Source organism: Melozone crissalis, unplaced genomic scaffold, assembly GCF_028551555.1.
Source record: "Melozone crissalis strain CALT ecotype California unplaced genomic scaffold, PUWL_Pcris_2 ptg000013l_1, whole genome shotgun sequence".
Taxonomy (NCBI): domain Eukaryota; kingdom Metazoa; phylum Chordata; class Aves; order Passeriformes; family Passerellidae; genus Melozone; species Melozone crissalis.
In genome coordinates, this window is record NW_026535791.1 from 9,944,535 (window position 1) to 10,088,713 (window position 144,179).

At 38.7% G+C, this 144,179-nt stretch overlaps 3 protein-coding genes across 14 annotated transcripts; 1 reads left to right on the forward strand and 2 right to left on the reverse strand.

Annotated features, from left to right (window-relative positions):
* Nucleotides 1–6,166: 6,166 nt before the first annotated feature.
* ALG5 (ALG5 dolichyl-phosphate beta-glucosyltransferase) lies at nucleotides 6,167–26,564 on the reverse strand. Of its 2 annotated transcripts, XM_054271842.1 has the most exons (10): nucleotides 26,462–26,564; nucleotides 25,300–25,441; nucleotides 24,407–24,453; nucleotides 23,658–23,726; nucleotides 22,358–22,450; nucleotides 20,718–20,831; nucleotides 19,341–19,400; nucleotides 16,448–16,599; nucleotides 8,605–8,690; nucleotides 6,167–7,419 (listed from the first exon to the last, which is right to left on the reverse strand). In XM_054271842.1, exons 1-10 carry the CDS (start codon nucleotides 26,549–26,551, stop codon nucleotides 7,307–7,309), a joined length of 966 nt encoding a protein of 321 aa, XP_054127817.1. In that variant the 5' UTR covers nucleotides 26,552–26,564; the 3' UTR covers nucleotides 6,167–7,306. The 2 variants fall into 2 exon arrangements, with proteins under 2 accessions (XP_054127817.1, XP_054127818.1); XM_054271843.1 differs by lacking the exon at nucleotides 26,462–26,564 and having other exon boundaries at nucleotides 25,302–25,386.
* Nucleotides 26,565–26,750: 186 nt separating this feature from the next.
* On the forward strand, nucleotides 26,751–36,137 carry EXOSC8 (exosome component 8). The gene is made up of 11 exons (XM_054272274.1): nucleotides 26,751–26,798; nucleotides 28,358–28,394; nucleotides 29,424–29,487; nucleotides 30,038–30,111; nucleotides 30,664–30,709; nucleotides 31,700–31,805; nucleotides 31,892–31,937; nucleotides 32,195–32,291; nucleotides 33,362–33,482; nucleotides 35,409–35,515; nucleotides 35,925–36,137. The coding sequence occupies exons 1-11, from the start codon at nucleotides 26,782–26,784 to the stop codon at nucleotides 36,038–36,040; spliced, it is 831 nt and encodes a 276-aa protein (XP_054128249.1). The 5' UTR covers nucleotides 26,751–26,781; the 3' UTR covers nucleotides 36,041–36,137.
* Nucleotides 36,099–65,517, reverse strand: SUPT20H (SPT20 homolog, SAGA complex component). Of its 11 annotated transcripts, none has more exons than XM_054272263.1 (24): nucleotides 65,438–65,517; nucleotides 64,673–64,770; nucleotides 62,669–62,704; nucleotides 61,529–61,587; nucleotides 61,379–61,445; nucleotides 59,983–60,112; nucleotides 59,276–59,379; nucleotides 58,632–58,748; nucleotides 58,464–58,517; nucleotides 58,136–58,275; nucleotides 56,735–56,891; nucleotides 56,593–56,649; nucleotides 54,957–55,028; nucleotides 53,810–53,967; nucleotides 51,616–51,648; nucleotides 49,885–49,996; nucleotides 47,613–47,721; nucleotides 47,204–47,362; nucleotides 45,159–45,471; nucleotides 44,013–44,167; nucleotides 41,671–41,726; nucleotides 38,079–38,184; nucleotides 37,423–37,550; nucleotides 36,099–36,593 (listed from the first exon to the last, which is right to left on the reverse strand). In XM_054272263.1, the coding sequence occupies exons 2-24, from the start codon at nucleotides 64,688–64,690 to the stop codon at nucleotides 36,459–36,461; spliced, it is 2,475 nt and encodes an 824-aa protein (XP_054128238.1). In that variant the 5' UTR covers nucleotides 64,691–64,770; nucleotides 65,438–65,517; the 3' UTR covers nucleotides 36,099–36,458. The 11 variants fall into 11 exon arrangements, 10 of the variants coding, with proteins under 10 accessions (XP_054128238.1, XP_054128243.1, XP_054128242.1 ...); XM_054272273.1 differs by lacking the exon at nucleotides 37,423–37,550 and adding an exon at nucleotides 40,272–40,385 and having other exon boundaries at nucleotides 36,227–36,593; nucleotides 59,983–60,109; XM_054272268.1 differs by lacking the exon at nucleotides 37,423–37,550 and having other exon boundaries at nucleotides 36,099–36,590.
* Between the last annotated feature and the right edge of the window lie 78,662 nt (nucleotides 65,518–144,179).

Sequence of the window (144,179 nt, forward strand, 5' to 3'; positions counted from 1 at the left end):
TCTTGTGTGAAACTACTTCCATGCTGCAAACCCTTCTTTTTCTTGAAGGTCTGTTACCTCAGGCTTGGTGGTGCTATCAAACACCAAATGCTGTGTTGGCCACAGAGCATTTTGATGTCAGGTTTGCATCCTAGCAAAATAACAACCACATCTTTTTTTGGTTGTTTTAATTATGTTACCTTTCAGATATTAAAGATAATGTTTGCCATTAACTTGACATCCAGTGAATCTTTCCTGTAAGTTTTTTTACTGTGTTAAGCAAAGACCTGTGAAACCTGAATCAATTTATTTTGAAGTTCTTTACGGTGGTACTAACTACAAAGACAACAGCCATCTTAGGAGCATTGCATACTTTATCTGTCCTCTTCTCTGAGAATCAAGAATTAATCTCTACAGGACACAGTCTCATTTAGTTTGGGATTCAACCCTGAGTGAATGTAAATGCAGATTAAATTGGGGGAAAAACATTGTCGAGTCTGCAGCAGCAACATGGAAAAAACAAACCTTTTGTAGAGCTAGGAATTTCCTAAGAAACTTTTAAGGTCCTTGTAAATTATTATCTAGGCACAGCTGAGAACATCAGTCTACATTCCTGCTGAATTTTCCTAACTTTTAAATATCTGACTGAGTGCAGCAGTGGCTTTATGAATGACCATTCTGCAATTTTTTCCCCTAAACGTCAAACATCTTGCTTGATGGAAATAAAAGCTCTTGTACATTGCTTGAACTTGTGCAGTGATATTATCCATTAGATTTGCACTTAGTAGCAAAGACAGTATTCTCCCTAAAGTAATCACAGTGCATAATAAAGCTTCTTTAAAGTGGGGAGTGTAATTGCCTGCTGTTGACTGCACTCCTACAGAACTATAAGCCTAACGCTTGCATTGATAGAGAACATCTCAGAAGGAGAGGAGCTAAAACCCCAAGATTTTTCATGCAGCCTGCAGGCAGGATAACTGGGGTCCCAGGTAGTTGGCAAAATGACTTCATATTCCCTGTGAATGCTTGCTGTTCACAGTGAGTAGCTTCTCTTCTGACATATTAAAGTCTTTTGTCTTACCATTGGAAAATTCAGCAGAGGTTTTTTGAGGTAATTAAATTATCATGCCCATCTTCTAGATTAGGGGTAGACTGATTTATTGTATAATCTTGAGTAAATAAGAAGAAGCCAGGAATAGAAAGAACGCTTCATTATTTTACAACCCAGAGAAATCATTACATGTGAAATCAGATTCTTGAAACCATGCAGGTCTGTTCAAGGCACTCCTGAAATTCCTTTGTGATGGGCAAGGGTGCACACAGCAAGATCACTCTTCCCTGACTACTTTCTCCAAAACCTTTCAATATTGGAGGCAGAGCATTCATGGTTTCAGGGAATGGAGTGGGCCTTACACTGAATTTTCCTACCTTCAGTCTTGTCAATGTAAGATAAAACCCCATTCTCTTGCCTCTGAATGGCTGTTCAGGGGTACATGTTCATGATAAAGCAGGGTCACTCACTGAGCAGTGACCCTGCTTTATCATGATCCTCTTCTACTTTGTGGAAAGGAGAATGTCCAGTATATGAAGTTAGCTTTACCCTGGTTCTCATGAACCTTAGGAAGGCACTGGCAAGTATGTGAAAGACAAACATGACACATGTAGACAAGATGGTGAGTAACATCTCCACTCTGCAGTATTTCTTTAGGATCTGACAAATCACAGCATTCCTTATTCTTTGTTTAATACTTAAAGATGAATGGCTCTATTAAGTTGTCTAGCTCTATTTATTCATTTTGGTAAACAGACTTTTCCAGTAATTAATTTGTTTGATAAGTGAACTGAAAAGGTCCAGATTTATTCTGCCATGGGATTACTATATGCAGATATGAGTGTGGGTGCAAGAATTTTAGAGGTGTCATGGAAATTGTGGCAATACATGAAAACATGAGTAATGCATGCCGAAGTTGCTTAAAGCAAATATATTCTTGTGTAATCAACCATTCTCTTTTTCCAGCTTTCTAGCAAATACTCAAATGAAATTGCTTGCTGTCTCCTTTATGAGAATAATTTTTGTGTTTGTCCTTTCTCTCGTCCCCTTGCAGTACTCCTGCAGAAAATGGGCTATTTTTCATTCTGTTCCTGTTCTTATGAAGCATTTTATTGAGAAAATAAATTGTCAAGAATAGTAAAATTAAACATAACATCAGTAAACATTTTTGTGAGATCAGATTTTACTCTTTGATTGAAAACCAGTAAAGGTTGTTCTAATCTCATCTGTGTTTCATCTTTCATTATCACAAAACCTTCTACCAGGGCGGAACCTAGCCAGACTTGTAAAACAGCCAAAGGGAGAGCTCACACAGTTGATTACCACTTCCAAAATGTATGACTTGGCTTAAAAACTGGAAGATGGCCATGGATTTGGTTTTGGTTTTTTGGCAGCAAGATATGGAAGTTATCAGCAGTTCTGTTGTTGAGACCTTAAATGGCAGACCAAGTCAGCCAAAAGAGTTACAAATTCCTTGTGGTTTTGACCTTTTTTCTAGTTTGACAACAGATGACTGAGAATATGCAGTGGGTCGTTTATGACAGCCTGTGCTGTGCAACTAAGGCTGTAGCGCGGCTGAAGGGTGAAGCCTGTCCTTGACACAATTAGCTAAACCTTTCTCTACTCTACAAAAATAGGAAGATAAGGATTAGCGCCACATGTGGAAGGCTGCTTTCCAGAGATAAGGCAAAGTGAATTTGCCAAAACTGTTTGCAGAACTCCATGCTTTTTCTTCATCCTGTAGGTTTAAGTACCTCTTCTGATCTCCAGTCCAAAAGCTGACACTCAATATTTCTCTTTGTTTGGCAATGGGATCTTTATACAGCTCCAGAATAACCCCAGATGAAACACCAAAACATGGCAAAAACCAGATGGAACTGCCAGAATTCATGCCACCTCATTCTTCAAGAATATTGCATAGAATGTGCCAGCAACAAAGGCTTGGATTCAGTCTAGATATTGAAGTTCGTTCTGCTGAAACAATGGACTGCTGAAAATACAATGGAGGAAAGTGACCTTGACAGCAGAGCATGAAGAACCAAGGAAAGCAGAGCCTGACTGGTGTGAGGGATGTACCTGAGGGAGAAGTTAAGGTCATGTAGGTAAGAAGGATCACCTGTGGCTAAGCCATTTTGGAAGGATGTTTGTTTCATTTACAGCTGTTTCTTGAGCACCAAAGAGTGTTCTGGTACTTGGAAGACTAAGCCCAGCAAGCAGGCCTGGAAAGGTTTTATTTGTTTCTTTTTTACACCAGAGAAATATCTAATTATACAGCCAGGGCAGTTGAACAGATCCATGAACGGAAAGTTAAGTAGATTAAAAAACATTCCATTTTCTGAGGGAAATGGAGGCTAGTTAGCCCTCTCTTTTCTGATGGATCTCTTAAATGAAATCATATTCTTGCACACCCCTCTCAGCTATGATCTCACAACTATTACTAATGCTTGCTCATATGGAAATATAATTTCTTTCCTAGTAAGAAACAAAGGTTTGCCGGTAGCTTCTCCCCTGAGCCTCAATGACCCCTTGGGCTTGTGTGCTCAAGACTCCCTTATGTGCTGTTGGATAAAGCAATAGGTATGACTTGGTATCATCCCATTCTTAACCTCTGAATCTCTATCCCAAAGAGGTAGATAACTTATGGTCCAGCTGGCAGGGTGCAGCCTCCAGCAGTGCTGGAATACTACTTTAATTCATGCCCCTTGAGCTACTACAGACATGCCACTGCATCCCTAAGAAACACACACAGATCATAAATAAGGTTAGATGTTATTTTAAGTAATAAACACTAAGATACAGAGATTTCATTGCAGCCTTCTGTCTTTGTCTGTCTCTTCATTTTGACTATTTTTAGTTTGCAGTCAGCATTATGACTGTGAACTCAAGGAACACTTGGACAATAGGTACATAAATAATTATGGATAGGTCTCCAGAGCCTTAAACATTAGCAAAGAATTCAAGTTAAATACTGGCTGGTACTATTCTGTGGCTTGGAAATACAAGCCACAGAAATACAAGCAATATACACATTGCTATAATTTTATTTCCCATGACCTGGACATTGATGGTGGTGGAAGGGTCTGCATAGAAGCTTCAAGAATTTCAAATTGATGTATTACTGAACACAATTCTGCAGAACAAACTGGTGCCATCTTCTATGTTTATCTGCTTATACTTCTCAGCAGTGAACTTTGAGCAGTCACAGAAAACATATTGCATATCCACAGACATGCCTAAGAGTAAAAAGAAAGATTTTTACTGTTTTTCCAATTGATATTTAAAACGTGAGTTAAAAAAAATAGCTTGTAAGGATAAAAGCTAAGCGTGTATCAAAGGATATTGCATGGCTATTGCTTTGGGTTGTGATAAAAAATAGTAACAGTAAAGAAAACTCATGTTAAATACTGAACATTTTCTAGTAACTTTTTTTTTTAATGTGTTTTTCAAAGAGGACTTTAAATTGTTCCTTTTGAAAAAATCACTTGTCAGTAAAGTGGTGCAGAAAACTAAGGTTTTTATGCAGAGATATAATTTTTTTTTAAATTGAAATTTATATTTATAAAAGCGCTGCCTACGCAGACATTGATGTTGGTAAGAATGTTGCAGAATTACCATGTAGATTTTCTCTATTTGTTTTATTTTCTTTTCACATTCTGTGAGAATACTTTGAGTCTTTGGAGAGCTGGGTCAGGACAGTGAGTAATATAGAAGACTTTCACCTCCTGCAGGTCACCCCTGCAAATGCAAGGCTAGGAAGAAATAGTAAAATTAGGACTCCACTGGAATACAAATAAATCTATCCCTGAAACTCTACAAAGAGAATCATGAGGACAAGTTAGGCAGAGCACGGGTCTGAATGACAGCCTTGGTGATCAGGGAGATTGTTTGTTTATGTCTGAGGCACTTAGTTCTCTACACAGAGAAGGCCAGCATCAAGTGTGAATCAATCAGCTCTTCTCCTACTAGGAATGACTGAAACATTCTACTCAAACCTCCCATTTCAAGTTGTATCACTTTGTAAAACCAAGTGGGATCTCTGGAACATGTCAAGAGCCAGAGTCAAATCTTTCTTGATGGAACAGAGTAATTCAAGGTCTCATTTTGAGAGGGCAACAAGACCTCAGGTCTTGTATAGGTTTAAAAAAGGAGGAATTTTAATTTACTTTTCCTGCTCTTGAACAGTGAACTAGCCTCCAGGTGACAAGTCAGTCTACAAACTTGTGGTAAGTTCACAGCCACCAAAGGGGGCAGCTCTCCTTTTGCTGCTGCACCCTCTGCCTCCTAGACCATGCACGGAGTCATTTTAGATCACTGAAATGGTAGAAAACTATCTTGGAAGAAAGGAATAAAAAAAGCAGACATGTAGAAGGTGGCATCCTGCCATTCTAGTGAGCTGAACTGGCTTCAGGGAGACCCTAAGCAGCCCCAGAACAGGTGTAGAGAGAGAGCAGGAATACTCCTCTTTATGCCTTTGTGCCATTAAACCAGTACATCTGCTTCTGAAATGGAACCCAGGAGAATCTTTCCCTGATTCTGGGATTGCTGTGCAACAATCGAGGTGTGCTGGGCCTGAAACAACACACAGGAGAGCAGAGCAAAAATCTAAATGCAAGTGTGAGTCTAAAACATGCTTTTTTAGAGCATGTGTGTGGTGAGTCCTGGTCTACTGGTACTGCCTGTGTGTCTTGTATTTCCTAATCTGCAAATAAGTGCCTGGGAGATGAGTATGCTACCCAGAAGACTTCTGACTGCTACACGAATGACAGAAGGCCAAGCCAACCATCTTTCTCAGCCAAAGTAAATCTTCCATTTCACTCTAGCTTTCAACCTCAGCCCCAGATCATGCTCCTTTTCTATTTCTCCCCATTCTCCTTCCATCCCAGTTGGCTCCTTCTTTATTCCAGTTCAGCTCTTATTCCCACTGTGAGGGAATGCACCTATAGAAGCAACCATTATAGGTCCCTTCCAACTCAAAATATTCTCTGATTCTGTGAAACCACACTGTAGCAGGTGTCCTGAGGAGCTGGTATTTTATTCTAGTAATGACAATGAGGAGTGGTGATTGATTCCGCAGAGGTGACAGACACGTATCTGGACAAGGTAAGAGAACAAAGCCTGTGAAGTCAAACTTGAATATATTTTTTGAGAATTTATTCCAGCACTTTATAGAAAACTGAGGTAACCCTAACAAAGGCAAAACTCAAGTCAGTATTACAGAAAGAATAAGAAAAATCACCAGTGAATTTATATGTGAAAGTACAACCATACAGTTCATTTTTTAAAGCTCTTCAAATTTGTACAAGTTTCAGGAAGACAGATTGGCTTAGATTGTTGGCAATTCACAGCTACTTTGAAAGCACAAATGAAACTGTTACTGTACTGTAATGCAGTGTGACATTAGTATGAAAGAGTCAAGACCCTCCCTCTGCCTCTGATCTCATTTGAAGCATGACAACATCAGACTGGCATTACTAATGCACAGGTCCCCAGTGTACACTGGGTCTCACTTCTGCATGCTCTGAGCTTTCCATACCCTTTTCACTACAGATCTGTAGATGTCAAGGACTCCTAGCCTTGAGCATGCACTACTATGTACGTATGAGCAAAACACATTTATAAAAGACATTTTTAAATTAAATGTGCTTTTTCTTGGACCTTCTACAGTCTGGAAAAGATCTGCAGTTGGATCTCAGGAAAACTATTTCAGCTTCAGACAAAAACATTTGGAATGTCAAGGGACTAATGGAAGTCCTGAGAACAACTTTATGAACATTACTGCTAGAACTCAGTAAAATCCATTAATGTTTCCCATAACATTGAATCTAAACATGCATCAGCGTGAACCATGAATGATAATTCCAAGCTGCAATATGTCCTAACATTTCCAGATATAACAGAAACAAATGGCTGTGGTCATTCACAACAGAACATTGCACAATGTCGAACAGAATGTCTCTCTTTATAAGGAGATTCCAGATGGATGATGAGACAAAAGCAGATATATTTATTTGAATGAATTTATAAGAAATGTTAAAGCTGCTATTTAATAAAATAAAAACCTGATTACCACGTAAGAAAATCTTTTTGGAAATGCTTTCTTTTCTCAAAATGTAGAAATTCTCCACTGACAATCTTATAAAACACATACATGCTGCAAAAATGAAACACACAGAGGAGCAATGAAGAATTACCTCAGCTTTCACCACCACTTCACTTGATTGAAACTGTTCTTGTGTTCCATTAAGCATAATAATATATTTGGAAAATGTAAATAACCTAATTACATTTTTTTGCTTCAAGCTTCCAGGCACCAGTCATATATCGCAGTCGTATAAAAAGAAGATCCCTGCCCATCTGCAGCCAGCTCCAAAAGGGAACTAACTTAGAACCTGTGATTAATGAAGAAGAAAATCAGAATGACATTGTTAGGAAAAAAATGAGCACTGGCAAGACTCACATTTAAGCAGTCACAAACTCCTGCATTCTAAGCATACTCAGCCCCACAACCTAGATCTTAACATTAATAAAAAATAAGTATTTTGAAAGCAATTGCTTTATAGTATTACATTATGCCATAGGTGAGACACTCTAGTTTGCCAGCAGCACAGAATTCCATGTATGTGACAAGATCTGCACTGCTCCCCATGACAAGGCTTTGTTCAAGTAAATAGGAACCTGAACACCAATAGCTAAGCAAGTAATTTATCTAGCAACTTTGGAGAAGAGGATCACCAGCTTGTCTTACAACAATAATATGAAGGTACCTATCTTGAGGCAAGGCAAGGAACCCACACTACAAAACCAAGCCTTCCACCATCTCTGTTAATATTTGTGTTGGGTGCAATGTACACATGGAACTGCACTGAAAGGAAACATTCCTAGAGAAGTTGGCTCAGGACATTCTCTACTTGCACCATTCATCATGACTACAGTTCATTATAATTTCTGTTGTCCAGGGGTTGTGCTGAAGAGATTTAGAAAAAGATAAAAACCTGAAAAGGGCAAAAAAATAGAGGAACCGCATTTGATGGGGGGGAAGTGAGCCGAAGCAAGCAGAACCTCTTAAGCTGTTCTGCACTGAAGAAATATGCATGGAGCTATACTTCCCAGCAACTGAGTGGCAGAGACCTCCCTACAGGCCTGAAACAATATCACATCTTAAGAAGACATGGTAGTCTAGAGGAAGCCTTAGTAGCTGAGAATTTTGGAAAGCAAGATACGGTGAAATGTAATTTAATCAGTAAGCGATGATGGTCAGACTCCCTGCACAGTGTTTTAAAATTGCACTGATTTATTGACACATTACAGCAAGAAGACATGCCAAAACAGTGTTTTGTCCTAGAATTGTAATTTCTTACTTTTGTCTCCAGTGGGACTGCAGTTTCTCTGCCATGTTACCCCTTCACATACACTTTCTGTACCAAGCCATAGCAATAGGCTGGCAAGGACACGGAATTCAGTATGGAAAGAAGACTGTGTGCTATCAAAACCAAGTAATTAGGTCAATAACCTTGGATCTATTATTCTGGATTGACACGTCAGGAATCTTGTAAGAACATGAACTATCTCCCCACCTTCTATTTCAGTCCAGTTGACAGCAACTTCTGCTATAGGTATTTTCAAGCGCTGGGCTATATAAAGAAGTTCCACATCAAATGCCCTGAAGAAGAACAGGAAATACCAAATATAATCACACATATTCCCAGATGAAAGACAGTGGAAATGTTAATTAAATGACTGTTCAGTTATGCAGTTGATACCAATGCTCCATGGGTCAGATACACATGGATGGGAAATTAATTTTCTTGACTAAACATCTCACAACATAGCCAAAATACAGACAACAACAACAATACTTCACTGTGTTCTGTATTTGAAGGTATAGATCAATCTGTATTCCGCCCACTTCTTGCTTTTCCTTCTGTCACAATCAAAAACATTTTTGAAGACCATGAAGACCAAGCAGTCAAATGCACAGTGTCACTACACATCTCTAGTAGCTTCATCAAAGAGGACATCTACCTGCTGTGGCTTTATGCTGATCTGATGGGTGCTCCTTTTATTTTCTCAGTCAAGGAACTCAAGGCAGCAGCACAGAAGTGAGAAATTATTTATATTACCATGCACAACTGAATCCAAACAACAGTTTAGTGACCACTTAATGCACAATACAAAAACCCTCTTGAGAGAGACGTGGGGGTTTTTTTGGCTCAATTTTTTGCAGGTTGTACGGCAAAATTAATTGGGGCAGTGATCCTGCTGTGTCAGGTGCTCCTTCCTATTCACTTTGTCCAGAATGCACCTTAATCCTCTCAGTTGTCTGCACAGAGAATTGTCTGTGTTTCATTCCTGTAAATGCAGTCTCAAGTAGGCCTTCTGGCTCTGAAACACCAGACTTTTGATAAGCAACAAGTAGTTTGGCAGCTTTTAATGCCTGTTTAGAAATCAGCATATGAAACTGCCAGTAGCTACTACTGACAGGGTAGAACACAAATCACAATTAAGAAGATTCTGATAATTTGCCTTTAATTCTCGTTGCTGAATCAAAGACAGTTTTCTTTCAAAGTGAAAGAAAATATTTTGCCACTGGAGGAAATGTATGCAATAAAAAAAACCCCAAATTATTCATTTGTGCTTAAAGAGTTGCTTGAATTCACATCTTTGTTAATTCCATTTAACACTAGAGAAAAGATGGAAAGGGACAATGTGATCAAGAGCAGGCAGAAGACACACTTTAGCAGATTGTTGGCCAAGTTCAGATGTTACTTTCTTCTACCTCAAGTCACCTTCTCCTTTTAAGAGGTGCATTTCTGTAAAACTATTAATAAATGCAACAACAGCAGCAGTCCACTCTGAAATGTGCACATAGGTCTGACACACACAGGTAGGTTCCCCCTGAAGTGCAGACCACAGCAGGCTGCCTTGCTGGTGGAATCACAGGCACAGACCTAGACTCATGCTCTCTGTGTACAGGACAGGAGAGCCACTGATTCCACATGGGACAGCACTAAAACAAGCAAAGGCAGCACAGACAGATGTTATCTATAGAAGCTACAGCTATTGTGTATAGGGAATTTAGAGCTGCTTTGCAACTCTGATTTTGATTAGGACACAGGCCTTCTCACTGTCACCAAAAAAGTTAGAAGAATAAATTATTTTTTTACCTCAGTGAACTAAATCTGCTCCAAGCAGCTTTGTCATTTCACTGCTGTCTTTACATGAGGGTTGAATATTATTTTATTAATCACTCCATGGTCTCTTCTACTGAAGAGGCAGTATTTAATTTTTTGCTGACATTTTACATTTGTAAGCCAAAAACCCAATGTATTCACCTTTGAATGTTTATGAATCATGTGTATTAAGACTAAATCTAATTTTGTAATACTTACTTAAATGACTAAAAATCTTAAGAGATGCAGAATAATTGTCTGATGAATTAGACTGCATGAGCTGCTCTAAAAGTATTACATAAACTATTAGCTTAGTGAACTAATAGTTATTTGCAGTAATTCCTGTGGACAACTGATTACTGGAATGTCAGCACATACATCACAGAACAAGAACATTAAATAGTTCTGTGAACTACAGGGCTCAAAGTAAGATATTAAAAGCACAGGAATTAATCAGGTTGAACACTAATATTGTTACATGTGGTTGCCATTTGGGTAACAGTGAACATATCCTGAAATTAAAAAAAAAAAAAACAACTATTCAAAACTGAAAGGAGAATGACTTCAGTGGAATACCACTGGGTTATTGTTTTTCATCCCTTTTCCCCACCACCTTTCAGTATGCCAGAATGGTTAGTCATTGAATACAGAGTGCAGCATGCCCAATACACTGACAGCAGTACAGGCACACTGCAGACCACCAGATCCACATGGTACAGGAGAACCATACAGAAGTTTCCACAGCCACGATTAAACTTGGGTGTGTTAAATAGAGCCTACACTAGAGGAGATCAAAGCCACACCCGTGGATGAGCTGTAAGTGCAATTCATGCGCCATTTGTGAGCAGTTAACCCGTGACAGACCCGCTCCCAGAAACAGCAAGATATTACTCACACCATGTACTTCATTCTGCTGCCTCTTGGGAGGGGGACACATAGATTCCAATCTAAGTATCCAGAGTTAGATAGCCAAAAATCTATGGTGTGAACCATTTCCCCATCTATTTCTAATAGTAGCTCCATGACTTGCTAATTACCACAAACATGTATTGTAAAGAAAAAATTCTCCATGTGGTTGTGTTTTGGTTAATTGTGTCACAATTTAAGACAATGCTGGCTAAAATTCATCTGAAAACCAAGTTGATAGGTGTTTAATTGAATTCAATCTTTTTAAACTAAATCCTTAAGACGCTAGAGCTTATAAAATATCTATCCTTAAAAATTATTCTGTATTTTAAAATTGCACTAGGACTCTTTATTTTTCTGGTCCAGTATTATGTGTTTCAAAAAACAAAATCAGACCTTCAGCTATAATGTTCTAACTGGAATTTATGAGTTTTGTACATGCAAGATATGTTTTTTCCAAGAAACTCCTAAAGGCAAAGAAAACAGCAAATGGTCAAAGAGGTCTAACGATGAAACAAGATGCCAAGTGGACCAGACTGCCAGAACTGCCCTAGCTGAACTTGGGCTTTTGAAAGTCCACACCTCAGCCAAGAGCAGGACTTTTTAAAAGACATAACAGACAGAGTTAAAACAGCAAAAATATTTTTGCGTTGACTAGACACTCAAAAACAATTCTACTTGCCATGCACAAAACCAGGAAAAAAACAATTAATTCCACTGCTTGTGTTGGTCTACAATGGCCCAAAAGTGGAAAAAAAAATCCCTGCAGCAATATGAATGCTTATTTTTCTGTAATTTTTATATAGCAACTCATATTTAGAGATTAGGTTGTCCAGTTAGACAAACTGGACAACCAATTTTTTTTACCAGTTTCTTTCCCAGTTTTAAATGTGAAACAGCCTGCCTTGTTCAGTGCACAAGGCAATTTTTAGACAAAAGTAATAGCAACAATTTGATCTCTTCATTGATCTGCTGACTTGTACAATGCCATCATAAATTGCCACTTCACAAAAATACGTCCATCAAACCAGGATTAGAACTACATTTTGAATTTCCCCTCCTTTTATCATAAAGGTAGGACTGCAATTGCTATGTCTAGTTCTCCTAAGGATAGACATTTTCTGGCTGGAAGAAAATTTATCTTTTTTTTTTTTGTTGTCAGAAGAAATCAATGATCAAATTTAGGATAGGAAAACTCAGCCAGTGAGACCATTTAATTTTCCAGTATTTCTCCTGTGCATTAAAATTTAACATGAACAGTTACATCTTTTAAGTCAAGACCATAGATGCAGAACTAGATCTTCTTTTATAGCCTGAAGTGACTAATTCCAACTGTCTCTGTTATGTTTTTATAATATCTCTTTTAATTTTCTTTTAAGTTTTAAATTAAAAAATCTGCTCCATCCATTTCTGAAAAACAGATTAGCTGTGTAATCAAATTCAGAATCTAAAACACAAAGCATATGCTCTCTGTTCAAAAGGTTGCTTTCATTTCAAACTAATGTCAAAACTTTGCTATTTAGAAAGTAAATTTCAAGAATGCTTCGTTTATATTCATATATACACAGCCAAAGGACAGTTAAACAAAAAAGACAATAAGAACACCCACCAAAAAAAGTCAGTTTAGGATGTAACTATCGAATGCATAAACAGTTTGTAGTATCTATTAGTTTTCAAATGCCTTCTAAAATTTAGGGTTAGATTATCCTAGGAAATTTCTTGGTCTCTCTTTAAAAAGTGTTATGTGGTCCTTATTGCCATAATAATAAAACTGTATTTTTCCTTGTATGCTTCAGTTTCAAGATTTCTTAAATGTAAGCATCTATAAATCATATTCAGTGCAGCAAGAAGAAAAATTCTGGTCTGTTTTCTAGTATTTTTAATATTAAAGAGGTGATATTCACATCAATGTGCACTGGAATGGAAAAAGCATGGGGAAAGTATTAAGAAGTGAGGGTCTAAGCAGGTGGGAATTATTAGATAGCTGATTTTATAGTACTTTTGTATTAACTTGATGACTGAACATGTTATGCATCGATTTTACTCTAAGTGTTTTTTATAAGCATTTCACCTGGCACTGTAGTATCCCCACAAATCCAAGCCTGACTAAGCTTGAGCAGACAGCACAGACAATCTGGTTTGTGCAGAAGCCTGCTGTTCATTCCCTTCAGCAGCTCACCACACATTCCAGCACAGCAGCTGGGGAGCCCTTGGCAGGCTCAAGGACCAGGGTGCTTAACTCAGATGGCTTTTATCCCATTAAATCCAGCATCCTCCTCCATTATTCCCTGAACATCTGAGCACTGACCACACAGAGCTGAACACCCCTTCAAGTACCTAACAGACCTGCACCCAACTTGTGGGATTTTAAGAGTCAATGAGAATCAAATGTCCAATTCCTTGGATGTCAAGTAGCCCCAGTGAAGTGACATAGAAGCAGAAATAAATCCAGATTTCAGAGTCTGTTATCCAGTACCAAGAGAGTGGTTCCTCTGCTACCCCTTGCTGATGGTTTCTGTATGAACAAGTTGCTTTGTGACCCAGCTGGAGCCACATTGTTCCAGGTCAGCAGCAGTACAATTCCAACTACTATTTCTTATTCTTCTGTCTCCATATTCATGATATGTACAGAACCTCTATGGCACAATGTCTAATCAGTTTGTATTTTCCTTTTTACACATGTTATGCAATGGAAAGATATCAGATTTGCTTAAAAAGAAGTTTCCAGCATTGAGCTATTTCAGATTCTTACACAATTACATACAAAGAAATCTAATGCTATGGGATGAATGTTTGATGTCCCTATATAATTTCCATTGCAATTATCCTAACTGTTTGTACAACACTGACATTTCACTTAGGACTATCATTTCCCTGAATATATGCACTCTCCCCACATACTTATACCTCCCCATCTCCCAGTTTATTTCCAGATCTTTTTAATATTAACTGGGAAAGGGACAATACTTGATTTGTGCACTGACATGCTATCTTCCAGTTACAGAGGCTAAATGACTAGCTGTGGAGCAGAAAAGTAACTTTTGAGACCTTACTATAGGTTTTTTTCTTCAGCAGTGGCAATAATCAGAGTTTCGCTCCTCTACGAGGGTTTAATTTTCCACACACCTTGCCAAAGCTTTTGATCTTGAGATCTCTACTGTTCTGTCAGATTTGGTTTAAATTAGCCAATAAATATAAAAAAGAAGGCAGGTAAACACAAAGAGTGTTGATTGAGAGATGAGCATGAAACCAGAAAATACATTGCCAGTTTGTACAGAAGTAAACCAAATTTTAAAAGATCCAAAAAAATCTATAGCTGTTTTAGGCAATTTCTGACTTATAATTATCTGAAGAGCTTAGTTCTTGGAAGAACTTGAGTTGCTCTTTTCTTGACACACAAAACAAGCATTCTTCATCACTAACTAGCACATTTCAGATAAATAATAAAACATACAAGGGATTAGTTTATGGATTACTGTAGATAAAAGAGCAAGAATAGAAGGCTCATCTTCTAGTGGCACACACAAGGCTCAATGAACTAGGACATGAAGATCTGCCTGTATGTTCCACACCAATGACCTAATTACTATAAAATGTTAGCAATATTCCTTTCTCATTGCTTCTATTCCTGGATAACAAGAGTACAGCACAATTGTTTTTACTCTTTCATTCTTTTGGTGCTAGATAATTGAAGTGGCAGAAGAAAGCTTGTTTTTATCTAGAAAACACTTCATATAACCAATAAATACTATTACAAAAAATCCTTAATTTTAAAAATGAATAAAATTTAGGATTGAATTTTTACAGCTGAAACTGATTATCCTCATTTACTTCTTTCAGTTTTCTTCTTGAAATGCTTAATTTATAAAATGAAGTTAAATAAGACAATTTTGAGATGTGCACTTCTGGGCCTCGCATATGAGTTTAACCATTTATTACTAGTACTTAGAAAAATCCTGTAAGTGAAATTTACAGAGCTTTATAGATCAAGACTAGGTTTGGAGGTAGCAGCACAAATCCTACTTCTGGCTCAGGCACAGTCTGCTTTAGTGCAATAAGCAACCCACTCAGGTGGGAAAGTGATGTTCTGACTGTTGACTGCTCAGTTCAGTGCAACAATAGCTCTCTGTTCCACACGAGATCCGTGTGCCCAAACACCACCTTTGCAACTGCAGTCTGGAGGGGCAGTACAGCTGTCAGAGCTCAGCCTGAAACTATACACATTGGAATTGGCCAGGACTGTAGGATTGCACACAATCCTGTTTGTGTTCAGCAACACTGTTCAGCAGTTCTGCTCCCTGTCAAGCAAACAGAAGCCCATGAGAGATTTTCTTGAATGAAGACAATAGTTTGAAGAAGTTTGATTACACCTAATTAAACTATCCTTTTTAGCAAGGCTTGTGGCATAGAAAATCTACAGAAATTATGGTATTTGTGTGAAAATAGTGCTTAAGTCCCATAATAGCTGTCATGGCTGTATAACTCACATATGGGAACTGTTGTAGCTAAATTATAACTAAAGAAGCTCTAAAGTAATTAAAAAAAAACACACATAATTTTCAGTTTTCTGAAATTAAAGATATCTGTCAATGTTCCTCACATAAAATACTTTAGCAAGAAAGTAGTAAAGAATAAGCATTTGCTTTCACTTTACAGTCCTCAGAAATTACAAACACCTTATCAGATATTGATTTTACATTAAATACTTTGGTTAAGCATTACTGATTTGTAATGTGTAAAAAATAACACTGATAGGAGATTTGAATATAATTAATAACTCTTAACTGTCCTAATCATAATAACAGCTGCTGTCTATTTCTTACTCTGCTTGCATGGCTTATATCTGTAAAAGGTGAGAGGACTCACAGAAATTGGGAGTGAATTACAGTACCATGAAAAACTGTTTGTTTGAAATTTCTTTTGGAGAAAGAAGAGTTATTGGGATTTTCAGTTGTTTGAGGCCTTTTTGCCTCTTTTTCCCCTCTCCTCTTTCCTAATCAATTACCATTTCCTATGACAAGGCAAAATCAAAGTTTTTTATCCTACCTAGGGTTACATACATCTTTTGAGAAAAGAGAAATTAAATAAAGAATAAAATTAAATATCCAACTACAATGTATCTTGCTACAATGTATCTTAATAAGAACATAGAATTTCTAGCAATTACCAGGATACTTTAACATAACAAGAAATCAAAGCTGCCATGCAGGCAATACTATAATTGGCTGAGATGCTTTACGCAGACATCACATGCTTCATTGTAGCTGCAACACTAAAATTACTTTTTCAAACCCATGTTCAATTATAAAAAAACACCACCAACAAAAAAGGAACAATTTACCAGCGTTCTATGTGAAGATTTGAGAAAGTCTGCAAGGCAGCTTGTCTGGTGAGAAGTTTAAATCCGCACTGTGTGTCCCGGATCTCTTTGACACAGAGAAACCACACCAGGAAGTGGAACCCATACATGAGGAGAGTTCGAAAGTAAGAGCGCTGCGGACAAAAGGCAAGAAGTTAGGTGGCTTTATTTGAGTGATGAGTGAATTGCTTGAAGAGAGCTGTCTTACAGGACAGTAATCCTGTTTCATGATAGCTTTCAAAGTTTGTAAACTGGTTTGTATTTTGCACTGGAATGAAAACAGAACTTAAAAATTGTTACAATACAAACAAAATACTGGCTGAAAGAGAAATATTTTGATCTAGGGAAAGACTTGCCAGTCACGTGTATAGTCTAGGATAGGAGAAATCCAAGTTCCTTTTTCTCCTCTCCCCAGTTCAGAGCAGTTTTTCACTCTGGATTATGCCTTATTAAATAAAGCAGGAACCTGCACCTGAATTTCACATGATTAGTGGAACAGCCATAGTATCTTCTGAATGATTCTTTGGAAGTATATAATTGACTAAGTGAAAACCAGGTCTAAAGTAAAGGCTGCTGTGCAAGATATTTTCTTTTATATTTCCAGCAATGTTACAGTCATCTCTTTTGTTCTTTTGCTTTCACAGATATATTTTATATTCCTGATATTTGTACCCAGCCTATTCGTTGGTTACACTTGTGCTCCTGACATAATAATCATACAGATAAGTTTGGCCATGAACTCCAGAGGCTGGAGTCTGGATTTGCAGAGGTCTCTCTTAGTCTTTTATTCAAGACAGCTCCTAAACAACTAGAACTGTGATCTAAAAATTGCTTCTGAGCTCACTGCTGTTCTCAAGCGAAATTTAAGTGATTGTATCTATGACTGCAAGCCACATACCATCTAAAATCGTTAGGAGCCAATGATTCAAGTGTAAAGTGTCTCTGGGTGATAAGAGATGCCTCCAAAGCCAACAATTTAGAATCTCACTTGAAAAATAGAGAAGATGCTTGGCTTGTTATGTAATAGCCTTTGGCTTAAGAAAAACCAAATTCATAGCTTGTGTCTTTTGAAAAGTGCTCCTGCCCCAGGTGTGGCTTCTTTGGCACTTTTGGCTCTGTGACCAAGAACACCAGGCTCCCACCAGGGCCAGAAGGGAAGTGCTAGGAGGCTGCATGACTGTCAGACAGTGAAACTGTGCATTTACTTCACAAAGAGGAGGTCTTGGGTTATACTTATCACTCCTAAGACTATTTATGCAAGTCATAGTATACATTCATTAAAGGACATTAACAATTCTGAAGGCAGACCAGAATTCTTGATGTATTGAGACTGAACATAAGGGTGAAATTCTGGTTTTAATAAATTCAACACAGCTGCTTATCACAGCTTCATTCTACTGTTTTAGATGCCAGTAAGTCCAGAGAGAAATCCCAACATCTAAAAGACTGCTCTGCAACTTTTGTATACCTGTTGCACTATACAATAGGTATAAAAGACTATAGTCTTGTCCCACTATAGTAAAGGTAGTCTTTCTATTCCAGTCTAGGGACAACTGGGTGATGAAATGAAATGGACTACACATTTCAAGCAAATCAGTACTACCTAACCAGTTTGTTATTCCTCTATTAGAATTCAGAAATATGGGAAGAAGCAGGAAGCAAAGGATGGACATGTCCTAACAACTATACTTTTGTATTAGAAGATGGAAGTCCTGTTCCAATTCCTCTCCCTAATGTAGCAAGACCTTAAAGAAAAATGAATACACTGAGAAAAGTCTGTCCATATCCAGTACTTGACCATACAATGAAACATTTTTTCTGGGCTCCACTTTATCAGCTACATAATCTCCCTGTAGCAGTTCCTAGTTTCTGAAAATTATGAAGGTTATTTTCTTGTTGAGTTGTTTTTTTGGTTTTGGTTTCTTTTCGAGGATGAGGATGCTTTGAGGATCCATTGAGGATGCAAATATACACACAGCAATATTTGCAAGAACTCAGGAAGAGTGAACCACTCCAATACTATCTGATAAACCAGAAGAAAAAAGTACAGATCTACAAGAGGCTGAACATTACCAGTGTAACTTCTTTTGAATTTCTGTAACTATTTCAGTAGTTGTGTATATATTTTAGAATAATTTCAAGTACTAAACATCAGCATAAACAAAGCTTACTCTTGAGAACATTCACCATGAAGAGCATGCCCAATGACGCTAAAAAATGAGCCCAGCAATGTGTCTGTTGCAATACAAGTTCCATGCCTGTGCTTTGTCAATTACTGTCTGCCAAGACATCAGAAAATCAGATGCAAGATAAAGCCATGTGCCTCTGCATCACTGTTTATTACACAAGAGTCACACATAGAACAGTACTGTCTGTGTGTTCAAAACTCAAAAATTTTACTATGAGTAAAACAGAAGACTTAAAACCACTTTCCCATGAATAGAGGTACTCTTCAAACAGCTGGCTGCTAATTATTCCTAACTCATTTTAAACAGGTTTCAAGATCTGCAGGCCAAGTTCTGGCACTGGAAGGAAATCAGTAATAATGAACTCATCAGCTGCCTTCCCTTCGAGCCCCACTACTGGTTACTGGCTACCAATTCCGCCAGGGTTTAGAAGCTCTGCTTGTGAAATACTCTCAACTATAAAAATTAAACCCAGGAATTGGAACACTAACTGAAATAACTTCAAAGTGCTTAAAATCTAGAACACATCCTTTGCATATGATGGAGGATATCCTGCATGTATGACAAGCTTCTCCTTACTTTTAGCTTCCATTTAAAAAATATTGATTATCTACTTGCAAAACCTGTCGAGCAGAAACAAATAATGGAAATATTTGGTTATTAGTACACAGCAGGAAATGGAAACAAACCTTTGCTATTGAGTCCTTCTCCAGATGAGCTCTAGAACCACAGGAAATAGCCATCCCTTCCTGTACAGGAATATAAATTAATGAGTTGTTTCTTAAATGGTTTTTATTTGAATTGGTAGTATCTTGTGTTGAGAACCATAAAATTAAAAAAAAAAACCAACTTCAAAGCAGTACACTTTTCAGCTTCCTGTAGGTGCACTTCTTCTACTGCTAGGTTTTGATGCTCAATCAGTCTTCTACAATTAAGAGACAATCTAAAGTTTATTACAATTTGCATAAGGTGCATGCAAATTGCCTCCATTTATTCAGGTCTTGTTTAGCTTTAAATTGTTTACTTTATGCACATGGCAAATGTTAGCAGCACAGATAAGTATGCCGCATTCCTAGGAACAAAGTGTTACAATGTACATTTTTCTTAAATATTGCATGATGGAAGCAATAACAGAATGAAGCACTTGTTGCACTGATGTATCTTCAAACAAATAAAATGCCACGATGTCAACAAAAAACATAATCTCAAATTAAATCAACATGATCAAAACAAAAGGTTTAACACTATTCTCACACTACTTCTCACATAAAATCTCTCAAATCTACTCTATTTGAGGTCAGTGCTGGAGAATCAGCAGCTGCTGCAGCCCTGGTAGGGAAGAGCATCAGGGTCACATGCTGCCCGCTGGGTCCTGCACTTGTGGCTCTTGCACTGACAGGCTGTGACCTCTGCCACAGGTACATCCCCCACAGCTCTGTCTGTAAGGCTGCACATCTCTTCTAACACTCTGGGAAACCAGCTACAAATACCTCACCCATCTGCATTTAAGCAGAAAATAAACCTCAGTTCTTTCAAGTCAAGCTCCCAAAAGAGAATGACTGTGCAGGGAGGTGTTCTTGCTCCACAGGTTCTTGAATTTTTGTTTACAATAAAAGTTCTTCCAAATACTGTCATTAAACTAAGGACCCTGAGAAAAGAAAACCTATATAAAAGACGGTAGAATTAAGATGCACCCTTAAAGGTATACAGGATGACATCAGACAAAATGAAAAAACAAAACAGCTCACAAAGAGGACTAAGTAGGCATCACATGGTATTTATACAGAACAGAACAACTTCAAACAATTTGCAGGAAGGATAAACAGCAAATAGAACATTCTGTACTGCCTTGGAGTAGGCACAATGGATGCAAAGGAGGTAAGAACTCAGTAAAAGCCCCTTCTGACAGCCCATTCTTGAGGCTTCTAACCTTACACTTAGATCTTCAGACTTACACCTAGATCTTCAAATAGATCGCAAAAAGTTTGAAGAGAGCTATAAAAGTCTATCTTGTGTATTAATGTATGCACGTGTATTGCAGAAAAAGCATGAGAATTTATACCCACAGGCCAGGGCTGGAGATTCTTCAGACCTTCTTCTACTTTTTCAATATCTGCAAATTTTGTAGCTCCATCTGCGTCAGCCATAAGAATTGTTTTCCCCCGAGAACTAAAGATACCCTGCAATGAAAATAGTCAACACAAAAATCAACGCCTTTGTAATCAAGTATTTGTCATAAGCTAGGTGCAAGACACTCCAAAAACCTATGTAGTAACAAGACAGTGATATCTCTCAGATTCCACACAGCAGGTGCGTCTTAATATTCTGCTACTAACAGTAATTTACCTATTTATATGGTAGTAACATCTAGAGACTTCACACTCTGAGTGACAGACAAGGCATGAACATGAAAGGCTAACAATCCTTCTCAGGAAAAGCTAAATCTAAAAGGCAACAAGTTGCTACAGTCAGCTCTAGAGGGGAGCATGAACAAGGAGTGATTAGCAGTTGCCACTGCAGTGGGTGGCTTTTCTTTGTAATGTGTGCTGTGGAAAGGAGGATGCAGTGCAAGTTTTTCCTAACACCGTTCCATGAAAATTCAAGAGCTATTTCTCAAAACTAATTTAAGACTAAGTCTCAAGTCACAGTATCACTGCAAAACACTTGTGATGCACAGTTTTCACAGCTTAATTTGCTATATGCTTGGTCAGAAATATTTCATAATTTTTGAAGGGGTCCAGACAGGAAAACAATTAGCAGTGCATGCGACAGAAGTACTGTTGCAACCAAGCATGTGTGCATCTGGAAAAGCCTGTCAAGGAAGTAGCTGTACACACATCCACTCTACATCATGCATTGAAAAAGTTTATCACACAGAAAACTGTTCTCCTTCTCTTGGAATAACTTCAAATTTGTATCTCTTACAACAGTTCCATATGTTCCAATATTATGTTCTCTCAATTTCCGATAGTTATTAATTTTTCATAAAAAATAAATTGACATACTAAAGACAGAGCTGAAAATACAGATAAAGACACATCACTGACAATCCATAGATGATACCACCCTTTTTCAGAAAAGCAAGGTGTCATACATCGTAGGAATACAATGCTCCTTCTAAACGTGTAACAGCTATTTCATATTTAGAACATGCTCATTTTATGATAATATCTATGTGAAAGCACGAATTGTGCTGTTTTGACTATCGAGTGTGGGTGATAGCAGTGGGCTTCAGTAAACAAACTGTGCTAGATGAGTTCTTGTTTATCAGCCATGTTAAAAACCACAGCCATGACCTGGACAGTGAAGTTTGCCAATTTGACTCTATTTTGTCTACAAAAGCTTAAATTTAATCTGTAACAGTTTTGGGTTTTTTTTTTTTTTGTTGTTGGCTTTTATAAATGCAACTATATTTCTAAGTAGAACTAACATGAATATGAGATCCCAGCAGTTTTTTCCACTTTGAATTATTGTATTATAAAAAAGTCTGTTATTGATCTTTCTGGAAAGACAACACTGCTACCAAGATCTAAAACAGTCTTATTTTGAAAAATATTTTTGCTTTGATTTACAGAATGTGTACTCAGTTTTCTCCTAATCATTTTGTTAATGCATTAAATTCAAAATGTCAATCAGCACAGCTCTATCTTCTGCATACTTGGGCACAGGTAGTTCAAACAGAGAAGGAGATGAAAGTATTAATTACCGTCCTGACTGCTCCCCCTTTCCCTCGATTTTTTTCCAAAGATATCACTCGCACTTTGTCACTTCCATATTTCTTGCAGTACTCCTTTGCAACCTGACAGATACACAAAAAGCCAGCATAAAACAAAACCAGGAACCAAAGGAGAAGTGTACATTTGCTCACCCTTCAAAAGAAAATAAATTAATAGCACAGAGCTATAACCACTTCAGTCGGCACAAATACATTGCCGGTGCTCACTGGAGTCTGTTTGGGGAAATAAAAAACAGTTCACAGTCAGAACAAGAAGACTGAAGAAATGAAGTAATGTTCAATAAGAACAGGATATTTCCCTAAGCAATCTCAACTCCCATCCTCCCACCTCTAAAAAACTCAATCCTAATTTAATTTATATCATACTACTACAGACCTTTTCAATTAACACCAATAGTTCATAAAAGAAATACAATTTTCTATGACAGCCACCTATTTCTCACTTGTCTTGCTGCTACTTGAGGTTTTGAAGAAAAATTCATATTGATCTAAGACCTCATTCACACGGCAAGGATCTGAACATTTTGGTACATGTGGGTGGGGAAGAGAAAGCTTGAGTTTTCTTCTAATTTTTTCTAAAGGTTGTCTTGAGTCCTTTTAAGTCCAGAGGCCTGCAGACATTGTATGCTCAGTTGAGAGAGATGGTAGAAAAAATGCACAGCAGTCAAAAACATATACCAGCAATCCTTAAAGCAATATGCATTTTAGTGTCTACCTCAAACATCTTCCAAGCAGTAGAAGAAAAACCCCACAAGCTGGCTAGCCTTCCTTGTCAGTGACATACATCAAAAGCAGAAGAAAACAGAAATATTTTGAAAATACTACTACTGGCACATGGATTTTTAAATTAACAATCCCACAAAGGGTGCGGGAAAGAACTGTGTCACCTGTTCTGTCAATCACAGTATGAATGACATCTTTTAAAAGACTTTTTAGCTTCCTCAAATTCATATTCACATAATCACTATGCACATGTAGAGTACTTCAAGTGAAATTTCTTGAAGTTAGGATTAGAATTCTTAGAACCTCAGCAGCAGGAAAATGGCTGTCACAGTTGCCAATCAAGAAAACTAGAATTTGCAAAACAATAATATGTGTATTCATCTGCAGATGCACCATCCACGATGCAACAACAGAGGCAATTCAGAAATGTGAACTACAACTGTCAACCAAAATATAAATATAAACCACTGGTATATTCCACAAATATACAAAAATCCAAACAAAATTCATGCCTCTGATTGCTTGGGAAGATATTACTTTTTCTTACCTTTGCAGTTTGATCTTTACTACCATCATTAACCACTATCACTTCATAAGTGAATGAAGGATCTTGTTTCTTGAAAATAAAAGCAGAAATAATGCATTTTGTTTCAATTTCATGCAATTTGTTAAGTAGGCAGTAGGTCTTTCAAATGTCATTATTCTTTTCTCCCTAGAAGTCATTCATAGGTGCCAACAGATACTAATATGATGCAGTAAATTTGTTAAGAAGACATAATTACAGAATTTTGCCATTTTTGATGCAGATACTGTTACACTGGCTTGTCATGCTACCATCTAGAACTGAAAAATCAATTTAGCTGTAGAAGATGGAAGCTTAGAAAAACATCACTTTTAAGAAAGCCCAAACAAAACAAAATCCACAAACTTTCACAATGAGCTTCTTACCCAGACAACAAATCCTAATGAAGAACAGATGCTTATGAAACTTGCTGGAACAAACTAGGACTTAGCTTAGAAAGTTAAATGCATGGTTAATCCTTAGCTCTGTCTTGGGCAGATTTCATGCATATCAAGATTATTTCATCCTACAGTAGCACATTAAATTTTTACTTAATTTAAAAATCCTTTCTGGCACTCGACCTAAAAATAACTGATAAGATACAGAAGCATTATTTCTAAGTGACCAAGTGCTACTGTTTTAATGTACACTAACATAACAAAGTGACTAGATCACTGACTTGTTATGCATAATACACAGAAAAACAATGAATTTTGAATGCAAAAAGAAAATACCTGTCTTTTTTCTAGATAATCCAAAGCTTCATCCATCATAAGTGGTACTAGAGAAAAGGTGGAGGAAGTCAGGTTAGCAGCTTATAACACCAAAAGCACCTGCACAAGCAAGCCGAAAACAGCCACAAAGCAAGGCTGAGCAAATCAACTCTTTCATACAACACTACTTTCAGTAACCAAGCTTAGCAGCTGCAACTCTAAGTGCTGCCCTTTCTGAATGCAGAAAGAACACTGAAGAAAATCACACACATGATAAAAAGACAGGATAAAAATATTTTTTCTGAGGAACCAACTTTTCATTTTGAAGTATGTAATTCTCTACACAACATTAAAGGATAAAAACATTCTTTATGACTGAGCCTGTAAAACAGCACTGACTTTTATCTATTTAAGCAAGCTGTCAGCTTGTGCACTGCCACATCACTTTAGAGTTTGATTATTTCTATCACATCTAAATGCCTTCATTCAGTATCAGGTACTCCTATCTATGGCCAAATCAAACACAAACCAGTGAGATCATCACTTTTTCTGCTTGTCTGAAGCTGCTGTTGTCATTTTAAAGAGTGGGAAGCTCTCAAATAAATGAAAAAAGTATTTTACTACTTCTTGCCCTGCAGCATTTGAAGGGGCAATGAACAGCCATTCTTCTGGGGTTCATTAAAATTAAGAGGATTCTTACAAGTGCCCTATGCTATTTTTAGCAGTAGAAATCAAGTTACACTATGCCTTAATTTTGAAATCCAAAGTATTTGGACTGTTTTCTGGAAACTGTGCCCAAAATCTGATACATAATCTGGCCTGCCAGAATCTACTGCTAACCCAACTGACCTCTGCATTATTACAGTAACAACAGACAGATTTTCTTCTTTTCCTCAAAACTAGAAAAATCTTACACCGGTTTTCCTCATTGTATGAAGGCACAACGACAGAGAGTTCTCTTGTAGCAGGATCATGTAAATTTGGTGCCGATCCTTTCCTGCACTCAGTATCTTCGTGGGGCATTGTTTTGGCAGTCACATGAGCGATTACACAAATCTGTGATGAAGAAGAAATTAAAAAAGTTGTCAGGCATTCTGTTAGAAGCTTACCTATCTGTTAAATGTGCTACCAGGGGCAACCAAGTATATTTCAGTAACGAGGTGGGTCACTGTTGCGGAATTTCACACAGGACCAAAACCCTCTCATGCTGTTTGGTTACTCCCACTGTGATCACTGTCAGCATCATTGGCTTGCTGCTGTTTTTAACTGCAAAGCATGCAGGTGTCTCCAAAGTCGTGGTCCAAGCTCCTTCCCCAAGTAACCTTGAGCACAAAAGCAGGTGCCACCTCTGATCCCCACCAAGCCACTGAAATCAATGGCGAGGCTCACGACAGGCCAGCCATATGTGCTTGCAAAACTAAGGCTCTGATTGCTTTATGCATGGCTAAAAAAAGCGGAAGAACTTGGGTTCTGGAGCACTTTTACTTGGTGGCATCACACACAGAATCACTTAGGTTGAAAAAGAACTCTGAGATCACCGATGCCCCAACACCACCGTATCAATTAGACCACGGCACTGAGTGCCACGTCCAGTCTTTCCTTAAACACCTCCAGGACGGTGCCTCCGCTACCTGCCTGGGCAGGATGCATACGTGGCACTGCGGGCAGGCAGCACAATTTCGCTTTCCAGGGGGTCGATCTTCTTAATCTCGCAGGGCATTTCAGATAGGCAGACACACAGCCACTTCCCAAATGGTTAACGCGAAGGCGTTACCAGGACATTTCCCAACACGTACTCTAAGGCTGAAATGCTCTGTCTTGGTGCCCTTTGCCAGGCATGGCACCCCACGCCTTGCCGAAACACGCTGCCCGCACAACCCCCCGCACAAGCGCAGCCCTGCCGGCTTCTGCCGCCCGGCCCGGGCCGGCCCTGCCGCCTGCCGGGACCGGCGGATCCCCGGGCAGGGCCGGGACCCCGGGCAGCGCCCCTGCCCCGCGCCGGGGGGCGGGCATCGGGCGGCCTCGCCCACCGCCCCCGCCACGGAGCCCCCCGGGCCCGCCATGCGCGGCTCTCACCAGGACGAGGAGGAAGGCGGCGAGGGCCGCCAGCGCCAGCGCGGCTGCGGGCAGGGACAGGGGCAGAGACGGGAGCGGCGGCAGCGCCATCGCCCGCGGCAGCCGCGGGGCCCCAGCGCGCCGCGACAGCGACGCGGAAGCGGCCGCGCCGCCCGACGGGTGCCGCCGGGTGCCGCTGGGAGCCGCCGGCGCCCCCCAGCGGTCAGGGCCCGGCAGCGCCGCCGCCCCTGTGGCCGCCTCTGCCGCCGGTCCGCTCGCGGAGGCTGCCGGGAGGGCGGGCCGCCAGGGGGCGCCACATCCGGGGCGGAGACGGCACCGCCATGGCGGCGGCGTTCAAGTAAGTGCTGGGCCCGGGGGCCGCCGTCCCGCCGGAGCCGCGCCGCGGGTCCCGCCCGCGCCTCCCAGCGCCCCCCGGGCCGCGCGGGGACCCTCGAGCGCTCGATCCGGTCACCCCTCCGGCCGCGCGGGGACCCTTAAGGGCTTTATCCGGGGGCGGGTTCGGCGTGTCTGGGAGGGATGGGGTCGGTGCTGCGGGGCTGTGGAGCCCCCGACGCGTGCGGGAAGGACTGAGCGAGAGGGGTTTGGCCAGCCGGGGAAACGCCCGGCAAAAAGCCGAGCTCAGTGAGGCCCGGAGCTACCTGGTATCAGAATTGTAGAGTATACCGAGGTGGATCCTTAGAGATCAGCGAGTCCAGCTGCTGGCCCTGTGCAGGATACCCCCAGGAGTCACCATGTGCCTGAGGGCGTTATCCAGGCACTTCTTGGACTCGGGCAGTTTTGATGCTGTGACCTCTGCCCTGGGGAAGTTCCAGTCCCAGTGCCCAATCACCTCTACGTGACAAACGTTTTTCCTACTCTCCAACCTAAACCTCCCCTTACACAGCTGACCGAATTATAAGGAAGTTAAAACTGTAGGGAATTCAATGACTTCCCATTTATAACTACCCGGTTTAGAACAGGAAAATGATTTGGGTCGGAGGGGATTTTCCCAGGTGATCCCGTTCCAATCCCTGTGCCGTGGGCAGGGAACCTTTTGCTAGACCAGGTTGCTCAGAGCCCCATCCAGCCTGGCCGTGAACATTTCCAGGCATGGGGCATCCACAGCTTCTCTGGGTAGGCTGTCCCAGCATCCTTGATTCTATTGTGTGGCTTAAAAGCTTCAAACAAGGTTTAGCAAGTGCTGTTACATGAACTGTAAGACAACAGACCCTGTGTTGGGTTTCTAATCCAGTGGTACTGGACCAACACATGTGAAGCCAGCAGGAGCCAATTTATGCTGGCCATTATGTTGGTGATACCTCTGTGTGTTAGTTTGCATTTGGAAAACTTGCCTATTCCGTTTATCTTTTTTCCACCCCTGCCCCAGAAGCACTATTTTAACAAAACTGTGAATGCTTTGTTTAAATATTGGCAACAGTTTTTATTTTTTTACCTTAATGATCCCTGCTTAAAATACTAATATGTAGGTACTGTTACTAGTGTATGATTAATAGTAAGCATCAATTATTTCTCATCTGAAGCACTGTATGAAGCATATTTTGTAGTTTTACATTTTCTCAAAGATTCTAAGAAAAACTGAATAATTAAAAATTTTTATACAGATATTTGCATTGGTTTGCAGTCCTTGAGCTAACAGATATTTCACACAGTGTAGTAAAATTTTCCTTTTTGCATTCCTTGAAAGATGAAAGCTAGCAGTTTTTGTTCAGTGTATGCGCAGGCAGGTTCATTGTGAAAACATCTTTTTTTTTAGATTAGTTTAAAATTTCCTCATTGTTCTGTAACTGTATTGCAAAACAGCTTTGTCAGGCATCTTGATTCCCAGATTTTTTTTTTTCCCCTGTGTCTTGCCTACTCAGGAACTTGCATTTGAACTTCTCTTTCTATTTATTCTAGGACTGTGGAACCATTGGAATATTACAGGAGGTTTTTGGTAAGTGAAACATAAGATGCCTGTATAAGTTCCTTGCAGTGAATTTTTTCTTTCTTGCTTCTGCTCTTCTAACTCGTCTGTGTGGAAATCTGAAACTATGGAAATAGAAACTGAAAAAAACCCAAGCCAAAAACCTGTCTGAGCAGGTGAAAAACTTTTGTGCTCTTCAGAACATGCTTTTCTTTTCATCTTTCCATGGTGTTGATGCTGTTCATCTTGATGGGTGAGTGCTTCTGTTGGTCTTGAAAGCAGTTCCGGTTAAATTTGACCAAGATGGTGATGCAGGTTTTTGCGTAGTACAAAATGGTGTCAAACCAGGCTTTTAGATGCTACACAAATTAGTAATAGAGACTATTGCTGCTAACCATGCACACTGTAACTGCGGGGGAAGAACACTGAACAGCTGAACCTTAAATTAGTTCAGCTGTTACTGAAGTTGTATTGACTTAGAAATGGATCCAATATTATTGCAAATTTTGGTTCTCATAATTGAACCAAAAGAGTTTGCTTTTGAAAAGCTTGAAACTGCGGTGAGTAATCTAAAATGATGGAATATTGTTTCAGTTTCTAAAATAAGGGTTATGTGTTGTACTGATGGTATTTGAATGCTGCGTTTTCGTTTGGTGCAGGGTTTTCCTTTTGTTTTCTTTAGTTCACTCTAATTTTAAGAGCTCCACTAAGCAATGCAGGCAGTTAGAAACTCTCATTTTAAGTTTACCAGTGCGTATTCATTCTTGGATGATGTTCTGAATCTAGTCTCCTATAGTACCTGCCCTTGAGACATCAGTCTATTGTTATAGTGTCTAAATAAATTTAAATTAATTTTAAAAAATCAGGAGTTTTCTTTTGCAGGCCTACAGCCACAAACTACATATCAGTTGATGAAAAGCCAGCTATAGTCTGACTGAGTTTTCCCTAGCATTTTTGCTGGGGAAAACTCATATTTTTTATGAAATTCTGTAGCAAAAATATTACCGTGTTATTTGATAAAGTATGTTTTCTAATTTGAAGTTTGTAATTTTTCTTTAGAAGGAGAACTGTCGGCCTGATGGAAGAGAGTTAGGTGAATTTCGGACAACCACTGTCAACATAGGCAAGTGCTTATGTGGAATAATAATAATGGGGGAGGTATTATTAATATCAGGTTATAGTGGTGACCTGAATGACTTGCTGATTGATTTTCTTGGTTCTTGTATTTGGAAACCAGGAAGAGGAAGGATTTTTCTTTACGGTTTCAACAAGCATGAAAGAGAATGTGGGGTACAGTGGTATCATCAAGCATTGTTTTCAGTCCTGTTCCTGGGCTAATGTGCTCAGTGTAATTAGTCAGTTCCACTCCTGTATGTGCAGCACAGTTTAGGTGCCCTCACAAGTTTGCAGATGACACTGAACTGGGAGTGTCATCTGATATGCCAGAGGGTTCTGCTGCCATGCAGAGGGGGTTCAGCAGGCTGGAGAACCTCAACCATTCTGTATGATTGACTGTTTAATCCAGAGATTCTGTCCCACTCTGGATTCAAGACTTTGCTTAGGCTGTGTTTAGTACAAAATGATGGAAGGTAAATACTCCATGAAGGTTGGATGTTATTTAGCGCCCTTTGAAGGGAAAATAGATTTTATTGAACAGTACTTTTTCTCTTCAGGTTCAATTACAACTGCAGATGGTTCTGCCCTGGTGAAGTTAGGAAATACCACAGTGATTTGCGGAGTAAAAGCGGTATGGTTGGTTTTTATCTTTATTTATCTGTTTGCTGATTTCGTGCATTTGTGTTTAGAATTGATCGCCCTTGGAGTTACAATAATGTGCCAGTCAGATGCAATTACAGTCTTTCACCTGAGTTACTTCCAGACCTGAAAGTTAATATATAATGTAATTGTATAATCCTACCTGTATAGTCTGAGAACATGTATTTTTGTGATGCCCATCATGTACAAAACTAAAGTCCTTGTTATTTCTAGATAAAAGCTCTATAATTGAAAAAAGTTCCTGAACATGGATCAGTAAGTGTACTGGGAATGAGCTGGCTGGACTATTGAATGCCTTGTAGCCTCATCTCTACTGCTGGCCTGCCATGACCTACAAGACAAATGACTGTTCATCCCTGTACTGAGTTCTTCCATAGGAAATTTACAGACAAGGAATGATTAAAAATGACTTTTGTAAATCTCATTGTAATAATAACTGGGAAGAAAACAACCATTTGTATATAGAACAACTGGAAAATATTTTGTACAAAATTCTTCATTTTTCTCTTTTGTATTTCTCCAGGAACTTGCTGCACCTGCAGTGGATTCTGCTAATAAGGGATATATTGGTAAGTGTTTCAGTATGGATCTGAGGTTTTGTATTCAGCTAAAAGGTTGTGGAAATTGTGTTCTGTAGATTTCTTAAAAGAATTCATTTGGATCAAATTTTATTACAACTCTTCAAATTAATTTCAAAATTGACATCTAGGCATCTAGAATTCCCTTTGTTTTGCTTGTGAGTTTTCTGTATACAGCTACCTTTCTGTTGCTATTTCTAGGCTGGGCATGGAAGGAAACCTGCATCATTGTGTATATTAAGAGGGAGAAGGTACTCTATAAAAGACAGTGGCATGCATGGTTGTGCAAAGGCATGTTAACTTCTGTTTCAAAGTCCCAGTAGGCAAAAAATGTAACTGTTAAAAACTGTGAAATAAAAACTGTTTATTTCTCAGAGAACTGTAGGTCCCAGTGGTACCTCCTCACTCCTGTTTGGAGTTTCTTTGGAAATAAAATAATTCTGTGGAATTGAGAGACAAAGTCCCCTTTTTCTAAGGCATCTCCCAAATATGTTGTTTTCAGTAAGCTTGACTATGCTTAGGTTTTTTCATGAATGTTTATGCATGTTTTTGCTTCAAGTCTAAAGCCTCAGGTTTTAATAGTTGATGGAAAGCAGACAGCATACCAGTAAAGTCAGGCAGTGGGATGGAAATGCTGCTGCTTCTTGATCTGCTGAAAAGTGCTTAATACTTAAAGAAGTGTTTGTGTGGGTCATGATAGAGAAGGATTATAAACAGAGAGTGGTAGCTAGGAGTATGTGCTTTTCCATGGAATATATAGTTCCTGAGTACAGAGAGTACTGCAAGTTCTTTAATACAAACTCATGCATAACTTTATTTTTGAGGGGAGAATTAGGAAGGTTTGATTGAAGAATTCATGGTCTTGCCTTTCATTTGAAGTACATAAAATAGCATTAATAGCATTTGTTATTTATTTTTTTTATTTTTGATTACCCATTGCCTGTTTTCTTTGGTTTATGACTAATGATTCTTGCCACCTAGTTCCAAATGTGGAGCTGCCATCCCTCTGTGCAGAGAGGTTTCGCTCTGGACCACCTGGTGAAGAGGCTCAAGCAGCAAGTCAGTTCATCGCAGATGTGATTGAAAAGTAAAAACCATCTTAGTGCTGTTAAAATACAAGCAAATCTGTCTTGGTGCCCTTTCATTGCCTTGCTTACTCTCATTTTATTTTAGTTCACAGATGATAGTGAAAGAAGATCTGTGTATTGCCAATGGCAAGGTAAGTTCTGTCTCAGAATGAAGAGTTAGATAGTAACAAGGACCTGTACACAAATACAAATACAGAAGGTCTTTGAGGTTATAGGGGGTTTTAGTGTTGGTTTTGCTTTTCAGTCTTCATAGCTTAGTTTACTTCCTAAGTGCAAAATCAAATGATAGAAATAAGTATCTGTATTTAGTGTGGCCAGAATTTTCTTATATATTAGATCATTTACTTAGCTGATGGAGTATCTCACATGTGCAAACCTTTTTTGATAGCTTGCGTGGGTGTTATACTGTGATATCATATGTCTGGACTATGATGGAAACCTTCTGGATGCCAGTGTCTTTGCTTTGTTGGCAGCATTAAAAAATGGTAAGTCTTATTTAGAACAAGAGAGACATTCTGGTAAGTGTTGCCTGGAGAAATGCATTCGTTTTGAACCCTGCTAAGTGGGTAACTAGTTCATGGGACTGTTTGTTTCCTGTCATTTGAATGCAGATACAAGGTGGAAGTGATGGTGGGATGCCATAGGTGTGTAACACCTGAAAAATAGGATCTTTTTTGTACACTTATTATTGCTTTCTTAAAGGACTAACTGCTATTCTGCCATGTGTTCTCTGGTGTCAGATACATGAGTCTTTCAGCAGTGACCATGAATGAGTTTAACATCTACATCAGGGTATTTGATAATGTATTTTCTGTAGGCAGGAAGAGCTGTTGGAGGGTTTGCTTATAGAAGTACTTTGTCACAACAGAATATTCCTTTCCTAGCTTAATGAATTATAGTTTGTAAAAAAATGCGTGGCCTGACTGTTTGCAGGTGTGTGGCTTATAAATACATGAAGGAGCAGTTTAAAGGGAAGCTTACGGCAAGGCCTCCCTTTCTAACTGTGAATTGCCAGCCTTGGAATTCCCCTAGCTACTTGGCTCTTGTCCTCATCACTAGCAATGTATGGATTGTCACAGCAAGAGGCAAGAGTTAGCTGAAGGTCAGGTTGCACTGTTTCTACAGATATATACAATTCACGACATGAGACTACATCACTACTTTTTATATGCCCAGTAGACTTGGGGGAAAAAACACTTTTGGTTAAATATTCTAAAGTATTAGAATCTAAAGTACTAGAGTCTGAAGTATTTTAATTGTGTGGCATTTTGGAAGAAGAAAATATTTCTGTGTAAGGAAAAAAGCTTCTGTTACCCTCAATACAAAAATCAAACACTTCCTTGAACAGGTCATTCTAAGCTAAATACTTTCCTTGAATGCAAGAATGATTTTTTTTTTGTAGAGAGTATAATTAATGTAGGAAAAACTATTCTGATTGATTTTCAGCAGGTTAAGAGAACAGCTTAAATATTTCAGTAGTTGTTAACATCTCTAGGCCTGTTTAATATTAGACCATGTTTAATATTAGACCATTGTAATTTTTTCATCTCTTCAGTGCAATTGCCGTTGGTTACGATAAATGAAGAAACTGGTTTATCAGAAGTTAATTTAAAACAGAAGAATCCTTTGATTATGAGAAAGCATCCGGTTGCCACATCATTTGCTGTATTTGATGAGTAAGTTCCAAACTGTTTTGTACTTTATGGAAACAACAGTGTTTGTAAAACAAATGAAAGATGGAAGATGCTACCGATGATGTTTGTGCACTTCTGCCAGGGACCAGAGTGGAGCCTCAGGCAATGCTGCTCCACCAGTCTTAAATCCACAGCCTCTCTCATTGAAGGGGCCTCTAGTTCTGTGATGTCATGAGTTCACAAGACAAAGTACAGTAAAAATAAGCTTAAAAGTACATGGATGGGTACTGTTTGAGGTTTTTGAAGTATCTTTAAGATGAAAACATTACCAGTGCAATTAATGTTTCAGAAGCTTGTGTAAGTAACTGATAGAAAAGATGGCAGTGTTTGAACAGCTTATTCCAAGGATGTAGTCAACAAAGGAGGTAGGAAATAACAGTCCAGTTAGAAGAATAGAACCGCTGGATAACTGAAAACATAATTACTCAAGGTGAAGTGTAGCCAGCATGCTTAAGTCATTGTTCATGTAGGAAGAGAATCTGATTATGAGAATTCAAAGTAATCACATCTGGTAACTTGACTCCTCATCTGAAATTGTCTACTGGGTCTTCCTTAGGTCAAGAATGTTAAGAATGTGTCCTGCTGCTATTTGTAAGAAATGCAGTCATTTATGGTGACATCCATTTGCAAAGTAGAAAGTGACAGGATAGTGGTCACTCTGCTATTCAAGATTTAGGTCTGTTTGGAGATCATGGGGGGTTTTGGCACATTAATGTGTATTTACAGAAATTATTAGTAGGGGCCTTTCATCCAAATAACAAATGATGTGGGGAGAGCATTAATGTCAATTGTTGACCAAGTGATTACCAATGCATCAGAGCAGGACATTATTGTACTTTAGAATGCCTCTGTTAATTGCTTTAGTACCATTTCTGCTGGGTCTGAAGTTTGATATACACTAAGTGTTTGAGTAACGTACTAGGCAGACAGCTGTCAGTAAGGTATTATTTACACACAAATCACACATACTTACACATAGACCAAAAAGCTGCCTGGGGAAGAAGGCTTTCTGTGAGTGTTGGGCTTTGTTTCCTTCCCTGAAACCAACTGTTGCATCAAACAAGTTACTGAAGTCTCCTTTTAGCTTCTGAAACTAAGTACTGAGGGGGTGTCTGCCTGTGTTGTGTGGTTTGCGTTAGTTTTATTTTTTTTTTTTTTTAATTCTGGTTAATAGCTCTTTCAATAAAATGCTTTACATACTCTGGCTTCCAGAGGCAGTTTTCTTCTGCATAAAAGGCCTCCTTGAATAAATGGAAGTGGTAATGGAAGTGGTAGGTTGCTGGTTAGTGTGGCCATGGCTGAGGAGCACTGCTGCAGGGCTGCTCCTGTGGCAGCAACCTGTACATCAACAACAGCCATGCACTGAACTGCTCATGTGACAGCATCAAAGCCAAAATAAACTGTCTTAAGCAACCCAATGAATCTGGTTTTGAACTATTCCCAGTCTGAGTGATGTTAACAGTTCACTGACAACAAATTGAGAACCACTTTGGTGAACTTGCCAGTGGAAATCAGTTTTGCTTTAAGGTGTCTGGTAGAAATTAGTGCAGCCTACACCTAAAACCAACGCCAGTCTTCAGCGTAACTACAAAATAACAACTCCAGTCTTTCATATTGCATACTGCAAATAGCAATTCAGTGGCATTTTCCTGCAATGTCACAGATTTATGAAACTGCTTATATGCCTATTTTCCACAGTCACATACACATGATTATGTGGACTCTCCCACATTTTTTGGCTTTTTTTTTCTTACTTTTAAAATTGGTGCATTTTGGTAGGAAAACAGATAAGCTTGAGCACTAAATCCATCTACAAGTATTTTGTAAGACTACAGTAAAAATTGTATTTTGCTATAACATTAATGGAGCAATGTATACCAACATATGTGCATGCATTTCTTTCACAAGCACATTACTCATTGTTGATCCAACTGCTGAAGAAGAAGATTTAGCAACTGGAACAGTAACCATTGTAACTGATGAAGAAGGCAGACTGTGTTCTGTCCATAAACCAGGTACTTCTAAATTTACTACAAAGAAGCCTATGGGAGATGATGATGTTAGGTCAAGAAAAGATTCTGTACCTGCTTTGCTTTGTGAGATGCAGGTGCTTTATGGTAACAGTGTCTGCCTGAATAGTCATTAAATTACCTGCTCTTGAAAGGAGTTTTAAGATGGTGGGTGGCATGACTAAAGTTCAAGAAGCAGTCACAGGAGAGGACTAATTGTGGGCATGTCTCCTGTTACACCTCTTGTTTGTTTCCATTATCTTTGCCTGAAGCTAAGGCTGGGAAAGCTGTATGCTCCCCAGTGAAAGGTGCTGGTAATGGTAATTGTGTATTAATACTTGCATTTGGAAAGCACAGTTAGATACACATAACTGAAGTTTAAATAGAAAATCAAATTGTTCCCTTCAATGTTTAGGTGGAAGTCCTCTTACAGGAGCCAAGCTTCAGGACTGTATCACCAGAGCAATTACAAGACACAAAGAAGTAAAGAAGCTCATAGACAAAGTAATAAAAAGTATAACACCCAAGTGAACAAAAAGAGAGCTCTTTTCAAAAATGGATTTGTAAAAATTGTATTTGTTACAGTGTTCACAAACCTTTTATACTAAATAAACAAATATCAATACTACATTTACAAAGTTCATCTTTTCTAAAATGTTTTTCACCCTCATTCTATGTACAATGTTGTTGACTGGTAAAAAATACAAGATAAAACATTCTGTTAAAAAATTAAGTGACTAGAGGAAACCAGATTCTAGCCACTTTATAGATTAAATTTTTAAGTTCTGTAGGGTTGGCTTCCAAAATCAGTTCATTTCTTTTAGTGTAATGTCAAAAGTTCATTTTCCCACCAGTAATATAAAACGCTAATTTTATTTTAAGTCTTTTCCTTAACAATCTGAAAAAAAAATCCCCTTCCAATCAATTTTTTTGTGGGGGGAGGCAAGTCTCATGATTTTGGAGGGGCTGATGTGCCTCTTTTCCTTTTACTTTTTGAGTGGCTGCCTGAATGTTGATGATGCAGGTGAGCTGCTTGTGCTGCTGCCGCTGCCATAGCCATTTGATGCTGCAAGAATCGCAACTGCTGCCATGGAGGAGAAGGGAGAAAAAGCTTGTTAGTGTTGACTATAAAGCTTTCACATCAGGAAGAATGAAGAGGGGGAGAGAAAGAAAAAATAAAGAAGCACCAAGTTGACAAAAGGAACACACCATGTACTGGGGCAGTTGGGTACAGTCAAGCAGCACCAGTGGCACAGAAGCCTGCTGAGGGCACAAGCTAACATTTTACATGTGAATGTGCACAGCTTTGTTTCTTTGCCCTTGCTCTTCATTGCAGTAACTGCAGTAACTCAGCAACTTCACTGAGTGTTTGGGTTACACAGTACCTTTTTAATGTGATAGCTTCTCAGTGTATGCATTGTATGAATTTTCCGTATATACTACAAACGTGCGACTGTGTGCTAAAAAAGCTAAAATGTTTTCATGAAGCATCTGAATGGTAAAGGAGCTTTGCAAAGCTCTTGCTTTCATGTACTGACTGTAGCAGGGCTACATTTGAACTTCCAGGTGCTTACATCCATGCCATTTTGAAATCTATTGGCACCTGGTATAGTATTTAGATATGTGCCACAAGCACCACTTGAATGTTTGCAAATCAGGAAGGTGGAGGGCTTAAACGAATAAAAATAAATTCAGTGCTCCAAGCTGAGAGAACCACAGATTTCAGGTGTTGCATGATAGTTTGCCAAATACATGTTGGTTTTGTTGTTTGTTTTTCTTTAAATTTGCGAGACCATAACTGCATTAATTAAAAAGAGAGCCCAAGAGGGTAATATTTTGGATTTTGGAGCCAAGAATTGTATTTTTAATTTGATTTTTTTTTTAACACAGTCAGAGTGAAGTTGCTGGATTACTTGTATCTGTTGCTGCTGCTGCTGCAAGGCTTGTTGTTGTTGCTGTTGCAAGGCAGAAGAGAGCTGGAGTCTCTGCTGAGGAAGGCTTTGACCAGGTCTGTTCACAGCAGAGCCAAGCTGAGACAACACTGAGAAAGGAGAAGGGGAAAGCAGGCAGGTCAAAGAGGTCAGATTGAGTTGGTCAGGGGAGGAAGACATAGGAATACAGTGTAACAGGAAAGGGGGATCAATTGAATTAGTTTCAGAGTCAGATTTGGAACAGTGCAGAATAAAGTATACATGATATACATACTCTGTTAGTTAATTAGATTATGAAGTGCTTGTGGAGACACAAAGGTTTCTCACACTGGATGTTAAGCACAGAGTTAAAGAAACATTCCTTAATGAAGTCTGGCATGAAGTTCGCTGCATTTTCATTTTGTCTTAAGTGTAACTTGCTTTCATGTGATACTATCAATTGATGGCACTTAACTGCCAAACAAAGCAGAGAAGTGCATGCTTTAGAAGTCGAGTATTTCTCATAGAATTCATGTCCTGATAACAAACAGTAAATCATTGTGATCTAACGTAAGACTTCCTTAAGACCAAACTTCATTTCAGTGTGAATTTATCAACATAAACACTTTGCTACAAAAGGAGGCTCAGCAAGCACATACCTGTGGCTTGAGGTTGCATAAAATTCCCTACTCCAGTCAGGTTAATTACAGCAGCTTGTTGGGCAGATAATGCCTGATCTTGATTGGATGGACCTTGGTCAGACCCCTAGCAAAAATGAAAAGCTTGATCCTTATTACCAAACTTTCATATCAATGAATAAGCAAATAAAGCCAGTGTGAAGGCAAACTTCTGAAGTGCCATTTAAAAACATTTAATGCTACGTCATCCAGTGTGTGCCAGATACAGGCTAGTGTAGTCACTAGCAGTGGAACTAATAGATACTGAATACCCCAGAACAGCTGTGTTTTGGCAGAAATGGTAGTGCTCCTGTCACTCAGCAATAGTCCACATAGTTTTCAATTTCTCTGCAGTCTAGCAGCGACTACACTTCATGGTTGTAATCTTACAACAATTTCCTGTCCCACTCCCAGCCCCAAAGTCTTCTGAAATACCCATGTGCAAAGGTCCTAATCCATCAAAGTGTGCAAAGGCTGATGCGTTCCCATGTTCATATTGTGCTACACATCTTAATTTCATAAAAGTACAGACCCTACTTTTAAAATCACATTATCAGAACACAGTAGTTTTCACAGTAATCACTTAAACCGAATTAATGGAGTCTGACCAATGTCTCCTGAAGTCAAAGGGTGCTGAATTATGACCTCTTTTAGAACTTAAATTACGCACTGATTTATAACAAAGGAAAATAAAGCATTATATGCACAATTCATTATATGCATGGCTTATGAGTCAGAAAAAAGATGGTTCAGTCCAGGAGTTGCAATGCTTCTTCAGCATTACATTATAATGCTACTAAGATCTAGGAAAACCAGACCAAAAGATTGCATGTTGAGACATAATCACCTCCATGATGACTAGGAGTCATAGAAACACCATGTGGGGAGAATCCCTAAGTATGACAGAGAATGCATGTTTATATTATATTGGTAGCACAGAAAATTGTTGCTGTTTTTGGGCCTAAGTTTTTTCACTAAGCACTGTGAGCACATAACATTGCTATCCATACCAAAGCTAAGGAATCTAGCGTTCATAATATCTCATTTTAGCCAACAACCCCCTCCTCTATAATGCAAGGTATGAGAGAAGTTCCTTAAGGCAGTTTAACCAGTGCAGAGATTGATTTTCTCCCGAACTTCCTGCCACAAGAACTATGCTTACGTCAGCCTTTTTATAAATGCCCTTGATGTTCAATATCTAGAAAATAAAACCCAACAGTACAAGGTCACATTACTTTTTTTTTTTAGTAGTTCAATGACTAACTGACATTCAGAGATTCGGATGCTGTGAACAAATTGCAAAGTTTCCCATTAAACCTTCCCACAATCCAGAACAAGGCCTGTGGCACAGGAGGCTATATACCATAAAAAAAATCAGAGAGGCATCTTATTTATGAACAGTCTACAGTATCACAAGTGAAATTATGACTAACGAGTACCCAGTAGAGAGTATTTGGTTAAGCAGAAAGCTTGTGTGTCTGAGAACTCAAAAGCAGAGCAGCTAGTTTTCTCATACTGCTGCATCAATGTTGGTTAGGATTTTTACTTGTACCTCAGGATTTTTAAGGTGCAACTGACCACTCAAAATTTGTCATTTAAAGATGGATCGGTGTCTATCAAGACTTCAGATTTCCTCAGTGATTAAAGCCTTTAACACTTATTACAGGCAGCAGCAGAGCAAATCTGTTAAGATTACAGCTTTAAAGACAACTTGTATTTCCTTTGGTGCAAAGAAAATTCTGCTGAACTACAGCAGTGAGGTTTGTAAGCCAACTCACAGCAGTATCAGTAACAAGTGTTTGTTTCTCTGTTATAATGCTGACTGCATTTCTTGTCTGTTCATCTGATATATCTGTTAGCTATGATAAACAAAGCACTAAGCTGATTTTATACCACTCATACAGTGGGGCTGGCTCTCTTCATGACAGAGTTAGACAATGCTCAGCAGTTGTTATAGCTTTTCTATACAGGATACAAATAAAGAAGTACAACCCAGCTCCAGCCATAGCAACAGAGCCACTGCACTCTTTGCTGTTTGAGAAAGTTTAGGAGGAAGAGTTTCCTCCCCCTCTGCTTCAGATCCATGGGGTAATGGCTCATTTACTTGTGGAGATGGGGAGAATAGGAGGAACTGTTTCATCCATGCACCCCAGACTGAGGGCTGTTAGCACACACCTGTTCTCCCTGCTGCTGAGGACTACAGGTTGTAGGCTGCTGAGATTGCTGCTTTGGAGAAAACTGTGACAGCTGCTGCTGGAGTGGGTTAAAAATAAATGAACCACCTGGAAGCTGTTGAAGATTAAAAACAAAAGGCATAATTCAATCAAACTGCTGAGTTTCCTACTGTTCTAGGATGAAGATTGTATTGATAGTGGTGTACTTCCCCGAGGCTTGATTTTTTGTTTTGTAATGCCTTTAAAGTCAATCAATGTACAATTGTTGCTGTTTCTGAAAAAGGCTCATGCTCTGAATACAAACTTGAATGAACTGACAGAAAGGTATTTCCATAGGAAAATATATTTTAATTATTTTAATTAAAATGGCAGATACTGTACTGAAACTGGAAAGATAAATGCCAGTCTTCAACAGCACTGTATATAATTTCCACTTTCAGAATATTTCACTGAATTTTGATAGTGAAACGGCCTTGATTCCTCTCCCTTACCCCAGCCTTAATTGCACTTATTTCAGCTAAATTGTTCTTGGTTTATATGAGTGGCAGAGCTAGCTTGAAAGAATGTCCTTCATGGAATCATTCAAATACAAGCATTTAATTCTATAGAAGATCTTCACTCTGACATAACTGCCTCCTGTGCCTGCCCTTTTCCATCTTTCTGGAGTGTACAGGAGTGGGAAAAGGAAGTAGCAAAGCTGGTAGTAATTTTTTGAAGCGTGGTGCAATGTATGTGGAACACTGAAGCTGCAATTCTGCACCTACATCTGGCAGCTGACTGCAAGGTCTGGGAACTCCGCCCAGTTCCACAAACAACCCCTGCTCTGCTTTTAAAAGCAACTCTGACATAACAAACATCTGCTCATGTTTGTATTTGTATGTATGCTTAGTGCAAATAAAGCATTTACAGACCTTCCAAACTCCCTATCTTACATGAACTTTCATTTCTAAAAACTCTTTAAACCTATTACTGCACCTACCTGTGCATGCTGAGCTTGGCTTTTAGGCATTCTATGTGTAACCTCTCAGTGATTCTACTACACTGTTTTGTACAGTATAATTGTAACTTTAGTTTGTGATCTGCAATGAAACCTTAGGCAAATCCTGAAAGATTGTATTTTAGGGTTAATCTTTTGAATTCACATGTCAGCATCTTTATATTGTTACTGAGAATTATCTGTTTTTTTCTGAGCTAGGAATATAACTTCCACCTTGTATGTCTATGGAGATGTCTTTTCTCTTATTCTAAGCCTTTTAAATAAGCAATTAAGATTTGCAGTAAATGGTCTGACCAACTGGCTCCAAAGATCTGTGTGGGGCAGTGCAGTAAGCAGCACTAAGCAGGTCTCTACAGAAAGATAAGAAATTATCATTATTATTGTGTCCAAGTATATAAATTACCTGTAGAAGATTTAAGGGCCGAAGATTTGATGTATTTTTCAAACCAAATGGGCTGCCTGTTAAAGAAAACATCTTTTTATTAGTAGTGAGTCTTTACTCAGTTCTATTTGTGTTTTGCAGTACACCTTTCCACTGGGACTATTTCTAAACATCTGGAAGTTGGAAAACTGGCAAGTGTAAATTGAGTGTAAACTTAATACTAAGTGTATAATAATACAAGTATAGTAAAAATGTAATACTGGCATGTGTAAATAAGGTGTAAACTTAATACAATGCTGCATTTTCCATAATGCAGCTCATAGTTATTCAGACTCAAGGTGCACAAGAGCTGACTAAATGGAAAGAAATCTGTATCTCTACATTAACATTATACCCTGTGACCTATAACCTGTTGGTGCATTTACACAAAGGTGATTGTGGAGAACACCACAGCAGTTATTTTTCAGTGATCCTTCTTCTGCCTTTAAAAAGCTTTACTGTTTGTACAGTAAATCTAAAAACGTCCAAGGGCTCAATGAAGTAATACACTCTTATCAATCTTTAACAGAAAACAATCCCACCCCAAATCTGAGTGACACTCCAGTAAGACAGCAGCTCTCAAACAGAAGCTCTGGAGGTCTTGCACAGACCTAGCTCAGCTCATTACCTGCATCTGTTGTGTGTGGGTGACAGCACAGCATGTACAAAAATGTGACACCTAACTGGTAGAAGCTGATAGTGCTTGAAAGGACAGAAGTAGACTAAAAGCAATCCTCATGAACTGAAGAAATGGTCCAAAACTCAGTAACACTGATTTAAATAAAGACAAATGACCAAGTACAAAATTGTAACTATCTTTGCGTCTATACAGTAATAAAGGACATGTGAAGTTACAGGAGGTCACAAACATATCCAAATCATCCATATCACAAACTACAGAGCACACAAAAGAAAAGAACCTCTCCACACAGTTTACATTTATAAAATTCACTGTCACAAGATGCTGTAGAGATTCCGAAAATATACATGGGTTCAAAAACCAATTAGATAAATGCACAGACTAGAAATCTAGCACAGGATATTAAGCACAAAGATCCATGTGGATATTCTTCAGCTGAGAAAGTCTCAAAGCTGTAGATTGCCAGAAGAGGTACAGTTGTAGACAAGGGATGTTTCATTTCACACTTATGTCTCATCTCAAACACTCTCCTCAGTATCCTCTAATGGCAACTGTCAGAGACAGAATATAAACTGGATGGATTTTTGGCCTAAACCAGTAAAGCCATTCTTATGTCAAGGTAATGCTGTTGCAAAAAATACAGATAAAAAATAGGCAGACCTCATTTGGGGAAATGTTAACAGGAATGTTGTGAAAGAGATGAGATGCATTTATTCTGCTGTGCTCCACAGTGGTAAATCAGCCAAGCTCAGGCTTGTGTCCCGTTTTGGTTATCACATTTTAAGAAGGATGTAAGCAAATTGGACAGTCTAGAAAAGAGTGACAGGATTATGAAAGGTTTGAAAAATACGACCTATCAGAAAAAGACAAATGTGGGACATGACAGCATGTTTGATACTTAGAAGGTAAAGAGAAAGAGTGAACAACTATTTTTCACATCTGAAGGATATAGGAGGAAAAAAAAATTGCAATTCAGGAGATGCATTGTAATTAGAAGGAAACATTTTGCATGGATAATGAGCCACTCCAAACAGCTACTGAGGAAGACTGGAATCTTCTTCAGTGAAGATATTTAAATACAGTTTATATAAACACTGGTTCAGTATGGTTTAGACAGATTTAACTCTTAGTATAAGGGATGGATATCTTGAGGTCTTTGACTGTTCTCATTCCATAACCATACATTAGACTCTTTTTTATTATATATTCAGAAAAAATAAACTGATAATTTAAATTGTGCTTTTAAGATTTATATAGTTGCATTTGAAGGCAATAAGGAACTACTTAATTGTTGTACAAGAATAAAGTAGTACCAGGGCTAGAATAAAATGCCCCACACATTTAGAAAGTGAGGCCTCTTTCTAATTTCAATCATGCCTTTTTTCTGGCAGTCATCATTATCAAAATTTCATTTAAATTTGGAGTTTCTTCTGAACTTCTTATGAGTGCACCAAACAATCCAGGTTTTGACTGTGTACCCCCAGCCCAGCTCACCAAAAAACAGCTTAAAACAATCTCCAACACAGCCTACACCTTGAATACAAAAAGATGTATGTTGTTCCTGAGCTCCAGTCATCAAATACACAACCTCTTCACATAAAGGCCACTTCAGTGCACTTTTCTCACAGAATGTTTTCACACTGTCCCTGTCTGAAGGGTGGCTTTTCCACTCAGTCACACTGACCTGCTTGGGAGGCAGATTGCATTGCAGCGGGCAGCGCACTTGGTACCAGACCTCCTGGGGGTAAAATGCCACTCAGATTTATACCTGCAGGGGCTATGGCACCAGTGTTGCACCCCAGCATAGGGTTTGAACCACTCATCAGTGACTGTGCTCCACTGTAGAAGAGGAAAGACAACACATGAAACCCAATTGGCACAAGTAAGTCTGAATAACTAAACTGTTGCCCTCTGTCTCATGACAAGTAAATCAGTAGCTTGCTGTAAATTATGGAACTATGGATAAAGCATCAATGTAGCTTAAAAAAAATCATTTTGCCTAGAGCATAAGATATATTTGATATTATGAGCACATACTGGTTTTTTTCTTCTTTGATATGAACTGTTAAAAATAAACCACAAGTGGTCCTTTCATTCTAGAAATACTAAAAGGCCAACAGTCTGCAAAATGGTTGTACTATCGTAAAAGGAACAGGTTTGCTCTTTTTTCCCTATAAAAAAAGTAATTTATCAACAGTGACCAGCTGCTGAACACCTTAGCCGGGTAATTTGAATGTCTGATACCTGCATTGAAGCACACTATGTGTCTTACACTGACCATCATAATTGCAGAATTTTCTATAGTCTAAAAAGCAGTTCATGTTATACCATACCATCTATTCTTGACAGATTTATTCTCTTCAAACCACAAAATGAGTTTTAAGGATCAAAGAGTATTTCACCTCAATGCTTTTTCAAATTGATAGAAACAAATCTGTTCCCATTTTTCGTTTAGATTGGTCTGCATATGATATCTACTTCCCCTCTGATTAATAAAAAGTTTTCAAACTTACAGAGCAAAACCTCAGAAATCACTTAAATTGGGATAAAGCTTTCAGAAATGAACCTATATGACTCCACAAAGATAAAGCAATAAAGGCCTTTCTTAATAGATCTTTTCAATGCTCTAATAGTAGGTGACTTCTATCTGAGAAATACAAATAGTTTCTAGTGGCTCTTCACTCTGTAAATACAAAGTGAGTGATCTTTTTTGTACTGCAGATCCTGAAAAATATTTACCCTAATGGATGGTGGACAGTCCTGGATCACATCCCCTCCCACCAACCAACCCCCATGGCAAATTAAGAAACCATCATAACAAGAGACTTACCACACAGAGCCCACTACATTGATGAAGTTAAGTCCTGCAGGGTTTGCCATGACCTGGGTGGAGGTTGTTCCTGTAGTAATGGATGTTACCATGGTGGAAAGAGGAATGGTCATTACAGGCAGTGCCTGGCTCAGAGACATTTGCTGCTGAGCAAACGGGGTTAACAAAGTGGGCTGAGGGGTGAAGCCTGAATCTTGGGGAGTAGGGGTGGCAGAAGGGGTAATAGGAGTTGAGCTCTGAGCATCAGGAGGGTGTGGGGTCGATGAAGGGGTGTTGGTTGGAGTAGGAGTAGATGGTTTAGGAGTTCCAGACCCTGCTCATTGAGAAAAATAAAAAGTGCTAGTTTGTTATAAAAGGCCAGTCCTTTTTGTATAAGGTTAATGGAATCTTAGCATTGACAATTTCTTCCATTTTTTAGACTGCAAGTGTTAATTTCTACATGACAAGTGTTGCAGCACACACTCGTTGTTAAGGATGCAGTATAATCCCAAAGAAAATCCATTCTCCATGCTTCATTCCTCGTAGCATACACCAATTTCTATTTTCCTTTAAGGCTTCCATCATCTATCATACATCAAGTCATAATTCTATTCAAGAAAACTTAAAATAATTTCTTAGTGACCATTTTAATCTAATTAATGTTTGTCCTAAACAAATAGTATCCATGTACTGCCTGCACAATAGGTTCTGTTAAAAACTTATAATGGAAAACAAGAGTCAGCAAGATCATGTACAATTTCAATGATCATGGGGCTGATCTAAATTTCATCATAGTCAAACTGCAATTTTCCAAGTAATGATCAAATAAAAAGCATCTATCTAATATTTAAGAACCATAGAAGAGGATAATACTGCATCTTTAAAAGCTACTGTGTAATTCTCTCTACTTAAATGTAACACAAACAGCTGTATTTGTTGTGGATGCAGTAGGCAAAGTCTATCAATAGAAAAACAAAACAAAACAAAACCCCCAAAAAGCTTGAGCTGTTCTTTTTTGTTTTTCTTTTTTTTTTTTTAAGCTTTTATGCCCTGCAGAAAGAAAGGAAATTAATATGAATCGTGGCCAGAGCCTTAAAGTAACTGTGTGCAGCAGATTTACACAATTCATAACACTAACATAAATCCAGACTCAGTATTTTGGAAGAAAACTTAAGTTTTCTTTTTTATCTTGTGCAAAACAAGAAGGCAGAAAAGTTACACCTTTTGAGCTACCCAGATTTTAAATTATTTAATGCAAAAAAGCATATTATAATACCATGCAGGATACTGGAATGTGCAGTATACAAGTATTCATTAAAAAATTTGAGAAGCTGCAGCTATGGTTTCCTCTTTGTACAGATCTGTTCACAAAATGGCTCAAGACACATACATGTTTTAGAAAACATTTATGATCTACAGCTAAGATTACAATGATCCTGTCAGTGTTAATGAAAATACTTTAACTAGGATGTCGCTTCTGATTGAAATTTGCATTTTTACACCTGAGAATATGGTGCTATCATCAGCAGCATCACCACCACACTTGCAATCAGCAATGATTTGTAAAACAGTGTAGGAGTGTTTTTAAAAAATCATCTTATCGTTTATTGTATCATCACCTCGGGACTGATCAGATTATATACATACACAGATACACAACTGCACCAGCTCCTATAACATTTAAAAAACCAGATGCTTAAATAATGTAAAGGCAAATTGATCTAACATACTGTTTTTACACTGGAGGAAAAAAATCTACACTTTGGAATTTATCTCATCACATCATCTACCAGCCTTTCATATATGAGGAGATCATGCTAATTGCAGAAAATGTATTAAAACGTATACACAGAGGGTGCATACATATATATACAGAAAACGAACACAGTTACAATAAACATAAAATACATACAGCGAACAAGAGACCTGCCTAAAGCTGCACAACTTATACAATTTAGGGTACACTGTACACTTAAGTTTCATCATTCCACAGGTTAAGACGTTTATCTCAGGAAGCATTTATGCAAAAGCCTAAGATTTAATGGAGAATTTAGGTCGTGACTCACTTTGTGAAGAGCTCGCAGGAGACATGGCAGCTGGAGAGAGCATGCTAACTTGATTAAGATCCATAGATTGTTTCCGAGAAAGACCAGGAGGCTTAGAAGGAGGAGGTGGAGTTGGGGATTTTAGATGGCCACTTGACTGTTGTGAACTAAAAATATTACCTGAAAAAGCATAATTAAAATACATTACTATTCTGTGAGTACATGTTACCTTGAATATTAAAATAAAATTTTGTGAACTATATAATCAGAAATTTTAAAAAAACCCAAAAAACCAAACAAAAAACCCCATGCTCTTATCACAGATAAGATTCTGGTATGTTTTAATTAAATCTTAACTAAAGGGATATACTTTCATTTTACAACAGGCAGATCATATTAAAATTAGATGTTTGAGTCAAAAAAGAATTACCTGAAGAGCTACTTCCTGAACTTGAAGGTAATTTGATAGGAGGAGGTCGGTGTTTTACACCTTTCCCCAGTACTGAAGACTGAACAGAGCCTGATACACTTTCCGGCTGCTGGGAGGAAAGAGCAATTAACACTACCAAAGCAATGACAAAAGTTTTCACACAGCTGACAGAAAAGGCAATTGGTTGTATGAAATCAACTGATTTGTATGAAGGCTTCTAAGAACTATGACAATATTCCTTTCAGCCATTTCAGATGCTTATGCATTTATTTTTAAAAAATAACCTATGATGAACTCTCTTTAGATGGAGTCTTTACCATCAAGAAACAGCACGAAAGTGCTAGTAAAAATTTAAACTGAGCAAAAAAATAAGTAATATAATTAAAGAGTTTCACTTTTCTCCATAATTCTGGAATTTCTTGTAGTAATTTTCACAAACACAAAAGTGATGAATACACTTGAAATAATAAAACATTTACATTTTACTTGAAAAATGACAATTTCATTCATTCATTCTCTATATACCTGCCATTTTCAACCAGGACAGACTTAAAGAACAGGATCAGAATTGTTTATTCTGGGAGCAGGATTTCAAATAAATTTAGGAAAATCTTGAATGCAGAGAAATCAAGACACATTTCCCCACTGGTTTCAGTGGGACCAGAACTTCATACTCTTAGAGGGAAGATACAGCCTTTTTGTTTGCTTTTGTATCCTAATCATCAGGTTATCTGAACATGTATCTGCTTCACCTATTTGAGTCTGTAGTTCTCAGTCACTCACAACAGACCATACATCCATAATTCCAACAGCTGACACTGTCTAAAGACTCAACAGTGAAATGCGTTCAGTTATATTCTATGTGGTTTTACCTTATAGCAGATGTCCATAAATGACAGTACTGTTTAAACAAACATACAGTGTGCAAACTGCTGAAACTGGGAAATGAGGCTGGCAATTTAGTGAACGGAATATGTCAATACTGGAGCCTCAATTAAATGTGCATGAGCTAAGAAATCAGAGCATTGTGCAAAATCACCCTTTTTGGTGAGCTTAACTTCCAATGATTCTCAGTGATAAGAGACAGCCCCTCTCTATGTTTCTAATTGCTTGCTTATAAAAAAGAATCTTTTGAGGAAAATTCTGAGGTCTACCTTTCTGTTCTTGTATTAAAATCTGCTTTCTTGATTTTGAAAATAAAGACCAATGCTCCATTCCAATGGTAACTAGATAATTAAATACAGTAACCTGAGTAACTCTAGTCCAGCTTTTGGCAGGGGCTTGGACAGGCAGACAAGCTGACATTGGCAAGCACCCTTCCACCCATTTATTAGATGATTTTATTGTATATATACACACATGCATGTTGTACGTGTCTGTATGCCTGCACACATACATAGAAACATCCATATTCCTTTCTGCAACTGCTGGCCTTGGAATGCTGCTGGTCTGCCTGACACCAGGAACTACCTCCTTCAGAAAAACATTGTTGGAGCTTTAAAGTAGATATTTAGGGGAAAGATGTCAAGGAAACACCCCAGGGGATACAAATCTCATTTACTAGCTGGAGTATAACACACAGCTCACTGCTGAAGTAGACTCTGACCAAACAAAGCCAGAAGCAGCAAGTAAAATGCAAGGCAATGCCAACAGGCAGGGAAATTTAGGAATGCAAGAGTTTATACTGGAAATGTAGAAATGCGTGTGCATGTAAACATACATATACACACTTTGAAGTTGTTGGGGTTTGTGTTTTGGAGGTTTTTTTATATGTTTGAGCTTTTTTTGCCTTTGGCTTTTTGTTTCTATTGGTTTTTGTTTGGGTGTTTTTGTAAGTTTTCCTCTTCAAATTGAAGAGAAAATAATTTGAATTTCTAAAGGTAAAAGAAGTTCAGCTACTCCATCTGCTTCTGTGTTTACTGACCTGCAAAACAAGACACACAGCTGCATTTTACTATACTGCTCTATGAAAGTTTCACCTGAACAGGGGAAAATGCTAAAACAAAACTTTGGAGCTAACTACATGATACAGATCCAACCTCCCACCCCTTAAAACAGCTAAAAGACAACATTTGAACATTGAAAACATAAATGTTTTCCACTAACTTTTCCAATATACTCACACTGAATGATCATGACCATAATGCATTTAAAAATTCATTCAGGATAACATTTTTAGGTTATTTTACTGTTAAATGTGGATTGCAAAATTTATTCTAATATTTCAATAATTAAGCGCAAATAAAAGAAATTTGTAGCTTGATAAACTCACTTCCATTTCCTTCCCTGGAGAAAGATGACTGACTGATCCACTTGAATTATGAAACATTTTCACAGTACATTTAGCTTCATTTTGCACTAACTCCTGGTACTGGTTCACCACCCTGAAACAAACAATAAGGACATAAAAAGATTAACAAGTTGGAACTTCCAGAGTATACTTACAGATAAACACATAATTGTATATGTTATAGTTATATATTTTATATATTGTGTAAGCATATCTCTATATATAACATAGAGATGCACATATATAAAACATACTTATACCTCTTTGTATCTTTCTACATTATATTCCTGGGCTCTCAGATTTATTAAATTTTAACTTTTAATCTCTTTTTTTTTCTAATACTAAATACAGTGTGAGAAACACTCTACTGGAGGAATACAGAACACAACAGAACAGTTCCATTCCCAAAAGCAACTGCAGATCTTTGGGATGTCAGTCAACAGGGATCCTATTCTCCCTTTATTACAGAGGTCCAGAATATTTTATAAAAGAGTCCCTTCTGGTTATGCTGCCTGTGAAACAGTCAACCCTCCTTCAGCTTGAGGTCCATGTCAGATGAGGACTCTAAATGCAAGGGCTGAACAATCACTCCCCTGTGAGCATTATGACAGACATTTGCTAAAGCATCAGGGAAACAAGTTTAAAATATTGTTTTATCAAATTGAATCAGATACTACATCTCTACTCATCTAAGACAACCAAGCTGAGGGAACACTGTTTCACAAACATGAGTGGAATATACAAAATGACCTTGAAATATACTCCTCTATTGTTTCTTCTTGTCCTTGTCCCTGAAACCCTGTTGCTTATTCTGATAAAAGGACTTGTGCAACTCAGTGATATGATCAGGAAATCAATCCCAGTTAAAACTAGGCTCTTGTAATATTGTTGTTTTATTTTTCAGCCAGCCAATCTCACCACTTCAGCTTACAGAACAAACAGCAAAAGTATCAGCACAAGGGAGGCAGGAGAGAATATAAGCAAAGAGTTTCTTGATCAAAATTATCTATTTAAAAAAAGAATATTATGACTGATTTGTGATCAAATCAAAGACTCATTTCCTTGTCAGGCACATGTGTGAAGATAAGAGCTATGGCACGTACATAGCCAGCAGTGTCCTGTGGAGGCACAAAACCACAACTGGATCTGACAGAGGTTGCTTTTTAAAGGTTCTGTGCTTATATGCACTGGCAATCTAATGTGATGTACTCTGACAAACAGTTAAAAACCACTTATTTTGCTGCCTCAGTTATCCCTGAATTAGCTACTCCTACTCATTCTACAACTAAAATATCCTGAAAAACTGGTTTATGACTTGCTTCTCTAGGAAAGCTGAATCAAGGCATGCACAATAAAACAAATGAAGGTGTATAAATCTTAAATCCTAGATTACACTTCAAATAACAAGTTTAAATCAACCATTTCCATGACTGCTAATTTACCATGCCAAATGTTAGGATGAAATTACTGCTAAGTGGTCTCAGAGTTCAGGTGTACTCACGTATTTGATGTCCTCTATTCTTCCTTGCTTGTTAAATAAAGAAGCTACACACTATTCTACTTCTTGATGTGATGACTAATTCCTCTTATTTTTTTTCATTTGTTCTGCATCTGCTTCCATAACCATAGCACTGGCAGTCATAACTGCCAAAAAGGAACAAAATTTATTATTTGTCATCAAGCCAAATAGCTGTACAAACTATATTAATTTACCTTTCAGCATCAGTCTTCGAACCAATAAGGAACCTAAAATATAAAGTATATTTTCAGTCATGAATTGGACTAAAAGAACATATTTTCATAATCACAAGGCTTCAAACAAATGGCACTGCTGTGTTTTTCTCATACCTGCTTGAAATACAAATGATAATGTATCCATTCAATGGACTAAGTATCATTCAGTATTTGAAATACACACTTGACTTCCTAACTATATGTACAATATACACACATGATCTAATATGGTCTCCTTTAACAGCAAATTACCTACAAAGCAAAAGGCAGAATATAAAAGTTTTGGATTTTATATATTTTTTTAAAAAATGTAACTGCTACAGAATTACTTCTGAAAAAGTACAAAGGAAAAGATATGTATAAACCAACACCATACCAGTACACCCAGACTGAAATACAAGTGTGCTGAGGGGAGGTCAAAAACAGTCCTATGCATAATATTTTAACAAACATTTTGTTCCCATTGTTTGATTTAACTTATGCAAATTCCAATTCCCTATGATTTTCCAGACCTCCTAAATAAGTATCTCTCTTTTGCATAACACTTACAGCTCGAAAACTTATTACTATGTTTCTTTAACTTTACAGAAGTTTCTCCAGCTCCAAAAAAAAAAAATTAAAAGTATTTTACTTTACTGAACAACAAAAAAGTTTACTTCACCTTTCATTTCATATGTCAGTTTGCCAAGGATGAGTTATCTAAGTTTTGATGAACTTTAATTGTTAGTGTCTTAGCAATGATTTCCAAAACCCTCTAGGCATTTAATACCTCTATATTAATTTAATTCCCAGCCTTATTACACAACTCTAAGCTAGCACTGTTGCTCCAAAAAGATCAGCACTAAGTATGCGTGCTGATTTTGGCTAGGGTAGAGTTAATTTTCTCCATGACAGCGGACACAGGGCTGTTTTGGATTTGTGCTAAAAGCAGTGTTGGTAATACAAGGGTGTTTTAGCTATTCCTAAGCAGTACTGACAAAGGTCTCTCACAAGCAAAAGGGCTAGGGGTGTTCAAGAAGTGGGGAAGTAACACTGCAAGGACAGCTGACACCAAGTGACCAAAGGAAGGGATATTCCATACATACCATGTGGCAAATAAAGCCAGGGCAAAAAGGAAGAGAGGGGTAGGGGAAGCATTTAAAGAGAAAGCATTTGTCTTTCCCAGTAACCATCAGGTATGATGGGGCCCTGTCCTCCTGGAGACAGGCAAACACATGCCTGCCCATGGGAAGTGGTGAATGAATTCCTTGTTTTGCTTTGCTTGCATGTGTAGGTTTTCCTTGACCTATTAAACTGTTATGTCAAGCCACATGGTTGCTCACTTTTACCCTTGCTATTTTTTCCCCCATTCCACCAGGGAGGTCAGGGGAGGAGAGAGTGAGTGCTTGCATGTTGCTTAGTTGCCAGCTAGGGTTCAACCACAACACTATGGAAACAAACAGTGAATAGCTCAAGTCTAGGCATAAAATACTCTTAAAACTCAGGATGTTTTAAGATTTTCATAAAAAAATAAGAGAATGATTACATACTAGAAGATAAAAATAACTTTCATTAGCAGAACTAAAAGGTTTTCTCAGTCTCACTGCTCCTTGCCTTAGTGAAATTTATAGGCTCTACTCTGCTGCATGGGTTCCTCCACACAAATTATCTGGTATACACAACAAAAACAGCCGAGAGCAGAGAATCTTTGTAGAACCCCAGCCAAAACCAGCATATTCCAAACAATTCAAAATTATGAAGCTTCTCAGAAGCTCATGTTTTTCTTCATTTATTTAGTTCAACTGGATCTAAGAGTAAACAGAATATAGTCACATCTTTCACTTTCATGGCATCAAGCAAATTTTGAGAACAATCAAGATTCTGAGTATCACCAAAAAGGAGTGTAACAACATCTCACAGTGTCTCCACAATTTTCATGACTGGATTTGCTGGTGGTCCTATTTCTCCCCCAATGTATCTTTAATGTAAAAGAATGTACTAATTTAAAATAAAAGTACATCTGAAATATGATGGTGGCATGTACATGTTTTGGTTTTGGTTGTTTTTTTGGTTAAAAAATCTTAAGTCAGACTTCTAGCTCTAGAGTACTTTTGAGTCTGAAAATGACAAATAATGCTTGTTTTCCTCCACTTACTTATCACAGCATAGTTTAAAAAAAGAACATGTAACTTACTGTGATGGAGTTAATAAGTTGTCATTTTCCTCATCACCTTTGAGCGTCTGAATTTTACCATAGTACAAGGGATTGCCAAGAGACTGAAAAATGGTCAGTTTTGTTTTTTGAACCTGATTACCAACTTCACATTCAAACACATAATCATCCTTCATTTCCTAAAAAGACAGAATGATCTAGTAAGTCTTGAACAAGTCTTAGCTGAAAGAGCAAGTAAAGCAGACCACCTCTATATACAATACAGAGTAAGAAACATTCTATAAGTAACTTTAAATAACACTCTATAGGAAGGGGTGCATTATCTAAAATCAAAGTGATTCCAGAAGTTACATTAACAGGACAAGAGGAAAAGGATTTATACCTCTTAAAAATACAAAGTTATTGCAAACCCCAAACGATCATGCTAGACATAGAAATGTAGACTGGGTAAACCTATATAGAAACAGTTTTATATGAATTATGAAAATGCAAAAATGTTGAGAATAAAATGCTGGAGCTGAACATTAAATTCTATGGGGAAGTATTGCTTTTTTCCAACAAGCAACTACAAGGATATCATGATACATGCTGTAATAAAGCTAGTACCTTGCCTCTGAAATTATAAAAAAATAATCAATTATGTGATTTAATCACATAACTAATCAGTGAATTAATTATTATTAATGTGAATTAATCAATGATTATATTAAATTACTATTTCTAATCAAGTCACATCGTTTGTGCCAAAAATCTTAAGGTTCAACTTAAACATTGCAGAAGGAGTTTTTTTGTAAGAGGCATTTAATATTACTCTCTCTCAAAATGTAACATTTTGATTTCAATAAAGCTCTTTTTAATCAGCCTTTGAATGTCTGAGTAAAGAAAGCAATTTGCTGTGCAGATGTCTGTGTAAATAATGATAATTTCTTTAGTACAAGCTTCTTATCCTTGTATTTCTGGAAAATCTGAGGAAATCAGACTGATCACATGCTTGCTTTACTGTATAAAATTACAAGTATCTCTGGAAATCTTCCCATGTCTCTGTAACACATGGAAGATTAATTAAATTGGGGGAGGGAAGATTATTCCACATTACACTGATTTTGTTGAAATAAGAGGCATTTTAACTAGAGACAGTGAAGTTTGGCCAAAGGTCTAAATAACTCACGTGTGCTGGCCAGACAGTTGGTTGTGAGTCATCAGACTTGATAGACTTTTCCACTTTGGCATATTTTTCCACCTTAAACAAAACAGAGAGATCAGAAAAGAAAGAATCCCCTATGTTACCTCCTACGTTTCTTCAAGGAAACTTAATTGAGGAATCCTCAGAACTATACATTTATAGGGTTATAGCACATTTCCTATGTTAAACTTAACAGAAGAGTGAAACATGGTTTCAGACTACAGATTGAAATCATTGCCTGCAATGTGGAACGGTTAAGTAATTTCACCATAACAGTAATTCCTAAAGCCTGTGAGTAAGTCAGGTACATCTCAGTTGAAGTGAAAAGAGAGGTTTGTTTTGTAGAAACTTACACTGTCATTTGCACTCTTGGCAGCCCTATAACGTCCAGAGCTACAGTCTTGTCTAGTCTACAGTCCCTTAAAAAATCTCAGCATAGTAGAGAAAACTTGTGGAAAGGGACCTGGACATCCCGGTTGGTGGCAAGTAAAATATGAGTCAGCAGTGCCCTGGCATCCTGGCACAGCATCACCAGCTGGGCAAGGGAGGGGATTGTCCTGCTCTGCTCTGAGCTGTGGCTGCCTCACCTCAAGTGCAGGGGGCAGTTTTGGGTGCCACAGTATAAGAAGGATATAAAACTACTAGAGAGAACTCAAAAGAGAGCCACAAGGATGGTGAAGGCCCTTGAGGGAAAGCTGCATGAGGAGTGGCTGAGCTCACTTGGTCTGTTCAGCAGGGAGGAGACTGAGGACAGAGCTCATAGCAGTTATAACTTCCTTGTAAGGGGAAGAGGAGGGGCAGGCACTGATCTAAACTCTCAGTGGCCAGTGACAGGACCCCAGGGAGGTACCTGAGGTTGTGTCAGGGGAGGTTTAGGTTGGATATTAGGAAAAGGTTCTTCACCCAGAGGGTGGCTGGGCACTGGAACAGGCTCACCAGGGTAGTGGTCACACCATCAAGCCTGACAGAGTTCAAGAAGCATTTGGACAAGACACATTATATCATTTTGGGGCTTGTCCTGTCCTGCAGGACTAGGAGTTGGATCTGATGATCCTTGTAGGTCCCTTCCAACTCAGGATTTTCTATGAGTTCCTTCTGTAAACTAATAGTATGTGTTCTGGTAGTGCCAGAAACTAAGAATATGAATTCCCCCAAGAGAAAAATGCACACAGAGTGAAAAAAACAACTCTCAGAATTCTCTGCATAAAATCTAAAACTTTTCAAAATATTAATGTCCCATGGTATAACATATCAAAAGGCAGGAATTTCTGCCAAGATGAAAAGTGATTCATATTTAAACAATCTACAAACCTCACTGACTTTTTGGGTTTTCATACTATCAGAGAACTTCAAATAGACATGTGCTCATTGAGCCCACAGAAGAACAATGCTAACAATTTGTTTGTACTGATTACTTCATCCAAACTATTCTGATACAACTGCAATGTATTACAGTGTGGCTTAATTTGTATACCTTATGGTACAAAAAAGTAACTGTAAATGTTAAAGTCACTTCCATTTTTTAAAGGTCATTCTTTGATATGGGTTGCTTCTTAGACACTTCTTCATATAATACAATTTCTAATAATTGCTAATTATACATAACAATTGGTGGTCTTACATCTACTTCAGAAGGAGCAGTCAAGTAGCAAGGGTTCTGTTTCCACATATCTACGCACTGGAAAATGAAAAACAGGATTAATATATTAAATCCTTTAATTAAATAGTTAGAAGTACATTACATTACTTTTCAGAACACTCACATTTCCAGCTTTTGAAATTTTGAGGTCATACTGCTGGGCTGCTTTCCTCTCCTTCCTTTTCTGTAAGTAGTCAAGTAGTCTGAGCTGAGGTGGAGTTGAGTAGTGAGCTACTTCTTGCTGTCTGTTCAGAGAGGACCTTGAGTACCTTTTGAAGCACCTATGGCAAAATGACACTTAAGCTTGTAAAATCACCAACATTAACTTCCCCACTGCCCTTGTACAAAACCAAAAATATGCAGGGAACTGCTATGTACATGGAGACTAATAAGTTTCTAAATACTTATTTAAAATTGCTTTTGGATTGTGACTGGATTAAACTTTACAACTTTAAATTATGATTTCTTATTTATAAAATATACCAGTATTCTGTTCATCTCTTTCAGCACTAAGAATGTGCTTATTTTTTAAATGCCTAATTTAAGTACATCATCAAAATAAGTAATTAAAAAGCTGCCAAGCTTAAAATATTTATGTATTGTCATAATTTCAGTTCCATCAAATGATCCTTGTTCTACTTATGTAACTATAAAGTTATAATGACAGTAACTACCCTCTAGTCTTTGTTTCATGACAAATTCATAGACTCAGTAATGCTGTTCGGGACATACATTTAATCCCTTTTCCTATTTTTCTAGTGGAATATTTGTTGACCATCAAGCTTTAATTTCAAGGACAGCTTGATCAAATTCATTATTTATATTTTTTTCAGAAATTACCGCTGATTTGGTACTAGCATAGTATTTCCATGCAAATTAATTTCAAAATATTTCACTAGTTGTGACAGACCATTAATGCATTTCGTATTTACAGAGCGAATGCAACTCTGGTGATAGAACAAACATGTTGAACAAAGGTTTCAAGCTTCTGTGGAAATAAAAAAGGGCCCAACCATGCACAAAAGTGAAATAATTTCAATATTTTGTAGACAGTGCATATAACATTATTTTCAATTTTTCCAATATTCTTATACACTTACACTTCTGTTTAACCTGAATGTCAAACACACAAATAATTCTTTTCATTTACTCATTCAGGATGAAACTTATGTGTAGTTTTTAACAAATAAGAGATCAGTATACAACATATCTGTTTATATATTTTACATTACTGAGCTGCCATCAGACTCTGCGTACACAAAACCTATGCAAAGAAAACCTCAAATCCAAACTGCAATAAAACTGATTATGTTAACATGTTTATACTTTCCTTTGATATACAAAAATGAGCCCACTACAGTATGTACTAGTAATCAAAATAAAATACAGTACTGAACACTTAAAAAGATGATATAATTTCTTGACTGTTTCTCACATATTCCTATTTAAGTAGGTATAACATAGGAGGAGCTATATAATTTTTACATAAAGCATTACATAAAGCATTACTACTAAATGAAAATACCGTTTCATGGGGCGAGTGTTCATCTTCTGCTTGTTGTACAGGAGTCTGTTTGTAGTACAGGTCACTGCTATTGAAGGATCAAGACACAAAGGCTCTGCTGTAGCCAAAATAAGTTGGCTCTCAAGTAGGAGTTTGTCCTCCTGTAATATACACAACTATTAATAAATATAAAAATTTTTACAGTAGTCAAGTTCCTATATACCTATGCATGTAGACATTATCTTAGAAAAAACCTGAAAAAATTATTAAACAAATAAAAACTGTGAATAAATTTTTGGTTGTGTAATTATGACATCACTGTAAAATTTTTAAATGACCTCTAACCTACCTGTGTCCATTTGTGGTTGTCACTTGTTATAGAATGCACATCACAAATTAAAGTCTGAGGAAAAAGACATAATGGTAATTGTGAATAATAGGATTTGATAATATATGTTCAGTAACTGTGCATATCCAGTCTATGAACTACCACAAATTACTTAAGGCTCCTCTTTACCTGCATTGTAGGTCGCAAAAGAATGTGCTTGCTTTGGTAGGTTGGAGATTTCATGTTACCAGACTGCCTGTAGTCCCGTATTTCTGCTATGACACATCCACAATGGAAAATATTAACCTGGTTGAAAGAAAAACACCAGCTTTTGAATAAACTAATATTTACCAATCTTCCCCTGCCTCTATAAAGAAGTTTGCTATATAACATATAAAATTCAGTGAAACTAGGAATAAAACTCATGACTACGTTTTTCAGACCAGCAGTCTTTTCTATGTACACAGATATGTTTGTCCTAGACACACCTAAAGTACAAGCTTCAAATGCAGTGTTTTCATATGCCAGCAATGCAGCTGTAAGAAATTCCCATGCCAAACATTCCATAATGACAAAGAACAAAGGAAATTTTGCTAGGGTTGAAGATGTTTCACAGCTGTAATCATAGCAATCTCTCTTATCTCCTTCTCCTCAGTAGTAAGTACTGGTTTTTTTCCTATATATCAATAAAATATTTAGTTGGGGCATTAAATACTACAGTTTCATATGCACAAGTGTCTTGTGCTTATAATCATCTATGTGAAGCATTCAGAAAAATCAAGGTTTATCTGGGTGCAATACATAAGTTCTTTTTGAAAACAGAAATTTCAAACCTGAGATTTTTCTAAAAGATCAACCAGAATAGGTGGTAGTTCCTCTGCATCCAAATATTCAAGCAGTTCTCCTTCTTCATAAGGCAGACGAATGGTCTCAGAGTCTGAATTTAAACAAAACATATTACCTTTGTGTTTCAAAAAAACACATTAAGAAATCTAAAACAAAGTTGGCACAGGAAAAAGCAAGGCTGGCAGAAACCTATCCACACATACCATTTTTTCGGATACTATTATTTTTTACATCCATTTCTGTACTTAGAGTTTTAGTTTGCTCGTACTGTGCTAGCTTTTGCTCCCAGGTGACATAATGTATGCTCTTATCGCCCATGGCAGTACAAATGGCATGAAAATGACACCAAAGTGGAACACTAATGCCTCTGGGCAGATCTAGACATGGGAAGCAGTGAAAGAAACAGTTTGACAGGAGGAACCTGAAGTGAATGAAACTTGCATATGCAGCTGCAGAAACTAAGGGAAAATAAGAGACTGGAAAGCTATCAAAAAGACTATATCTACAGATTTTGTCTGTAGATAAACAGCTCAGAGCTTTATGCAAATTTTTAGCTCAAGTACAGTTGGTTCTTCTCCCACCTCCCAGTGCAATTATGTTGCAATTATGTAACAGATAAATGTAAACAACAACACATTCTAAAAATTTATGCAGCATTCTGAGTATTTTTTAAAATTCAAGAGAAGAATATTACCTGAACCATTTTTTCCCCTGAGCATCAGCGAATAACCCTCATTTCCTGGGTAGAGGTTTACTACCAGACACGACAACGTCTCCTGCATAACCAGCTTCTCAAGTAAGTTCACATTTCGTCTCAGCTTCTGCTTTAAAAGTAAACATTGCTCATGAACATAATACTATGAAATAATTAGCAGAAATAAAAACAACAGCAATTGTTTTTATTAGACTGTTGCTTAGATTAATGACAAATTACACATCTAAACAAGCCCAGTTAAATTTAACTGTACTGTAGTCAGCAGGGTAAGCGTATTATGTATCATGCATGTTTATAGACACAGATTTTTGTAAAAAATCCCACTCATTTAAAATTACAAACCCTAGAACTGGAAGTTCACATACAGAGTTAATAAGAATAACATTATGCTAAAATGTTGTAAATCTACAGTGCACCATTATTTGTATCATTCTACAAACATCATGAATCCAGTACAACTTGCTTGGTAACAACAAAATATTTAGTACTTTCAGATATTCCTAACAGAAGGCAGCATTTCTCTCCAGGGTTAAAATAATGTACATTTGGAAGCTTTCTTAATTGCGTTTTCTTGTCTTTATTTGCTGAAATTTGATCCTGCAGCCACAGACACTATTCCTGTATTGAACTGTAAAACTATCTTTTCGATGTATAACAGATTTTTATAATTATTTGATGTGTTTCAGAGAGCACATAAACATCCTACAAATTTAAACATTTGAAATCCCCTTAGAACTTAAGACAATGAATTCTGAACCTCAGATAACTTAACAGCCTCTGGCTGGAGACCATATTTCATCTCTGAATACGAGTTCTGGGTACAATCATCAGCTGGGAGTTAACCTGAGTGCTCATTTGTCTTCTCATTAGTTTTACTTCCTTGAAAGCAGCAATACAGCAGGTTCCACAGCTTTATCTGGTTCAATTTGACATTCAGATTTTAGCAAAGATAAGCCTCCTTGAGTGTCTTTGCTAACATTGTGAAAATTTTTCACAAAACTTCTTAGCTTACCAACAACTGGAGAAATTAATCAGAATTTACAACAAAATTACAGGGTCTGAAAATGTTCCACATTTTTCCATGGCAGTCACGCTAAGCAATTGATTGTGAAACAACAACGCACATGGCACTGACACTGGCCCAGAACTTGTCAAGTGACCTTCAGTGACACAGGATTAAGACAGAATGAACAGCTCACTAAAGCAATCTAGGCCTTACTCTTCACATTATATAGTCTTATCTTTAAGTGACTACTACAGTAAGAAGGGTTTATACTTGATTTAACAAAGAAATTAAGTGGAATTAAAACCAAAGTATTTTCTCAACCTGCCTGTTTAGACAGAAATGAAAAGCTTTTCAGCAATTTCCACTTACCTTTATCTCAGGCTCTTTTTCACATTCTTCAATATATAAATCATAAAGTTTTTGAAATACAGATTTTCTGAAATTAAAAAGACTCAACATGTAACCAAAATTAAATCAAAGAAATGCTATTAAAAAACTAAATACTGAAACTCGTGGTACCTTCCACTGGATAAATATTTTCTTTTGGGAGGTCTCTGACGGGCACTTTCAATGATATACTAAAAGAGAAAAGTAAACAAGAAACCAGCATGCATTACAAAGAAATTTAGTTCTAGCTACCACACAACTAGAGATCATTACCAGACTGTGTTCCACGTATACAGAAAGTAATTAACAATTACAGTAGAAGACTGTTCCAAAAGTGCAGTAAATACAATGTTATGTTACAGTCATCAACAAGAACACAACTCAATTTAGCTGTCAAAGACAGCATTTCATGCCCATGGCATCCAGTTCCATGCAAGGTCTTGATCCTACACTCACATCTTTTAATTACAGTAGTAACTAACACTACAACACTACTGTACTTAGCTACTACTACTGAAGTTCATGTTAACACACTAAGGTACAACCAAGTTTATGCATACTGGCTTGACAACATTTACAAAGCAAATAATCTTCAACATGACAATTTCAGGAAGTTCATCCTTTGCCTTTTGCATTTAATTATTTTTCTCTATAGAGCTATGCCTTGTAAATACAATTCATGTACATTAAACATTTGAATTAAAAAAGAATAAAAGAGATAGCATCCTCCAGAAAATGTGATTTATATTCTAACAAGGTTTTTCCAAACCTCTGTTGTTTGAAGTACTTAAATTAACAGGTTTTTTCAGAATTTATGTTCTCTCACAGGAACATGTATTTCCTGTAACAGGGCTCAAGGTAACTGTTATATCAGATGACAGCATTAAGGAACATGAATGTGAAGGCACTTGCCTCTTCATTCTCACAAGGCTATCCTTAAAAACACAAACAGGATTTTACCACATATTTCTGCCTGCTTATTCCACAGCACACAGATTTGCTGGTTTAGAAGGGGAAAGCTCAAGTCTTGCACAGTCTATCACCATTGCACTTGATGATGCTCTCAGTACAATAGATAAGAGACAAATACATGACAGCAATTTCAGTTAGAATTCTGCAATCTCAGTGTTGCATGTATAGGTGATTACACACGTATATATTTACATAACATGGTTTTCTACCACTCTTCAGGAGAAATAAAAAAATAGCTGTTGTATTTTTATAACTCTAAGACCAATAAATTATGTACAAACAAGCAATTTAGCTTCTTACCTCAGCACGATCCAATGCCAGTTCTAAAGCTTGTTGCTGCAAGAATGACAAAGGGTTTTTTAGAAATTATATGACCTTTTTTTAACATCCTCATACATTAAAAACACCCCAACAACCCTACTATAACTGATACAAATTTATTATTAGAAGATGGACTCAAAAATTCTTTGGCACATACTAAACTTAGCTAAAACCTCATGTAACTGCATCACAAGGCTTGGCTAAATTATGAAGCCTTAGAACAAAAAAAGGCAATTAGAATCAAAAGCAAGAATGGAAATTACACCTAATAAAAGCATTAACAAACACTACCCAAAACAATTAGAGATGGCAACTAGAAAACCAGATCTCCTTTGTTAAGCTGGTCACCAACTCAACAGAAAGGATAGGCCAAAATATCCCCGAACAGATGTCCAGGAAGAAAACATTTATCTTTTAGATACCAGTGCCCAAGTATCAGCACAGTTATTCTTCACAAGGTGGAAACAAAGATCTTGTGCTCAGAACTTTACTTCTGCACATAACACAATTTAAGAAGTGCTCCATATGATATACTGTTAGGTGGCTAGGAAACAAAACCAACTTCCACTAGACTTTTTCCAAGGTGGGCTAAAAGTCTGCCCAACTCCATGAAACACAACAAAATCTGCAAAAGCTTCTCAATATCCCATAGCATGGTATACTCAATACCATTTATTTTAATGAATTTAGCTCTTTTGGAATGTTCTTTACTTCAGTACATCTGCACCTGATATAGTTTTATTTAAAAAAGAGCCCACAACTTCATAGATCAGAATTACGAGTTCTTGGACTAAAATTTGACAAGTATTTCAAACCAGAATAAAAAAAAGCACGAGTGTCAAAATAAAAAAAAACCAAGAAAGTCTTCCTTGGTTTCTAATGTTCTTTCTCTGGCACTCACTTAAGCTCTGACATCCTTTGTGCAGGAATAATGTGCAGCTGCTAAACGAACCAGACAATGGAAGTGACTTGGAGCAGGGAGGAAAAAAGGGAACACTATTAAGAACCAAAGCATTGTAGGAGAATGCCAGGAGCTTGATTCATCTCCAGGTAAGTCCAGAGAAGCAATGCATTCACTTCAGTGGCAGCTGGAAAATGTCCTTAGTAATGTACTCCTGACAAGCACTAATACTCAGTGAAGCTTAGGAACATTTGCAATGGGTACCTCTTCCCAAACATGCTTTTGTCCTATTCCCTCAGTATAAACCATCCCTATCAGCTGCTCCTAAAAGCAAACACCTCTACTTGAGCCTCAAGGAACAGAAGACACACAAGCCATGTCCAGTCCAAGGTAGCACCAGTGATTACACAGGTAATATTTTATTAGAATAGAATACAGTGAAGAAAACCATACTACACAACAACAAAAGAACAACAAAGAAATATACAACAAAAACACTCATATAATATACCTAAAACAAAATTTCTTACCTGTTCATGAAAATCCCCCCACCTACTTACCATGCTACTGTGTGGTAGAACCTGCCATGACAGAACATTATGATTTTCAAGTGCCTAGGTGTTTTTATGAAAATGTTAAATACTGATCTTTCTATATAAGAGAATATATCTAGTAGATACTTCAACAATACCTAAGACTAGGTATGATTTCAAATATTCAATTCACTGACTGTTTAACATTAGGTAAAAATCCATGTCAATATTAGCATCTGTGAACAAAAGACTACTATGTAGAAGTAGGATTTATATACACCAAATTTCCTGCTACCACTCCTGACTGAAAACACCACTAGCATGATATGGCAAATCCTATGCTGCACTGGCCAGTGAGTAAGTGTTTAGAAGTATCCAAAAGCTATGAAGACACTCCTGAAAAGGGAAATATCAGAATTCAGCAGTAACAAGCAAAACAATTTTTTAAAAAGAAAATGTCAAATATTAGTGGCATTCTTCTCATCAGCCAGACAGTTAGCAGACTAGAGCAAAAACATCTGAAAATATATGATCAAAATCCTAACTTACCATTGTAGTTGAAGCCATGTGGCCAAATGGCAAAAGAAGTACTTAAGGAGTTTCGTGTAGCAGGCAAAGAATCATATTTGATGGTCAGACTTGGGGTACTAAAAGCAAAAAATTCAAGGAGAAAAAAAATACCATTGAGAAACGAAATGGGTATTTCATTTAAATACAACTCTTCTGGTTAATTCTACTTTAATTTCATTAGCAGAGTTTCCTCCAAGAGTAGAAACAAGTGTTCCACTCGCTGCTAGTGCAGAGGCTCTCACTCCAGTGACTACTACTACTATTCACAATCATTTTACATTAGTGTTATTCAACAGTAAAGCAACACGCACGTAAACGTACATACACTTTTCTCTATCGCAGCAGTCCACCTAGTTTGCTAGGTGTCACAACCTCAGATGCACAGGAGGCTAGAACACTTAATGAAAAGCAGAGAGTTTAGCACACCGCATCAGCTCTCTTGTTTTGCTTTTGAGAAGGTGTTATTAGCCAACACCATAGCCAACACTTCCACTAGTGGCGTCTTCTAGCATTGTTTGGTTTAAAACTGACTCACAGCAAGCTGTCAATCAAGAAACGAAAAAAATTTGCTGCCACCGCCGGGGCGGAGATCGAGCGGCGCAGCCCCCGACGGCAGCAGCCGGCCGGGAAGGGCCGGGCCGGCGCAAGCCAAGGGCGCAGGCCGGGCCCCGCTTCCCTTCCCGCCCGGTCCGGCCCCGTCCCGCCGCCCCTCCCCGGCCGTGGGTGCCCCGTGCCCGCCGGTACCTGGCGGCCTCTCCCGCGGAGCCCCCGGCACAGCGGCCCCGCCGCCCGCCCGCGCATCCGCCCCCGGCGCGGCGCCCCGGCCGCTTCCGCCCCGCCGCTTCCGAGCCGCGGCCGGAAGGGGCGGGCGGGTCGCCGTGGAGACCGCGAGGGGCGGGCGAGGGCGGGGAGCGCCGCCGGGGCCGCGATGGAGGTGGGGGTGTGGGTAGGTGAGGGTCACGGATGGGCGCCCAGGAGTTCGAGGGGTTTAGTGGTAGTAAAGAGCCTGGACTGCGCTGCGAGTCACAGCTTTAATGCCGTTGTGAAGATCAGGATGGGCTGCTGTGTGTCTCAGGGATGCTGTAAGGATATTTGGTGTGTCCATCTCTTGGCCCTGCCCGTCCCCAAGAGTCACACCGTGTGCGTGAGAGCAGTGTCCAAACACTTCTCAAGCTTGGTGCTGCAGTCACTTCCCCGGGAAGCCCATGGGCCGATGGAGCCCAGGAACATCACACTCAAGCTCTGCCAGGCACATCTACACCACACATTGCACATATGTCCCTGAGCACAGCACTTTTATGACTTGTAGCATGTTTTTCCCGGACCTTTTTAGCATTTCTGGCTGAGCCATAATTTATTTGTTCGCAGCAATGAGTGAACGTGCTACCCTGTGATCCAGCAGCCAGTCCTATAGGAAAAAACACACCTAACACCACCCTTCAATGCCTTTGTTAACCTTGCGGTGCTGACATGTTCTAGCTAGGGAGGACTTGAAAACTCAAGAAAATGTAGACACTGGGAGCCCTAGGTAGCTCTGGATAGAGTGAAGTGCTTCTTGTAGGACTACACAAGTACTTTGTCTTGGTGCTGACACTGTTTTGCTCTCAGCACTGGATTCTTAGGAGCCGTTCTGTGTCTCACAGCATAGCCGAAACACTGGGAATCAATTACTGGCTGTGTCTAGAGTATCTCAGAGGTTCTCAGTGCATAGAATAAAAACATCTGATGAGATCACTGTTCTTCAGCTGTGGGAATAAATAAGTTGGACACCTATTTTCAGCAACAGGAAGGCTAGTTTATTGATTTTTTTAGGAGCCCATGTTGTTCCTGAGCAACAGAGAAAAGATGGCCGGAATCCTGTCCTGGAGCAGGAACAGGTGGCAGCTCTTCCTTGACTCATCTAGGCACTAAATAGATGTATGGTCCAACAATTCAGCAACTGCATTTCATCCAATTTGGAATCGCTTTTGAGGATGCAGTGGTGCCATCCTTTCACCTATTTTTTTTCTAAATTTATGTGCAGTATGCCCTGGGAGTACCAGAGTTCTGTAGCCATACTCGTAGACCTGTCCCTGTACAAAATTGCAAAGCTGTTCTTCATTTTCCTGTGCTCTTTCAAAATTAAATGGATTACAGGCCTATGAATCTGAGTCAGATTTATATGCTGAGGCTGAGACAGTAATTCAAGTAGGGTCCCTCTTATTTGAGTATAAACATTAAAAAGAAATGACAGCATGCTGTAAGTAGAAAGTGCTTCATTCAAGTCAGTCCCCTGTAGGCATGGGGATGAAACTTAGGGCAAACAGCCATGAATTCCTGAATTTTAAATCACTTATGTCACTGGCTTTCTGTGTGGGCAGTTATAAATCCCTGTGGTAACATTTCCTACCCTGATTATGTACATCTGTATTCAAGACTTAAATGATTTGCAGACGTGAAGAAACTCCACAGCTTCCATTTTCTTTTGTAGACAGATATTTCTAATGTGACTGTTTAAATAGAATTTTAGAGGTCTGGCAAGTGTAGCACAAAGCTTGAGAGATCTGTGTTCTTCAGCTGGGGACATTACCCCTGTCTTAGTCAGCCTCCTGCTGGTCAAACAAGTCACTCCCTTGGGATTTGGCTGCCTTGAAGAGTTCCTCCAACTGTGGGAGCATTAACTCATAGAGACACCTAGAATTATCTGTCTCCATCTCAAACTGAGCCTTTCTGCAAGTTCATACCTCAGCTCTGAGGTGCTTTGTAGAGACACCTTAAAAACAGCCTTGATTTTTTGAATTTTCTGACTTACAGTTTGTGGCATAGGCATGTCTAATTCCATTCTTTCCCTATTGCTCCCCACTTGACAGTTTGAACTTGACAGTTCCTATTAGGCACAGCAAAAACTGTTCAGTAGGAGATAAAGTGGGTAAAAGCTTGCTTGCATTTCTGTACACAAAAATGTGGCTATCAGAGAATTAATTCAGGAGCTAACAATCCTTTTCAGGATAGCAAATAAAGCAAGGAGATTTAATAGAGGTGGTAAGTCTGAGACATTGTGAGCCACAGGGAGTAAGCCACAGGCTGAGGTTACTAGGGCTGATTTTTGGATACAGTTTTTTCTGTTTTTTTGAGAAAAGCAGGGAGAAGAAAGTAAAAACTGAGGACATGTACGGTGGTCAGAATAGACTGGCTTCCTGATGGTCTGGAGGCAGGCAAGGCAACATTAGCTTGGGCCTGAGGAGGTTATGCAGTCCAAGCTGTACTTTAGATAGGAAGGCTGCTCTGGCTGGTCCTTTTCTTGACATGGGCTGACATAGAAACCCTTATGAGAATGCCAAAGCATGCTTATAGTAATTAATGTCTCATGATGCTAGCTCAGTCTGGTATTTGGATTTGGGATAGGTGTCATATTCTTTCCAAGAGCCAAGGAACCTGTGGTTGGAGGAGTTTGGCACTGAAGGCTTTTCAAGGAGAACTTAGGGCAATACAGATATAGCCAAAAAATTCGAGTCTATGATGCCAAACATACCTAGCTTGCTAGCACATAAAGGGAGGCTTATAAAGAAACCATTATATTTAGAGTATTTCTGGGAAGATAATTTTGTCCAGTACCAGTTGATCCAATATGAGCAATCAAAGCAGTGAACTAAACAGTGAGGTTGCCATGGCAAACCATAGTGGAACAATAAGACGAGGCCCTCTAATTAAGGCACTGATGTCTGAGTGCAAGAATCGCAGCGTAGCAAAGTTAAGGGCAGCCTCAGGATCCCTAGAAATTTTTGTCAAATTATTCTTATTTGGCAAAGTCTAATATATGTGTTTGGATTATGAACAAAATTAATTTAGATATTTAATTAATAAATCTGTAATAAGGATAGAAATTGGATGTTTTCTTCTCCTTAAAGGATTAAAAATCACATTTTTTATTGAGCATTTTCTCTAATGAATAAGCAAAGAAATGTACTATTTCTACATAATTAATTTTTGGATGGGCTACTCTGACTGAGTAGTCCAAACTTCATAAGTAACAGATTTGTTGGCCTTCTCTTGCAGAACTCAGAATCTGGATAACATATCTGCATATTTGCTTTTTAAACTTTTACAGATGATGTTAAAGTGCAGTGCGTTTGTCACTCTTTGGAAGAGGTATATTTTTTTAAAAATAACAATAACAATAGCACTTATTATTATTATTATCATTATTATTATTAATATTATTATTATTGTTGTTGTTGTTGTTGTTGTTATTTTCCATAGTGTTGCCTTGTTATGTTCTGTCTGTCTAGTTTGGCCCGATTCCCATTTGCTTAGTTCACAGCAAACCAGAACAACATTATATTCATTAAGCAGGTATATAATGTGACACAAAGAGAATCAGCTTTCACAAGTGCTGTCACGAAACTTCTGTGCTGGAGACTGTAGGGCACGTAGGAAGGAGTATGGCAGAGTATCTGTGGCTATCCTGTTAAGGCTGTCCATGCATCATTTATCCTGTGTCAGGAATTTGAAAGAGGGAGACCACATTCCCATCGCTTTGTGTCTTTCATTGGCCTTCTAGATGAAGGCAGCTGAATTTAATTGTTTTTATGTTTTAATGTTGTCTCTTGCATATTTTCTGCTGTCTTTATGTGGAAGCCTCCCATACTTAATTGGAAAATTATTTCAGTAATCTTGTCAGAGCTCTGGATTTAATTTTCACAGTGGGATAAAAATAACAGGAAACCTAAGATCCTCAGTCTTTGGGTAACTGGAGTGTATCATGCAAGTGTTAAATTTTTACTGAATGTAATAGAGGTTCATAAACCTTTGCAGCAATCAGGTCTTAATCTAGTTCTTAGATCACAGAAAAATAGGAATGTACTTATCCCTAGCCTGTCTTACTTGTTTTTCTGAACCCAGTCATAGGTATCTTTCTTTTGGTCTGAAGGTAAGTTAGCAAAAAAAAAGATAAGTCAAGCAAACTTTGCAGATAACTAAGAGTTACAGAATACAGAGCTCCCAATGGGAATGAGCAGTCATCTGCTGAGAATCAAAACACCTCATCAATCAGATGGATGTTGGCTTAAGGCAAAACCAGTACTGCTGTTAGCCTGCAATTAATTTTCATCTGTTTAATAAAACAGCTATTCCTTGGCTGATTGCATGCCTTTGCTTTCTACATTTTCCAGGTTTAAATGATATTGTTTATGAAACCAGCTTAGCATGTTATCCTGCCTGCAATATTGTTTCACTGAGCCCACTAGAGGTCAGGGCTGTACTGCTAAGGTAAATGGTTAAAAATCAGCTAGGGAGAAATCTCTTAAGAGGTTACCAGAAGTAAGAGTTATGTGAGAGACTTCTAAATTATGGAAATTTAGAATGTGTTACATAATACAGCTTATATTAAATAATCCATTGTATTTACTACTGGTAAGTAGGTTAGTTTGGCAGATCCACAGTTATTATAAAATTATAGAGCAGTGAGAAAAATATCTAATCTGTTTTTTTAATTATTATATCTCTAAATTTCTATCAAATTGCTATTGCAGTTTTAGTTTCAGCTTTGTGATTGCATCTTATACACTGGTTATCTAAGTATCTACTTGAAGAGGAGCAGAGACAGGTATAAGGAATTTTTCTTAGTTCTGTAGAACAAGAGTTAATTCAAGTCCCATAACTTTCTCAGCAATATTTTAAAGGAAGGATACTAATGGTTGGTAATCCAAAGCAGGGGTAAGGTCTTCAACATCACATTTCACACACAGTCCTGTGACTTCTGTGCTTTACTTGCTGGTAATAGGAACTGTTTTAATCTTGTTATGAGTAACTAAAATGCAGCACATGATCAGTACTTTGTTCATCCTTTATTCTGCTCTTTTGTAGTGTTCCTTTTGTAAAATCCATGCATGCTAAAGCAGGGAGAGCCACAAGGCTCATGGAAAACCTATAAAAAGGCTTAAAACTCCTACTACTTCAGTGTATGACAAAGCCAAGACAAGGCAGATGAGGAGCTTCATACTGGTTCTGGTGTAAGAAAGAAAACATTCTTTTTTCTCCTGTATTGACTGTAACAAGACCAGTTCCACCTTGTGACAAGAACAGGCAACCTGTAGAGATGACAAATTAGTATTCATCCAGATGAATGGCAGTGATGCTCATTCTTTGCCATTGTTTGTTATGAGGTCAGCATCTAAAATATCTGAGACATATCTCTCAAGTGACCAGTGTGTGTTTAAACACACATCACTCATTTCTCATTTTGATGTCTACGTGCACTATGGATGTGTGCCTGCAAGTGAGGGTGACAACAGCAACACCTGCTCCTTGCTGTGCCTGTGGCATTGCAGGAGGGATGTGTGCCTGCCTGTGGAGAAGGTGTGCTCCAGGCCAGTGCTGGGGGTGCTCCAGGGAAGGGCTGTGGCTGCAATAGAGCCACATACAGTGGGATTGTGCTCCTGGCTTTGCTGGCATTCTGCCAGCCCAGTAGCCATGTTGCCTGACCAGTAGTCAACAAATCCCAAATCAGGTTGACATGTGGCATCTGCCATGTATGGCTCTGGCGTAGTGAAGCTGCAAAACCACAGATGGAAGGGACTGTGGGAGAGCCAGAAGACTGAACATTAAACTGAGAGCAAGATGTTTGAAAGGTCTGATAGCGTTTATTTTTATAATTTTATTTTATCATTTTCAGAGAGTGAGACCTCCCTCCTTCCCTGAATTTTTGAAGAAGTCAATAATTTAAAATTTCACACATGCAGTTGTGTTTTTATCCAGAATAACTAAGATTCTTTCCATGATAATTGGCTTAATTATTCTTTTGAGATCTCATACTTACAGAATTTTATTGAATTTGAACAATGGAAGTTGTTATGTTTCTTAGCAGGTCTGATATCAGTATCTGCAGGAGAATGCCATGTGATGGGTTTGGACATTTGTTAATACTCCCTAGCAAAGAAAATACTTTTGGCTGTGTGCTGGGATTTGTTTTCAACTTGTCTTAGTGAACCAAAATTAGGAAAACCAATGTGCACTCTTCTAAATTTTTCACAATATTGTAAGATGGTGCAGAACAAACTTACCTATCTCTGTCAGCAGGAAGGGTGATATATGTTGTGATTATTTGTTAGTGTAAAATTCATTGAATTTTTGCTGTAGCACATTGACAATCCAAGATAATTAAATCTGGTTTTTTTTGTCAGGCCTGGCTGAGCCACCTCATGTTGCAGTATGAACAAACTGTGGTGTTGAAGCCCCAGTTGTTTAAGCCTTTTGACTCTCACATTTTCCCTTTCCTGTGATACTGTCTTTCAGGACACTCAGTTTAAGAAGAGTTACTTGTTCAGTGCATCTCTGCCCTACTACTTATGCCAAAAATAATAATCAAGTGTTGCTGCTAAGTACTAGTCACGTGTAAATGGTGTAGTTGGTAGCCTCAGCAATCTCATACACCTACCTGCATGTCAAAAGTTTTCTGAAACTAATTTGGTTACCCAGTACTTGGCAAAAGTTGGGGTAATGAAGTGAAGAGTAACAAATGTCAATCTTTTTCTCCACTGAGATGGGTTGGTGGCTTATCCAGGGTCAGTTCTCCACAGAGAACTCCAAAGGTGGCCCTCTGTATGGGGAAATTCTTCGTCCATTGTAAGTCATCCTACTCATAGCATAGTAGTAGTCTTGTCAATGGGTTTTAGTTTTTGAGGCCTTTCCTCTCTTAAGAGGTAATGCATAGCAAACTTGGACCCTCCTTATTGCAATTGGCCTTGGCAGGGAACTGTGGGCCTTGATAGCACTTTTCTTTGTTCCTTTGCTGAGTCCCAAGACAAGGCGTAGGTTATGTGTGTCATGGATCCTTTGCTGATCAATAATTTTGTCTCCAACCAAGAAGGCAAGCCTAAGAAAGCATGCAAAGCTGTCTGATGTGAATAAAAGTAATAAAAAAAAATCAAAGCAGTTGGAGCTTTTGGAGTATGAGCATCCAGAGGCAGCATGTACACAGAAGGTTCAGCAACTGCCCACATGAGAGCATCTGTGGGTCTGAAGTTATTCAGTGCGTGTGTCCTATCGGGTGTGTGTGGGCCACTTCAAAGCTCTGGGAGATGGATCCCATGCACCAGTTTCTGCCATCTAACTGGCATCTGGCCCAAGATCACTGTTTTGGAAGGTGGTGAGTTTACCAGCCTGCATGAACGCCATGCCAAGTCAGCTTGCCGAAGGGGCAGAGCAAGTAAGTGCTTTGGCATGCTCATTTTTGTAGCAGAAACATATTGTAATTTTGTTAGGCAGAACTAAGTACCTATGGATGTTTCATGAGTGCCAACATGCTGATTGGGAAATCATATACACTGCAGTGTTGAAATTGTTGTAAACAGCAGGGTTGTTAATCATAACATTTCTCAGCTTTCCTTTGAAGGTAAAGCCATAGTAACATCAAGGCAACATCAGTCCTTGCTCTCAAAAGATGATCAAAGATTAGATTCACATTTATCAGTCCTTTCTCTGGGGTTTTTCCTCACTGTCTTTCTTGTTCTTTCTCCCTTTCTCCCATTTTTCTTAATAATGAAAATTGGCCCAATTTGAATGGAGCTAACAAAAACAACCCCCATTTTCTCCATTCTTCCCTCATGCTGTCTTATGCTAGAAACATGCATTTTTCTGAATATCCTAGACCTGTGGGGATGGGATTCTCCAGCAGCAGGAACAGTATCTTTAGTCACCCAAGAAAGAAGTGGACTTAAATGGCCATCATACAAATCTTTGCTAATCACTCTAATCATTGTGCAGTGATGGAAAGAGGGACACTTCAATCTCCCTTATGGAGAGATTGGTACACTTCATGTACTCTGAATATGCCTCAAGAATTGAGCTCTTAAGGTGACAGGCCTGGGCCTGGAGGAACATTTTACTTGCTTTATTATGCATGAAAAAGGTGCAATGAAATTGAGTTTTCTGAGCCATCAGCAGCACATTTCTTCTGACAAGTCCCAGGAGCAGCATTCTAGACGTCAGGTGAGCTCTGGTATCAGAAACTTAACCAGCTGCAGAGCTTCTCTACAGACTGAACAGATACCAAATGGTGATTGTGCTGAGCTATACTTCCCGTTAATGCCTGAAATGGCAACTGGGACTCCTCTGAGGTGAGACTTTTAAAGGAAGTCTGGATTAAGCTATTTGATACTAATTTTAACTGTAGTAAAATTAACAACTGATAAATGCAATAGCTGACAGCAGAGTCCTTCATTTTTCCCCCTCAAGCTCAGAAAGAATATTATTGTGTTGCATTTATCTTTGTGTGTCTGAAAATTTTAAAATTTTTAATATGCCTCTCTTTTAAGTCAATTTTAAAGAGTGTTCAGTATAAATAATAGTCTTTCTTATGAATAAGTAGTTCTGAAAAAAGTCAGATTAAATATTGCTCAACTGACAGAGCATGGAAAAAAAATCACATGGTGAGAAGACCAAGTATCCTTATGATGTAACTTTGTCTTATATATCATGTCATAATTTTGTTTGCGAATATATGTTTATTTCCAGCTGTTGGCAGCCTCTGCTTTTCATCTTTATGACCTTTAAGAGTGTCTGTTAAGCCATTTTCTTTTAGTTGCTTTCCAGACAGAATCACTGTTTAGAGAATCCAGAAAGTTGTTGCATGAGAATTTACTTTCTTTTTGTTTTGGCTTTTAATTTTCTTTCTTTCGTGTATTATTATGTGTTTATATATGCTGTAAATGACAAATAAATCCAAAACTTTGAACTGATGCTGAAATCTTAAGTCTTTAGGCTTTTCTTACATGAGCACAGCCAATTTATTCCATATGTTTCCTAAAAGCTGGCTTGTAAAAAAAAGCTGTTTATGTGCTAAAAATAAATGTCTTATCAAAACTAACAGCTACTCCTTATGATTTTAAGGAATTTTTGTCTGTGGATTTCTTTTCAGTCTTGGAAGAAGGTGTAGGAAGGTAGGCCTGCTGAAGGGACTGACCAGCCCTAAAACCTATGGCTTTCAAAGAAGCATAGTGTATTTTCACTAACCCAGGTCCCTCCACAATCTGAGATCTTTTTTGTTTTGTTTTGTTTTGTTTTGTTTTGTTTTGTTTTGTTTTGCTGAAAGTGTTAATACTACGCCCAGGACAAACTGCTGCCTTGGAAACAACACACTTTTTGACTTTGCAGGTCACACATATTTGCACCTTCTCAAATCAATGCTACTTTTAGTTATTGTCTAAACTCTTGCTGTTCCAAGGGCTATTTTTTGGTGCTACTGGTTTTTTTTGTGTTAATAATACCACATTTGGTATGGGAAATAAAGTGTATCATGGCTTCTGGTGAAGGCAAGGAAAGGATGTGTCTTACTTTGGATATGTCATTCTACAGCTATGGAAAAGTGGACTTATACTTGAGGGCATCCTCCAGACAGGCTATTCTATTTCTGGTTTAAATTCTGATATATATATATATATCAAGTATGGAGGTATCATTCAAGTATGCGTATCTTCAAGAACCCAAGGTGGGAGTCATGCCCAGACTACAGTCACCTAAGCTTCTGCATCTCAAAAGAAGTTTCCACATTCATGTGAGGTGCCTCAGATGCCGATATAATAAAGAGATCAGTATAGGGAACAGAGTGGGATTCAGTTGCATTAATTTAGCTCAACACTCTTAAAAGATTATTCAGCTGATCACCTGTAAGTGTGTCTTTTAGGATAAACTGGATCAGTTGATTATATAGGTGGGAAGATGATTTTGTTTCCCGTGCATGTGAGTTTAATGCCCTTTATAATGGTAGAGGTACATTCCTGGAATTCAGCTACTCCACATTTTTCCCCATGAGTCGTCTGACATAGCTGCCAGCTCTGCCCAGGTGTTCTGGATTGTCCATGATGCTGGATATCTCTAAGGTCATTGAATTCCACTGTAGCTCTGGTGACATCAAAATTTTATCTTCAAAGCCTGTCACTGATTCAAGCCTTTTTCCTTTATTGTTCTGCTAATCATGTCTCTGTTAACATACCTTAGATTTTTGTTTCATGCCCAAGTTTGGATGCTGGTTCTGCATTTATGTTATAAACTTGATGTCATATAAGTAATCCATAGTTTTAAGTTCACAGTATTACTCAGACAGTTAGTACATTTTTTGATTAGAAATTTGAATCAAAATTCTATAACTTTGTGTTGTCTTTATGAAAGGCCTTCTGAACAGTATAATGTAATTTTTCAAGTATTGCTGTATTTCAGTTATTTGGGAAGTAATTAATTGCAATTTTGGGATCCTTCAGAATTAATATAGTTGGTGTAATTGTTATTTTCTTTCATTTTGAGTTTTACCACAAATTTAATGATGTGGGTTATAAATACTGGATGTTCTTTCTCTTGACTTCCTAACTTTGTCTTTTAAGCAGCTCAAGCATTATTCTGATGTAGACAGCAACTCTCCAGTTCTGCAGATGCTATGAACAGGCTCTTAATTAAAAAACCTTACTCTTCTATTCTGAATGGCGAGACAAAAAAACAGATTTTGAAGTTGATCCAGCTGTAAGCTGGAGAAGTCTCTGGCATTGCTTTTTGCTATTTTTGTCTGAAACTAATGCCTTCTACAATAACTACCTTGTATATTATTTCAGACAGCTACCTCTTTCAAATGCACCATTTACCCTACCATATATCAAAAAGCAGATAACGTTTCATGACAATAAATGAGTAAGAATTCATAGTAAGGAATAAATAGAAATGCCTCAAATAGAGTTTTTCCAGGTATTAGGGTTGCCTTCCTGAACTTCAGAGAATTACAGAGTGGTCATTCACTAGGTTTATTCACTAGCTGTGAGAATTTACATGCTGCACACCCCTCACCTTCCAGTGCTTTCCTGCCCTGCTGGGCCATAAGGTGCTCAGCAAGCTTTTCTATCACTCTCTCTCTCTGTCAAAAGGACAGGGAAAGAAAATGCAATGAAAAGCTTGCAAGTGGGCTAAGGAGAGAAGAATCACTTTTCAATTGCCATCATGGACAAAACAGACTCAACTTGGCAAAATTAATTTAATTTAGTTTATTATTTGACAATAATGAGAAATAAGAATTAATCTTAAAATACCTTCCTCCCACCCCTGCCCTTCTTCCTGGGCTCAGCTTCACTATCAACTTCTCCATCTCCTCTTACCCTCATCAGCACAGGGGGTTGAGGAATGGGGAATCAGTTCATCACATTGTCTCTGCCACTCCTTATTCCCTGGTTCTCATGTTCCAGTGTGGTATCCTTAAACATAGGCGACAGTCCTTCATGACTTTCTCTAATGAGAGTCCTTCCAATGGGCTGCAATTCTTCACAAACTTGCTCCTCCTTCCACAGGGTAGAAGAGTCCCTTAGGAATGACCTGCATCAGTGTGGGTTCCTCACGGGCTCCCAAATCCCACCAGAAAACTTGTGTCAGTGTGGTCTCCTCCTGCAGCTCCTGCCAGGAGCTGTGTGGGATATCCATGGGCTGCAGCTTTGTTTGGGGCACATCCATCTGCTCCAGCATGGGGCCTACCACGGGCTGCAGGTGGATATCTGATCCACTGAGATCCTCAAGGCTTCAGCAGAACAACCTGGCTCACCGTGGTCTGCGTCACAGGCTGCAGGGGAATCTTTGCTCGGGTTCCTGGAGTGCCTCCTCCCTCAGCTTCTCCAGGGTCCTTGGTGTCTGCAGACTTGTTTCTCTCATATTTTCTCACTCCTCTCTCACAGATGCTGCTGTGCAGCATTTTTCACCCTTTTAAAAACATGTTATCACAGAGACATTACCTGTGTGTCTGATGGGCTCAGCTTTGGCCAATGGTGCATTCATCATGAAGCTGGGTGGAACTGGCCCAGTCCATTGTGGAGGCAGCTTCTCACAGAAGACAGAAGTCTTCTCTCCAGATATCAGCAAGCCAGCATCACTTAGGCACCAGGTTTCTCTTGTGTAACCATAAAATACATAATTAAATTGACTAGTAAGCTTCACCACTTAATTATATTGCTTCAAAGTTTTTCTAATTGTCCAAAGAAAAAACAGCTGAAAATGCATCCAGTGAGACATAATTGTTTCATATTTCCTGTTATGATTTTAGAAAAAATCCCACTCTTCAATCAGTCCCACTTTGAGAAAAAGAGCAACCTCTGTAAAGTTACCCAAGCACTCAAATAGAAACCTCAGAATTGCATGAAAGGATGTGAGATGTATCAGCAAAAAACAGATTATGTCATTCCCTCATTATATGTCTGATTTGCCACTGATGGATTTTCCTTTTCTGCAGCCACCCCATGTCCCCAGCATGGTGCAAATAACTTGTGGCTTTCATAGCAGATATTGTAGATATTCTTTGGACAGATAAATGTTAAAACTATGCAGCTTGGAATATAGTCTAGCTAAGGTTTCCAGCTGGAGTCTTCTTGCAAACCCAGCAAAAGTTGGACTAAATGGTTTGGGTCTTTTTTTCACAACTACTCTTTCCTTGTTTCTTTTCCTCTTAGAATATATTAGAGTAACATTTAAGATTTGTTCTATATTTTTTATTTTTTCCCCTCTTATCGTAAGTTTATTGCCTCTTCATTGAAAAAAAAAAAAAGGCCAAATAAAAAAAAAAAAAAGGGCAAAAAAGAAAAGGAAGAAAAATATGTCCACATATGGGGGAAGCTTCTGAACTTTACTTACTCATTTGTATTTAGTGATATAAAGGGGAAAAGGCATTTCCAGAAATTAATTTTTATACTTTCTGAATACATTTTGGTTGAGAGGCTGAGTAAGAGAATGACTTTATACAACCTCTCATTATATAAATACTGAAAAAAAGGGTATTTCTGGTAAGTCAAAGGGGTGAAAGATGTTCTGCATAACTCAGTAATGGTGGTCACTGGATTGGAAATTGTGGAAAATGAAGAAAATATATTAAAATAATATCTCTTCATACTTATATTTTTCTTCTTTTTTCCTTTAATCAAGTGTTAAAGGGCACTGTTCAATGAAATTAACCTCTTTTTGTAGCTGGAAGGGCAGTTCTTATGTTCTTAAGTTCTAATATTGTCCTTATTTTTTGAGAATTTTACATGCTAACACACTTTTCAAATCCACAAGATTGCCATATGAATGAAAGGTTGTTGTTCATTTTAGATTTTCTGTTTTGAGAGCTAGATGTTTCAGAGCCTGTTGTTTGACATCTCCCTCCCAGGGAGATGCACAGCAGTCAATAAACTCTGTGTCTCTGACTCAGATTCTGTCTATGTCCTACATGTTTCCTGCTGAGTCACTGTATATGACTTTCTCACTGACCTTTAGTGTTCTCATTTTTGAGTGGGAAATTATTTTGGCTGAAGGCCGTATTTTTCTGTATTTCTATGAATTATTTACAACAAAGAAACTTGATGCGAAAAGCTGGGGAAAACAGCCATGGGGTGATCAGAATAAAGCATTTTTTGAATTAAACGGGTCATTAATTTAAAAGTTAAGAGAAAACTGTAAACTAGTCTTCTTTCTATTGACTAGCCACATATTTTTGTAGCAGCTGGAAGCAAGCAACCAAGGAAGTCAATCTGCAAATTTTCATTTGGACAGAGGGGATCTTCATGCTCACCACAGATTTACAGAGAAGAAACTGAGCTGTTGTTCTGTACTTGTAATTCTACTGCTCCCATATCACCAAGACTACCTCAAGAAATCTGAAAACCTGAAGAGTGAAGCAGGTGTAGTTGAGATGAAGAACTTTATATAAAAACTATGGATTATGCTTAGAAAAAAAGGTTTTTCTTGGTGGTTTTCATCTTCCACCTTGTTCACAGTTGCACATCTAAAATAATCTGCTGCCAAAACTCAGCTACATTAGATGGAGAAATTAAATCAGCTTTAAACTTATATAGCAGTTATAAATTTATAAGAACATCTTAATGTTAATGTGGATGACAGCATATATTTGCACCTTTAGAATAATAGTTAGAGGCTAATAATTAATAAAAATTAAATAGGTTTCAAACTGGGGCCTAATTTTCTATTGGTCTTCTGTGGCAAGAGAAACATTACGGATTTACAGAACAATGCATCATTCCCTATTTCTATCCCTTCCAGGCTTTCCACTTCATTACCTGTGTTCTTCTATTTTTTTTCCATTTTTTTTTTTTCTGTTCAAGGAAAAGTTTTAGCAAATGAAAAGGTTTTGTATTCTTAGTGAAGCATTTAAAAATTGTGGCTTACCCCGCTACTGAAAATCCTGTCCGACAGTCTTTCTGCACACCTTTTTCTGTATGCACTACTTCAGATTATCTGGGTAGCTCTGAACTGTCCAAGTCTCTCAGGTCCCAGTACTTAAATTATCATTACTACTTTGGCTTTGAGGCAGAATAAAACAGAGGTAGGGAAGCTGTCTGCATGGAGGTGATGTAGCAATGATTGCTTTGTCATTAAGTAAGCTGGAGACACCAAACTCCATAACTGATAACAAAGGTTGAGAACACTCCCAAATATTGTAACAAATTGGTGATTTCAGTATGCAGAAAGTTAATGCATAGCTTCTGCAGCTTTCTTCACTCATATGAATGCAAATGTTTAAATCTCCAGCAGATGAGTGTTAACATTTCTGGTAGGATTGTTTTAAGCTCACTTTTTGCCTGCTCTTTGAACAAGAATGAACTTTTGATAGAAAGTTTTCAGAACTTGGAGATGCTTAGTTTTCCGTGTCCCCTGGATTAGACAGTGTATGTGTAACAGATTTGCACATGTGCCTTTGGCACTTCTCAAGGACTTCTGGACATGCAACAGTCAGTAGATGATTGCTTGGAGCAGTAGGATGGCAGGGTATTGGTGTGTCACACTTCAGGCAAAGCCTGAGAAGTAGCCTGAATAGCCACATTCTCACAGTCTGTTTCTCCTTTGAGTCATAGCTCCAGAGGTTCCAATTGCAGCTATGTTGCTTTAATCCAGTCTGTGAATCTAGGCAGCTGTTTCTTGTGATTGTTTCCTAGTACCTCTTTTATAGTATTTTATTTTTTGTGCCACAGTGATTCAGTTGTGGGAGAAGCTTAGCAAGATTCATTGGCACCCTCATCTCTTTTCTGTGTTTACTAGAATGAAGTAATTGACATATGGGAGCGTTTATGGGATTGTGTCAGACAAACTAGACTGAAAGCAACAGACAGATGTCCAGTGAGTTAAATATGCAAATCTTGAATATAAATGATGAATTGGATTAATGAACAGATGAAAAATGATCATATTAAAAATGACTGGAGTCTGATCTCATTCCTTCAGGGATAGTTTTGTTTATCACATTATGATCATAGACAAAGCATGTTTCACTTTTAGTGTTATTCTGGATAACTGGCACATTCTTTGTTAATATCATGCTATGCTTAAATGTGTTCTTCTGTGCCTAAGCGGAGCTTCTCAGTAGGTACTTTCTGATTATTTGTCATTCACGCTCACTTTTATCACATAGCACTAGATAGTAACAGGAGTACTGATTCATCCTCTCAGTAAGTTTAAAATTCTAATAATTGATGTAAAGGTGTCTGATCAAAGTAACAAAAATAAAATTCTACCTTTTTTTTCTTGCATGTTTTTCATCACTGAGCACTGTGTGCAGACACGCAAGACTTAATTTTGAACCACTGGAGACTGTAGGATTTTTCTGGGACACAGCTGAACTGATCAGATTTAATATGAAATACATTTAATTACAACAGAAGAGATTAATTTCTTTCTAGCACACAGCCTAGTATGAGCTATGTTTTTAAAGCCATTGGAGAAAAGTAGACTGAGGTTATGGCCAGAGGCTCACTCTAAGTCAGCATGCCTCTGGCTCCATTCATGCCATTGCTCCTTCTGTGCCTCTTTTAGCAGCTGCTGGAATAAGCAGAATCAGGTTCCAGTGTACTGTTTCCCTGGAGGGATGCAGGAGCATGGGGAATGTGGAAACCTCCCTTTTGGTGACAGTTCAGGTTTCTGTTGCATAAAAATGCCCATTTAGCACAGTTAACAATGTCTGTAATGAGCTGTACTGCTTGCAGCAGAAGCCCAGACAAACAAGTTACTTAGTTACTTAGATAAACAGAATTAAGGAAAATAAATCCTGGTCTTATATACTAAACATTTACAGTCAACAAAAAGTGAAGTGCTTACATGACAGGCTGTGTGAGGGTGTGGTGCAATAAACTTCTTCTGCATTTCATTCTTTACAGCTACTTTAAAAAATGTGAAATAAGAAAAAAAAAGAGAAGATGAAATAAGTTAAAGATGAGCATGCTGTTGTAAATATTGATATAACTGCTTATTGTCACAGAAACACAAAATAATTCATTGGAAGTGACATCTGGAAATTGTCTGGGCCAATATCCCTGCGTAAGCAGGGCCACCCAAAGCCAGTTGATCAGGGCTGTGCCCAGTTGGGTTTTGAGTATCTCCAAGGATGGGGGCTTCACAAGCTCCCTGGGCCAGGTGTGCCAGTGCTTGGTCATCCTCACAGCAAGAAAATATATTTCCTGGTGTTCAGATGACATCTCTGTGTTTGAGTTTGTGCCCATTTTCTGATGTCCTTTCACTGGGCACCACTGAAGAGGCCAGCTCTGTCCTCTTTAGACCTTCTCTTCAGGTGTTTTTAGACATGAATAAGGTCTGCCTGAGCCTTCTTTTCTGAAGTCTGAACAGTCCCAGTTCTCTCAATCTCTCTTTACATGGGAGATGCTCCAGTACCTGTGTCATCTTTTTGGCCATTTATTGCCCTCTCTACTGTATGTCCATGTCTTTGTTGCATTCACAAGACCCACATGGACACAACTGTCCAGGGGCAACCTCACCAGTGTCAGAGAGGCAGGATCACCCCTTTTGACCTGCTGGCAATGCTGTGCCTAATGCAGTGCAGGTTAACCTTGGTTTCTTTGCAATGTGGACATACTGTTGGCTCATGTTCAACTTGGTGTTCACCAGAACCCCCAGGTCGTTTTCTGTCAAGCTGCTTTTCACCTGGTATATGTGGGTGCTTTTCACATATACCTCTGCCTGATGTTGTTCATCCCCACATGTAGGACTTTGCACTTCATCTTGTTGAACAAAGAAATTACTAAAATTATTTAGAAAGAAAAAAATCTCTTAAAATGTTGTAACCACAGGGACGTTCCTTCTTGAGGTACAGGGCTTTTTTTACCTAGTCAGGTTTTCTCCTACTGGTCTTGTTTAGTTTGTCTGTGGGGTTTTTGTAGAGTTTTTTGAGGAAAAAGCAATAACACATTGAGTTGAAGAATTTAGTTAAAAGTATTTTGTGGTCAGCCCTGAGATGTCACTCTTAAAATCTGGGTTCAGAATATGGTTTCCAACCATTGTGAGTCTGCAAGGAAACCACTTTCCCTCACATTCCCATTAGTATATTCTGCCTTAAGCCTCAACTTGTGAAAAAAAGGAGAAAGTAAGGTTAAGGCCTTCCCAATCATTTCACCCCTCTCATGTGAGGGCAGCTGAACTTGCTATTTATCAACTAATGAGGTAGCAAATTGCAGTGTCATGATTTAAAGTAAAGTGTCACTGGCTTTCATCTCCTTACATTCCACAGTTTTTACTGGAGTAGTTTGGAGGGTGATTTGTAAGTGGTTTAGTGCATTTATTTCCTTCCACTGAAGACAATTTAGACTTCTGGGGTTGAAGTTTGATCAACAATCCTCTTTTGTTTTGTCTCTATTCAGGAATCAGAGCATTTTAATCCTAAATTAGCTCTTCAGAGGAACTTTGACTCAGTACATTTCAGCGTGTCATTTGCCATAAGAGTCCCTCCATGTCACCTGAGACTTCCAGTCACTATGACAACACAAATCATAACAAATTGGTGAACATCTGAAAGAGATTATGAAAAGGCAATATGTAGCTGGGTAGTTTTTTAAAGAAATTTCATTAACCTATTTTCAGAACAAGCAGAAGTGCAGGGCTTGGGAGTGTCCCTGCTCTGTGAAGCTGAGTCATATGTGAATACTTTCACTGTCAAAATGTGAGCTGGGTTTCTGATCCAATGGTGGGATGTCTTCCAGTTGCTCAACTTCCACTTGTGGATGAGGTGGAAGGATGTGGTTTTGGATATGGCCTGTTGTAGACAATGTCACCTGGTTTTGGCCATTCCCAGAGGACCCATTAGGAGGTGCTGATCTACCTTGGTGGGAAAAGTGGTGCCAAAGAGGCAGAGAATACAGCTACCTATATGTCAGGACCCAGGACATTCCTCTGGGTGCCCTGGCTGATTCGAGACCCTGACAAGGGGCTCAGAGACTTAACATGGAGTCAAAAACACCTGTGCCTTCCATTTTAGCCCATGGAAAAAACTACCAACTTTGTGTGAAGATTTACAAGCCACAAGTAGAATGATAGTTAATTTGTCACAGGGTGAAAAAGTAGAATTTTGGGTTTTAGAATGGGGGTTCAAGAGGCAAGATGAAGGAATCTGGGCATGTCCTGTCTTTCTTCTTCTTCTTGTCCTCCATCTTCTGCTGTGATGGTGACAGTTCTGGATTGGTTTAGAGTAGAGACAGACTGTCTAACATAGGTGATAGGTATTGGAAAATTATTGTAGATAAAGTATATATAGTTTGTATAAATATAAAAAGAATGTAATAGATAAGAGAAAATAAACAACCTTGAAAAGCAGAACCAACAAATCTCGACTTCTTCTTCAGTCACGGGGCTGGGAAAAAAAAGACTTTCTAATACCTCAGGGGTCATCTCAACCACAGAAACCTGAGACATATTATGTGTATTGAGCATTGGGAGCTACTTTCCAGCTGTAAGCATCCAGAGGAATAGGTGCTTTGATTTACACACTTCCTATTCCAGCTTGCTTTCATCATGTAAGCAAAGGTGGTGTACATGCTGTGATCCGCTTTTTTCTGACAGTCTGCTGGTATGTGCTTCTGTTTGAAGTGTTTATGTTTATTTTCTCAGCAGAGAAGAAAATATTAGTTTTGCGTAAATTTAACAGACATTTTTAGCAAGTAATTAGTCTCCGAGTATTTCCAGGTTAAATATGCTGTAACTAAGAAATACTTGTGGCTCATGGAGATAATACTTTGACTTTATTATTGCAGACAAATGAAGTATGCTACAAAATATTTATCTGTGGGAACAGTGAGGTTTGATGACTTCCTAGGCATTTACAAATTAATGTGAGTCATCCTTACGATGTGTTTGTTTCCTTGCATGGGGAAATATAATCAATGCCTCTCATTTGAAATGTTCTTTTTTACAGCTAAAAATCTGCTTATTTGTGGTGGTGAGATATCAGTCTGACTAAATGACTAATTCAGGCAATAAAGAAGGTCCTGTGGGGAAGGTGGGAGTGAACTACTTACATGAGAATTGGTCATTGTTTGTTAGATGTCAGAATCAATCCAGATTCCAATTCCTATGAACAGAAGCCCACATTTTCCAGTAAAACATGAAGTTCTGACTAAGAAGTTTGATTCCTAATTGTGAAGTTATTGTCTCTCTCCTTTGGTATTACAGAAACTTCTTTCGGGCCTACCCTACGATTGCAGTGAATCCAGAAGTCGTTAACCTTTTACTAAGGCATCTGGACTACCACTGCTTAAGAGATGTAAAATACCATTAAGGTAGGCTATTAGAAAGCCTTAGAAAATATCCAGAGAGAATCTGCAATAGTAAAATTTCATATTCCTTTAAAATCCTTCACTAACTCATTTAGGTAAGTTTTTAACAATATTTTAATGTGTGGAGCAAATGAAATAAGGGGAAGCTAGAACCTGTTTTGTGCTAGAATTTGAATGAGTCTTTAAGTGGCTGGCCAAATTTCACCTTCCTTGGAAATGAAGGTATGTATGTGAGTCTCAGTGAATAGATTTAAATACCTTGTCTTGAGGTCAAAGATAGTCAGAAGCAGAAGATTTGATTTCCTGTCCCACATGTCAGGCATAGGCATCACTATGAACTTTGATTTATGTGCTTCCTTTTCCAGTTTGCTTTCATTTTGTGAGCAAAGGTTCTAAATACACTGGTCTGCTTTTTCTGACAGTCTAGCAGTACGTGCTTCTATTTGAAGGATTTATGTTTATTTTCTCAACAGAGAAGAAAATAATGGTTTCATATAAATTTAAGGGAATTTGTAGCAAGTAATTTGTCTCTCTTATTTCTACTATATTCTGTGAATCCTATGTAAAGTTTTAGCTTTATTATAAAAAACTTACTTCCCTTTTTTTTTTTTTGCATATCTATGTGCGTACTGTGTATGGGTGCTCATGTGATGAAGAGCCTGTATTGCTGTATTCACCTTATATCACTAGGATAGCTATTACAGCTCAGCATACTCTATCTCACTTGCACACAAAATTCCTCCTGGGTACTTATTTCTAGTTTATCTACTTTGGACATACAAGAGTTAAAAGTTAAATTCTGTTAATGACAAGTTTTCCTACAGAAAACCTCCACTCCTAAATTTAGGAAATCTTTCTTTTATTTTAAATATCCAGGAGCTGTACATACTTCCCTATGTCTAACTGGAAAAGTATAGTCTGTAGCTTCTTAAATTATACCTGGTTCAGAATTAAGGCAAGAATTCATGGAGAGAGATTTCAGTTTCCACAAGCATAAAGAATTTGTAAAGGGAGAAGCAGGGTAAAAAGCAAACAAGTAATAAAAGTCAAATAAAATGCTAAAGATATTTGCACACTTGACGTGTCTACAGCTACTGGCTTAGAATGATTATGAGTTGTGCCAGGGACAAATATAAAACAAGTTCGTTGCTTGCACATGAATCTTTAAAGGCCATGTGTTAAGTTAATGGGCTATTGATAACTTATCACATTTTATGTCTAGACATCCAAGCTAATGTGAATAGGAATACTTTCATGTGTTTTTTTCCCTCTGGTGGTATTCTCCCCACAATTGTGCTCTTTTTCTGCTTCAGTGCTGATAAGAATAACAATGGAAATTTTGTCAAAAAAGACAGGCAGACAGACACACACTCCCCCACACCCCCTCTTACCTTTTCATGATATAATGTGGAATATGGAGCTTTGGCCCTTGAAATGACGTGTTTCAATTTGAATGTGGTCATTTCTTCCTTACCTAGAATAGGTGATGCACTGTTTACCTCTAGAGTTATCCTTGAGGGGTTTAGAATATTTAGGTCTTGTTTTGTATCTGCTGTAGTATACTTGGATTTTAGATGGATTACCAGATAAGAAAAACAATTCCCCTGGTCATACAGTAGATTTTTACACTTTTGTAGAGCTATTCACTTAGACAAAGTTTTAAATCAGGAGGAAGATGGTGATTTGGCTACTCTTGCAAGTGGTTTTCCATTAACTTTGCATAAAAACTCCTTTGAAAGCTCTTCAATTAGCAACGTTCTGTTACAGGTAAAAGTTAAGTTATGTTAAATTAGGGTATAGTTCAATTATATTGTACTAATTACGTTATATTAATTGTATTATGTTAAGAGGGGGGGCCTGATTAGAATGTTCTAGGAGAAGGGTGGAGGGTTTGGTGGAAGGGCGGTCTGGCAGGACAAGGTGAGATCGAAGAGGGATTGGATGGAAGATCTGACCAATCATTCGAAGTCCTGCAGAAACGATTGGTCCAGAATGAACGGTGTTAAAGACCAATGAGAGGCCTGGAAATGGACCAATCATCATGCAAATCCAAAATGGACCAATTCTGGACTCAAAGGAGGCTATAAATGGGGGGAGTTTGGTTCGGTCGGGGTTCTTCTTTTTGGATACTTGTTTTTTTGGGTGGAGCCCAGTGCACTTGGGCTTAGTGCACTGTTCTGGTGTTGGCTCGCTGTGTGGGTGCCTGGGCTTATCGTGACTACTCCGTTCCTTGCAGCTGTTTTAATAAACTAGAACCTCTTTCTCCGGAGAAAGTTTGGCCTCATTCATATTCATAATAGTTCCCCTACTGAAAGATTAAAGAATGACAAGACTGGGAATTGCCTTAAAAACACTATGGAAACATACCAAATTTATATAAGTTTTAGCCATCTGACAACCTTTATAACATCCTTTGTTCTTCTGTAGATTTGTAGATCTGCCTAAATACCATTTACATGTCCATGTAATATTTGCTTATATTTTACCCCATCATCCATTTGGCTCACAAAATTGATTTTGTCTTATTGTCATTAAAATTATGATAAATTTTCTTAACAATGAGCAATGTATAGTTAACCATGTTTATCTGTCAGGTCACTTAGAAGCTTTCAACAGTACTGATGATATATCTTGCCTTAAGGAGAAGTAATATCCAGGTCAATTTACTGAAACAATTACTTGAGGATTGCATCTTCTGAGTGGTGAAAGTGGCTTGTATGTCCAGCATAGTGTCTTTTGACATTTTCAGGCCTGTCAGGATGCAGTGGATGCTGGGCTGCTCTGCAAAGAACACAGAGCCTGTAGAGACCCTTGGACAGGAGCCCTGTGCCATGGTACCCAAACAAGAGGAGAAGAGCAGGTCAAGGCGCTTCTCAGGGCAGTAAATAACTCTCACTTCTAGACTAGGATGTGATGACAGACTTGGTCTGAAGCCACGCTGGGAAGGCAAGGTCGCAGGTGGTCACAGCCACAGGCATCCCTCAGTGCTGCTCAGACAAGGACTGTGGGCCAGGATTCAGGCCAAAAGCAGATCCCAAGCTGGGAAGAGGTCCCCAGCAAGGCATTCTCTTGGTTCTTTCTCACACATCTCTTTCCCAGCAGCTTCACCCAAGGTTCAGCCACACTGTGCCAAAATTGGTCATGAGCAGCCAAAGCCAAAACATTGGCAGTGGGAAGAGGCTGCAGAACCTGTTGATACACTCAGCAGGTTAAGGCTGAAGAGAAATAAGTCTAATTGGGATAATTTGATAACAGTTTGCAAAAGACTGTTAAACAGAAGGTAAACAAAAGACGATTCTTAAAAACCTGGAACAATTCATTTCAATCATGAGCTCTTTTTTTTTTTCTTTTAAAGAGATAGTTGCTGATAAACTGAAGATAAACAAAAGGAAGTATCTTCTCCATAGTGATTTGCTATATCATGAAAAATATAGCAGAAGTCTATAGACTTCTAGGAGTGGCTGCAGAAGTCTAATTCAGAAGTAGGCAAAAATACTTCATCTCTTTTGTGGAATATAGGTCCCTAGATGACAAGTAGACTTCATACTCGGGATGTGACTTTTGGTTCAGGGACACCCTAAATCATTGGCTGTGAGGAGTTTGGAAGATGTGTCAGGGAAAAAATGTCTCTGCATCAGGCATACTTGTTACATAAAGTAATTATGCTGAGATAGTTAATCATGCCGTCATAATATTAGCATTCACTATGAGAATATAACTTAGCTGGACATGACTCCTTTATCTCTCAGGATGTTAGAAATAGTGCAGTTTGCTATTGCATATCTTCTCAGTTTTACAGGTGCTAACATCAAACTTGTCCTTCAAACAAACTATGGGTTCCTATGGTACCTTTAGTTAGTTTCAAAAGCTCATCAAAATATTTAGTGTCTCAGGCCAAGGGTATCTAAAAGCCATCCTGAATCTCCTGGTTGATGATTTTCATCTCTGCACAATGCAATACTCATGAAGTTTTCCTGGCAATGTTGGAGGATTTGGAAAGAAGTCACTGGGGAACTAAGGATCATTACAAATGTCAGCATATTTTTTTTTCTTTCAATCTGGCTTTTTATAAGAAAAAATATATGTGACTCTGTATTTTAATACAGTGTGGAAATAACTCCTTCAGAAAACCCAAACTTCAAATCTAATAAACCCTGAAAAACAGCAGAACAAAGCTGTGCTATTTCTGTCTCTTTTGCTCTCCTTTTCCTGGGGAACTGGTGGGGAAAATCCACAGCATTTCATAGTCTTCTCTTCCCTTTTGTTTCCAAATTAAAGTAGCTCAGATTGTACTGTAATAATCACAGAGGAGAATAAATATAAAATAGGACAAATGTCCCAGTTTATGCTCAAACTAGTCACATTCCACCACGTTCAATCAGTGAAACAAACTAGTAGCCTTCCATGCAAGAATATGCAGAGAAATTTGGAAGTCCACTGTAGACTGAAAATGCAAATAGGGTATTAAATTATGCCATTTAATTTTTATATATAGTAACTCCTAAGATGTCTTTACATCCTTACTATGTTTTCCATTAGTATAGATCTCAAGACTTTGTATTGGGAAATTTATACAGCAACCCCCCATTTTACTCTTACAGTCTTCTTTGTAGAAATAGGGTTTTTAATATTATCTGCCAGACAGTCAAGGAAGATGACTTGATGTGATGCCAAATGACCCTACTCTGAAGATGTAAGTAAATAGTCTACTGCTGGTATATAAAAAGAAAAGCAGCAAACCACATAATTTCATCTTCTTCTGAGGATAAATTTTCCTTAGATTTGACTCCTTCTAGCAGAAAACACCTGACATCTTTTGGAGGGAGAACTGGAGCCTTTAGAAACTCCTGAATTAGTTGCAGAATTCTCAAATTCTACTTACCCTTGTGATTTCTAGCCACGCGACATGAACCTGAATCAATGCAGCCACACACAGTTGTTTGCATTTGTGATAGGAAAAAAAAATACTGATATATATTCAGTGTGCACTCAGTGTGCTTGGCCCAATATGCATGAACCATGTGATTCTGTTTTACAATAACTATCCCAAAGGAGTCACAATAAATTGCCAACTGGAGCTCATTTTAACACCTCATGGATAGTTTATAATGGGGAGAGTTCCTGCTGAGGAAATACTGTGGCAGTGTTTCTCCCCTTTCTTCATTTCCGTCTTTCAAATGAAGTCCTGTGATCCTTAATGATGTCTTTTATCATATACTTTCTTATGAATCTAAATTCAGATGTGCACCCACTGTGGGTGTAATGTCTTTTGTCCCAGTTTGAATTTTCTCCAGCTCTCATATTGCTGTGTTGGCAACTCACAGTCTCCAAACACTGGTGTGCTATCATAGTGTCTCTCCTGCTCCTTCTATGCTGGAAAGGTCTGAGGAGCAGATGGAAAATGTTTACTTGTCTATAGGTTCAACCTAAGCTCATAGGCATAGTGTCAGACTTGGTTTGGGGAAGCAAATATGAACCCATTTCCTAGATGTGACCCGATCTGGGGATATAAGATGTAGACATTCACATCACATCTCTTCCCCACTCGGTGGGTTAATGAAGTAATGTTAAGGATTTGGGTCTTTGAATGCTTAATTAGGAATCTGCTGATGCTGGTGAACCCATTTTGATATGAGTCCAATAGGCATTCTTGCTATGAGATATTGGATTTGGGGTTAACCCTGTGCTCTATATTGATACTTAGATCAAATTCCATTGATACTGTTTACTCCTTGGCTTTCATTTTCACATCTTTAAGTGGCCAATAAAATTTTTATTGTTGAGTGTCAATGAGATCCACTTTTGAAATATAGGTTTTACCTGGGGAATTTTACTGTGTACTTCTCTGTATGTATTTTAGGTAGAAAGAACTTCTTATTAAAATTGTCATTAATACAGAAAAAGAAATTATGTATTATATAAGCTTTTGAAATCCTGCTTTATGTTGAAAAAAACTGAGACAAAATAATTAAAATAACCACCTTGCTCTAAATATCTGCAGTGTAACCTCACGTGGGGGTTCAGACTTTTAGCATTTTTGTTAAAATGTATAGATATTTTGCTAAGGCATTATGTACTCCCAAAGGCGTAAATAATCAACAGCAAGGACTGACTGAAGACCTCATGCTCTGACAGTATGTCTGTAACCTCACTGCACACAGTGTGTCAGACCCCAATTAGTAACATTTGAATGAAGTGATCTAGTGCAGCTAATTAACAGCTAAGACAATTTTTGATCTGTGTCGGAAGAGTAGCAGAATGACCGTGAGGTTAATTTTTGAAATTAGCTCCATTAATGCACACAACTCTGAAAAATGAGAAGTCTGTGTTGCTGCAAAATTGGAATTTCACTCATTGTAGATGTTGTGCTTTATTTATGTCTCACCATGTTTAAGCTGGACAATGATGCTCAGTCACTTTTGGGCATGAATAAATGTGATACTGGATGTTTTGCTCTTTTTGGATGTGGAGCTGAATATGAAGAACTGGTGGGCCTTAACTTTGCTTTTTTACTGAGATATTAATAGGTATTTATGAATTTACTGAGTGAAAGCAAAAAGAAGTGTGTGTATTACATATTACATGCACATTAGTTGTGGTAAAGTACAGGAAAAAAATATTACTGATGAGTTTGAGGTATGGTTGCTGGTGGAACCAAAAAAAAGTTTTGGGAGAAAATCAGGCTAGAGGTGATAAACTACTTCTGCACTTGTTGTATGTTTTAAAATACTTTAGCTAGCCTTAAAAAAAAAACAAAGATGGCATTTAAGTTCCTACAGTTATATAACTCTAAGGGACTTAGTTGGGGTTTCTGGAAATGTGTTGGAGGTCTTAACTTCGGCTCTCTGGGCTCCAGCTGCTTTTTTTTAGGCACATGGGGTCATCAACAGCTTCTTGTCACATCTGCCAGCTCTATGTCTTCAACACTGTAAGAAATTGCAAAATTACTCTCTCTGTACCAGTGTCCAGACAACTGAATCAGCTTGTCTTGCTTTTTCCCTGCATCTCAGAAATGGGATTTTTTAACCTGGATCCTGGCCATATCGTCGGTCCTCAAAGTCCTGCCCTCTCAGTCCTGCATCTTCAGCAGCTGGTGGAGGCTGCATGGAGCCTGGACAGGGTAGGAATGTGGATTTCCTCTGCAAGAAAAAACAGGGCATGTGGGAGGATGAGGTGGGTAGGCAGGGAACACACCCACTAGGATGAGAAGCTGGGATATGGACATCTGGGCCTGAGAACTGGGATGTGTACCTATCTGAGGGGACTGGATATGGTCTAGACTATGTCTAGACATGATCTAACAAAAAGTACTAGATTTTTGGCTACAGGGAGCTTGAAAAGTTCCCAGGTTGAGCAGGAGGGATGCTGAATCCCTCATCCAGCTGCTTCAGGACAAATTAATAATGGAAAATTCTCAAGTATGGTAGTTTTCACAGCTCTGCTGGTAATCTGGCAGTTTTACCCCTGCTAGAGGTAGGTAGCTTTGAACTGGATTTGTGGACATGAAATGAACTCTTATTGTCATATTTAATTGCTGAATTTGGTAAGAAGAGTATAGCTCTAAAAATACTGTAGGAAGAAAAAGTTATTTGTACACTTGGCAAAATAACATATTCATACACATGCAAGAACATTTCTATTCAGACAGACATTTTTCAAAATAAAAATAATATATTCCTCCTCATTCCTCCTCACACTTCCCAACCCAACAATTCCTGTTTATGTTCAAGTTTCAGATGATGTAATTCAGCCTCTTTGTGAACAGAAGTTGGGCTGAAAAAGAGAAAGCTCTTTTTTCAATTCACATATCTTTTTTAGATCCTGGACTCCTGCAGACAGAGTATCAGGCTCTTCATTCAGTTATACAAATATAAATCACAGGACTGTTGAAGCATGTATTGATAGACATAACTATTCTTCAGGAAACCAGAGAAAAGTTCCAGAGTTTACTGGAATACTGGAAGATGGTCATGTCTTAAATATTAGAAATCTTATCTTTGTCATGAAGTATTGTACTCAGTGACATCCTTGGTGACTCTTCAGTGAGCAGCATTGGTAAATAGGTCTGGATATGCTGGGAGAAAACCACTTTAAGTTAAATCTGCTGTGACTCTCTTCTCTGAAAGTGCATGCATCTTCAGTCAAACATCCAAACAGAACATCTCTTGTTGGTAGGAAGAGTTTTATGACCCTGTATCAACAAGGTAGTTGATGGCTTCCAAGAAAAGGATGTTACCCTGAGGTTTGTTCCCCAATCTACAGAGAGAAACCTGTGATTGGAAAGATAAAGAAAAAGGGGGAAACCTGATCCAGAGTTCTGTTGCTGACTTTCAGGAAGGTTTTCCATACTTACTATGTCCCAGCTGAGTGTCCTTGTTGGTAGCCTCTAATCCCAATTCCCTGTAGCTGCTCTCCTTCTGGTCTGATGACTCTTGCATGCCTGATCCCACAGCACATAAAACATCTCTTCTAACTGACCTGAATCCCAGGGCTGTCTTGTGGAAGATGTGGATTTGAATCCCAGGAATCCCTTATGGAAGATGTGGATTTGAACCTGTTCTGACTGAAGGAAGCCACTTCATTGAAAGTGCTCTTTCACCTTTGTGGAAGGTAGGCGATGTGGCCAGGAAGTCCCGAGTCCTTCAGGGGAAAGAGAGGTAGCTGATCCAAAATGATTCTAGATATCACTTTCTCTGACTATAGAACAAAGAAACAGAATCTCCCTTCAGAGGGTTTCAGACACTTGCTTTTCTCTCTGATGTTCCAGCATAATCGGGGGCTAATTTTAGGAGGTCTAATTTATATCCCTCAGGCAACCACTGAATGTAAGAAGGCTGGATGCACAAGATGGACAATGAAGATGTGCATTGTGAATTACATATAAGATTAATATAGGCTTTTAATAGAAATTCTTTCCAAATAGTTTTCTTTAATGGGATACATGCAGGCCAGAATGAATAAATTTGTCCAATTTTCCCTCTTTCATTTGAACTGAGAAATTCCTAATATTTCAGCTTCACATGTCTCTTTGAAATTGCACATTGAACCCATTTTACAGCCTGATACATACTGCAGAAACTAGGCTAGATTAGGCTAATCTATCTCTTTTTTTTTTTGAGTTTCCTTTTATTTTATTCGGCTATCATTTTGTATAGGCTCTTTTCAGATCATGGTAGATTTTGCAAGACTGGATTCAGTTGGTAGTGGCACCAAAGGAAATATTTCATTTAATAATTTTTGATCACAAAACCACTTTCTTTGCTGTGGTATCTAAACTTAGTTAGGTTTATTGTCAGCCAGATCACTTGCAGTAGCCCTGTTTTCCTCTGAAATTTATCACATTCAGACCCTCTAGATAATGTCAGCTGTTTGACTGAAGACATCAAAATTGTGATAATGACTGAGAGATCTCTTGTACTATCTTTATCAGTGACTTGTGATTACAGTTCAATTTGTGAATGATTTGACAGGGAACATTTTCATCCTTCCAATCCACTGCGGACTGCTCAATAAAATGAAGCCGAATTATTTTTCCCTTTAAAAAGCATCCAGAAATATTTTTGCAGCTTCATATGTATATGTTTCACAGGTAATGATAGAACAAGGGGTAATGGCTTTAAACTGAATGAGGGTATGCTTTGATTAGATATTAAAAAGAAGTCATCTGCTATGGGAGTGATGGCCCAAAGAAATAGTGGATGCCCCATCCTTGGAAGAGTTCAAGACCAGTTTGGATGGGGCTTTGAGCAATCTGGTCTGTGGAAAGTGTCCCTGTTCCATCCAACCTGGCTTAATGTAGCTTCTCTCAGGGAAATTTTTAATTATACTTTCCCTTCTTCCATAAACTTTTGCCAGTTCCAAGAGTGAATTTTCCCTCTGAGGCAGACTGCGATGCAAAATCCCTGACCACCTCGTCCAGGCAGCAAGCAGAGAGGCTGCCAAGGGCCTCAGCTGTCAGCCCATAATTAGCATTTGTTTAACCTACACGTTATTTACACACTTGTTATGGACAGCTTCTCCAGGAAAGCTGTCCTTTGACCTTCCCAGCTGGGACTGGAAGCAGAGAGTTCAGTGTCAGGGCTGATGCAGAGTGGGAGCTCCCTGCAGAGGTGTGGCTTGCCTTGTGCAGACTTTCTGCAGCAAAATAAGGGAAAGGGCTGCTTTTTTGCTGTGTTTCACAACTACTCACAGACTTTGGAAAGTTTGTACATTAAAAATATTAGAAAATCCAAGCTCTGAAGTATCAATTCATTCTTGGAAATCACTGTAAGACTTTGTTTCTGGTTTTTTGGTTTTTCTTTTTTTTTTTTTTTTGGTTTTTGTGGTTTTTTTGTCAGAGAGGCAAGGGTTTTTGGCAGACTGAAATTTTTCTTTATGGAACCTCACCTGTTCTCATAGCATCTAATCCAAGAACCACAAAAAGCAATTGGAAAATGCTACTAGAGTTTTGTCAGGCTTCTGACTGGGCCCTTTACCTTGAGCTGGGAGTGTCTATACACGACATCAATAACAGGGTCTGCTACTGATAGCATATGCAGAAGGGGTCACAGAAATTAAATCTAACCCCTGTTCTGGGTCCGAAAATCTTGTGCTACACAACTTTGGGCAGGGGATAAAGCAAAGGACCCCCTGCACAACAGGTAGCAATAGTAGCACTTTCCTACCCCAACGGGGTGCTCTGAGGATGCACAGATGCACAGATCTGTCTGTGAGCAGGGCTGTAAGCATCACTGTCAACACTGAAAGACTGAGGTAGAGGGACCAGAGCTCCATAACCCCATCCATGGACACAGGGAGATCAGCCCTGATGTATTAAATTTGTGGCACGCAAACTTCAAAATCAGATTTCTTGCTCTCAAATTTTTCCAAAAATAGTTGGTTTAAGTAAACTTACATTTTTACATTATATCTAGTTTCCCTAATTACATGTGGTAAAGATTTATTCTAGAGGCAGGTTTGCAAGACTGTCTGTAGTATAGTAAATGTAATAATCTGCCTGCTTTGTAAATATGTAACAATTAAGTAAAAGCAGCAAGAAATTGCTCTTATTTATGATCAAGTCTCTCTTGCCTGTACAGGTTTGGAGGCTTTGTTTTGTTTATTTAATTTTTAAATGATATAATATGGCAATTCTTGCTCTTGCTATTTACATTCTGAAATTGCTGTTGTGATAAAAAATCTCAAACTAACAAACTCAACCCAATCACCCAAGTGTTTTTACCCTTATGCATTGGGTTGTCAAGACTGAATATGTTTCTCTCCCTTGACTGCATTCCTTTGAAAAGGACAAGTCAGCACAAGGTGGTGCTAAATAGCACACCATTAATCTTTTTCTAATATACAGCCCTGAAGGGAGCTTTGGGAAAAGGCAGTTAAAGGATCTTTTTTAAACAGCCTGATAAAAGATTTTTCTTTTTTCATTAGTTAATTTATTTACTTGTCTGTCATGACTGGGAGACTTTTCCCAGTAAAGCCTGCTCTCTTTGGCTATCAAGGATGACAGTCAAAACCTCTGAGAGGTGTGGGCCCCCAGTCTTTGGATAAATGAAGTAATGTCATTTTTAGCTTTCCTTACAGGGAAGTGTAGCCATTATCGACTTATTTTTAAGTGGATGGTGGTATTTTTCACCTCTGTTCCACAGATCTTTGGGTTTTGTGAGTTGTTTCTGAGAAAATCTGTACATGGTGTGCTGTGGGCTTAAGTTACAGGGTTCTGTATTTCATTTGGACAAATTGCTAAGGAGAGGTTGAAAATACAAAATGGGTGGAGAAAACTGGAATGCCTGAGCAGAGTGAGGACTGGCAGCTCCAGGGAGGATGGGTGCCCCTTCACCCAAGAGCTGCTCTGTTCTGTGTGCTGCTGCGCTGCCAGAAGAGAGGAGGGATGCAGTGTTTGACAGGCTGCTCATCTTTTTGCTTTGTCTGCAAGCAGAAGCACTAACTAGATATTTTGTTTTCTTGGCACCAAATAACCTCTTCTGAGAAAATGCTCCTGAGATGCAAACTGAAAGGGATGGACATCATTAAATACTCTATATTTTAGGGGAAGGCAAAATGAAAAAATATCTCCAAAAAACCCCCAAAACAAAATTGTGTTTTTACAAGTAAACACAAATCAGATCAGCTGGACTAAATTAGCCAGTCGTGCACTTGTTGATGCTGTGTTACTCAAAGAATCTTGACTCCACAGATATTTGGCAGCACTTTGACATTGTATCTGCACCTCAGAGACTTCCTTTCATGTCTTTTGCCTTTTAAAATGTGTTATAGGTAGGAAAGGTCTCTAGGAAAGCCTGGAACATTATTTCTTTTGCAAAACAACATGAGTTTCAGAGGGGTCCTATTTCTTTCCCATCATTTAATCCCAATGTCAGAGAATGCTTCCTAAGAAACAAGGGGAGCAGTTAGTAGGCTTCCTAGAGAGATGGTCAATACCCCAAGCCAGTCAGTGTTTGAGAGGAATTTGGAGAATGCCCTAAACAGCATACTCTGACTTGTGGTAAGGCAGTTTGAGGGGTTGATTGCTGTAGGTCCCTCCCAACTGAAATATTCCATTCCATTCCATTCCATTCCATTCCATTCCATTCCATTCCATGTAATGAATAGCTAACTTTCTCTCTTAATTTGTTTGGACATGAGTTGAACTAATGAGTCAGAGGAGGTTGGCTCTATTTTCTCTTATATGGACATATATTAGTTAATATACACTAATATAATAATATTAACAGAACTGAGGTTTGAAATCCAATCTGAGTAGCTCCCTAGTTCTTATAAACTAATTTTCCCCCAGTGGCACCAGATCTCTAAAACACATTTGTAACTGTAGTAACATATTTTCTGTTGGAAACAAAGTGCAGATCATGACTTGTTCTTCCTGCATGCCATTGACACTCCATTTTATTAAGAGACATTAATTTTATTGAGAATTAATTCTTTATCTATTGGCTTTTTACCAAGCTTGAAAATGCTGTTCTATGTTAGCATTCTAAATCATGTTATATAACTATTCATAGGCATTTTCATCAGAAGATGAGTCTGGACAACTCATCAGGATCTGAAACATCCAAATTTATGGTGAAGTTCTTTAGGTGATTGTGGTATGAACTGTTGGAACAAAATTTGGCAGGCATCAAGAGATTAGACATGTTTATATAGTGGGAACATTGAATTAGTTTTGGATAAGTACCTGGACTTCAGAATATAGTTCAGCAACTGTCTGGAGTAAGCAAGACATTCTTTCTTCAGATAGGTTATCCCACAAGTTTTTACTGGATAGGTGGATCAGAAGTCTCTCTGATATGGCAATCCCTGCTTTGTATGTTTTAAGCATCAAGTGCAGAAAAGAACTGGAAACACAAAGTGGCATTTTCAAGGGTGAGATCTGATACTCCTCATCTGTGTTTTTAGTTCCAGCCAGGAGTCTGAGTGGCTGAAACTCAGACACCATTAGACAATATAGTGGGGTTGGGCGGGGTGGTGGTGGTGGTGGTGGCATTTTTTGTTTGTTTGTTTGTTTGTTTTGTTGCTGTTGTTGGTTTTGGTTTTTTGGATTCTTTTTTCTTGTGAAGAACATGAATTCCTATATCAATAATCTTCCCATTTCTTATGATCTGTCTAATTTTTCAGATATGAGTCTGTAGATTCTGTAGCTTTGCAAATCCTGGACTGGTGACTTTTCATTTGTCCTCCATCCCCTACCTCAATTTATTTATCTCCCATTTTGACCATTAGCAGTAAATTGGTTTCTTGTTCACCTAAGTCTCAGGTAGCAAAGAGTTCTACTTTGAGTCCATTCAGCACCAAATAATAAATGTGATGTAGAAAGAAGGTACATTTCCATTCAGGAAGGCAAGAGGGAACACGTGAGGAACCAGCTCAGTTTCTTGGTTAGAGGGCATGTTTCTAGGAGCTGTTTCATAAGGCAGCTTTGCAGTTACTGAATTGGCACTGAAAGCAAGTAAAAAAGACTAAACAAATCAAACCCCAGAAAACTAACATCTTTATAGATAATGATTCTCCAAGTATCAGGAGAGGCTCAACAGAGAAAAAGCAAATGGTGAAGTAGAAATCAAATTGATTTCTACTAATCTCATTGCTCCTGTTGATACTATTGCACTGCTACTTGTTTGTGCCAGTGGGAGAGAGAAATTTGTGATGCTGAGCACCACAGCAGGGTGAAGAGTTTCAGAAGGGCTCTGTATAAATTGAGAATGAGTTTACTTTGTTCCCTAACCTGGTCCTTCAAACTGACTGGTGAGAGATTTTGCTTGATGTTGTAACTGTTCTCATATAGCACAGCTGAGTCATTGGTCTCTTTCATCTGCTTTATGTCTTGTAATTATAGGTCTGCATACAAAAGTGTGAGCCTTTGGCATCTACGTTGCCCCAAGTGATTAAAGTGCTGAAAAAAGAGACATTTTCCTCATTTTGTAATAACACTGCCTTCGATGAATGCTATAAATCACTTGGTCCTTATGCTGATTTTCCTTTGGCCTTCTGGTGTTGTCCCTCCTGCAGTCTGGAATGATTGCTGCTATGAAGCACAGTTTGTTTCTGGGAAAATCATGCTGGCATTTGTAGCTTGAGCTCCTCTGGAGGATACAGCCTATTCATGTACAGAGAGGCCTAGTGCTTCACTTGCTGGAAAACTGTCAGTACTCTCTGGAGTGTTAGTAGCTTAAGTTACAAGTGACTGCATCTTTCAGGCTTCCAGCCTCTTATTCCACTAGGATATAAGAATTTGACATTTTGATTTTTTTGTTTAAAGAAAGCATTCTCTTACCTATAGCTCAGCTGTTCTGATATTTTGAAAAGAAAAGAAAATATATATTTTGGAAACCAGAGATCTTGACAATATGGGAACAGTGTTTTCCATCCATCCAACAGTGTGACGCCAAGCAATTAGAAAGAAGAGTAGCATTGGCCTTCACACTGGGTTACAGTGAACAAAACATGACCAAATATTAAACATAAATTGTGCCCATAATCTTTCATTCAGATCCCAATCTGAACAATTTCCACTATTAGAGGTGCTTACAGCTGAGTCTTGGGTTCAGTCTAGGGTAAAGGGATGGATTGTTTGCACATGTGGTTTGCAAATGGGCTTAGGTTTGGGTCCATTTCCTCAAGATAGACATGGCCCTTTGAATATGATTGTCCTGGCATACTGCTGCTCTGCAGTGTGCTTTGGTGTCCATCGGATCTCGAGAAGCTGTTCTGGGTGGCTGCACAGTTCAGTTCTGTCTGAGCAGGGCTGCAGACGCTGCTCTGCTGAGTGCTCCCCTCTGAGGTCTTAGAGGAGAAATGGGCTGAGCTCTTGCAGGCTGAACTCATAGCAGCTGGTGCAACTTTGTGTTGTGGACCCCACACTGGAGTCTCCAGGGTCGGCTGACAGCAAGAGAACCCCTTGGAAGCACGAGGTCTCCAGGAGCCACGGGGACGGGTGTGGTGCGTGAGTAACGGTATGTAATGCATGTGCAAGGGGCCTCTGGAAAATACCTGAGAACACAGAGATAACAGCAGGAACTCTGCATTTATCTCTGAGCTGGAAAGAGTTGCTCATTCACTTCACTATCCGGTCCTAGCAGAGCCAACATCTGAGAAAGATATATGCAAGGTCAGACAGATAGCTAACCTGCCTTTCAGAAAGTTCTTCCTCCTCCTGGCTGTTTCATTAGTTTGTGAGCTAAGGTAAGAATAATATATATCTTTAACCTTTTCAAAAAGAGCTTTGGATGTTCTTATTATCTGCATGAATGTCTAATTCTGCTTTTAATGCTGGCCAGTGCTTGAATGCATCACACAGCAATGACTCACACTGGGTAATGGTATGTCATGTAAAAGGCACCTCTGTAAAATGTATCTCTTTTCTGCTGCACTACTTGTGGCTTTTCTTCTTTTGTTTATGGAAGACTTGTTTTCATGACACTTCTTTCAAAACTTATCTCTCAGAGAGACCAGTTTCACATGAAGGTCCAGATTCTCATTCTACAGCCATGCAGTTTAGAAGCACTAGCCTTACATGAGAATGGCACACAGTCTACAAAAGCATGCATTATGGATTTCTGCTACAGCTGCAGGAAGAAGAAAAAAAAATACAGGGAGTTGCAAAAAGTTCCTTTAAAGAATGCATGGTCTCTTGATTTGGGAATATCTTTGATTTTTTTTTTCATTTTCACTGAGTTTTTAGGCTAAGTTTATTTTTTTTAATGTTTAATGTTGACAAAGCTGTAGTAGTCTTTGAACCAGCCAGAGTAGCTGGGAAGCTGACATTCCTTTTCAGTAACTACTGGGCATTGCTCATGTGCTCAGGTATTCCATGTTAACTGGTCTTGCCTTTGTCCTCTTGGGCTCCATGGTGGTGTGTGTGAGTGTGTTAACCAAGAAAACTCATAAGAAATGTCACAACAAAAGTTTGTTAACTGGGAAAACTCACAAGAACAGCTGAGCAAGACAGTGATTTCTATTTTTCATCAGAGGAGTGGCTTTTCTCTGGTTTTGTTCCATGCAAAATATTTCTCTCATTCTTTGAGGAAGATTGCATTCTTCAAATTCCTCAGAAATCCCTTCAAATGACTCTGCTTCTGCCTGGTAGCAGTCGTCTTCACAGGAGCTTCAGCTTTGTTGGTTGGCAAAGAGACTGGTACCCACAAAGGAGCCTACTCAAGTTTCCTGAACTCAACAGAAAGTTTCTTCAATTACAATAGCAGACTCTGGACATGATTAGTCTTGTCTGATGGACTTTTCAGAATGGAAGAAGATCCATTAAGATGTTTTTTCAAGAGTTTGTTAAAATATTATATTAAGTTAGTTTGCAGCAGGATGTATCAGAAAGTGAAAATGTCCCTGAGGTAAGGCCACAAAAGGGCTCACAAGTCTAACACAATAAATGGAAGTAGTGGGTTATATTGACAGATACAGTTCCTAGCAGAGTAAATACTATGAAAAACTGGGAAAATGCTTCCAAAATTTTATGTGCTATTTTGAACTTCTCTCATTAATTTGTTATAGAATTAATTTACTTCAGTAAAACTCATCTTATTTAGACCAGCTGGGGATGGGGTATACTATAGGCTGTTGGGGAGAAGCAGGAACACATTTGAAGACGTTTGGCAAAAGTTTTCAAGTTATTCTTGTTGCAAGTGTGAGAAAATGTCTGTGCCTGAAGAAAGCAAGCAAGTTACCTTCATCCGTGGCACTTATTTATTTAATGTGTATTTAATAACTATGTATTTAATGCATGACTTTCACCACATTTAAACCCAAAAACAATATGAAGGATTTATGTTGAACTTAAAAGTGAACTGCAGGTTTTCTGCTTCCAGTGCCTTTGAATAATTTTTACATGTTTTCTGTCTGTACAAGTTCAATCGACTGAAGGATACGATTATGCTGGAACACTGTGAACTGAGGAAAAAAAGGCACCCCAATACCGACAAAAATTCGTAGGTTTCTCTAGCAGTTGAATGAGGGTGAATTTAGTTCACTGAGTTTAAACTGACGTCTGTGTGGGTTTTCTGCTGACAGGGTTTGAAGGCCAGATTGGCAATATGGTGCATTTCTTACTTCCTTTCCAATTACTAATGGAAACCATTATGAATTTGTATGGAACCATAATTGAAACCACATGATTTCAAATCGCTGTAATACTTAAATTTTGTCTTCATAAAGCCTTCATATAATCTCTTATTTCTTCTCTCAGTATTACTATATAGGAGTATTAATACTTGCTCCAATAGTATGAAAATACAGACAGGTCCCTGTATATAGTGGGATGATTCTTTTCTATTCTCCTTCTCTTTCCGTGCTTCAGGATCCCTAACTCTGCAAATTTCTTTCAGTACATTTTCATCTGTTCCAGTGAGCATTAATTCCCATCACATTATCCTCCCAAATTAATTCCCATCACATTATCCTCCCAAATTCTTTCCCTTAATAGTATGTTCTTCATTGCTGAATGCCACTACTGTACCTGAGCTATTCAGCAGGCTGCCATACCAGGTGGATAGAAGAAGGAGTTCCTAGGAAAGGGATGGGTTTGTGCTACAGGCTGAATATAGGACTGCAGTAGTCTGTTGATTTAGACAGAGAAAGGAACATCCTTTCTCTGTATCACACAAAACCCCCATTTTTAAGTGTGCCATGACAAACCCAATATAAAAACCAAGAAGTCATAAAAATGTCTTGAATGGGTCTCAAGGACACAGCAGCCAAAGGCATTTAAAAAGGAAAGAATTTTTAGACAATTGAATTGAAGGTGTGAACTGAGTTGCCCAATAATGAATTTTATGTAAATATCAAAATTTTAAAGAGAAACTAAATGGCTTTACTTGTACATCCTTGCTTCTTTTCTTGTTTAAAATAATACGAATACTCCTGGTAGCAGTGAAATAATTTAACTCCACTATATGAAATGTAATGTGGTTTATGATTTATTCTTCTGGCTGCCTTCTATGGACAGCTTTGCCTAAATTGTGTAGAGCTGAAGGCAGTGGTTAGTGGCATAAAGCCATGGAACATTAGTTAATGCAGCAAAACAGAAATGCAGGAGTTATTGTAAGTACTGAAAATCTTGGAGAAAAAGGAAAGTAGCTGAAATAGCCAGTATAATAACTTGATAAGCCTAATATGAAATAATGCGTGGATTGGCCTGACCAACAGCAGGAAGGGGAGATCTCTAAGTTTGGCCTCACACTCAACTGTGATTTGTGCCACATGATTGTGTGTACATGAAGGGATTTCTGGAAGAGGTGGTAAGTTGAAACTGATTGTGCGAATCCCCCTGGTGCAGATCACTTGATCAGCCATGAAAATGCCAGGGAAAGACCTCCTCTATTTTCCCTAGTCCCACATAACTTTTTTTGGTATTTCAAAATTAATTGATAATAGAGGGCTCTCATCATTATCATCTTTCCCCACTGTTCCCTGGAATGTCCCTCCCTCTTTAGATTTTGGCTCTTGTCCAAACTACTACCATCTCTTTTCGCCCACCACAGGAAGAAGTGCAGTTCTGCCACCTTTATCCGCTGGAATTATTCAAAAACGGGCTGCCTCTGAAAACATCTGGCTGTGTTTTAGCATGCTGTTTATCAAACTTGCATGCTATTAGGCAAATACAGAATTATGAGTAAGCCATACCAAAAATGAGCAAAATAATCATGCTCATAGACTGAAAAAAGAAACAAGTAAAAATGTAATTCATTGGAAACTCGTAATTTTTCCTTGAAGAGTCATTACGTAGAAGTATCTTTGGCTTTATATGTATGCCCCTGTGCTCAATATAGGTTTGATTTAGGGGAAGAAGAGAGGGAGAATGGACAAGACAGGCCCTTTTTCACTTCTGCTGCTCTGATGATCTCAGTTTCAGTGATTGAGTAATTCCTAATTTGTGCAGATGGCAGATGTAGGCTCTGGGGTTCTCTGGTTTATCAGTTTCCAAGAACTGGCTTAAGATATCTTTTTTGAAAGTTCAAAGAGCAATGTTTTGAATCTCTGGGATACATTGTATTCTAAAGGAAATAATTTCCATGTCCTTTGGGGTTTGGTGCTCAGTTCTGTTTCACTCTGGATGAATTACAGTGTAGGAAGGAAAAAAGGAAGGGGTTAGTATTTAATCCTACTCCTATTTAAAAAAAGTTGTTTAGAAGGGATCAAAGTTCTTCTCATGCTTTACTAAAGACTAGCTAAAAGATAATCCTCCCTTGTTTTTGACTCTATGATTACAGATGGATTATGGACGTTCATACTGCAAATGCAGCTGCCATTGAAAGTTCTGATGTGAACACAATATGGGCTCCTAGGTGTTTACATTCAGAGCAGTACAGGGTCTATCTTGCTTCTTGGTTATGACAGCTGGTTCCAATTTTTGAAGTGTGTTCACTGTTTCCAATGAACAGTACATTGCATTAACTAGGTACATCATGTCTTCAGATAGCTGAGGACCTGCCAGACTGTGAGATAGATTCATTGCTCAGACCTTCTATCATGAGTAGTCATTTTTCATTAGTTGCTCTGAAATTTGGTGAAAATAGATGAAGATATAGCCATAGGTGAATTTTGGTCGTTTTTGAGGAGACTTGACTTTGCTTTTAATTGACTTTTCCTTTTTACATTGCAGATTTTATTAAATGAAGGCAGATTATAAAATATTTGGTAGTGAAAGGTCTATCCAGTCTGCACTTCAAGGTTGTTTTATTGGTTTTGTTTGTTTGGTTGGTTTATTTGGTTTAGTTTCTTTCTCTGTCATGCATACTCACATCCATTATGTTGAAGAATATTCCTGCTGTCCACTGAACCACGTCAGACCTGCAATTAAAGTGTGTTCTCTGCAGCTTCCTTAGGCTGAAATCAGACCTAGATCTAGATACAGCTTCTCTGTAGCATCCTTCCAGTTAGAGCACAAACAGTACACGTCATTGCTGGACGCCAAGCAGAGGAGAACAGAGCACAGTTCACACCCACACTCATCTCTTGGATGACCTTGCAGCTCTCAGTGGGGAATATATCCAAGTTTCTTATCACCACATGGAGAGCTGGAGGGAGAACAGGAAGAGAAGCATCTGTTTCTCCCCTCTTAGAGCACTGGCTCTAGGGTTAGGGGCACAGCTAGAGAGCTTGAGAGCTTATTAGCACTTCCAAATGTTTAATTTCCAAGTCTTACAGCTAATGGCACATGCATGTCCCATCCTTTGCTGCTTATGGAAAAAGACAGGCTTTAATAAATGCTCTGTAATAATCTGGGAAATAGGAAGAGGGGAAAGAAGTACATGGAGAAAACTTGTTATCCCAATTAATGTGTCATTAGACTGACTACTGGCTTTAATATTGCCCTAGTAATGTTTGAGATGAAAATTTATTACTTCCTATAATTTACTGATTATACTATAATTTATTGATCACATCCAAGACCCAGTTAGCATAGGCCTTCTCACCTGGGGAAGTGATAGCTCTGTCTTTGCTGTTTTCTTGAAATCCAGGTAGAAGATGGAAAGTGCAAATATCCCCATGTGTAGGGGTTAATTTGGCCTCCAATTTTATAACAATTTTATAATTACAGAACACTGAGGAGAACTATTTTAACCCCTCCTAAATCATTAAGTGTGCAGCTCTCTGGCGCAGGGCATGTCCTATCTTGGCTCCTTATTGTGAGCTTTCAACAGCTTTTATATTCAAATTAGTTTTCTTTACTTTGAGGGTCCTCTCAAGTTGTTCCCTTTTCAGTCAAGCACTCAGCCAGAATGACACTGTTACTATTCCTTTATAAGAATCTCAAGACAACACAAATTTTATTTTAAATCTGAAGTGTTCCTCACACTGCCCTATTTTTCACTACTTCACTGCATTCAAATACTACAGAGATGTGCCAATTGACATTTTTTCTAATGAAAAGCAGCCTAACCTTTCTTAAAAGAATTCTGCCAAGTGTCTTGTACAATATACTGCCTTTAATTCACAACCAGATGAAAAAAAAGTATTTTTAGTGAAAATTTATTAGATGTATGAGTTTCCACTTTATACTTTTGTATGGTGAGAATATGTATTCTTTTGATGCATTTATTTCACAGAGCAATCACATCACTCTCATATCTTACACGCCACTTCAGATCTTCATCTGAGCAATGCTGCTCTCAAGCAATGGTTTCCAATCCACAGAATGTGGGCAATGAGCCCAACATTACTCATGGTACATTTGTTCCTATAGATTTTAATTTCTTTAACATGACATGAGATCAGAGTGGCACATGTCCTCTGAAAGCAGCACAGACACTTTTAGTCATACTTTTATATACCTCTCATAGTTTACAGATACTTTCCTATCTACTCTGGAATGTTGATTATATTTTGAGGGAAACTTTTTGAGTGCTCAGATACAGTCTAAAGAAAGAGTGTATATTAAAGGGTATTCTGCACAAAAAGATCACTGTATTTTTATGGGTACCTCCTATCTCCTCTTTGATTCATTAGGCATACAAATATTTCCTATAAAGAAAAAAATCAAGTATTAAAACGTAAATTCCTTCACTTGAAAACACTTTGGAAAAAAAAGTCTTTATATATACATATGTATGTATATATGGTCTATAATATCTGATAGAGTTTATAAATTTATTTCCTACAGTGATCATGGGTGAATACAAACCCTATGGTGGCATTTGCTTGGGTACGATTTCTGGAAGAATCATTTTATTTAAATCTTCTTTTAGTACTTGCTTTTCCTCTTGTCATTACCTGGTATTATTCTATGCTTTATCTATATCTATATTTGTATCTATCTATCTATATCTATCTATATCATCTATATCTATATCTATACCTATATCTCTCTAGATTTATCCATATATCTATCAGCTGTGACTTTTTTAGCACTAAGAAAGAAAGATTTTCCACTTTTTTCTTGTGTTTCCTCTATCATCTTTATCTGTGTTACTCTCATCATGATGGCATTGTCAAGTTCTTGCAAGCAGTGTAATCAGTTGTTATTTTTCCTTCTGTTTTCACAGTCTGGTTTCTGCTATTTGTCACAGCATGCAGAGTTTTTTTGTTCAACTTTGTTGTTTTTTCTCTGCACTCTAATTCTGAGCTCCATGTATTTTTCCGTCTCAAGTCTCTTTCATTTTAGCATGCTGGGCTTTTTTTGTCACGTGCCCATAAACTAGTCCACCATAAAACACCTTCCATGGAGGACACAGAGAGGGTACCTCATCAATGTCCATAAGTATCTGAAGGGAAGATATCAAGAGGATGGAGCCAGGCTCTTCTTGGTGGCGCCAAGCAACAGGACAAGAGGCAACAGACAGAAACTGATTCACAGGAAATTTCACCTGAACCTGAGGAAGAGCTTCTATACTGTGTATGTGACCATGCACTGGCACAGATTGCCCAGAGAGGGTGTGGAGTCTCCCTCCCTGGAGATATTCAAGAATTGTCTGGACACAATCCTGTGATGTGCTCTAGGATGGCCCTGCTTGAGCAGGGAGGTTGGACCAGATGCCCCACTGTGGTCTCTTCCAACCTGATCCATTTTGTGATCCTGTGATTCTGTGGTTCTATGTTTTCCTTAGGTTAGCATCTCCAATTTGCTGCCTGGTTGTCAGGTAGAGACTTTCCTTTCCCAGTTATTATTTGCAGATGGCAAGTGTCCAGGCTGGGCAGTGGAGACATGTTCAGTATTAATTTTTAGGGAGAGAATTTATTTTTTTAATTTTAGCTCTAGAGCCATAGGCCATTTCTAAATCCCAGGGAGCCTGGTAGAGGCTGGATAAAGTCAGATCTGCCTTCTGACTGTTGCTCTGACCCCATGACACAGCAACATCCAAGTGCCACAGCTGTGCAGGACAACTGGCTTTAGCTGGGCCAAGTTACAGGTACAGTTTCCCCAGATACACCAGGAAAACAGCAAACATAACGTGTTTCTGGTTGTGTGACCAGAAACAGATTTTTTCCATAGTCCAATTTAGGCTTTTTGACTGTTTCAAGTATTTACTAGCAATAGGGTAGATGAATTCTTTCTGGAACTGACTCTGATGAAGCTTGACTCTTTGTTCCTCCTGACCTCCTTTTGACTTTTTTAACTATGATGAATGAGTCAGGGTCTGAAGGTGGTGATTTGGGTGCAGCCTTTTCTTGTGCTGCTGCCAGAGGATGTTTTCAAAAGCATCCTTTAGGAGTTTCCTTCTTGCCCTCCTTTTCATCCCTTTAAAAATGTTCAGATATTACAACACAAAAGACTGTCATATGTCAGAGCTTGTCTTGTTGCTTGCCAGCATTCAGGCATCAGATTATAATAAATTATGGAGAAATAGGCCTCTTTCTTAGAAAGCTAGAATAGATCTGCCCTGTGCTGTTGTGTCTGTCTGTGTGTAAACTGTCTGTTACATACCTCTGGAAGTGTTCAGAAGATTAATGCTCTAAAATAGCTCTACCCAGAAATAAAATTGTGATTATATCCTGTTGTCTACAAAGTGGGTCTAAAAAGTCCTCAAAGCTTTCCCTCAGCTGATGGAAATAAAGGTTACCAAAACAGAGAGAGAAAAAAAGTGTTTCTTTGGGTCATGTGCTCATCATCAAGAGGGGAAGGAGACAGAGACTCTAAAGAAAGGCCTTCAGGTTTTGTAATCATCTTCCTGACCCTTCAACTAGAGGCACTTAACATCTGCTGGTAGAGATGGCTATAAAACCAGGAAGAAATTAGTGAAAAAAAAAATTAAATTGTCCTATTTTATTCCCAGGACGACTTTCTGATGTTGTGGAGTGTTCTGTACAACCTCAAGTAGCACTTGAAAGTATGTCAAAGCCAATAAAGCTTTATGATTTCAGCTAAACCCTGGATTTTTGAATGAAAAACTGAGAAGTCAGGGATTATTTCTATCTGCACCTGCCAAATCTTTTGGCATGATGCTGAGGTGGGCAGAAAGAGGCAGCATTTTCTTGAGCTACCACAACCTAAACATGTTCAGCTGAGCTTCTTGAGTCCTTATGCTTCTCTCTCTTCGCTGTGTTCATGGTTCATGAGGTAGTTACATCTGAACTTCACCCTACTTCTCCTTGTTCCTCCTCTTCCACAGGACAGTGGGACAGAGCCAGAAGTGATGCTGACATGACAAAATGGGGAAGTCTTTCATACATGGATGAGGAGAAATGGACGAGGAAAAAATCTTCTTCTTTAAGTTTTGAATGTAAGAGTCTTTCAAGATGTGGCCATGGGAAAAGCCAAGGCAGTCCAAAAGAATGTGAATTTGTGGGTGGTAAGAAAATATTGTATGATGCTTTCTGCCTAACTTGAGTTACAAGCTTGTGTTCACTTTTTAGCACATAGCAAAGCAGTCCTAAGTGCTTACACTGAGTATTTATTGATTTAGAGAAGTGGATAATGTCAAAAACCTCTGTAGTATACTTACTTTCTTTCTTAACTTTAATAAAAAAACCTATTTGAAATCATATTTTATAGAGCTTGAGTGACTTTCTTACCAAGATAATATTGGACCAGCTGGTGTAAGAACAGTGCCCCTTAGGATCAAAAAAATGACAGGTGCTTAAAAGAATGGAATGTGTCTCAGGAATAAAGATTAATCCAAATTTTGTCTTCCCTTTCATAGAAAACATTTTTTTTCTGATTCAGACAGAGCACTGCAACACAGAGTCTTAATCTATTATAATCAGCACAGTTAAAAATGTTTGATCAATAGACTCACTTTTGCTATAAAGTTCAGATAAGGTAGATCAGCTGATATAGAAAGAAATAGAGTAGAAAGAAATTATATAGCCAGGCTGAGCACTGTTTGCCTGGCTCATTTCTGTGCCTCTGTCCCACTGGCATCCTCTGCTCACAGAGGGCACTCAGGAGTTTGCTGTTATTGCTGACTTCCAGAACATTTATACTTCAATAACAAAATTACTGGGAGAGTTAAGGGAGGAAATTCAGCAGCTTGTTTCCACAGCTGTGATTCAAAACCTCAAAGACATTCATACCCAGTGAATGAGGCTGCTGCAGACCAGCACTCTTTTCGTATCCTGTCTGCTTTCTATCACCTCATTGTTTTTTTGGTTTTTTAGTCAGAGGTCAGCTGTGTCCCTCTCCCATTTGTACACTTATGGAGGGAACCACTTGGTGAATTTTCCCAACAGTATGAGATTTCCTCTTGTGTTATGTAAGTTGCATAACTCTTTTGAAAGTCTCAGTTTTACTCTGCTTATTTTATTTCTCATATTTCCTCTTTGTCAGGCCTATTCCTCTGTGGGCAGCTACTGGATACTTTTCTTCATAAAACTGATCCTACGGAATAGGTGGGGTGCTTTTTCTGTTTTAAAGTATCTGCAACTGGTATATTGCTGCTCTGTATGGCTGTGCTATGTTGTATTTCAAAAAGCTAGGAAAATGGGCCTAAAAAGATGTGCTCTTATTTGTAAATAGTACTTAGGGATACATTTGTCTTAAGCACATGACTATTCCCATCAAAGCTGTCTGTTTGTGTAAGTGCTTTATTAGGTCCTTGTAGCAACAGTACAATTTTTTTTTTATATAAGGGCAAATGAGTACTAATGAAAAATTGTGCTGAATTCATAATATTTACCATACCCTAAATGCTGGAAATAAATTTCTCATTTTTGGAAATGTACTTCCAAGGAGATGTTAGGTAAATTATTAATATTTTTGGAACCTGGAAGTCAGTTTTAAATATTGATGACTAGTGGGAGTGAAACCTTTGATAATTCTTCAAGTGCTATGAGTAATCTCCACTTCCACAGATTAAGAAAGATTTCCTTAGAAATTTTAGTTGCTCAGAGAATGTTTTCTTTTGACCTATTATTATTAGTTCTGTGGAAACAGCATTTTTTGTCTGTTAACTTGGAAAGTTTTATGACAGAGAGCACTAAGCAGCAGATATCTGCTTACTGCTCCTTGCTTAGTGGTTGTGTGCATAAACCCACAAGTAAAGAGAATGCATTTGCCATGGCACGATGAGTAAATTTAGCAGTTTTGCCAGAATGTATTTTAATATTTAGGAATGTCAGCAATAGTAGAGAGGATCAATTTTGAGATACCTCTTACTTGTCTTGAGGCATGTGAATCCCTACCATTATAAATAGGGATTTCTGAGAGTGGTGTTTATGCCTTCTTGTTTTCAGCTATGAAATGTAGAAAGCAAGTGATATCTCAGCATGCTGTGGGAAAGCAGGCTGGAGGTGCTTGGGGCAGGGTTATCCTCCTGACTAAGCCCAGCAGATATTTAAAGGTCAGGTTGTGCAACCATCGGATGCTGAAGGGAAGGTTCACAGTGCCAGGGGTCAGCCAGGAAAGTGCTGTTGGAGCAGAATGCTTTCTGTTCCTGGATTTGGTTCTGGGATGAGGAGGGAGCTGCCAGCCAGGTCATGGCAGTGACAAGGAGGGCTTCTGGGTCCCAGTGTGAAACAGTGTTCAGGAGCACTGGTGAGGAACTACACCTTCAGTGTATGGTTCTGTTGAGTCATAGCTGCAGAAAAATCCACACAAGGTTTGCTGAGGTTGTGTGCATGGAAGACATGAAGAATAACCTGACTACAGTTTCCACCCTTTAGAAATGTGCCCAAATTTCAGACTGCAGAGCTGCCTCCTGTAGAAGGGAAGACAATGCCACCAGCACTCCCATGAGTCTGCTGCTACTGTGTGCATGCTGCTGCTCACCTGCATGTCAGGTATAACACTTGTCCTGTATCGCCTACAGTTGGATGCCCTGGAGGGACACAGCATACACGCAGCATGAATATGGTCAGGGCACTGACATCCCTCTTCCTATCCCCTGTGGAGATCCCTGTGAAAAAGGATATTATTATTATTATGATAAAAAATAAAAAAGGATATTATTATCATTGTTATAATTATATTAATAATACACAATATTATTTTACTATTTATAATATAAAATTATATTATATATAATAATAGTAATATAAAATCATTGCTTCATTGAGGGAGGCAATTTCTCATGACAAGTGTTGATTTGAAATTATATGACGGGGATTATTTGTTGGTGATATTTCTGAGGATGAAAAGGATTCTTTCTTATTGTGGGTTTTGATAACTCTCTATTGTCAAGTGGTGTCAGGGCCAATGTAAGACAAACAAGTGATTTTTTTCATTTGGGAAGGATTTCTATTTCTTTACAGGATTAGTCTTTTTCCACTTCCTAATGGTTATATTGTAGATGTTGTGAGTGGAACAGAAATATATTTCCCCACATCTTCACCAAGAAACAAAATCGGAAAATATGGGAAAAAACCCCTCAAGTGTGTTGCTTGATGTTTTCATGGTTTTGTTTCTCCTGTTGGCTTGAACTCTGTTAATTTTGTTGTTTTCAGGGGGTTGTTGGTTTCAGGGGGTTCAAGGTGATAAATCATGAGAAAGCAGAAGTAGTATCTTTTGGCTCACAGACAGGCTGATTCATGGTTTTGGTATGGAGTAGGTCAGGTCTTTCCCAACAAAACATAAACTGCCCATTACTGTAAACCTTAAATTTAAAAAAGATCTTGGATACCTCAGGTGTGGCCCTGTACTGTAGCTAATGACTGGTATGCAACAAATACAACCCTTTCAAAAGGTTTTTCACGTGGGACTGGGATCTTAAAATCTGGGATGTATAGCATTCGTACAATAATAAGAATAAGAAGTGCTAATTACTTGTTCTGATGGTGAGATTACTCGTATTCCTGTGAGGGTTTCCTTTCCCCAGATGTGTCAGTTCTTTTTGTTGCTGGAGCTGGCGAAGTTGGATGTGTGTCTTATTGGTGTGAGTGCTTTCCTTCTGCCACTCCTGCTGACCTTCCTCAGTTTGGATCCCTGACATCTCTGGGTCCCTCTCACAGTACTGAGGTGATGCTGAAGACATAATTTCATCATGAAGGAGTATAGACCAAGGAGGAGCTTGGACACAGATGTTTTTAAGCTGTCTAGTACAGTTTAGAGTAGAGAATGTGAGGGATAAGTGATAATCCATGAGTGCTGAAATGGGATGTCCTCAGTATGACCTTGTTTTACAAATCTCTGGAGGATGGATCGTGGCTATTCCAGAGAAATCAAAAAAGTACATGGTGCTTTTTCCAAGAACTACTAGACCCTGGGGCCAAAGGCTGAAGCACATAACTTTTCTTGTCACATTCACTTTCATGCTGTAAGGAAATCATGTGGTCCTCTGGTCCAACACTACCACTAGCCACATGACTGGGTGGATGAAATCAGTATCTATGTTACCATCTTACTGTACATCCTTATTGGCACTATTTGTTGGGTTTTATTGTTTACAACAGTTTTAGAAAAAAATCAATTTTCATTGTTTGAGAAAACAAGCTCACTTTTTAGCTTCTACTTACTATTTCACTATTCATCTTTTGGCTCTGAAAGTCTGAAATTTCTTAATATTATTGGGTATTTTCCCTCCAAAATAAATTGACTGAGTCTACTGGTTGAATACATAGACTAACATGCAATAGAGCAGCTTGGAAATAAAGTCTAGAGGAGACCTATGAAGAGGCCTTCATGGTCAAAAAGCTCACACAGCTGTGTATGTGGCCAGCAGGAGCTGTTGCCAGCTTTGCTGGCTGATATGATAACACAGAGGTAACTGGGCTGAAGACATGCAAATTGTCACTGTGAATAAAGGTGAAATCTAGAAAGAAACCATCAAGTTGTTTTTAGAGTATTGCCCAAGTCTCCAATACTCTTCTTTTGCTCTCCACTGTACTAAGACTAAATTCTGTCAGAGAATAAACTCAAGGGTCTCCTTCACAGTCTACAGGGCTCACGCAAGGGCTTAACAAAAGGCTTTGACAAAAGAATGCATGTCCTATGCCTCTGCTGAATACCAGCCCACACTGAGAATGTTTAAACTTCCTAGTAAACTTGATGTTAATCAGAGATCTGTTTATCTGGTCTCTGTGGCTTTGGGATCAGTGCCTGTGCCTGATGGACTTCAGCTTGGCTTCTAATCCAATCCCAGTCCTGCCTTGGGCCTTTCTCTGCTGAGGCCCAGTGACAAACCTGACCCATCATACATGGCCTGCACATGGCTTGGTCTAAGCAAGGTGTTGTATTCATGGGATTGCCTGATGTGTCTGACAGGCTCATGGCCTGCCAGGGCCATGTCACTTTGTCATGTCTCCATGCTATTCCCAGTGCTTGAGCATCACCAGATCAGTGTCTCACAAAGTGTAGCCACACCTGGTCTCATCTTCAGGGCCTTCAAACCTGTGTTTTCCACCTTCCATAGCTGTACTGGAACCAGAAGTCTCTGGGCTCTCCTTGGTGAGCAGAGGTAAACAGCAGCTGTTGGTTGGAGCACTGAACTAGGAAGGAGGTTAACTTTTGGACATCTAAGCCTACACATTTTATCTTTTAATTGCTTCATGTGAAATGCACTTTAGAGGCAGGGAAGAAGGGATTGCAGCTCAGGAGTTTCTTTTTTCCTCTGACCAGTGAAGTAGCAGTCAACTAAGTATATCTCTATTTTTTATTCCTATAACTGTACAAAAACTAAAGTATTTTCTTTGTAAAATTTCCCAGATTACCTGTCACTGTTAGTCCAAATGAGTTTTGAAAGAAATTGTATATTGTATTTCAGGTATTTTTTTCCCAATTTGTACATAAAAATAATTAATGTAATTATTTAAGGGTACTGAGAAATGTTACTATAACTAGACAAAATTCAGCTCTTAGCCACTTTGTGGCAGAGGAAATAACCCAAATAGTTGGACTACATTGCCTTGCTGTCTTCTTATAGGAGAAAGCTTTTCCTGGGTTCACTAACAGTATTTCACTTGCCAACATTCATCTGTAATAAATTCCTTGTGGTGAGACACAAGCTCAGCCCCTGTGATATTTCAGGTACCCTACACCATGCAGCACAGAAAGGCACAGAGATGCTTCAGTTCACATTGCTGGGGCTTTCTCACTGTCTAATGGCAGATCTGCTGGGCCAGCACAGTGTTGCAGCCAAGATGAAAAGTGTTTGTGAAAGCCCTCATTTGCTTATGTGCCAGTGCTGCTGTGCTGCTCTGGGATCTGGGAGATTATCTCCATTATGTCCTAGTAGTGTTTTATAGATATTTCTACTCTTTCAGTGCTAGTTTCAGCATCAGCATGCTGTCTTGTGCAGTATGAAGACACTGGGACAGGAGACACTCCAAAGGGAGCACCGACACCACAGGGCTGCCTAGTGGAGCTGGGCAGCAAGGAAACAGAGGTCACTCCCCTCTGCTACCTGCCAGGGTGATTCCACAGGCTGAGCCATTAATGGGGAAAGAACATCTAGATTAAAATATAACAGCAAGCTAATTCTTGCAAGCCATTCCTGTGTTAAGATGTAGAATCTGGTATAGAGAGTGATTTAATTTTGCAATGTTCCATTTTCCTGTGCCTAACATGTACAACGCTTGGCACCCTGCTCGACAGTTCTGTGTTAGAAAACACCATCCATGTCTGTTTCCTCACTAGACTCCTTGTGTTCTGCCTGAACACAAGGAGTTTGCATCCAGCAGGCATTTCTTGATGGCTAGACACAGAGACTCCAAAATTCAGTAAATATTTGGGTCAGATTCTGATCTTTGTTCTGCTGATGTGAACTTGGAATGACTCTCTGGATTTCAGTGATCCAGACTTGCACTTTCAGTGACAGAAAGTTTCTTGGGCTGGATTTCTGGCTGAGGCAAATGGGTGTGCCTTTCTTGGACATGAGCAGCTACAGAGCTTCATATAGATGTAGTTATGAATTTACTGAATATGCTGCTTTTACATTAGTATGTATTAAAACCATGAAGTGGTGTGTTTGTTTTTTTGTAATTTGATTTGAAAGTCACAGTTGTGGAGTAGATTTCCATTGTGGTTGCAGCCACTGAGCACCTTTTAATTCACTGTCTGTAATGTGGCTGGCTGAGTAGCCAAGAAAACACAAAGCTCCAGATGGAATGAAAGATCCACTTGAGAGAAGAGGAAAGGAACCTGCTCTGAGATCTGCATTTCTTCAAGCAATGTCAGATATTCCTGAGTTACAGGCCTTGTGCTGCTGTCCCAGACAGCACTGAAAGGCTGTTGAAATTTTATTTCTTTGCCCCTGGCATCCCCTGTTCTTTTGAATAAGCAGTGGTTTCCTAGTGTACATATACATTTTTGCATAACATGAAAAATGTCCCAGTCTGTACTTTCCATTGCTGAAGGTATTCCTGTTATCTTTACCACATACAAAAGGGAATGTGTTTTACATCCTTCTCTACATGTAAGACATATTAGCCCAAGGAAAGAAAGCTGTGGGCTGGGAGGGCTTTTTTTCCTGTCTCTGACATTAGGCAAGTCAATCAGAGCTGGATTTTCAAACAGATACTTTATACTTCTTGTGGTTACTAAGATCAACAGGTACAAGTAGTTCCTTGCTATCCATCAAGTATTCGCCACCATTTTGATGTGAAAGGAGAGCTTCCCTGGCTAGCAGTGGTTATGAAGGAGTGAATCATTTGCATCAGTTAACACCTGCTGCCAAAGGATATGCAATAGGATTAACAGAGAAGAAACAACACTGGGAGAAGTAGGTTACTTAATTATTCTATTTTTGAGATATTTTTCATAATTGCAAATAATTTCAAAACATTTATAAATGCTCTCTCTGACTTTGGACTAAGGACTTCACTGTACATTTGAGAAGCAAATGTCAGCATGAGAAATGGTGTCCTAAGTCTGAGGACATGAAAGTTTATCCTCAAATCATTAGCAGTGTAGTCATTGATCATTTAAACCATCCATCAGGGCTTTTTTATCCTCCAGGACATAAAAGAACACTACTCCACCAAGTCACACAGAAATTCTATGGCAATTGTAGACCTACCAACCTTCATTATGACAGCTTACCCTGGTCATATCAGGCATCATATCTGGGTAGTTTAGTGTAGTTCACTGCACTCAGACAAAACTACATGAAAAAATGGCTTTATTGGGTAAGGAATTCTCTGATGGCTTGGGCTCAAACAGTTATATTAAAGGGGTTCACAGTCACAGAATCACAGGGGGAACAAGGTTGGAAAAGACCTTTAACATCACCCAGTCCAACCTATGACCTAACTTAACACCTCCTCATCAACTAAACCACGGCACTGAGTGCTGCTTCCAGTCTTTTTTTAAACATGTCCAGGGACAGTGACTCCAGCATCTCCCTGGGCAGACAATTCCATTGCCCAGTCACTCTTTGAAGAATTTTTTCCAACATTTAACCTAAACTTTCCATGGCACAGCTTCAGACTGCATCCTCTTACTCTGTCAGTTGTTGCCTGGGTGAAGAGACTCTTATGCAGCCCTTTGCTACTTGATGTGCATACACCTCTTTCAATCCAGTAAGGAGGCATAGCTCAGTGATCACTGATCATTACTTTTCTCCCAACATCCTAGTTATTAATATTCTCCCTATTAATAGTAACAATACCTAATTTTTCTTTTTTTGTTTGTGTGATATCAGAAGAAGAAAACTCCAGGTCTCACTAATTGTTGAGATATTTAGTGACCTTCTTCTCAACAACTCAAATCTTGTAACAAACAGAAAAATTTTAAGCAATGTGGTTTATCATATACCTTAGAAACTATTGATTTCACTGGTGGCTCTTGTTCTCTCTGATCTAAGAATCAATTTTTTTCAGTAATTTTTCAATGGCACTTAGTATATAGAAATCATGCTGTTGATTTCTTTTTGTCCCCCAGGGGGGGTATTCCCCTCTGTCATAAATTTCAGTGAATCAATTTAAAGGTAGATTTTATAGTCATGCATTCAAAAGTGGTCTCTGTGAAGCATTTGAAAAGTTTGTAACAGTGGAAAGGCAGTTGCTACCTACCTAAGTGAAATAATGATAAAATCAAGGAAGGAAAAATTTTGCAGTACATTTGCTATTCAATTGCTGTTGAAGTGGGTATCAACTTGTCACCTTCATGGGGAGGTGTGAGAGTTTTCATCTGCTTTACGGCAGCAGTGACTTTTTGCAGGCTATTATGATTTATTTATTTAAATCTTCTTGTTTTGGAAAAAGAATTTTAGGAATCACTTCAGTTAGAAAAAAATCTGATGAAAGAAGTAAAAAATTTTACTCTGGGAAATGGTCTTTTCAGGAGCAAAGGGAGGAGAGGCTCAATGTGAGGCGAAATATTTTGCTTTTATTTTGCTGTTTTTCACCATCCAAACCCACCAATTTGTTTTTAAAAGCTGCATGTGAAATACTGGTTTTTGTGTCACTTATATATACACCGCATGAAATTTTTTTCTGGGGTCATACTCACAATGGCTGGACTAAACTCATAATTGACCTTCATGAATTAAAAAAAAAAAATGCAGTGTTTCTGAGCAGTCCAGCAGTATTTTGCTCTGCAGCTGCATCGTGCTGAAGTCAGGGGTTCAATTGGCAGAGTTCAGTTGCAGGGACTGATATTTCCATCTCGTCATCACCACATTAATTTTTTTCACTGTGAGTAGCAGTGCATAGAAGCCAAACAAAGAAATGAGGATCAGGGGATTAAAAGGAAAACTGACATTAAGAATAGAGAAATAATTTAAAAATTCTTTAGATTGATTAATACTGGTTGCCTACAATTCAGTCTCAACTGACCATTTAAATAGACCTCAAGGATTTACTAACCCTTTTCCAAGTTATTCTAGTTTCTGTCCAGCTTCAATCTCAGAGAACAAGGAAAGAATAACAGTGTCTTCCTTGTCTCAAAGAGGCAGCATACCAGTAATTATTTTCTTCCTTATCTTTCTATGCAAAGTTCATCCTGTATATGCTGAAAGTTTAATGACTGAATGGGAAATTTGCCCCACTTTTGGGTTATAGAACCACAGAGTAGTTTGAAGGGACTTTTGAAAGTCACACAGTGTAAGACCCTGCAACGAACAAGAACACTTTTAATTAGGTCAGGCAGCTCAGAATTCCATCCAACCCAGCCTTGAACATTTCCTGTGCCTGGCACAGCTGAGGCTTTAGTTACTTGAAAGGGCCAATGTAACTTTTTCACGTGCAGCACTTAACCTGGGTGTCATTGCTGCTGCACTTCAGCCCAGAATGAATGAGGAATAAGGGAAGCTGAGAGTTGTAACCAAAAAGGAATTTCTTTAGGTTAGCTTGTGACTGAAGTACATTGACTGATAAATAATCCTTGAGTCTTAAGTCTTGCAAGGCATGCTGATACCACACATTAATTTTTTTTCTCATGATTTTGAGAAAAGTAGATATATATTTCTATCTGAAGATATATAAAGATACAAATCTGTTACAAAGATACAAAGGTCTTATAAAGATAAAAATCTGATTTTTTTAATTTTGAGGCATAAGCAGGACCTAGTATTTTGGGTCACCAGATGCAAAGTTATTTTTGCAAACTGTCTCTAATGGGTAAGAAAAATACAGCAGGTGTTGATACCTATCTACCAGCTGATGCACAGAGTGGCTCAGAATCAATTGCTGCAAGGATAAAAGTTGGCCAAAGAACCACTGCTCAAGGTAAAAGGTATAGTCATCATCACAGAAAATGCTTATAATCTTCACCAAAAAAGGAAAGAGAATTATAAATCATCTCCCAGGTGAAACTTAGCTACATATGGAAAAACTCAGTGAACTCAAGTAGACAGCTCAGTCAGAGAATGTATCAATGAGCAGACATCTGAAATGATTGGTGAAGTGGAAGAAAATCAAGCTGATTTTCCATCAATCAAGCTGAGAAGAGGTATCTCGGAGAGATATCCAGAGGTTGGGGTTTTTAAAAACATTTATTTTTAAAAATACTTTGGAAATATCTACTTAAGAAGCCAGGCCAATTAAGTATTACTGAACTGAGATTTCACTGGAAAAATGAAATGGAATCAGTGCCTCGGAGTCCTTGCCAAGTGAAGAATGGAAATTGTGGAGTATAGGTCTGACAAGGAGCAGAGGCACTGGAGGAGACCAAAGGGTTGTGTCTGGAAGCTTTGCACAATGACATCTGAGGCTTAAACTGCAGCAGGGTGTGCCAGCTGCTGCTGGAAGCTGGGAACAAGAACTAATGAGACACCTCATGTCTGGCACGCTCTAACGCTGCTGGAGAGGAGGTTTGCACATGAACTGTTGGGAGGGGTGACCAGGCTGCTGGAGCTGCAGTTGTAACAGTTCAGTGGCTTGGTTCATCAGTGGGGATAAATGCAGACACAAGCAAAGCAAAAGCATGAGCTGTGAACAATGTGATGGGTTGTGTCCTGTCTCTGAGGACAGCAACATCAAAGTATATCAGGTAAAAATTAGAAAAGAATATGGGTGGACATTTGTCTCTGACATCTGCAATCTCCTTGCATCATGACCATAACTCCTGGACAGATAGTGGCAACATGACAGCCACTGAATCTGAGAACACTGAAGGACAGGTACAAAATAGGTGCAAAATCTGATGTAATGTGGTCTGCATTGGCTTTCAGAGGGACCACTCTAGTAAAGCACCCCCAGAGCCATACTAGGATGTTGTCTGGGAGACAGCTAGGTGGAACACACCAAGACTGAACCATGGAGCAAGATAAAATGACAGCAGAGTGGAGTGGCTGAGCTGGCTTCCCAGCCTCTTCTCCTTTAAGAGGGCAGGTATGTATGCTTCCTGCTGGCTTCCCCATCTGAGCAGCCTCCAACTCTCAGAGATGGCATGTAGAAAAGGTACAGCAGAGAGAGGTGGAGTGTACCTTCAAATTTTAAAATGTTTTGTTTGCTTGAATTCCAGAAATCCCATAATGGGATTTCCCATCTGCAAAATCCTTCAGGGAAAATTATTGATCTACAGTGATACACCTGGCTGCTGCCTGCCAAGGGACTGCCTGTACAGGAGTGCAGCAGTTTGCCAGGGAAAAGCAAGCAAGACATACCTGACAGGTCTTGCTGAAATGGGACTGTTTCCATCAGATCATGATAAACAAGTAAACTCCAATCAAAAATGTCTTGGAAACCTCCCAATGGGAAACACCCATTGAGTTGGTGACACCACATCAAACCATCCAGATCCCATTCAATCATCAGCAATAAGTTCAGTTTGCTGAAGCATGGAGAACATGAAGTTGTTAAATTATATTTATGAGATACAGTCTATGGAAAATGCTTTGCAAAGCAAGAGTGCGTGATTGTATAAGGCCCCAGTTCTCATAAAATGTTTCCTTTTGCCAAAACATGTCGACAGATGCATGTATTCATGTAATCCTCTCATTTGCCTGAAGAATAGAGCTGCTTACTGCTAATTAGGTAATTTAGGAGTTTTGTGGGAGCTCACTGGTAAAGGTTGTGGGGTCAATGTTCCATGAGCATTAGTCATGATCAATCTTTTTGAGAAAGTGCAGTTATGCTATGCTGTCTTTTGGATATTGAACAAGCTAGGGAAATGCCAGTGCTTCTTTGTGAGAGAAATACTTCTTGTTGCACTACTGGTGACAGGTATAGCAAAATAACTAATAAAAAAGAGGTGGCTGTATGTGACAGATATCAATGAACATGTATGAAAAATACATCTATCTATAAATATAGATAGATATTATCTATCTATATTTATATAGACAGATGTATAAACAAAAGGAAAGGCAAGACAGCCACCATCAAAAAGCTAGGACTGAAAGCTGGTTAAAGAAATGCATGGAAGAGGGAGATCTATTGGTTGGTGTAGGCATCTCAGATAGATCTTCCTATCCTAGCATCATTTAGGTTGGAAAAGATCTCTAAGATCATCATTAATTCTGGTCATTAACCCAGCACTGTTACACACTTACTACTAAACTATTTCCCCAGGTACCACATCCATACATTTTTTTAGACTCAACCACTTCTCTGGGCAGCCCAGTCCCATATCTGACCACCCTTTCAGTAGAGAAATTCTTCATTGTATCCAATCTAAACCTTTCCAGCCCAACTTGAGGCCACTTCCTCTCATTCTACCACTTGTTACTTGGGAGGAGACTGAACCCGCCTCACTCCACCCTCCTGTCAGGAAGTTGCAGAGGGTGATAAGGATTCCCCCTGAGCCTCCTTTCCCCTGGGCTAAACAACCCCAGTTCCCTCTGACGCTCCTCATAGAACTTGTGCTCCAGACCCCAGCTCCTTCTCCCCAGAGCCACTTTCCAGCAGGTCAGCCCCCAACCTGTACCAGTGTTTTAGGTTATTCCTCCCCAGGTGCAGGACCTTGCATTTACCCTTGCTGAATTTCAGAAGGTTCCTCTCTACCTGTCTCTCCAACCTGTCAAGATTCCTCTGAAGAGTCCCACAGTTCTCTGAGGTCCCACAGCCACTCCTCCCAGTTTTGTATCTCAGTGAAGTTGCTGAGGAGGAAATGTGCTGAATTCCAGTCAACTGGGACCTGCCCAGTTAGCCAGGACTGCTGGTAAACAATTGAAAGTAGTTCTGTGAGCCCTTTCATCAGCTCCCTCAGTACTCTTTTGTGGGTCCCATCCATCCCCATAGACTTGTGTAGGTCTAGGTGATGTTGCAGATCAATAAGCATTTCCCCTTGGAATCTAGGGACTCTATTTTTCTCTGTGTTCCTGTCTTTTAGCTTAGAGGGCTGGTGAACAATTGGTCTTACTCCTAAAAACATGCAAATAGCCTCAGTCTTTTCATAATAATTTGTCACTACGGTTCCCCTTGTATCCAATAAAGAATGAAGATTCTCCTTAGTTTTACTTTTGTATCTAATTTTTGTTGTATTTATAGAAAGATTTTTTGTTGTCTTTTATTGCAGTAGCCAAATTAAGTTCTAGTTTGGCTTTGGCCCTTCTAATTTTCTTCCTGCATAGCATCACAAAATTTTTGTAATCTTTGTAAGAGGTCTGTTCAACCTGCTCTTGAATCTTTAAGATTTACTTCTTGAAGAATATCCAAACTTCCTGGACATTTTTGCCCTTCAGGATGCTGTCAACCAGGCTCCTAAACAGGCTAAAATCTGACCTGTGGAAGTCCTAGTTGTCAGTTCTGCCAGTCTCCCTCCTGACTTCTCCAAGCAGTGAAAATTCTATGATTGAATGATTACTGTTTCTAAGACAGCCTCAAACCATCACATCTCCCACTAGTTCTTCTCTGTTCACTAAAAATGTGTCCTGTGGAGCACCTCCCCTGGTTCCTCATTGTGTCAAGAAGTTGTCTTAACACTCTCTCAGGAACCTCCTGATCACTTTCCTCTCTGCTGTTTTATTTCCAGCAGACTGGTGAGCAGTCGCCCTAGAAGAAGGGCTAACGATTGTGAGACTTTTCTCAGCTGCTTACAGAATATTCCTTCTGCCTCTTCATCCTGCTAGGAGGGGTCTATAAGAGACACCCACCGTGATATTTGCCTTGTTGGCCTTCCCTGGAATCTTACCCATAAACATTCCACCCTTTAGTCCTGGTCATTAAAATCCAGACAATCATGACATTCCCAAAGCTACAGGACTACCACACCACCCATCCTTCCTTGCCTATCCCTTCTGAAGAGTTTATTGCCATCCATTGCAGTGCTCCAGTTGTTCAAGTCATCCCACAATGGCAGCTATGTCCTAATTTTCCTGCTGCACAATGGCTCCCAGCTTCTCCTGTTTGTTGCCCATCCTGCATGCATTGGTGCATATGTATTTCAGTTTGCTTATTGACCCTACCACATTTTTAAACAGGGAAGCCCAAATTCCGGTGTTACCATTCTCAGGTGTTTCTGCGGTTTCTATCACATTGAAAGCCCTTGTGTCTTTGCTGCCAGAAGGATCTCTATCCCCTGCCTCCACAGACTGAAGGACCTGGCTACATACCATCCCTTAAATATTAGTGTGCTGCCCACAGGCTTATTTCTAGCAAGGCTTTTCTTACCCTTTTTGTCCTGTTTAAAGTCCTTTCAATGAGCTCCTTATTCCCTTCACACTTCCAGAATCTTCTCTTCTGGATTCTCCTGAGAAGGTCAACTCTTACCTTTTATTGTCCACTTGCACTTGAGTTAAGTATTTAAAGTCACCTAAACTAGCTAAACAACACAGCTCCCACAGCCTTCATCCTGTCTTTACTTCTGAATAATCCAGGGGTTGTGGAGAGTTAGAACCTGAAAGAAACACCTTAGAGAAGAAATCTGTACATCTGCAAAAAGTCAGAAAATTCCCATAATCAAAGTCTAATAGTAAATGAGTCCAACGACCCCAAATCTCATAGCAACTACAACATTGAAAAAGCAAGAATAAAGGGTATACAGGTATACTGCGAATTTTTCTAATAATCACAGTCATTACTGAAAATGGAAAGGAAAGCTCTAGACTTATACTGAGTCTTGCAAAGCAAAGAAAGAAACATAAAATGCTATGAACAGTTGAAGTCTGTTAGTGTCATAATAGTATCAAAATATGAGAACACAACCAGTGCTGGCAGCTAGGCTGTAAGAGGGTGCCAGCACAAGCCCTGATTCGTCTGTGATGAGCGATTTGGAGCTGTCTTGCAGCCAGGAGTCATGGTGCTAGGAGCTGTACAACCATGGCTGACCCAGCATGGGGTGGGTGAGCAGGTCCTGGAGGGAGGGAAGGAGAGGAGCACTTGGCTCTGCACGTGAGCAGGCAGTGCAGGTGGTGCAGAGGGAGCAGGAACCACCTTAATCCTGCCTGGGGTGAGCCCTGGTGGGACTGAAAGATGTCCCAAAGCACTGATAGTGTGTGCCTGGATCTATCCCTGAAAAATGCTTTGTTTGTCTTCTCATCACACCCTGGTGAACTTCACACATGCAAAATTCAGATCCTAAAGAGTTCTGTTGGCTAAAAGTTTGCATGGTCATATTATTGTGATTGTTATAAGGGAAGAAACATTTATTGCATTCTGTTTTTTTCCAGAGAAGGACTGGCCTATCAAACATAATATAATGCAAAGACTATGGGGGTACTGGGGGATTTATTACTAATAGTTTTTTAGTTTTCTATGTGATACCTTATTATTTTTCTTGGGGAGTGGCCAGAGCTCATTTTCTTCATGTTTTTAAGAAAAAAATATTTGCCATAATCAAATCACTAAATGTGAGGTAATTTAACTTCGTACATGGTATGAGGATGGCTGTATATTGTGATTTCCTTGCAAGAGATTGAAATATTTTTTCTTAATTATGTATTATGTAGGAGATAAAAAAGTCTTTTCCCTCCCTTAGCACTTAGTGAGAGTCTCTGCATTATCTTTGGTTTTCTTCTTCATCTCCACCCTATCCCAAGCATATGTGCATCCCAGTCCTCCGCACTGTCTTGAGGATTTTCCATCTTCTTTTTCCACATCTGTCTCTCCTTCAGCTCCCACCAGAAACCAACCATTATGTCCAGCACCTCTTTTTCCCATTGCTTATCCAGGCATCACCAGGAAAGATTAACAGTGCTGATTGTGGTTTCTAATATCCCTAGGGGATGCTTCACATTGGGATGCATGCACACACACAATGCTCAGTCTGATAGAGGTGCATTCTCTGTCTCTGCTTGCAGTGGTGGAGGTGGGCTCCCACAGCTTTAGGACAGTGGAACAGCAAGCCCACTTTTTACAAAGCTCTTAGGAAATGAAGGAGTACAATGATGTTAGCTAACGCTGCTCTTAATCCAGAAGAAATAAAACTCTATACTGAAATAAGGTAACAAGAACTCCTTACTGTTCAGAGGCCATAGCCTGCACATAATTGCATTGCTCCACATGTTTTTGTTTAACACCAGTGTGTCACTGGAAACATGGAGAAAGCTGCATGACCTTGTTTCTGAAAGGACTGATGCATGACTAGATTGAACTGGGAAATTATAACAAATGCAACAGAACCACCCTTTATGCTGCTCAAACACAGTTTGTGTCTGCCTCTGTCTTCACCTGTATCTTTGCAGCAATTGTCCTATAGGAAGAAACATCATTAGGAAAATTGTTACTGCTCAAAACCAGTTTGGTTTTACTCACTGAGCAGGGACAGTTTGTGAATCGCTTCCAGCTTCTGCCTGCTAAATTTCCAGGTGTCATGAGCTGGTGTTCAATGTTTCTTCCTAGTATTCCACTTTCTTCTGGGATCCCCAGGCATAAGCAACTGGATAATTTTTAACTCAAGACAGTTCTGACTGGCCAATGCCAATCACCTAAATTCCCCATTAGTTCTTGGCATATAGTGATGAAAGGCACCTTATTTCTTTCCTGTTAAAGTTTGGATTTCTTGTCATTTTCTTGCAATATCATCTTTTCAGACATCCTTTATTGCGTGTCTTGCTTCTTCTAGTCAAATGTTCATTCATCTTTGCATTACAAATGTCTTCACTAAATGATCTAGTGAAAAAAGTCAGCAGTGTTATGTTGGGTTTTTGGTTTTCTCACTACATTTCTTTGTCTGAAAACAATTTGTCACTATGTGCACAACACTTTCAACCAAAAGACAGCATAGATCAGATGTTTAATCTTATGTAACTTTGAGTCTACTATGCATGTTCTTGTAACTGGCCATTTTTTAGTATTGAATGACCTTTCTTAGTAATTGTACAAAGACAATTTTACTAAAAGCCAAGTTAATCTGAGTTGGGAGGAGAGGGTTAAAACCATAAGATTTGGTGAGGGGGAAGTAGTTTCACTCAAACTGACCTTTTCATCTGGGTATGCTAAGAATATCAGTTTGGAGAAACTTTTATTATGCCCACTGTTGTTCATCCTCTGCCTGTTTTGAATAGTATTCCTGTGCAGGGATAATACACTCCCACAGACATGCTTGAGCCTTCTGCCGGAGAGAGATAATAAAAGCAGTCTTGTGATAAACTGTGTGTGCATAAAGGCTTTTGAAATATTGGGACAGGCAACAGGCTCTCTGTTTTTGCTAGGATGAGCTTAGCCTAAGGAAGCCTGTCTCCCTGTGTGTCTCTGCTACCCTGTGTTAGCAAGGTACTGAAATAAATCTACTCTGTGCATTTCAGCTATGGATTGGTGGTCGCCCTGGCTACCTGGTATATATTGATTCACACAGTCTGTCATCTAAAGAGCCTTTTCATATCTGATATTCACAGAATTTACTTTGTAGATGCAGACCTCTGAAAAACTTCTATCTTATTCATCCCTTCTCCTTTACTTTTATCCCAAGCAGCTATTAAAAAAAGACAGTAAGCTGTCTAGATATTATCTTAAAGTTTTTCATTAATTCCTCTAAGTTTCCCTCTTTTATTTGACCTCTGTCCTCCTGTCGTCCACTGAACACTGTGACTTTCTCTGCCTGCCATTGCTGACTGGGGGTGAAAGATCTTGGATCTGTAGTTTGTCTGTCTGGATTTCATTTAGTGTTCATGTTGCTGTTTGAGCTCCTTCCAGGCATGCACTGTGTTTTCCTGGGCCATCAGGGTTCAGGAAGTTGGAGTTAATGGCCTCTGTAGAAGCCATATGAAATGCATGGGGCCTTTTGGCGCTCTGTGCCTTCTACTTCTGGAACCCCTTAAAATTTTCTTAAAAAGCATAAGTACTTTCAAAGCAAAGCTGTCATTAGGAAATGAAATTACATGCAGGAACGTGGTAATGCAATGTCCTGCTGTTCACTCCTGGTAACTGGAGAGAGCTGTTGTGGTTATTGATTTCACTGTGGTTCCTCACAGAAAATATGGACTCAGGGTTCAAAAGTGCACAGGCCCTGGGGTGTCACAGTGGGCACAGCTCAGCTTGGGGATTAATGCTGGTGAGCTTAATTTCTGCATCTTGAAACTGTGGTCTCAAAGTCCCAGGATGTGGCCATCATGTTTGTCACAATGATGGAAATACTAGCCCATGATAAATCATGACGGTGAGTTTGAACTTTGAAGCTACCTTAATGGAAACAGGACATGTTCAATAATGAGAACATCATATATCCTAGGCAACCTCTCCAGCCCTTCTGTGTCTGGCCTTATTTCTGTTCTATATGTAAGACAATGTCATTTTGGATGCACATAACTCCTTATACCTCTTGCTTCTTTCTTCTCTTTAGCTTAATAATAATAAAAAATAGTATAAAATTACTATGATCCAAAGCACTGGTTCCTGAGAACATGGAAAATATGAACTTAAAAGTGTGGGGTTTTTTGATAAATTAAATGTGAGAGAAGAGATGATGAAAATAGTGGTTGTTCACAAATGTTAAGAGTAGCGATATGAATGCCATGGTTGAGAGCCAGGAGAAAAACAAAATGAAAAAGAAACTCTAATGTTAAATATTTGCCACTTCCATAGTAGATGACTGAGGAGAAGCAGTTGTGAGGAGTAGCTCATCAGCTTGTGGAGTCTGGTTTGCATTAGTAAGCACCAGGTCACTCCAGTCCACTATGTTGCCTTCACATATTGCACAACTGGATATTTGTTTTGTGTGGAGTAAATCACAGTTCTGAGGAAAGGAAATCAAACATCCTTCCATGCTAATGCCCCAGTTCATGTAGATGTATCTAAATAATTTTTGGTACCATCATATGAGATATATAAATATGTCCCTTGGGAAAATAAATTCACTGACTTGACCCAGCTGTATCTGCTTTGATCTGCTCAGCACAACTTTGACCCAAAAGAAGTCACTCTAACTCTTGTGTGTTAGTTCCGCCTTAGGGAGAGTTTTCACTGCAGTGGGGATGGGGGGCTTTTGGGCCTGGTGACCTCTGACACCAGGTAGCACTGAATGGCAGACAACCCAAGAAGATCTGTAAGCACATCCTAGTCCAACCTGATCTCTAGGCAAGCTGCAATTCCACAACAAGTTATAGCAAATCATTGTCATCTGTACTCTGTATTGATGTTCTTAGTAGAGGAACATTCCCTGAGCTTCTTGGAAGGTCCTGTATTAGATGAGTCAGATAGCTTGCAGGAAGAGGTGTCCCAGAAAAATGTCAGGTGTTTTGTAAACAGGAAATAAAAAAAAGCAAAAAAAAAAAGCTAATGCTTTCTTTTTACAATGGCATTTTAAAAAATACAGAAAATTTGATTGCAATGGTAGAAAGCATACAACTGTGATAAGAAATGAGAGAGAAATGAGGATTCTCAATTATATGTGATTTATGTTATGTTTTGCATAACATGATTTAGCTGAGGATAGCTCAAAGGGTCTCAATGTAGCAACACTTTTAAGCTCTGGAATATTTTCACTGATTCTAGACACGCTGGGTCAAACAGAAGCTTTTTGTCGTGCCCTGGGTTTCATATAGATACAGGTGTTTGCTGCCATCCCAGAAACTGACAGATTCGATCAATTTAGGCAAAATAAGTTACTGTGTCCAAATGCTGAACTTCCAAAGGACCTGGAAGAAGGAACTGTCTGGTTCTTCATTTTTGGAATTACTACAATTGTAACAGATTTTTATTTTTTGAACCATGGAAAATTTAAAATACCTCTTTAAGAAAGAAAGAAAATTTCAGAAGACTTTATTTTTTCCTTAAAAGCAAAACCAACATTTATCTAAACTTGAATTCTTCCCCCACTTCTTCTACATTTCGTAGGTCTACTTTCAGAATACATGAAAAATCTGAGTAACTTGGTTGCTTCTCAGCACACTATAGATATTGGTGTCTACACTAATTTTATTATAACTTATCTTTTTTTCTTAAGAACATCTCTTGACTGGAGTGATGTTTTTCTCTAAGCTGAAGTGATAAATAACATCACCCCCTTCTTTTTAATAATTGTGCCCGATTTTTTCTTGTATGTCAGCAGGTTCATCCTCCAGGTAATATGCAAACAGAAATAGGAACATAGAACTTAAAAACTGGATTGCTTAAAACTTTGAGCCAACAAACCCAAGGTTTTTCATTATCTTTTTCCTCTCCAAGAGAATTTCTGAACTTAGGGACCTGAAGTGACAAAGAAAACCAGTTGGGTTTTGATATATCCAAAATACTAAATCAGAAGTATATGCTAAGTACATTATTGTGATTCATGGTGACTTATATTTATGGTAGTTATTTTAATTTTTTAAATTTAATTTTAATTATTCATAGCTATTTTAAAAGTCTCCACTATCCCAGTAATCAGGATTATGTTAGCATCGTTAAGCAAAATATTTATTTGGACCCAAGTCAATAGCCTCCCTCCTTTTGCAGCTCCTGCTTGAATGTGTTACAAGTGTTTGAGCCCTGAGTTTGGTTGCTAAGTTATTGGATCTATGTGTTTTAGAGGTAGCCCAAGGGGACAAGGTGCAGTGGTGGAGCAGCCCTGTGGAAGTGATGCCAGACTGGATTGCTCTGAGTGCTGCCATTCCCATGCTTATCTGTCACGAAACAGAGTCTCTGGGTTTGGTCACTTACCTTTGCTCTTAGAAGAATCTGGTTAGGATGGATTGCCTGAGCTGGGCTCCAGCCAGCAGGACAAAAATGGCTTTACACATCCTCTCTGATTCATAGGCTTTGTTCCTTTCAATAAAGAATAATCTGTAATTTAAAAAAAAATTAAAATAAAGTCACATCTGTGACTGAGGAGGGCTGTCCTGGTTCACTGTGAGTGCTGCAGTCCTGTGGAGAAAGATGGAAAAACCAGAGCAAGATTGCTGTCTGTCTTTCTCTCCGTGGTGCCATAGGCCTCCTGCTCTAAACTTGTGAATTTACATCCCTAATTTTGGGATTTAGTATAGATTTAGCAATGTTGAGGAGAAACTAGTAGCCCTGTGTAGGTCCTGGTGCAGACACAAGTGTGCTGGAGGAAATCAGGAGATAAACCTCAAGCAATAAGCAGAGGGTGAGGCTATACTTCCCTGAAGAGTTCACAATCTTTGCACAAGACATAAGAAAAGATTGGTCTAGAGGGAAATACACAAAAAATGAGCCATGGAGGACAGAAGATGAGGACAGAGTTTAGTTGAACAGTGACACTGTTCCCTCCTTGCTGTGCCCTGTGTAGGAGTGTGTCTTACCCACCCCACATACCTCACTCCAGGTCAATTCTACCACAGCTTTGGAATAAGACTTGTGCATATTGTAGAGTGAATATTTATGTGCTGCTAGTCAAGAGCTGCACAGCTGGAAATATAATTCTAATATAAAAATCTATCTATAAATCTACTATATTTCTCTTTGTGTTTTACTCACAGTCACTAACTGGAAGAGCCTCCAGCCTTGTAAGGAAATCTGGGATGGAGGTCGCTGCAGGTGCTCTGAGCAGCTCTTGCCAGTGCATGGGGCAGCTTGGTAACACCAGCAAGCTTGGACCTCCTCCCCAGCCCAGGAGCACCTTCTGGCTGAGAGCCCTGCCCAGGCATCTGTGGGGTGGGGATGGGAGCTGAGGGGTGTCTCCCGGAGCACATCTGCACAGAACTGCCAGCAGTGGCAGCCTGGAGGAAAGTGTCACTCAGCACGTTGGAGATGTGCTCTTGCCTCATGAAGGAGCTTTCATCTCAGGGGCTTCACAAAGCATGTGGGGCAAGGCCTCAGGGGCTTCACAAAGCACGTGGGGCAAGGCCTGCTGCCAGTGCTCACCTTAAGACACTATTTCTAAGGCTTGATTCAGTCAGGAACTGCCCTGGTGTTTCCCTGCTCTCAGCCTGTAACTTTTGTCCTCAGCCCTCCAGATTCTTCCCGGGGCTCTCCTCTATTGCTCTCACCCATGGAGGAACACAGCATTTTTTCCTTAAATGTAACTGGGGGAAATTCTCCTAATAAGTCATGGTAAATACATTCTTTCCCAAATAAACATTTTGTCCTGTTCTTCACTTACATTTTTTCTCTTTTGACTAGATCATGGCAATTCTAAGAGATGGCAAACTCCCACAGAGGAGCAGATGTAGCCACTGGGCAGTTTGCAGTCAAAAAGTGGTGGCAAAAAGCAGAGATATGGTGACCTCAGGAGGACTGCAGCTATTTGCACAGCATGGAGCCTAATAAGGCTGGACCTAATAAGTTATGTCATCCCAAAATATTATGTGCTGAGACATCACCAAAGTCTCTGCCTCTGTGATATGCCTTGACTGCAAACCAGATAATCTGCTGACACCAGAGAAGAGTTTTTAATTCTTTCTCTCAGCAGCATTTAGGACACTTCTGATGCTGTTGTAACGCAAAGTTTAAGTTAGATCTCACACAATGTTATCATAACATGTTAGACCCAGGCTGTTTTCTGTATTTCTTTACCACTTTAGGTGAAAAAAAAAACTTGTTAAGAAAATGCTACTCTTATTTTTCATATGTATTATACTATCATCAGTAGTTACCACTATCAGTTCTAGGACAAAATGCTGTAATTCCTATGATTTTATCCATGGAGCAAAAGGCCCAGATTTCTTAGAGGTCTTCAGAAACTGATTGTTCTTCTACCTAGGAAAGGAAGAGTACACTTTAGTGAGAAGGAATGCAATAATTAGATCTCAGGTCTAGTTTATTTAAGAACAAGATGGGGGGTTTATGGACTGTTTATATGGTCATAGCTTTCCTGAGGCAATATTTGGGTGCAGTGAATAATGGAGGTAATTACAGTGGTAATTCATATACCATTTAAAACCAGCTAATGATATTTCTGTGGAATAAAGAATTCTTACTCTTTTAAAGCAATGAAAATTGTTAAATGTCATGCAGAATTCATATTAATAAATTTTTCTTGGGAATAAAATTGCAAGATTTACCACCCGTTCCATATTTGGTCAAAATTTCTCTGTTTGCATCTCTGAGTCTTTCCTTTCCAGCTTCCATCAATGTATTTTCTGGGCACACTGTATGTGTTTCTTGTGCTTGTGAGTCTCTGCAGCCCCCTGAACCAACACAAAAATCTTAATGGTTCATTTGTATCGACTTTTCCATGTGGGTCTTCTGGGGATTCAATGTAACCTCCTGACTTGTGATAAACACACACAAAAGACAGGCTTTGCACAAGGCCTAAAAATGCTCTTGAATGTGTCATAGAATCCCTGATAATAAAGAAATAAATACATTTAAGTTGAAACATGTTACCTACTTGCCTTCCTCATGTGATTTAACTGCAGCTGGCAACTAAGTGCCACACAGTCACTCTTTCTTGGCCATGCAGATATCTGCTCATCTTTTCCCCTCCCTTGCCTTCTTAAGACATTTAACATCAACATTAAACTTCTTACATGGTATTGGAGAGATTTTTGGGACCCTACATGGTGTCTAGGACAAATGTGCCCTGTACCTCTTTAATCAGATGTCCTTCTTGCTTGGCATTTTAGGGGATTCAAAGGATCTTTCCAGGCCTATTATCCTTGACAAATACCTCTCTTTTCTGCTGTCTAGGACAGTTTTCAATTTATAGAAAGTGTCAGCAGCCATTTCCAGCCAGTTGTCTATAGCACACTAATTCAAAACAAATGCCATTTTTCCTTGGGTAGAGAGATACTGAAAATACAGAATCTCAGATTCTGTGCTGTGCTTGCTCCCTTTCCAAACATCCTGGCAGGCTGAGGTCAGCTTCTTTCCTCTTCCTGAGTGCACAGCTTAGTTCTGCTCCAGAGAGGAGTTAATTCTGATCCTTCTTCTTGGGTAGACAACTAATTTTCTTCCCCTTTTTCAATTTGGCTACATCCCATTATAACACTGGGAGATTAAACAATTCTCTGCAGTGCAAGGCTTATAGACTGCCTTCCACTCCTTTCTGAGTGGCATGTTGGATGTCTTAGTGTGTGATAGACATCTAAACCGTCCACAAAACAGAAACATTTGAAGCCCTGTTACCAAGATTACTTGTCAAAATATATCAGCTGAATATTTTAATATATTTTTTGAACAAGTCCTGGAAGACTGCCTATAGTATATGTACTTTTTATAAAGCATCACATTATTAAAATGAGAAAAACAAGATTAGCATCAGAGGCCTGTGGAAATATATTGACTTTAATCCTTCTTGGTGCGTTCAAAGGATTGGTGCTGTCACACAATGCATACTGCAGAGTAAGTGAAGTCTTGCTTGTCCTTCTCACATCACAACTCTAGCCCTCTCTTCTTCCCTGGGCTGTAACAAGAGGCTCATTCGCAGGGGTGATATTTTGGTCCCCCTCTGATTAAAGAGGAAATGTTAGTTTTCTTCCATGGCATTGGTTTTTACCTTCATGGTCTTGTACAGAAACTGCAGGCCATGTCCAGTGTCTGCTTCTCCAGAAATTAATGTTCAATAGTTTTTGTAAACCATTAAGTATTTTCCAGCTTCACACATTGTTACCTGTAAATCCAGCTGTCATAGGACATCTGTAGACATAGGAGCCAAAATTGTTTGTGGTTTTAAAAAGTCTTGACATAAGTCTTTTTGGCATACTCTCCTTTTGGCATATCCCATGTGGAGAAAGAAAAATATACACAGCTTTCCCTCATTACCACAAGTTATTTATAAGCACCCTCATCTATTGCTTTATGTAGTCCCCTGTGGTTAAGCATTTTTTTGTTTATTCCAGTAGTCAGCATAAAATTTACAGAAATTATTATTTAGTGTTTTTCCTTCTAGCAATAAACAACCATAATCTCAGCACTTTCCCTCCCTCCACTTATTTATGAAACTTTAGTTTTATTTTGGAAATATTTATCCTACAAGTCATATAGTAATAAGTCATCTCATTCCACAATCATTTAGAAGGGTTGTTTTCAGAAAATCAACAAAGCTCATCTGGTGAGTGCCCATGTAAGGATGTGAGGCTGGCCCAAATGAAAAACCTTTCAGATCAAATGACCTCTTACTATGTTTACAGCCTGGCACAAGCTCTGCAGCACCAGCCTCCTCCAACAGGCTCTTATCTCTGCAGATAAGTGCGCCATGTCAGGTGACTCAGCTTTCAGGTTTTAAAAATGAAATAAACATTTTTTCCTCAAGACTGTGGATGAGAAGTAGAAAGAAGTAGAAAGAGGAAAGGAATTCATTTTTTTCTGGCAGCAGAAAACACAGATTGATATTTGGCTCTGTGTGTTCAGATGATTTTTGAGGTACGTCCTCACATGTAGCACAAAGCCATTGCTCAGATACAGCAAGAAATAAACTGAATTAAAGAGAAACAAAACATGAAGTTATTTTGGCTGTGTAGTCATACAGACCAGAAATGAAAGAAAAATAATCTTAGACTGTTGAATGGAAACTTTCTATATGTTTTTGATTACCTTGTGTTAACAGCTCTCCAGATTATCCCGTTTCCTTTGCCAATTTGCACTGAATTTGCAGAAGGAATTTATGAGGTACTGTCTCATCTCTAGGCTGGGAGTTTCATCCATTTTCATTAGGCACATTGCATTTTGACAGGTACATTGTCTCTTGGAGAAACACACTCTTTCCAAACATAATGCCTCTGGTGACAAGTTCAGCTCACACCATTTTTAGATGAAGCTGTAAATCAACATTATATTATTCATTGTTTCACTCTAAGCTAAAAATGCAGTTAATTTTAATTTTATTCTCTTCACCCATTCTTTTGTGTCCTTTTGCATCTTTTTTTGTGTCGTCCTGACACACTCTTGTATTAAGTGATTCTAATTGTTACCATCCTCCCCCTAGCCTGTGCAGCTTTTACATGGGGGGTCCTTGCTTGTCTGTGTCATGATTCCCTCCTCTACCATGCTGCCCAGAGACACGTGTCTCCTACTTCTAGATGTTGCTGTTATGCTGGTGGCTTTAATTTCTAACCCGGAATATGAAACTAGCACTCCTTTTTGGGGTGAAGTTCACATTTTCCCCCAGAGAGAGATAAATTAAAAAATCACCAAGAAATCATGAATTTGGAAAAGCTGCAGAAGGATTGTTTTCATTTGTGGAACTGTGTGACAAGGAGCTATAGTTTGTTGCTGTACAGACTGGGGTACTTTTTGTGTTTTGTCTTGTTTGCATAGTGGTCCTGCGACTGTAGCTCCTTAGCCACCACTACAGATTGCTTAGGTTGTTACTATGAACACTTTAGGGTGACCTGAATTTGGTGAAGAGATCTGGGACAGCAACTCAGGAAATCAGAGGCAGTTTGAACTTGTTGGTGACATTTCAAGCATTGCACTTAAAGCAAATACTTTAGTTTAGTTTTTGTGTTTGCAGTGAAGCAAAGTTACGGTATTTGAAACCTCCAGGGGCAGGACCTTGATATGCTTAACACCAGATTTCTCTGGAGCTCTTCAACGCCACCTGCATCTCCACCAAGTTTAGTATTTAGGCTCATTCTTGGAAGACTGCTCCATCATGCCTATACAATTAGGTGTGCAAGCCAGGAAGATGTCAGAGAGGATTGATATGAGCTGTGTTCCCAGATGTGTTTCATACTGTGGTGGGTATGAGCACACTCTGAAAGACTCTCAACTCAGGGTAAAGGTCTCCAGCTTATAAACAGCTTCTCTTCATCAGTTCTAAATCATCAGTTCCAAATTCCAAGAGATCTAAACTCTTCTGCTTTAATGCCCATTAAAGTTACTTTCCTCCTTACTAACATGTTAATACATATTAATTTATGTTCAGCTTGGACCCTTTGGTTATCACTGATGTCTTCCAGTTATTAATTTAATTCTAATAATATTCTTCTCCCCTAAGCTCTTTCGATCTCAGCTCAGAATTTCACAGTTGGAACATCTGTATGTTTGTACATGGATAAAGCAATTCTCATGTACTTCATGGGTAAGCCATGAATTCTAGTAACCAAGGTTTTTCTGAAAGATTGCAATTTGAACACAAAATATTTCCACTTGATTTGAATTTTCTTTAGAATTGACATAATCCAAGGGAAAGTAAAATTGATTTAGCAAGATTTTTAATACTTGCTAAATGTTTTAACACAGTTTCTGGTTGACTGACTCATGTCAATAGATATTCCAAGTCTGTTTAGAATACATAAAACTTGTGTGCATCCCAAATAAAGCCTAAAATTATATGGCTTAGATCCAGCTGGTTTTATATATAATGCAATGTAATAAATAAAAAAGCTTGAAAACTCTAAGGGAGCTTTAAAAAAAAACCCCAAAAAACCCAAAAAAGACTTATTCAGCCTTAGAAATTAATAATTCCTGTGACCATCCTTAGAGAGATATATAGAATCCCTTTAATGTTTAGATATCCAGAGAAATTACCTGTAAAGTCACCAAAGAAGATTTGAGGTATCTAGGTTTAATTTGCTGTATGACAGATGCTGTTTCTTTCACAGTAGTTTCCTGTGGAAACTATACCGTCTTAAAAAGTCCCCTTCTAGTATCTGGTTGTGTCCTATAAAAAACTAGAGGAAAGGAAAGCAGAAGGAATAAGAAAAGAAGAGACAGTGAAATCAGTTTAAATGTATTATTAGGAAAATGTAGATAAATAAAGTACATAAATACTATAGTATTTAAAGTATAAATAAATGTAGAATAATAAAGTACAACTGAACTATCTAAATAAAATCAGAATTTGGCATTTACACACAGGAGCATGAAGATCTGGGTTGAATGACAAATTATTGCTTCACATCTGTGTTTCTGTAAAAAGAGAGTTAATCTGAGAATTGGTGTGAAAGTGAAGCTTTTCTTGAAACAGAGTCAATGAAAGGCATAAACAAGTTTGGAAGCCCATCTCAGGGAAAGTCTCACTGACACAAAATCCAAACTATGGGGAGAGCAGCACCACCACTGACAAAAACCAGAAAGTGCCCTATGAAATTCAGAAGTCCAAAGAGATTTTAGTCAATTTGGATCTTATTTGAAGCTGATACATGAGCTATGAGAAATCAAGTAGCTGAGGTGACAGCAGAAGTTCCAATTATTTGATTCTACACTATATTTCTTCAAAATGGGCTATCCAAAGGTTTGGGGTAAAATAATAAATACAGAGAAATACAGACGTGTGAAAGCTTGGGGATATTGAAATTTGATTCTTCTGTGTCTCTTGTGGAGACCTTTATTTCAGTGTGTTCCAGGGCTCGAGCTCTCTGTTTGTACCAGTTATGTATCAAAGGCCAACCTGCTTCAAATACCTTCGACTGGCTTTACCACCAAAGGATGGAAGGAGCAAACAGTGGAAATGTAAAGTGCATCTGGGCAGTATTTGTGTCTGGCTCTCAGGCTGTGATCCATAAAGATTTCTTCTATATCTTTTCAGAGTTGGACTGGTTGGCCTCCAAGTCCTAGACTGGGAACCCTTGAGCTTTTTGATGTATGGCCATAAAGAGACTTTACGACAGGAGAACATTAAACCTGATTTCACACCTTATGTGTAGGAAGGAGTTTTGCTGAAGATAAACTTAGGTTTATCTTATTCTGGTGTGGTCTAAATGCTTGAAATAGGAGATTAGTACTTTTGGATACTTGGATGAAAACCTAATTATTCATAAAAGCCTGTGAAGAAAAACTGGAGGCCAAAGTTTTGGCCTTTTTTTTCTTTTCACCCACATAGCTGAGAGCATGATCTGTGGAAATATTCTGGAAGAGTGAAATTTTCCAACAGGACAAAAGAAACAGAATCTGCCCCAGTGAGCAGATTTGCTCAGGAACACAAGGTATTACTCAGGTCTCCAGTGAATATAAACTTGACATGGAAAGAAAAACTCTTGAGATTGTTTAAATGGCACTACCATGTAACAGAAAGTTATCATTTATCCTAAGTTACTGAAAAGGAAAAACATGATGAGAATAACTAATAATGCATGATCTGAGATTTTCACCAGTCTGTAGTGCTGGCAAAGACTTTCTGAGTCATGAAGTCCATGTTCTAATTACTGCAAAATGCTCCACCAGTTTATATAATGTAATGAAATTATAAGCTCCAATGCAAAACCATTTCATTTTTTTCCCCAAGCCTACTCATTTTGAATGGCTGTTTCAAAACCTGCTGGAATGAGTCAAAGCCTTTTATTTTGCAAGCTGAATTTATCACTGGCCTCCTCATATCCATTTGTTCCTTGGTCAATATTATCTTCCAGCCTAAATATGCCCCTCCTGAGCCATGCTAACTCTCACAGTAAAACTTCACAGATAACAACAGATAATTCTTCCTACCTTTATTCTCGTTGGATAAAAGTGCCTTTCCTGCTGTGAGGTAGGCTATCCCTTATCTCATAAATCTTATGGCCTTTCTCTTTATGGGCTGTTAATTAAAATTCTACATGCCTTTAGTGGCCAATAATAATTTCAATTTTTTTAAATAATTTCAATTTTTTTTTTAAAATGCATACTCTTATACCATGCAGTCTTTTATTTTATCTCATTTCATCAGTTTTTCACATCATTTTTCTTTTTTCTCTGTTGGAGTGGAGCTTTTTTCTTAATGGAGTCAGACATACAGGCTACCTGAAAGGGGTAAATGGACATCAGGAGCAGCTGCTATTATGAGGCAGTTGTTGTTTCAGCCAGCTGTAAAAACATTGTGGAACTGCTTTATCTACCAGCAAAGTACATATGTAACCTACTTAGGAATGGAGAAATGTTTGCTGACTTAATTTCTGAGGCAGAGCATAAGGGACAAAGTGAGAAACAGGGGGAAAATACTAACCACACATGAGTGACACCTAGGAAAGTTTGCTAAGGGGATTTTAGGGTTCAAATGTCAGGTGAAAGATGTTTGAAGCTGTGAAGTAATGCCTATTTCAGATCCATGCAACATGGGAATAATGGGGGCTTCACTTTGCTTTCATTCTGTTGCAAAGAAACAACTCTGTAACAAAGACCCTTGACTCAAATTTCAGTTTTTCTTAGTGAAAATTACTTGGAAGACCTTGTAACTTGGCTAACCACATAACATAATTTGGTGTTTTTGCCTTTGTCTGCTTCTAGAAAAGGTGATAACTGAAGGGATATGGAAGCAAAACAGAACAGATAAAACTTGGAAGCTGGATTCAGCTGAACTCTTTGCAGTATGTTTGCTCTGCCCAGCTCAGGGCTCTGAGGACAGACATCTCTGAAGGTGGGGGCTCATGGCATTGTAGGGGTCAGTAGATCCAGCTGGGAACAGCAGTGCCATCACAAGGCAAACCTTTCCTTCAGTGTTGAGTACAAGAGGGGTACTTACTCGGCAGGGAGATCTGAGTGAGCTTTCTGTGGCCAGAGGGAGTGACAGAGTGCCAGAGGGCAGGGTTCTGTCTATCTGCACTCACCCCCAGATCTGCTGCTTCACACTGCCAGAATGGCACGAGAGCTTGGCCTCTGGAAAGAGATGACACATTGTTGGATTCTTTCTCATCCATGTGTTTAAGGGTCTTAGTGTTACATGTGATACAACTTCAGCTGCAATTCTTTTGGTCTCTCTGTGCACTGATAGCCCTAAAAGGATTTTATCCTCTCATTTGAAATCCAGAAAGTGGAATTTAATGATAAACTGTGTAAGCAAAAAGAGTGAGCCTGAGACAGAAACAAAGAGAAGTGGACCATGCTGTCAAACTTCTCATTGTGAAAGGGAAAATGATAAAAGTTTAATTAACACAAAATAAATTAGATCACATTATATTGAAGGTAATATTCTGGGGTTAAAAGAGTGTAGTTGTTTAAGGATGAGTGCTTGTATTATGATGGTGAAGTGCAAAAGATGGGCTTTGGCAGTTGTACATCTCTATTCAACTTGCCTTTATTTTTGATTCCCCATGAACCAGTAAATACATTGTGGGCTTTCTTTATTGTGAAAAAAGTTCTGGATTCGAGTAAAAGATATCTGATAACTTGTACCAAATCATATCACAGAATCATGGTGCTGAAGAGACCCAGGGAAGAAGCACTAGGAAAAGTTGCTAGAGGCAAATTTGATCCTTGCCTTTCTGAAGCTGGCAGAAAACCCTGATGACTTCTGTGAAGACAGGATTTCTCTTTAACAATCAAAATATAATTCCACTCAATAAAACTCCCCTCAAAAACAGGTTCTTAAAATGTTCCTTGTCATTTTCTCTCTCTGTGTATTTGCATACCTTCTGCCAATCTCCTACGTTTGCTCTACAGTAATGCATGAGATCAAATGAAGGCTTTTGAGAGACCCAAAAGGGAAAGGGGAGTTAGTCAGAAAAGTTTTGATCACATTGAAATGGAAGCCAGGAATCTTTCCATCAACAGCCCTCAGTGAGATAAAACTGTCTTCACACTGGTAGGAAAAATTCCTTAAACAGCAAGTGTTAATTACATGCATGATTAATCACCAGCCCTGCTTCACTAGAGTCTTTACTGAGGTTTGGGAAAATCAGAGTGAAGAAACCTGGTTTCACTGTTTACTTCATTCTGTTACTGTATCAAGAAGGTACAATTTGGTATTTTGGACCTCAGATCCTCTTAGAAATTAAGCAATTCTTGGAAGAGGTTATTTTCCACCTTAGGTATATATTTAAATTATTATGGAACCTGAAATTAATTAGAAAAATTTCATAATTTTTATTCAATGAGGTTAAAAGTGTGCTTTTCAAAAGGAATACAGACAGAATTTGGCTTAAAGTGCAGCTTATAACATTCCTCAGGTATTATTTCATCTAACATTTGGAAACTAATAAAAGATCTTTTAGCTGAAGAGCTGGTGGTTTTTTCCCCTAAAAATTAGCAAGAGATCTGAGAAAAAGAGCACTTCCAAACACATTGATTTAACTGCTGGAGAGTCTCTTTATTGGCTCATTGCTGCCAGGAACAAGATGCTATTGTGTTGACTTGGAATCATGGCAGGAGAACAACAAAGACAGACAAAACATTGTGTCACACTTTGTTTGCAAAAGTTTTCGAAATTTAGGAAGGGAATTCTTCTCTCCTGATTTTTACATAACCTCTTGTTCACCTGGTTTGAATTTATTTGGTTAATGAATTTAAAGTTTGCCTGTTCGAAAAATTCTTTATTAACATATAGACTTAAAAATGGAATTTAAAGTAACTTATTTAGTAGTTGCGCAAAGTTTCAGTTGTAAAGCTGAAAGAAGAATCTAAAAATACCTGATGTTTTTATGGCAGTAAGAAGTACCTGATGATTTTCAAAATCAGGCTGGATGCATGATTTTTGGCCTTACTTAAAAAACATTATGACTCCAAATCTCTCAATTTCCTCATAATAACAGACATAATGATGGATACCTCCCTACTGAAGTGGGTCAACCCCCCTAAGATACTCCTACTGTGTAACATCCAGGTGGTCTGCTCTTTGAAGCCCCTGTGCACTGCAGCCCCACATGCCCTGATTGTGCCAAAGGCACTTTTGTGTACACCAGACACAGCAGAAGACTTCTTAGCACCAAATCTCTTTCCTCCTTTAGTTTAAAACCATTCTCCCTTGTCCTATCACTATCTGCCTGTGTAAGAAGTCACTCTCCTTCATTTTTTTATACCTCCCCCTCTAAGTACAGGAAGATCAGGAAGGCATAAAAGCAATTTTAATAATGAGAAAAATGTTTTTAAAAATGTGGTCTTCTGAACAGGGAGTTCACCTAAGTAATATTTTTTTCTTGAACATAATCATATGAATGAAAGCATATTTTCTGTTAATTTCTCAATATTTTTCCTAAACTCTTGGTCAGCCAAAGGAAGACATTTTCCCACACTCATTATATTTTTGTAAATAAGTTCTAAGATACAGTAACAAAACTGAAAATATTTTTAAAACTTAAGAGAAATATTAAAACCGGAAAATTTGAAGTGCTTCATTTTGAAATTGTTAAAAAGATATACTTAAGAAAATTTTATGTTTAATAGCTACACAAAAAGCTTTCAAGCTGCTGAATTGGTATCTTTTTTTTCTGAAAAATATGTGTTTGAAAAAATTAGCCTTATTTCTGACACCTCAGCTGACATACTTCTGGAGGAACAATATAGGATCATAAACTGGTGGGATTTGTAGCCTCTTTCTATTTTCATTAACTGACATAAAAAACCAGTATACTCCACTGAAGAAATAGATCTTAGGTAAAAAACTCTCTATGGTCCTGCATAACTGTTTATAAATCCACAGTAAGTGTGTATCATTCCTTTTTTTTACAGTCAGAAAGCAAAACATTGGAGAAAACAGAGGGCATGGAATTGTAAGTTTTACTGGTTCTTTTTAACACACAAGCTGTATCTCACTATGTTTTGTAATTTATATAAATGTAAAATATAGCAAGGTTTCTGAGGAATCAGATTCCCTCCTAATGTGGATAGAAAACTGTTGTTCTGCTCCCAGGGCCATAAGTTCCATGGGAAGGTGGTCATCACTCAGTAATTTTGGCCATATATAAATACAATTTATTTCAAACTAATTGTTCAAAAAGGAAAATAAAGCAGTTGCACTTTCAGTGTTATACATAAATAACAAGGCAGCCTTATCCCATTGGCAGGGAAATGTGTTTATTCCTAAACACAACAAATGGTCCTCGTGTCAAGCCCTTGGTGATGCAGTGGTGGCAGATACTACCAACAGCAGGGCTTGCTAACTCTAGAACATAATTCCCCACAATGTAATAAGTTTTTTTAAAACTCCCCAACAGCTTTCTTTTAACTTCTTATAACTTGAGGTCAGTTTTGATGATGCTGCAGATTTCTAAAATTTTGTACTTTCAGCTGTGCATGGGCAGCAGTTTTCTTTTTTTCCCTCCAAAATGCAGCAAGAGCAGCAGTCACCTGCTCTTGATGTCTGAAGTCACAGCTGACAATTACACAGGCTCTGTGCTGGGCAAAACAGC

Bases quoted from the DNA above. Each gene is read 5' to 3' on its own strand.
- ALG5 (XM_054271842.1), bottom strand. From the start codon at position 26,551: ATGGCGCTGCCGCCGCTCCCGTCTCTGCCCCTGTCCCTGCCCGCAGCC. The intron at 24,454-25,299 runs GTAAGATTTTTC...CCTTTTCTCTAG, and splicing joins ATACAATGAGGAAAACCGGT to TACCACTTATGATGGATGAA. The intron at 19,401-20,717 runs GTGGGTATAAAT...ATTCCTGTACAG, and splicing joins AGAATCTCCAGCCCTGGCCT to GAAGGGATGGCTATTTCCTG.
- EXOSC8 (XM_054272274.1), top strand. The intron at 30,112-30,663 runs GTATGGTTGGTT...GTATTTCTCCAG, and splicing joins TGATTTGCGGAGTAAAAGCG to GAACTTGCTGCACCTGCAGT. The intron at 35,516-35,924 runs GTACTTCTAAAT...TTCAATGTTTAG, and splicing joins GTGTTCTGTCCATAAACCAG to GTGGAAGTCCTCTTACAGGA.
- SUPT20H (XM_054272263.1), bottom strand. The intron at 55,029-56,592 runs GTAAGACCACCA...GTTTTGTTTAAG, and splicing joins CTGCTCCTTCTGAAGTAGAT to GTGGAAAAATATGCCAAAGT. The intron at 47,722-49,884 runs GTGAGTTTATCA...CTTTCCTCCCAG, and splicing joins CTCCAGGGAAGGAAATGGAA to CAGCCGGAAAGTGTATCAGG.